General features: G+C 36.5%; 3 protein-coding genes across 3 annotated transcripts; 2 read left to right on the top strand and 1 right to left on the bottom strand.

Annotated features, from left to right (window-relative positions):
- Positions 1–25,657: 25,657 nt before the first annotated feature.
- LOC149832492 (uncharacterized) lies at positions 25,658–53,308 on the top strand. Its single transcript, XM_090012483.1, has 8 exons — positions 25,658–26,368; positions 27,000–27,099; positions 29,745–29,819; positions 30,839–30,956; positions 32,516–32,610; positions 52,161–52,222; positions 52,322–52,418; positions 53,010–53,308. The coding sequence occupies exons 1-8, from the start codon at positions 26,136–26,138 to the stop codon at positions 53,061–53,063; spliced, it is 834 nt and encodes a 277-aa protein (XP_089868609.1). The 5' UTR covers positions 25,658–26,135; the 3' UTR covers positions 53,064–53,308.
- A 3,063-nt stretch (positions 53,309–56,371) lies between these two features.
- Positions 56,372–58,493, bottom strand: LOC149832493 (photosynthetic NDH subunit of lumenal location 3, chloroplastic-like). The gene is made up of 3 exons (XM_090012484.1): positions 58,447–58,493; positions 57,012–57,276; positions 56,372–56,502 (listed from the first exon to the last, which is right to left on the bottom strand). The coding sequence occupies exons 2-3, from the start codon at positions 57,234–57,236 to the stop codon at positions 56,401–56,403; spliced, it is 327 nt and encodes a 108-aa protein (XP_089868610.1). The 5' UTR covers positions 57,237–57,276; positions 58,447–58,493; the 3' UTR covers positions 56,372–56,400.
- Positions 58,494–61,796: 3,303 nt separating this feature from the next.
- Positions 61,797–96,993, top strand: LOC149832494 (ubiquitin-conjugating enzyme E2 enzyme activator PEX22-like). The gene is made up of 8 exons (XM_090014532.1): positions 61,797–62,024; positions 78,520–78,747; positions 78,840–78,887; positions 86,627–86,683; positions 86,761–86,862; positions 95,371–95,436; positions 95,865–95,966; positions 96,701–96,993. The coding sequence occupies exons 1-8, from the start codon at positions 61,917–61,919 to the stop codon at positions 96,812–96,814; spliced, it is 825 nt and encodes a 274-aa protein (XP_089870658.1). The 5' UTR covers positions 61,797–61,916; the 3' UTR covers positions 96,815–96,993.
- The last annotated feature ends 47,186 nt before the right edge of the window (positions 96,994–144,179 follow it).

A 144,179-nucleotide genomic window follows, 5' to 3' on the forward strand; every position in this document is an offset into this window, starting at 1 on the left:
TTCTCGACGACCCTCTGTTTTATTATAAAAAGGGTCTACCTTGGCCAGGATGTCGTCGGGGTTGTCACCTAGAGCATCACCGCAGACGTCATCGGAAGGTGCCGGATTGCCGGCGTCCGTCTGCGATGCATGAAATCCGAGGATTAACCCCCCCCCCCCCCCCCCCCCCCCCCTTATTTTTTTTTCAGTCGTGGGGCTGCAATGAAGTCTGCCCTCGCTGGTGAATCGGATTGATCGTCATGGGGCGATATGCCGATAGGGGCAGCCATCAATCATCGGCGGCTTTGTCTGTGCCGCTGGGAGCATTAGGGCGCATCTGAGCACTGGTTGCCATCGCCATCAGGAACTGCAGAAAGATCAGCCGGTGCCAGGGTTATCGTTGGGTGTGCATCGCCGGAAGGGGTGATCGTCGCCAGTCATGCATCGGTGTCGATTGTCGCACGACGATGTGGGTCCTCATGGAGCGACGAAGAAGAAACCCTTTTGGTTTCTAAAAAAAAATGCCAACAGAAATCCTCGGGTTTCTGTTTCTTTTTATGGAGGAATTAGATCAGGTCCGATGTTTCAACCCGGTGACAAGCCCGATCCAAACCCATTTTGGCTGGATCAAGTTTGTTGTTTCCATTGGATCAGACCCAAACCCATAATGGTTCTGGGTCTGGTCCAGAAACAACCCGGGTCCATTTCGCCTGTGTCCATTTCGGACAGGATCAGACCTGGGTCCAGTTAGGACCGGGTCCAACTTGGGTCCATTTCAGATCGGGGCAGACCCGGGTCTAGTTCGGATCGGGTCCATTTCAAACCGGGTCAGACCCGGGTCCATTTTAAACCGGGTCAAACTCAGGTCCAGTTCGAACTGGGTCAGTCCCGGGTCCAGTTCAGACCGAGTTAAACCCGGATCCTATTTGGACCGGATTGGATCCATGCTACTGCAGGATCCAAACACTATTTGGCCCGAACTAGATCAGAAATTGATTTGGCCCTTTTTGGGACCAGTTCAGAGTCATTTTTTATCGGTTCCTTTTCGTTTTTCACCGGTTCTGAGATGCTAAGACCTTGTTTTCATAAATATAAGAAGATATAGGGATTTTGGCATATAGTTATAGGGTTTTATGAACTTTTGTTCATATTTGGTATCGGTTCATAAGGTTCTCAACTGGTTTGGACCCTTGGATGACTAGTTCGGGGTCATTTCAGACCGGTTTGGGGTGTTTTCTGGCTGATTCCTACTTGAGGACCCTAGGTTTTACCTATATAAGCATGCTTTTGTTATTTTTCATGCCTTATAAAGTATTTATTCTAAATAATGCATGACTTATACATGTTAATTAATGTGTTTTGTGTTGGTTAAGTTATGTATGATGGTTTTAAGCATGAATTATGACTAAATTCATTACAGTTAGTTTATGTATATTAGTTGAAGCATGAACTTGTATTATGTCATGAATATGCATGCATTAAAATATGTGCATGGGCGTGCTCCATAATACGAATAGGTTTTCAGTAAAAGATCTTGATTGACTGATTCATGTAATCACTAAAGTGATCTGAGTCGTATTGATTAAGGATTATTTAAACAGTATTAGGATTCATTATTATGATTGTGTGTGAATTTATGAAACATCAATTTTACTCAAAGGTAGGTCGTTGTGTTCTAAATTTACACAGGGTGTGATAGAAGATGTGTATTTCAGCCTATGAAGCATGTTCGCACTCAAAGGTACAATGTTGAATTGCCTCTGGATACTTGATCTGCTAGTTTCACCAACTGAAGTCAATTCTTTGAGAATTAAAGAGACAGGTTAACTATGAGTATTGTCATTTTCATCAAAGTAGAACGATAATGGCTCAACTGTTCTTGTCTCAGAAAAGGTAAAAATAAAGGGTCTCACTTTTACCTTTTTAACATGAGTCTTGTCTGAGCAATAATAGTAATGTCTCTCCGTTTTCGTTCCTTATTGTATCAGGTTCCCTTCCTTATCGATGGTTCTAGTAATATCCCTCTTTTAGATGGATCTAACTTTTCATATTGAAAAGAAATTATGTTATTCACTTTGGGTTATATGAATTTAGATCTTACCCTTAGAATTAACAAACCTCTCGCTCTTACCGAGTAGAGTACAGTCGATCAGAAGGTTGTCTCTTAGAAGTGAAAGCGCTCAAACAGATTTAGCATGTTGCTTTTGCAATCTCGGGTGGCTAAGAATATTTGAGATGTCATTTCTCACTGCAGGACAGTAAATAAATTTATGGAAGCCATTGAGGCTCAATTCGTCACTTCTAATAAGGCAAGGGTCAATACACTCATATCCAAATTAGTGTCTATGAAATATTCTTGCGACAGTCACATCCGACAACATATTTTAGAAATGAGGAATATTATGACTCAATTGAATGACATGAAGTTCGTTATCTCTAACTCCTTCTTGGTTCATCTGATATTAACCTTATTACCTACTGAGTATGGACCTTTCAAAATCTTCTACAACACACATAATGATGAGTGATCTTTTAATGACCTCTTGGCCAAGTGTATTGAAGAAGAGGAGAGATTGAATGGTGAGAGGGTGCCAAGTGTACATATGGTCTCTCATAAGAATAAACAGAGGTCAAGACCAAAGAAAAGCTCTTTCAAAAAGAAGAATCAGAAGAAAGTCACTGAGGAGAGTTCAAACTCTCAAGAAAAAGCTAACTCTCAGTCAGGAGGCTCTTCTATAAAGTGTTTCTTTTGCAAGAAGAATGAGCATAAGAAGGTGAATTGTTTGAAGTATAAGAAGCGACTAAAAAATAAAGGTAATAAGTCATTCGTTTCTCATAAGTGTAATTTAATCCATATTCCATTGCATAGTTGGCGGATTGATTTTGGTGCCACGGTACACATTGCCAACTCTTTACAGGCATTTCTAAATAAGAGGGAACCAACAGAGCATGAGAGGAGCATCTTTTCTGAAAATAGGATGCGTTCGCATGTTAAAAATGTTGAGACCTACAGAATTGTGTTAGAGTCATGTTTCATATTGGATTTGGTTGATATATTTTATGTTTCATCGTATAGTCGAAGCCTGATTTTAATTTTAAAACTTGATAAGTTTGGCTTTGTATTTAAATTTGAAAATTTCAAACTTATTATTATGAAAAATTCAATGAATATAGGTTCTGCATATATGTGTGATAGTTTGTATTGATTAAGAACTAAATTCCAAATTCGAGAATCTCACTCCATTGAGAACACAATGATTGACAATAAACGTGGCGTAAAGGATGATCAATCCTATCTGCTTTGGCATCGAAGGTTAGGACATATCTCGAAAGAAAGAGTCCAAAGACTCATGAAAGAGAGAATCCTTGGATTCCTTGATTTTACGAATATAGAGCCATGTGTTGACTGCATAAAGGCTAAGCAGTCTAACGCGTATAAGAAAGATGCCAAATGCAGTAATAGAAAGTTAGAAATAGTGCATACGGATGTGTATGGCCCTTTTTTACCATGTTATATGAGTGAAAAGTATTTTGTCACATTTATAGACGATTATTCACGGTATATGTATCTCTACTTATTATTTAAAAAATCAGAAATCGTTGAGTTTTTTAAGGACTTCAAGAAAGAAGTAGAGAAATAAACCGATGAAGTCATTAAGGTTGACAGGTCTGATAGATGTGACGAATATTATGGTCGTTTCACTGAGATGGAACAAAAGGAAGGGCCATTAATGCGGTTTCTAAAAGAAGAAGGTATTGTACCTCAGTATACCATGTCTGGTAGTGCTTACTAGAATGATGTAGCTGAAAGAAGAAACCGTACGCTTAAAAAAATAGTTTGAGCGATGTTGAATCACTTAAACCTTACTTTGACCTTGTAGTGTGAAGCTCTTAAGACAATAATGCATATTTTAAATTAGGTTCCTACGAATGTTGTTCAAAAGACTCCTTAAGAGTTATGGATAGATAGAAAACCTTTTTTGTCATATATGTGCATATGGGAATGTCCGACAGAAGCTAAATTGTATAACCCACATATAAAAACTTTTGATCCTAGAACAACTAGTGGTTTCTTTATTGATTATCCAGAAAGGTCAAAGGGCTTTAGGTTTTATTGTCCATCTCATATACCACAGATAGTGGAAATAGATAAAGCAAGATTTCTTGAAAATGGTTATGTTGGGATAGATGCGTCTCAAAATATTGATTTTAAGGAAATGCAGGATTCAGGTTTCACACCTGCTAAAGATAAATGTCCAATTTTTCCTATCATTATCCCTTCAGATAATGTAAGAGAAAGTCTGGTCAATGAACATCAATCCTAACTAGATCTGGTTGTTAATGGGGATATACAAGAACAATAAGATACAGAGGCTCATTTTGAATCACATGTAGCACCTATATGAAGGTCCACCAAAATCAGAAAATTTGCTATCCATCCGGACTATGTGGTGTATTTACAAGAGTCAAATGATTTCATAGACATTGATGAAAATCCCTTCACATTTGCAGAATCCATTGAAAGTGAAAGATCAACACATTGGATCAATGCAATGAAAAAAGAGCTTGACTCTATGACAAAGAACCAAGTGTAGGATCTTGTACCTTAACCTAATGGAGTTAGACCTGTTGGTTGTAAATGGGTTTATAAGACCAAAACTGACTCTAAAGGTCATGTGGAGAGGTATAAAGATAAGCTTGTTGCAAAAGGTTTTATACAGATAGAGGGCATTGGCTATAATGAGACTTTTTTTCTTGTCTCAACTAAGAAATCATTGAGAATAATCATGACCCTCGTAACTCATTTTGATTTAGAGCTGCATCAGATGGATGTGAAAACTGCCTTCCTGAATGGAGATTTGGATGAGGAGGTATACATGCAACAACCTTCTGGTTTCGGTATAGATGACTCGAATAACTTAGTTTGCAAATTGAATAAGTCAATTTATGGACTTAAACAGGCCTCCCGTCAGTGGTATAAGAAGTTCAATTAGGTAATTATGAACTTTGAATTCACTAAAAACATTGTTGATCAGTGTAATTACATTACGACTAGTGGGAGTAAGTTCATAATTTTGGTTTTATATGTTGACGATATTATTCTTGCAACTAATGATTTAAGTCTATTACATGAAACAAAAGATTTTCTTTCCTCTTATTTCGATATAAAAGACATGGGTGAAGCCACTTATGTCCTTAAAATCGAGATCTGTCGTAACAGAACTAAGGGTGTCATTGGCATCTCTCAGAAATCTTATATATTAAGGTTCTTAAAAGATATGGGATGGAGAATTGTTCTTCTGGTTCGGCACCTATAGTGAAAGAGGATAAATTGAGCTTAAAGGACTGTCCTCAAGATGATATTGCGAAGGCTCAGATAGATGTTGTTTCATATGATTCAGCAGTTGGGAGTTTGCAGTACGCGCAAAGCTACACTCGACCTGATATAGCATTTGCCGTGGGAATGCTTGGTAGATATCAGTCAAATACAGGCATTGCACACTGGAAGGCAGCAAAGAAGGTCATGCGCTATTTACAAAGAACAAAAGACTATATGTTGACTTACAGGAAAGTTGACCACCTAAAGTCGTTGGATACTGTGATGCGGACTTAGGAGGGTGTATGACAGTAGAAAATCTACTACTAGGTACATTTTTCTACTAACGGGTGATGTTGTCTCATAGAGAAGTGAAAAATAATTTACCACTGCTGCTCATACCATGGAGGCACAATTTATTGCTCTATACGAGACTTTGTCACAGGCCATTTGGATAAGAAACTTCATTATAGGTCTTGGTATTGTGGACTCTATTGAGAGACCACTAAAGATCTTTTGTGATAATGAAACAGCTGTGTCCTTTTCAAATAGCAACAAGCGTTCAACATTATGTTGACACATGGAGTTAAAATATTTTGTTGTTAAAGAAATGACTAAGAATCATCTGGTATGTATTGATATAATTGGGACGAAGGAAATGATTGTGGATCCCCTTACTAAAGAGATAGCACTGGGATTGTATTCCCAACATGTAAAGGGATGAGTCTTTTTTATTTTTTTTGATGTATGACGATACATTTTGTGATCACATTTTGTGTATATGTAATTGATTCTCTATGGCTTTATAAATTATTGATTTTGCATAAAGGATCTCTCATATGGGTTAGAGAGAATAACAGAATAACAATATTAAAGGACCAATAGAATAGGTAAAAGACAAATGTATTCATAAAGGTAATTTCAATATGCTTAAGCACTGAAGTTGAATTATAGTGTAGTACATAGAAATATGATATTTTATAAAGGAATGTTCATCTCCATGACTCATTTGATTCATCCTTGTGATAAAGGGTAGCATGTGAACCCACATGAAGAATTAAATCGAGATAACGGTATAAACCTTGATTTAGTGCACTTTTAGTGTAAATGGGTCAAGTGGGAGAATGTTGGACATATGAATCGGGTCCAACGCATTGGGTGACCCGCTTTGACATTAAAAGAAGATAGTGAGCTAATAGGCATGATAGTGGAGGGCAGTTAATGCCATTAGAGAAGAGGTTACGTGAATGTGGATGTCTATATTCATTGTATTCCCTCTTCCTTCTCCAGTATATACTGGGTTGGTTGGCTGCAATGGCTGCAATGGATGATGAGTGACATTACATAGCCTTAGCCTAGCTCACGCTAAGCTTCAATTGAGTTCAGGGTCCTGCTCACCGTCGATCTTAGGCCTGAGCTCATCATGGGCGTCGATCAGCTGAAGAGAACGTCAAATACCCTACACATGCTCTATGACAAATACAAGTATGCTTTTTGTATTTGTTTTACAGAAATCGCCAACATCTCTCTTTCTCTCTCACAGATTATCCAAAGTGCTATAGAAGTGTTGTAGTCATGGATTCACATAAAGAGCCCAAACATGCACTAAATTAACCAGCTTGGTATCATGTAACCCTCTAAAGATATTAATATACTTTTCTGAAGTATCTATCCTTTTAACAATAAACTAGCATTCTAAGAATATTGTTCTTTATGGTTGCCAAACTCACGACAGCATTAGGTTCCATTAAATGAAATTGGTATGAGAGGAGAATGGCACTGGATGGTGACTTCTATTTTGGATGTTTCCCAATCAAATTACTCACAAGCACCAAACCAGAAGGGTTGGCAACCTAACATTAAGAATTTCCCAATAGCACCACCCTTTCATTTTCAACCCACTTGGTCTTAGAGGATCCAAGGATGCAATTTGATTCCAGTTTTAAGATCTTTGCCTTTCGTCTCACTTAGAGGTGGCCAAGAGGCCAATCAGCTAATGGATCGAGCTGACTGGGTCAACCAGCTCGATCAAGTGTCAGGCCCGTAAATGATCGGTCTGCTTGTTGGGAAGACCCCAACCCTCTTATGGGCATATATATATATATATATATATATATATATATATATATATATATATATATATATATATATATATATATATATATATATATTGGCTACTAATAAAGGTACAAAACTAATGAGCTAAAAATTATAGGTGTAAGTTGTATGGACTCAATCTAACTACACAAAAATGTGCTCAGCATGGTTTGTTTGCTAAGGATCAAGCCTTGGATGATGCTTTTCTGATGTAAAATGTGATCTTTGAGTTATAAAATTTTTACACATCGTGGGCCGTTGATTTTTGGATCTCTTTAAATACTTAGTTACTTATCATAATTACATAATTCAAAACAAGTTTTTATTAAAACAAACCATGTAGATCACATAAAAAATTTATTTAAAAAAAAATGACTTTTACTCAGTTTTGGGTCGAGCCTGGCCACGTGTCAGACCGCAGCCCATTCTCACCCGATGAAAGGTGATATATCACCCACGTAAGACAAGTTCAACCATCCCATCTATTGATGTGACGAGTAATGCAACCTAAGCAATTGCAGGGTCAATTGAATTGACTGTGGAATTCGATTTATTCGCTGACAAACCGACTTTTTTTTTTTTTTTCAGAAGCACTTTTTTTTAAGCCGGGGTTAGGCGGACCCCTAAACAACTGCCACCCCATGTGGCAGAGGGATTTGATCCTGGGCCTTCAGCCTGATACAGGACCCAGCTTACCACATGGAATACCTTATACTGTAGTTCTTGAATATTTTTTTTTCTTGATTAGTAAGTTTGTCTATAGGTTGGAGTTCTTAAAGTTGTCACGTTTATTTTGAAACAAACAATACTCTTGATCGCACACGACAAATCCATTAGAGTTCATCAACTTGGTCATGTTTCCATTTTGAAATAAACAAACAAATCAAAGGCTTTTTTACTGTACTAGAACAGTAGCTCATTTTTTTGGCGGGTTAAACCAAGGTAAAACCCCACAGCACTGATTACACGTGGGTAGGTCTTTAGTTATTAAACTAGGCTTGCAAACGGTTTGGATTTTAGATCAGAAAATACATTGGGAGTCGGTTCAATTCGGATCCAAAATAGTCAAAATTTACAAAACCATCATCTCATTACTGAAACCCTTGCAACCCTGAGTAAAACCCTTTAAAAGCGAGAAAGATGTTGGAAAAGTGATGCCAAATGAAAAAAAAATCGTACGAATTTTCTGACCCTTCCGAAAGAGAAAAACTTTTCGCTGAAAGTTTTTCTAAAGAATACACTTTTTTATAGGAAACATTCCTCTTATCAAAAGAAAATTAATTTTTACACTCCCCACCACCCTCCTCTCTCTCTCAATTTTTTCACAGTTTCTCACTGTGTTTTCTCATGTTACACAAACAAGCAAAAAAAAAAACTTTTCTTTTGGAAAACTTCTCATCAAAAACTCTCACAGGCAAAACCTTTTTCTTCTTATAAAAGTTTTTCTCCCTTCCAAACGTGCCCTTGACTTGTGTCTTGCGGCAATAGATGCTCCTTGTATGTGTAAAATTCGTGACGTCCCATCAACTCAGTGATATTTATAAGTTGCCTTTACCAGATGAGGAAAGACCTTGTGGGTATAAAGATGGTTTCTTTTGTTTTTGCTACCAACCTTTCCAAAGTTAACTAAAACTATGGTTCCCGCTTATTGTGATCAAAATGACAATGAAATTCTTAAATTTTTTTTTTTATCTTAGAACACTAGCTTTTGGCTGTGAAGAGAGTGACAAAAGTTTCTTATTCTTTCATGGCATTAATACGATCAAAATTGGTATCATCTTAAACCCCCACCCAAAGAAAATGATCTTGGAATAAAAAAATAGACAACTTTTGTACATGGGAAAAACCAGGTTAATAAATCCAAAATTAAAGGCATGTCTTTATGCAGATGCTCTGCCTTTATACGCCACTAACAACAGGCAAAAGTGAAACCACAAAACGAAAGATTACTTCAAACAAAACTAGGTGGGTTTCAAATAGTAGGGAGGCCTCCACATGCAGTGGGGTCCATGACATATTGGCCAGGCGCCTGTAGTTTAGTTGTCAAGGCCTCCCTACCAAGCAGCCACAAAGGGCGAACAGCTGCTTGGTAGGGCAGTATAATTAGGGGTGTCAACTAGGGGTGGCAATTTCTGACACGACCCGCCAACCCGCCTCTTAGGCGGGTTCGGGTTGGGCTTAAGCCAACCCGTTTAATAAACGGGTCGACCCGCGTAACCCATTTATTAAACAGGTCGGGTTCGGGTTGGGGGTATGCCAACCCGCCAACCCGACTGACCCGTTTAATAAACGGGTTAGGCGGGTGGGTCAACCCGCCAACCCGTCTGCCAACCCGACCCACCAACCCGTCGACCCGTCAACCCATCAACCCGACCCGTCAACCTGACCCGCGAACCTGAGAACCCGTTTACCCGACCCAACCCATTTATTAAATGGGTTGGCGGGTCGTGTCGGGTTACCCGTTTATTAAACGGGTCGGGTTCGTGTTTGCCACAGCCGACCCGTTTAATAAATGGGTCGGGTTCGGGTTGAGGTATGCTGACCCGCCAACCCGACACGATTGCCACCCCTAGTGTCAACGGGCCTGGTTTACCCGGAACCAAACCCTATAGGGTCCGGGTATGGTGATAAGTAAGAAGACGCGAGTTTGGACCCGAAGGTCCGATTAACACATAGACTTGGGTATAGTTTGTGAAATTTTATACTAGAACCCAGACCCGACCCAAGTTTCCATCAAGACCCTTAATTTTTTAATGTAAAAATGATAAAAAATATGGTTTTATTGGGTTTGATACATCGGGTCTGGGTATGTTTTTTTATAGTGGACCCGATTAAACCCAAGTTTGGACCCGATATCATACCGAAAAATTGGGTCCAAGTCTGATTCCACCTGAGTCTTAATCAAACCCGACCGGTTGACACCCCTAGTGATAATGCCCAAAGGTTGAAGGAAAAATACCATGTTGCCACTTGATTTTTGGATGTGGCATTTTCAAACCTTAATTACCAATTACCAACCAACATGAAGTTCACTTGAGGATATCAATCTTTATATTGTGCCTTGGTGAGGAAAGTTTTTGTTTATTGCTAATAAAAAGAAATTGTGTTTATAAGTAGCTTTTTAAAAAATAAAAAGCAATATGTTTTGTTATTTGATCATATAAACTCATTTGATAAAACAAGTCGTCGGAATTGCCATGGCAAACTTTGCACGCCTGGCTAGCTGGGTTGGCTTAAAAGTGTTCAAGTTGAAGACTGTCGCGAGTTTGATGTTCAGCCCAGTATCGGTGTGTATCGTGTCACCAGAAAATCAATATGATACTGACTTGAATCAGTTGTTTTTTATTAAATATAAAAAATAGCTTAAATTAAATTTTAAATATTATTTTAATGGTTTAACATGTATTAGTATTTCTAAATTATTTTTTTGCCGATTCAGAATGATACACTTATCGGCATTGGCCAACACATCTGAATCGTTGGCCAAACAATACAGGTCCTATTCTGATACTGACAACATTGGTCCAACAAATGTGTCTCTTACCACAAAGTTGAAGCCAACGGAAAACTGTCATGTGGCCGGCCGGTGGCGATCTTGTATAGGTGATCAGAGGCAGAGATAGGTCCAGTGAACACTAAAAAAATACAGATTAAAGAAAAAAAAATCTAATGCTTTTAGAAGAGGTTGATTTTTATTATAATTTATAAATAATTAATCAAACACAATTAAACATTAAAAACTCATTTATTTTAAACATAAATAAAAGCGCCCTATTTAATAAACAAAGAGAAACACTACCTTTGAGAGTAAAAAACGTTCAATAAATTATCAAGTCATTAAGATGCTTTTTTTTTTAGCTCATATCCCAAGAAACAGCCATCTCAAGCAAGGTTAATGCATTAGGGCACAATAATACATTTCATAATAAATTTTTGCTTTTTCACATATGGAAATTAGTGCTTGCTATGAGAATCACGGCTTTTTAATAATATGATTGGCTCTAAACAGCCCCACATTTAGGGAGATGAACTCCATGGAAATTGGTGATTAGCACAAGGGCCTGTTTGGAATCTAGTAGCTGGGATGGGCGTTTATGCATTTGGTGTTCCCTAGGTAAAATCTTGGTCAAACTACCTTGGTGGTCCCGTTTGGAATCTGGTAACCGGGATGCGAGTTTATGCATTTGAGATGGGAAGTGAGGCCCTTTCTTTTTTGTATTTAGACTAAGAGGGGCGTTTGCTTGTAACCCCCTTCCATGGATTCCACTGCTGTGAAAACATAATCAGACCCTTCCACAAGAACCATTTTTTGCGGAAAAGCGGAGGGTCCATAAGTGTAAAATGGCAAATCCGCGATGCCATGCTTGTTTTGGCATTTTGAGCTCCACAAAAATACATGTCCTTCAATGCATTTTTGCAAAAAAAAAACTTGGATTTTCTGTAACACTCAAACACCCCCTAAATAATGGATTTGACAGCTGCCACTTCTTCAAATGCATAAACGCACATGATTCCATCTCAGTTACCAGATTCCAAACAAGCCCCAAATGCTTATTGGCCCAAATCCTCACTTGGACCACCTTTCCCACATGGTAGGGATTCCATAGAAAAAGTGGGCCCCACGTGGTCTTGATGACCTATTGTTGATTTGTTGTCCTAACGGACAGTCTGTGCATCATTTTAATTATTTATTTGTTTTTTAATCATCTATCTAATCATGGGGGGACGTTTATTTTGCAATCAAATGACAGTTGTATCAAATGCAACAACCTTCATACGATTTAACATAAGTTATTTTTTGGGGGTAAGCCAAGGGAATTCCTCTTTATTGACCGCACTTAACGTAAAAAGAAAATGTCATTTATGACAATGCATGTTGTTAAAAAATCAATTCACTAGGTGAATCGTTTTCCTAAAAAAAATAACTCTAAAATTCGATCTGAATCGGCTACATTCAAGCTGATTAAGACCAATTCTGACCACATTGATTCATGGGTTTCCGACGGTAATTGTTTTATATGTCACATGACAAACCACGATTGTGATTGTGTTGGGGTTTGTCTCAAAACTATTTAATTAAATCTTAGTTTAATTCTTTTTTTTCCTACATTTACCTACGTGAGTGAGTTATTAAACCCTTCAAAAGTTTAGTTTTTCACATGTTTGAAGTCAAGTGTGATGCATCTCATGTGGGCATTGGCGTCGTCCTTATAGTCAAAACCGTCATCAGATTGCCTATTGGAATTCTATGTCGTAATACAAGCCCTTCGTTATTGGCAGCATTACCTTATTTTATAAGAAGTTTGTAATATACATGGATCACGAAGCCCTCTAACACCTTATTAGTCAAAAAAAGTTGAATGCCGAACACGTTGAGTGGATTAGCTACTTGCAAGAGTATAGCGAAAATTTGATACTCTTAACAAAGTAGTTGATGCACTTAGTCAGACAAAATAGTATCTTTAGTACTATGTCTTCAAGTTATTGGGTTTGAAGCATGTAAGGATCTTTATCCATCTTATTTTGATTTTAATACACCTTAGAAAAACTATACCTCTAATGAGATCCACATGACCCATAGTTTCAAATTCATGTGAGGGAACAAGTTATGCATTCTCAATTTTTCTCTTAGGTTGTACTTAATTTCATAATTATATGAGGGGTGGATTGGCAGGGCCTTTAGGTTAAGATAAAACTTATGCATTGTTGAGTGAGCATTATTATTGGCTTAGGATGAGGCGCGATTTCGAAGGATTTGTTCATGAATGTCGTGTGTGTCAAGTGTCTAGGAGGCTACATTAATTTCTCTTCTCATTCTTGATCGCCTTTGGAAATACATATCTATCAATTTTGTGTTAGGGTTGTCCAAGACTTGAGGCTTTGATTCTATCGTAGTGGTTGTTGATATATTTTCCAAGATGACTATTTTTATACCATGTAAATGCACCACAGATGCCTCCCAGGTTCCATCTTACTATTTTTGTGATGTGTCATGTTATCATGGTCTTCCCCGTTATTGTGATATATGCTTTTAGGTCATTTTTTGAGATCTTTACTGACTTTGTTGAAGACTAAACTCCAGTTTAGTAGTGTATATCATCATATCTGACTGATGCTCAAATTGAGGCAGTTAATATATCACACTCTGGGCAATCTGTTAACCAGTTAAGTTGGAGATAATCACAAGACCCATGATTTGGTTTTGCCTCACGCTGAATGTGCATATTGTTACACTGAATTGATTTACTGGGCGGTCACCATTTCAAACTGTGTATAGACGGCCTCCCATTCACATCGTGAATTTGGCTATGATTCTTCGAGTTGGTGAGGTCGTGGCTATTGCCCAAGTTATATATGCAAGAAGTCCATTCTCAAGTTAATAGGAAGCTTGAATAAAGTTTAGTGATTTATAAGTCTCATGTGGATCAAGGCTGATGTGAAGTTAGTTTCAAAGAGTGTGATTTAGTCATAGTTTATTTGTGTCTAGGATAATTTTCTATAGACATATGGGAAAACACAAATATAACCCTTTTGGGGTTCTCAAGCTATTGGGTATAGCAATGCATACTTGATTGAGTTGCCTGAAAGTTGACAAATGTCGACGTCGGAATTTTCAATGTATCATGAACAATTCAATTGGTTGGAGAGGAATTCTCTCCAGCCAGGTGAGAATAATGCAGAGGCAATCCAAAACAGCCACATATCCAAGATCCAAGTGACATGCCAAATCCAAATGAACAAGGCAATATGAAATTTCATATAGAGTCATTACCGAATCTAGAACCAAGTCAAGTTGTAGGTTTAACAGGGCAATTAGAGAACCAAGAAAGTGTATGTACAATCCATCACACTAATTCATGTTTCCACTACAAAAAAACAGTTGATTAGCGACGGAGTTATATCGTCGCTACTTAGCGACGGATTAACGAGAGAAATGAATTCGTCGCTATATTTGTAGAATTTTACGAAACTAGCGACAAATTATATTCCCTCGCAAAATCCGTCGCTACTTAGCGACGGATTGTGCGAGAGAATATTTTGTCGCAATAAATACGGTAGTTAGCGACGGAATTGCGACGGCTAAAATTCCGTCGCAACATAGCGACGGCCTAGGCGACGAAATATTTTCTGTCGCCTTTTTCGTTTTTTGAATTACGATGGCTTAGCGACGGAATTAATCCGTCGCTAAGCCGTCGCTAAATGTCGCATTACCCCTAATCCCAACCCTCTTTTTCCTTTCTCCTTTCGCTGCTCCCGCCCGCCGCCCTCTCCCTCCTGCCGCCCTCTTCCTTCGGCCGCCCTATACATCCCGTCGACCTCTCTGCCGGCCCCCACCGTTCGCCGGAAGTCGATCTCCGTCAACCTTCCGCTGCCGCTGCCGCTGCCGCCGCCGCTGCCCGGAGCAACCGCAGGTACGTATTTCACCTTAAATGGATTGGGGGTCGACCCCCTGCGTTTTCCGGCAGGGGGTCGACTCCGCCAGGCGGTCGACCCCGGTAGGTGGTCGACCCCCTGCCGTGTCCGGGCGGGGGTCGACCCCCTGCCGTGTCCGGCCGGGGGTCAACCCTGGTAGGGGGTCGACCCCCTGTCGTGTCCGGCCGGGGGGGGGGGGGGTCGACCCCCCGCCGTGTCCGGCCGGGGGTCGACCCCCCGCCGTGTCCGGCAGGGGGTCAACCCCCTGCCGTGTCCGGCCGGGGTCGACCCCCTGCCGTGTCCAGCCAGGGGTCAACCCCCTGCCTTGTCCGGCAGGGGGTCAACCCCCTACCGTGTCCGCCAGGGGGTCAACCCCTTTTGATGTCCGGCCGGGGGTCGACCCCCTGTCGTGTCCAGCCGGGGGTCGACCCCCTGGTTTCTTGCTCTTTTTTTTCTTTTTTCCGAAATTAGGGTTTTTATTGTTTAGTTTTCTTTGATTTTCATTGATTAGGATTTTTTATTTTGATTTTCATTTATTAGGCAATTGAATCAAATTTCTTAAATTAAGGCTATTTGTAGTTAATTTAATTAGGGTTTTTTATTTAATTTTGTGTTATTAGGGCTTTGAATCAAAATTTAAAAATTAGGGCATTTTATAGTTAATTTGATTAGGGTTTTCTTGGATTTGATTAGAGCTTTTATTTTTATTTTCTATGATTAGGGATTTGAATCATAATTTTTTTAATTAAGGATTTTTAGTTAATTTGGTTAGGACTTTAAATCAAAATTTTTTAATTAAGGCTTTTATAGTTAATTTGATTAGGGTTTTTTTATTTATTTAGAGTTTTTATTTTTATTTTCTATAATTAGGGATTTAAATCACATTTTTTTAATTAATACTTTTTAGTTAATTTGATTAAGGATTTTTTTGTATTTGATTAGGGCAGGTTTTTTCCTTATTTGATTAAGGTTTAAATTGCGGCTTTTTTATTTAATTTTATGGTTTATTTTTCTTATAGTTTAGGATGTTTTGGTTTATTTATAATTTATTTTCTTGTATTTTAAGGTTTTATGATTTAATATGGTCGAATAATTTCATGGTGACTTCATTTTAAAACATCATTTTTTTTTGCAGATTTCTCAACAGAACTCGCTTGTGCCCCGCCACCCGTGGTAAGTAAGTGACAAAAACAATGCAAATCAGGTAAATACCCGTGGTGAGTAAGTGATGCAAGCGCATCACATGTTATTTAATTTATTGAATGTAACACTTTATTGTTCACACACTCACTTAGTTGTTGATATCTAGGACTGCTTTGTTGGAGTTCGGAGATCATGCTGAGCATGATTTTAATGTATGAATATAGAAGTGTTCTTATTTTTGGAGTACGGAGTCCATGCTATGCATGGTAGTAGTTAGTGAGATATTGAAGTGTGTTTGTTGCAGGTACATGTTTGACATTTGTTTGATATGAATTATTTCGATGTATTGCAATGTTTGATGTGATTGTATCCATGCTTACATGTAGTTACTTTCAATTTGATTATGTCTTCCATGTGAAATTGTATACTGAAAGCATGCTTCAAATGAATGTATCGTGTCATGAATAGTTTGCACATGAAAATATTAAGTTATCAATGCATGCATCATAATTCTTGTGATTGTATGACATCATATATTGTATGATAAATTTGATATTTTCTTCATCATAGCATTCTGATGGTTCTCTTTTAACTGGTTAGGATACTATTTGTAACATCATACGACAGAATGACTGCAAACCGTGAATGGATGTACCGTAGGATAGTGGACAATGAGTTATCGCATGAATATATGGATGGTGTCGACAGTTTTATTGAATTTGCAACGGCAAGTGTCAGTACGGTAGATCCCACAGGTCAGATTAGGTGTCCCTGCAAGATTTGTAAGAATAATCGATTTGTAGAACCTCATGGCGTTAGACATCACCTATACAGGAAGGGTTTTGTGAGTGATTATCAGAACTGAACGTTTCATGGAGAAGAATTTAGAAACGATTTTGATGCACGGGTGAATGTGGTGCACGATAATCCATATACGAATTTGATATTTGATGCTGCAGGAACAGAACTGGGTTCTGCTATGAGTTCTAGTGATGTAAGAACTGCCGTAGATGAAGAATCACCAAACGATGCAGCTAGTAGATTTTATGATTTACTTAGAGATGCTGATGAGCCACTTTGGAATGGTTGTAAGAGTCACACTATCTTGTCTGCAGTTCTTCAACTAATGAATTTGAAGTCCGAGTATAATTTGAGTCAATCATGTTTTGACCGTTTGTGCATGATTGTGAAGAGTATGTTGCCTAAAGATGAGAAATTGCCACAAAATTTCTATCGTGCGAAAGTTATGGTCAACGCTCTAGGTATGGGTTACAAAAAGATTGATGCTTGTCCAAATCACTGCATGTTGTATTTCAAGGAGCAGGAAAACGACATATCATGCCCATCATGTGGGCATCCTCGGTTCAAGCCAAAGACAAGAGGCAATGGTAGCACGAGATCAAAGGAAGTTTCATACAAGTCGCTCTGCTACTTTCCTATCACTCCTAGATTGCAGCGATTGTATATGTCTTCAAGGACAGCTAAACACATGAGATGGCATGCAAATAAAGTTCGACACGATGAAAACAAGATCACGCATCATGTTGACGCTGAAGCTTGGAAGCACTTTGATCGTACTCATCAGAACTTCGCAATGGAAGTGCGAAATGTTAGACTCGGTCTATGTACAGATGAATTTAATCCATTTGGGGGTAGATCAACTCCATACTCATGTTGGCCAGTATTTGTAACTTCATACAACCTTCCACCAAGCTTGTGTATGAAATGTCCAAATCTTTTCTTGTCTCTGTTGATCCCTGGTCTAACCTCACCTGGCCAAAATCTTGATGTATATCTAAGGCCATTGATTGATGAATTAAAAGTACTGTGGGATGACGGTGTTACCACGTATGATGCCCACAAAAAACAAAATTTCAACATGAAGGCCGTTGTTCTATGGACAATCAGTGACTTCCCTGCATATGGTATGTTATCTGGTTGGAGCACACATGGGAGGTTGGCTTGTCCGTACTGCATGGAGGATTCCAAAGCTTTTAGATTGAGGCATAGAAGGAAGCCTTGCTGGTTTGATTGCCATCGTCGATTTCTACCCAGCGATCATCCGTTCCGACGTCAAAAGAATGCATTTACAGCAGGCACAACTGAAACGGAAGGTCCATCCTCAAGATTGTCTGGCATAGAGATTCTAAGAAGATTGCGATACTTTCCAGATGTATTAACAGATGCCCGCAGTCCTACACCCTTCCATGAATTTGGGAAGGATCACAATTGGACGAAAAAATCTATTTTTTGGGAACTACCGTATTGGCCGACCCTATTGATACGACATAATTTGGATGTGATGCATGTAGAGAAAAATGTGTTTGATAATGTGTTCAATACAGTAATGAATATTAAAGGAAAAACGAAGGATAATCCGAAGGCCCGTATGGATTTAAAATTAATATGTAAAAGACCAGAATTGGAACTCAAAGAGTATAATGGCAAAGTACTGAAACCAAAGGCGAAGTACGTGCTCGGACCTGATCAAATAAAACATGCATGTCAATGGTTGAGACAACTGAGATTTCCAGATGGATATGTCTCTAACATTGCTCGGGCTGTGAAGATTGACGATGGACAGTTATATGGGTTGAAGAGCCATGATTGTCATATCTTTATGCAACGATTGATACCCCTAGCATTCCATGATATGTTAGACAAACCTATATGGGGGGTATTGTCTCAGTTGAGCGGATTTTTCAGAACATTGTGCGCATCGGAGGTCGTTGTATCAGATGTAAAGAATCTCGAGGACTCTGTCATCACCACTGTTTGTCTGTTAGAAAAGATATTTCCGCCAGCATTTTTCGATGTTATGGAACATTTGATCATACATTTGCCATATGAACTAAGGGTTGGTGGCCCTGTGCAATATCGATGGATGTACCCATTTGAAAGGTATATGTTTTTTTATATTTGTCTCTTTAATGACAGATATTTAAAATTTGAAATGTATATTCTTGTCAGATGCATGTTCGACCTAAAAAAAAAGGTTCGTAATAAAGCAAGAGTAGAAGGCTCTATTTGTGAGGCGTACACTTTAGAAGAGATTTCAAATTTCTCATCTATGTACTTCGAACCTCATATTCCAACACGTTACACATGCCTGCCCCGTAACGATGATGGAGAACAAGTAACTGTAGTTGACAAGCTGTCGATATTTCAACCACTTGGGCATGCATTTGGTAGTTGCCGATCAAGGCTATTGACAGATCGAGAGCAAGATGCAGCACACATCTATATTCTTTTTAATTACTCAGCGATCGACCCATACATCGAGTAAGTATATGTATATGCAACTCAATTATAAATCCTTTTATGTTCTATATGTGGATACATGACTCGGTAATATAAGTATTTGTGGTTTGCAGACGATTTGATCTGGAGTTGCAAAACAAAGTTTCACATCTCACTGATGCAGAAGTACAAAAAGAACGTGAAACTAAGTTTGTGGAGTGGTTGAAACAGTTGGTAAAGAAGCTAACATAAATTTTGTACTTATAAACAACACTAAGTTACTTAATTGATCGTGATCACAATCATTGTTTATGTTTGTGCGTAGGTTCGCAATGGTAATGTTAACGATCAAGGAATATGTGATTTAGAAAATGGTCCGACCAAAGTTGTGCAATGCTACAACGGGTATATCGTAAATGGTTATCGATTCCATACAAAAGACTACGGTATAAACAAATCAACGATAAATAGTGGCGTGTGTGTCAAGGGTAGCAGCTACGGTGAAAATGAACATGATTACTACGGTGTTATAGAGGAAATAATGAAGTTGACTTACTTAGGCATGAATAACAGGGTTACGATATTCAAGTGTCATTGGTTTGATCCAACTGCAACAAGACTCGACAAAGCTTCAGGCATTGTGGAGGTGAATCATAAATCCAGGTTTGGAACATATGAACCATTCATATTAGCCTCGCAAGCTCAACAAGTTTATTATACTTCATATCCGAGTATAAAAAAGTCAGATAGAAATGAATGGTGGGCAGTTTGCAAGGTGAAATCTAAACTATACCCCGAGTATGATCAGTTACAGGAAGATGAGTTAGCTGAAGACAGTGATTACTATCAATCAGATGATGTCTGTGACTTCGCTTATGGTCACGATGTTGCGCATGATATGCATGTCATATCTCCATTGGCCGATGAAACATTCATAGAGGAATGTGATCCAAATGATGTACCAAGTGGATGGGCAAACAATGAAGAAGAAGAAGAAGAAGAAGAAAGTCAAACTAGTGACGAGGAAGAATTCTCAAGCTAGTGAGCAAAATCTTATACTACAAACCTCTATTTAAATGCATTGTAATACTTAATGTGAGTTGTATTGCAATACTTGGTGTGAATGATTAAAAATTTTATTTGAATGTATTGTAATACTTGATACGAATGATTCGAATGCATTGTAATACTTGATGTGAATGATTTCAATTATCTGAATGTATTATAATTTATGCAATTAACGAATGATTTGAATTAGTGCAATACTTGATGTCAATGATTTGAATTATTTGAATGCATTGCAATGCTTGATGTGAATGACTTGAATGCATTGTAATACTTGATGTGAATTATTTGAATGTATTGTATGACATATGTTATTTGTTAGAATATGGTTCGTGGAGGTTATAGTGGTCGCTCATCCAGTAGTAGTCAGGCTCAACATTCATCTTCACGGGCTCCTGTGATAGGTATATCATATAACTAATTAGATGCTTGATTAGTTCAAATGCACATTCTGAGAATTTCTAATATATTTTTTTACAGATGATGTTGCGCCTGTACACGACCCACCTACACCAGTTGATCACACAAGTCAACAGCCAACACAAGAAACAGGGTCTTCTCAGGCTGGCACAAGAAGACTCATTCGAATAGTGTATATCGATAATCGACCATAAGTATTTTATTTTCAATTATTGCATATCTTTTAAATATTTTATATTGATATTTATTGTGTAACAATTCATGTACAGCACGAGGTTTGAGCCACAAGAAGTAGTACGGGAGATTAGGAATTCACTTCTTCAACATCTACCAGGACCAGTTGCTCAATGAAAAGAGTACCCAAAGAAGGTGTTAGACAGATTGTGGTCCTCATTCATGGTATACAGTTGTTCCTCATAGTTAATGTGTTTCATATTTAATTTATTTAAGCAATGTCTACTAACTTTCTGAAAATATTTGTAGGCTTCGAATTGCTTCGCAACTACGGTGGAAGAAAATGATGCAAGGAAGGTGTGGCAGAAGGTGGCTGTCAATCGATTTGCAGACATGCTGCACACTATGAAGACTGCAGCAAAAAAAGCATCTGGCGTAGTAGATGATCCATTACTGTGGAAGGGCCATGGTCCTATTACTATCAGGAGAGATTACTGAGATGAAATATGCGATAAGTGGGCGGGAGATGCATTTAAAAATCATTCTGCGAAGGCTTCACAAAATCGATCGAAGATGCTCGAAGCCCATCTACACACAGGTGGATCTAAGACATTTGGGAGCCACCTAAAGAAAATGGTAACTCATCAATATATAATATTAATTTTATAAGTATTGTTGCAAACTTGTGTATTAAATCTTTTGTCATTTAACTTCGCAGGAAGCAGAAAAAGAATGCAGTGTACCATATAAGGATGTGTTTGTAGAAACACATAAACGGAAGACCACGGGAGTCTTCGTATCAGAGAAGGCGAGAACGACAACGGTATGTATTAATTCTATTAATAATCATTGCAATATATATGCAAGTTATCATAATGTTATCATTAATTATTAATGAATACTTTAAACATTATTTTGTAGGAGGCATATGAGCAACAGATGGTAGAGCGATATGGCGAAGACGCTACTCAGCATCCATCATTTGATCCTACAGCATGGGTGACTGCAGCAGGTGAACCCAAAAAAGGTCGCGTGTTCGGGTTTGGGAGTAATATGAACACTTCACCAGTTATTGATTCTTCCAGTTACGGCTCACCGACTTCTTGCGCCGACATAAGCTCCAAACAGCCGACTATTCTTTCCGGTGATGATGTACGCGAGATCATTAATGAATCACTGAATAACTACTTCCAATACACCGTCGCCCCCTTTCTCCGAAATGAGATCAAGGCCGCTGTTCAGGATAGGGGATCTTCGATTCCAGGTCCCTCTCGGGTATAATCACATATATAGTTTTTTTTACTGTCTTAAAGCATATCTGAGCATGGTAGAATCACATATAGAGTTTTTCTAGATGCCTTAGAACACATATGAACATGCTATAATCACATATTCATTTTTTTTACTGCCTTAGCACACATATGAGCATGATAGAATCACATATAAAATTTTTGGTTTTGCCTGCCTTAGAGCACATATGAGCATGCTATATTCACATATTCCATTTTTTTACTGCCTTAGCACACATACGAGCATGATCGAATCACATATATAGTTTTTTGCTTGCCTTAAAGCACATCTGAGCATGGTAGAATCACATATAGAGTTTTTTTAGATGCCTTAGAACACATATGAACATGCTATAATCACATATTCAATTTTTTGACTGCCTTAGCACACATATGAGCATGATAGAATCACATATATATGTATATATAACTTTTTGTCTGCCTTAGAGCACATATGAGCATGATAGAATCACATATAAAGTTTTTTTGACTGCATTAGAACACATATGAGCATGCTATAATCACATATTCAGTTTTTTGACTGCCTAAGAACACATATGAGCATATTATAATCACATATTCAGTTTTTTGACTGCCTTAACACACATATGAGCATGATAGAATCACATATATATATATATATATAACTTTTTGTCTGCCTTAGAGCACATATGAGCATGATAGAATCACATATAAAGTTTTTTTGACTGCATTAGAACACATATGAGCATGTTATAATCACATATTCAGTTTTTTGACTGCCTAAGAATACATATGAGCATATTATAATCACATATTCAGTTTTTTGACTGCCTTAGCACACATATGAGCATGCTATAATAACATATAGAGTTTTTTTACTACCTTAGAACACATATGAACATGTTATATATCATTTATGATAGAATCACATATAAAATTTTTGGCTTTGCCTGCCTTAAAGCACATATGAGCATGCTATATTCACATATTCAATTTTTTTACTGCCTTAGCACACATACGAGCATGATCGAATCACATATATAGTTTTTTGCCTGCCTTAAAGCACATCTGAGCATGGTAGAATCACATATAGAGTTTTTTTAGATGCCTTAGAACACATATGAACATGCTATAATCACATATTCAATTTTTTGACTGCCTTAGCACACATATGAGCATGATAGAATCACATATAGAGTTTTTTTATTGCCTTAGATCACACATGAGCACATGATAGAATCACATATAGTGTGTAATTTATTTCATTATATTTTATTTATCAATACTGACTGTTCTTTTCTTGTGTAGGCTGCTAGCGATAATCAGGGTAGTGGAGCTGAAGGGACAGATAAAGACAATGAACAAGCAGACGCACAAAATCTTGGCGATGATTAGAGGACTGTGTTGAAGAAGTTCTATTTTTTTTATTTTTCCTAATTGTAATTGTTGAATTGTAAATAATTAAACTTCTTAATTTTAAGGTGGAACGATTAATTGTTGTAGATACTTGTTATATGATTTTTTTTTTGTGGTTTGTTTTTTATTTACAGGAAATATAAATTGTACAGGAAATAGAAATTGTATAGTTCTCGGTAATTAATTTTCAAATAATTTTTTTTTAATTCTTTTTCGTGTTTGCGACAGATTAGCGACGGAACCATCCGTCGCTATTCATATTAATCTAGCGACGGAATTAAATCCGTCGCCAAGCCGTGGTCGCCGTTTAGTACCGGCGGATTGGCGATGGAATATAGCACTCGTTATTCCGTCGCAATTAGCGACGGACCTGGCGACGGAATAATTCCGTCGCCAGTTAGCGTCGAAATATTCGCGACGTAAGCATACTGTCGCCTCGTTGTCGCTAATCCGTCGCTAACCATGTTAGCGATGGATTAGCGACAGAATGTGGTCGTCGCTAATCTACTACTTTGTTGTAGTGTTCATGGAACTTTGAATCCAAGATCCAATGGATTTGTGTGAGCTGAGATTTTTTATATGATACATATGATAGAATAAAGGTTTTCGTTTTTTCATATAAATTGTAGAGAAAAAAGGGAAAGAGAAACTTGTGATGATTCAGATTTCTTAGATGATAGTAATAGTCGTGGATCTACTTGTTGACCTGGCGACATGGGTTGCATCACTCACCTTGGTCAAGGCTATCCTTAAGTTGAACTTAGAACCTAAACCTATATTGAGTCTAGGGTCTACCTAACATAGTTAAGAGGTTATTCAAAGTGGCTCCTTTCCAGTTGCTCGGTTTCACTCAGTGCAGATAATAGATTGATAGTGGCAAATAGGTGAAAGCTTAGTTGTGTCTTGAAGGTGTGATTACACAAATACCCATTAATGCAAGTGAGACAATTATTGTTTTTAAGATAATACATCTAACGTGTGTGAGACAATTATTGCTTTAAAGATAATACATTTAACGTGTGCCTCGGAGCGTGCATGTTTCAATCTCAGTTTTCATACCCACTTAGAGATAATTTCTTAACCGATTGCTCCTAACCAAGAAGAAAGAGTTGCGTGAGGAATATAATATAGCTAATTACAATCAAAATGGTGAATTTCTTCATTTTTGTATCCACCATACATTCATCTCTAGATCAATCCCATGTAGATTGATCCTGTCAATATATAGCAGAACATGGTCTTATTAATGCCTTCCCTGTCATGTAAAATGAACATAGTGCGATCTTAGTTTTCAATCCTTGAATGTATTACAATCAACTGTGCCATATTTTTTAGTATGGACCTCTTTTTTAGATCTATAATAAAGAATCATGTTTAAGACAATTATATTGCGTTATAAACAAACGTTTTAAGATTATCTAAAAAACACAAAAAAAATCAGGATTAAAAGATTCATCTTTTCATGTCAAAACCAATAGATCCAAAGAGTGATTCCTAATACACAAACTATGCCTGACATACCTTTGGAGTCACATGATTATATAAAACTTACACTTATAATTTTTTTTTGCCAGAGAATATGATATGATTGAATGTAACCAACATATATATATATATATGTGTGTGAAGCGCATCGGCTGGCTTGACCCAATTCAGGCTAGGCCACGTATATAATGGATCTTGTCATTTTAATAAGTTGAATGCCATCAATTTCAAGCAAAATTAGTTTAATGTTTGATAAATAAATATCAATAAAATTTGTTTAATATTATATATATATATATATATAAACAGAGAGAGAAGGGAGAAATATTCTTGGATCAAACAAAGAAAAGGCATTTGTGTAATTTAACTTGGAAAGAAGGGTGCCCACTAAGGATTTGAAAGGAAACGACGGCTAAACAGGGGGAAGCAACACCCAGCTCTTTTGTTTTTGTCACTGTCCCGTTCTTATCTTTGTAAACGTAGAAAAATATAAAACAAAGTTAATGGAGAGAGAGAGAGAGAGGAGGAGGCTGTTTTGCACGCCAATCAAGAGGGGTTGTTGGTGGTGGACCAGAGAGGCAGAGAGCCGGACGGGCCGTTTTCCACAATTATTGGCATCAATGCCTTCTTGGGATTTGCACTGTTGCTGAATTCCAAGACCTCTCTTACTTAAGTTCCCCTTTCTCTCCCCCAATAAAACCAGCGGCCCCATCCCGCGTTCTCTCTCTCTCTCTCTCTCTCTCAGGTTTCCTCACTATCTTCTGTATCTACCGGCTGGACACTTGTCAATCTCTCTCTCTCTCTCTAAGGTTTTAAGAGATTCTTAGTGCTAGAAAACGAAAGATCTCTCCTTCTTTGTCTCGAGTTCCCTGGTGAGAGGGCGTGCACCTCCCTCTGACGCTCCTTTCTACGTTTCCCCGTTACTTCTCTCTCTCTCCTTTTTTAGTTGCGAAGTTTCTTTCAATGTAAGGAGAGGTACCGAGGGCGCGGAATCCGCTCTCCCCAACTCCCCTCTTGCGATTTTTTTGGAGCTCAAAGCATCCCCTCCGTCCCCTTTCTTTCAAAGTTTGTTTAGAAGATTGCAGAGCACGAGGAGATAAAAGAAAAAGGGATAAATGGCGACGAATTCGAACATGGGTTTTCACCAGGGGACGTTGATGCCCCCTCCTACGGCGTTCAATCGCCACGCCACCTCCTTCCACTCCGGAGCAACCAATAGCTCTGCTGGAATCCTCTCGCCCGACTCCGGCGGGTTCGGTGACGCTTTCTCCACGCTCAGGCGCGACGCTGGGTTGGCCGTTGAGTGGTCGCCTGAGGAACAGTCCGTACTGGAAGAAGGCCTAATCAAGTCCTCTCTCTCTCTCTCATTTTTTTTCTGTTTGATCATGTCGGTGTTCTATTTCTTTTGTTGTATTTGCAGAATTTAAGGCTTTCTTTTTTTTAATTCTTATGGTAATTCATTCTTTTGAATGACACCCATCTTGCCTAATTAATAGTGCTTCGTTTTTTCTGGCATTTTTGCCGTTGTGGATTTTGCCTTTATTCTATTTTTAGGAAATTGAAACCGGAATCATGTGAAATTTGATTTATTTGGTGTTTTTCAACATTTACTTAAACATGTTTAACGGGTCTGTTGCTTGAATTTCCTTATCCAAATGCCTGTATTGGTTGTTTAGCATTCTACTGTGTTATATGCTAGGGTCATGGTTTCTTTCCATGTTTTGGACTTTATTAACATTAAACTTTCTATAACATAAATTCAATGACTCTAGAATCTACGCTGCTATATATCGACACCAAATGCGAGCAAGTCTCTGTTGGTTTTCTACTATGTTTTTAACGTCTGTTTCAGCTCTTTGTAACTCAACATGACGTTTTCTGTTTTCATGTTTATACCAACATACATAAAACTGCTTGGTCTTGGGAATTCAAGTTTATATCACTGGGTACTCATTTTCTTCTCTCTTTTTTCCTCTCAGATATGCTGATGAGACTAATATTATGAAGTACATTAAGATTGCTGCTGACTTGCAAAATAAGACCGTGCGTGATGTTGCTCTTAGGTGTCATTGGATGACAGTAAGTTCTCTTTTTCTTTCCTTCTTCATGGATAACAAAGCCCCGGTAGTTTCTCACCATATTGCTGTGAATGGACTGTAAATTGACTATCTTAAGAGGTGAACTGAACTCGTAATTCTGAAGTTGCTTATCCTTTGATGCCTATTTTTGGCTAGTTTTTTAATGGAATTTTCTGCTGTACTTTGGCTTAGCTTTCTTCACTCTTTTTGGTGTCTGTTTGGTTGGTCTGGTGCTGTTTAAATGTGATTTGTATCGTGATCATTGTCAGCGTTCTTTTTTTTTCCTTGGATTGCGTGAGATTGGAACTTCTGTTTATCTTGGGGAGCATGAGAAATACAATTGAGGCAAAAAGTAAAAAGTATTATATTGTGATTTGTGAACTTACTTGAATAATATGGAAAATTATAGCAAAAGGTATACCATATGAAATTTCAAAGCGTTAGTTCTAGCATGAGATATCCATAAATTGCCTGCCACTATATTACCACATTTTTGAAAGGTCTAACAGAAACAGTATGTTGGTCATGGCTTGTGAGGGGGTGTGAGTGGTTGGAGATGTATGCCATGTGTTTTTTCTTGTCTGAACAGAAATGTGGTTGTGTTGCTGCCTTGCTTGTTCCTGGACGTTGTGATCTATTGGTCACAGTATGGCAATGCAGCTTGCTGGGTTGACTGTGTGAATCAACACGCAAACAGCAATCAATTCCGTGACAGATCACCCCTCTTATTATCTGACCTGGATCTGATTCTGTTTGTTTCCTACTAGCTTGGTGCTCCTTTTCTCTGGGCTATGAAAGGGAATCTTCCACTAGCGGCTATGAAAGGGAATCTTCTACTAGCTTGTTACAGGACATTATATTATGGCGTAATAATTATGTGAACTGTAGGGGCCTGCTTAGTTCTAGGGTTCTGAAGCATCGCATTTCTAGAGTTTTGGAATTTGTTTCCAGAATTTTCTGCTTGCAGGGGCATTTTGTTGCTATCCTAGAATCCTAGCATTTTCATAGTTCATTATAAGAATTAATCTGGAAAGTACCTCTCTCTCTCTCTCTCTCTCTCTCTCTCTCTCTTCAAACCCATTCCAAAGCATGACCTTTGATTTCCTATTAAGACAACATTACTCATCTATTAATTTTTTTGCTGCTTTTGTGTCCACAATTTGTTTAACTAAAAGCATGATCTTTTGCTTTTTTTTTATTGACTTAGAAAATTTAAATCATGGAGCTGAGCTAGGAAAGGCCTAGCAGTGTGCTTAGTAATGGCATTTTCTAAACTATGTATTAGATTTCCTAGTTTCCTACCATCCAGGAAACTATAGCTTAACATGATATTCTTAAGCTGGCATGAATAATGTTTCATCTCTATATGCTTAAGATGCCAATTACATGAAAAATATCTGTCCTACAGCGTGGCATTTCATCTTGTGATGGAATTATGGGTAGAATTATATACATGCATGCTCCAATCACTAGAATGAAGAATCCATTGAGATGAAAGCCTTTGCATGTGTGTTATGGTTACATGCACCCATAAATTCGTACAACATACATTTTTTTGTACATGCAACTCTCTTGTATTGGTTGAGGAAAACCAAAGATATTCATTTAAGGACTGGTTATGGATATTCTAACTTCAAATACTTACCAATCCATCCTAATCCATATGGTCTAACATTGCCAAGCCCTAGTATCCAACTTCAAATATTCATCACCAAACCTTGTTGGTTTTGGGTAATATCTGTCATTCCACTGCAAGTACATGTTTTAAGTATGTATCAGGAATTTCAGGTTGTGTGATTAGAGGTCGTCAGTGGACATTTCATGTGGCCTATTCATATGGTTGGGTTCTTATTCGTCTCTCTGACACCAAGTAAGAAGCAAAAACAGTTCAATTAAAGTTGTCCACATTGACATTTTCTCTGTGCAAGACATGCATTCTTGTCTGGAAATATCTCAGTGCTTGAGATGCAGCTTGTTGGTTTTTGAATCAACAATTTCCTTCAAATTCATTTGGGTGGGTGTAACTAGCTTGGCATTCTTATGCAGCCTATGACCTTGTGACTAGTTTCTCAAGTCCCTTTTTTTCCTTCTGTTTTTCTTCCAGATGCTACAAGAATGTGTCTGCAGAATTATACTATAATACAGCCTATCATCATATTTGTGACAATCACCTTTCTGTAACCCTGTATATGTAGGTTAGATTTGCCTTTCAGTATGAAGGGTGGTGTGCATTTTGGCTTTGTGGACTCAGGTGTTTCCTTCTCTTGTTGTTTTTGTGTCTAAATTCTACACATCATGTGTTTTATCAGTTTATGGTTACATTAGCATGTCTTTTTTGCTTTCCACCTTTCTGCTTTAGTGCTGTCTTTTTTATGCCTAGTTTGTCATTTGAAAATCCTCACATCCTAGTAAGTTGATCATGTTTTCATTGCTTGTGAATCAAATTGAGATCATCAATATTTGATGTTGTAGTTATTGCTAGATATGAAATGTATGCCCTTCCAATTTTACTTGGCAATGCTTTTTCCTTTTTCTATTTAAGTGCTAGAAGCTTTGCTTCTGCCTTTTTTTAGTGTGATCATATGGACCTTCATTCGGTCTTGAGTTCTGTCCTCATCATTAGCCTGTTATAAAACTTCATCTTAGTTACAAAGGAAGGAAAGTGGAAAGCGGAGGAAGCCAGAAGACTATTATGCTGGGAAGAAGTTAAAAGATAGAAAGGTAGATGGCTTTTTCTTCTCCCCATTTCAATCATCATCTTTTTTGATGGAGTCATTAATATCCATTTTGTAAATAGTTCATCTTTTAAGGAGATGATCCAGTTATCAATCATGTAATAATCTTAGTGGAAGTTTGACACTTTTTTTTCATATTACATAACCAATTATTGTGGATTCCTTTATTATATAAAGATTTCAACGTCTAATGATTGCAGCGACCCAACTTATGATGTCATATAAAGGCATTAACTTTAGCAATCAAACCAATAACTTGGAGTGACAAAAAACTGGAGCTTCTTCAAAGCACCATCAATCACATAAACTTTTCCACATCACTATCCTATAGTGCATGTGTCCCCATGAAAATATCCTTCAAGAAGACACTATATATGCATGCATGTATGTATATATACACATACATACATATATGTGTGTGTAACTAATAATTATGTATATATGTATGTACGTGTGTATGCAGATCCCTGCAGAGTGTGGATGTGTTTTTATTGTCTATTTTTGGATTTATAACCTGAAGAAACCGCACCTGGCACGAAGACCTGGTCGCACTGGCTCAGCCTGCCATACCTATGGTCGTCGTGCCGGCAGCGTAAAACTCCGAGTCTAGGACCCTATTTACTATTTTGTTAGATTCAATCATATCTAGCAAGGTGTAAGATCGACCTTTCAAGAGGCCAAGAGGGTAAAAAGTCAATGGTTTATATTAAACTAAGAATTTCATGGCCAAGTAGTTGCCCAAGTTATCAAATTAGGCTTGATCTTAGCATATGGGAATAGTGAATATGCTACAATAAACATATTCCAGGAGTTAGTTGTAGCTTTTGAAGATCAGGTCTATGCAAACGATCACAACAATAAGGTATCATGGTGCAGTATCATAATACACATTGATAGACTTGTTCCTTTTGTATTACTTTCATAAACCTTAAAAAATTTCTCCCCAAACATAGATCATGTCTAGGAATGTTTTTTCAAATTTCTAATCAAGCTGCAATTCTTCAGGAGAAGATTGTGGATTCTACCAGTAGGACAAACATATGCCCTGTTCCTCAGTCAAACTTGGCTACATATCCCTTCGTGATGCATCAGATGGACAACAGCAATGCCTTAATGTGCCAAGGTAGGTTATATTCTTCGTATTGCTTTTTTGGAGTCTATGCTATTGTCCTCAACTTAGCATACTTTTGGAATGTCTATTATCTTAGTGCATTTTGTATCAAATTAGGATTACTGCTTGAAAACAGGGTTCTCTTTCAACATGATGTATAAGTTTATGTTAAAGTGAAAATTGCTCTTCAATTTGGATCTCTCTCTACATAAAAAAAGCACAGGTTTGGTAGAACTAGATGTTGATGGAGAAAAAACTGGAAAGTGTAATGAAATGGATAAAATCCAATACACATGCAAGAACACACCTTCAATCAAGTTGAATGCTTGATTGAATCACCGAACCACCCACACAAGGGTCTAAAGAATGTTGTTATTGCATACTCAAAAAGTGTGTTATAATACATGGCCACTAGTGGCCTATTTATACTACAATCACCACAAGGGGGGCAGCCCAAAGTGGCTCTTGGGCTGCTCCCAACGGTTAGAATTATAACCGTTGGGAGCAGCTCCAACAGCTACTTTGGAGCTGCTCCCAAAAAGCTGCAACAATAAACAGCAAAAAGAAACAGTAAAAAAGACAAAAAAAACATGTTGTCAGTCCCTAGTGGGCTGACGCCTATTACATTGAAAAGACCGAAATACCTTCTATGAGTATTTTGGTTTACAGAAATTTATACATATACATATACGTATATGTATATATTTAGGGACCCTATTTGCTACAGATGTGATCCACATGTATCTCTTAGTGGGAATCAGCTCTGAGATCATCAAACACATAGGTAGGTTTTTATAAGGCTTCAAAAATCAATGGCCTGTAATGTGCAATATGTCACAGGGATTCGGCTAGCAGGGTGCTGCACCCGACGCGACGCGGGTGCTGGTGCGGTCAACCCGACCCTGGGTGCGGTCAACGCACCCAGGGTCATTTTGGTCCAATTTTTCAGACTTAAAAAAAAAATTGCCAAGAAAAATTTTTTTGCCCTATATGTCACAGGGATTCTCCAACTAGGTGCCGCACCAGCACCCGATGCGGTCAACCTGACCCTGGGTGCAGTCAATGCACCCAGGGTCATTTATGTCCAACTTTTGGACTTTATATATATATATATTTCCGCACCCCCGCACCCGCACCCACACCCGCACCCGCACCCATGTGACATAGTGTGCAATAGTTTCCCATGTTACAAAATCATGTTTTTGGGTAAAAAAAAACATGCTTCAAAAGCCAATACTTTATTGTACATGCTGAATCCATCTATGAGCTTTGATTGGATCGAAACAACCTGCACTATGGTGATCCAGAGGCGTCTATACATACAAATGTTTGTAGCAAATATTTTCCCATATATACATACACAGACACGTAACTTTTATTGTGCAAATTGAACACTCTTCCTACTCTTGGAAATACTGAAATGATTTTTCAGGATAACATGCCATTCTTTATCGCTTTGGTAATATTGAAATGATTTTTCAGGATAATATGCCATTCTTTATCGCTTTTCTATTATAGTTTTTTAGTCTCTGCTATCTCATTCAATTTATGAGGCAATGTTTTTTCTGCAGCAATGTCTTCAACAATGAATAGCACAACCAGACATCTTTTGGAAGAAAATGTCCGGGTATTTAACCAGATTTCTGCCAATCTTGCAGCATACAAGGTGAATTATCTAGACCTTTTATTTTATTTCTGCCATTCTTTTCTGCTACATCTTCAACCTTTAGGTTGTGTTTAGATAGGTAACAGAAGGTAGGGTCCGTAAGCTGTGGTTGGATAGGTGTGCAAAGAGGGGTTTGTAGGCTTTCTTTAGATGATGGCATTGGGAAGGATCTGCGTTAAGACTGCTTTTCCATCAATCACACCTTTCAGCATGGGGAAATTTCAATCACAGCCTATAAAATTTTGATGAAACTTTGATATTTTCATTGGACATATTCTACTCCCTTTGAAATTTCAATGTCAGCTCCAGAACATGCAAGTTCTATGAAACTCAAGCAGCAGCAGATCTAGGGACTGGATTTGAGAGAACCTGTCTGGAACCTCATAGCTCATGGCCTTCAGACTTTTGCATGGCCTGGACAGGAATGGATTTGTACTAACAGGCTGTCAGGTTGTTTATGGTCCTGCCCTTTATTAGCATCTGCACAAGGCTAGTCCTTTAACCTTCTCAAATGACCTGCTGGCCTTTTTTGGTCACTGCCCTTCCACAGAGAGAGTTTTTTCTCACTGAAAAAGCAGGAGGTCATTGGCGTTAAAGCATATCTATATATATATATATATATATATATATATATATATATATATATATATATATATATATATCTTGATGTAATAGGTAAAACCCATTAAGGGTATTTTAGCCATTTCATCCTATGTAATAGATTGTGCCCATTATGGGCACAACAGTAAAGTGTTTAGGTATTTTAGGTATTTCTAAGCTTTTGTATACAAATGTCCTTTAGCTAATAGCTAAAGGGCATTTAAGCCTTAGTATAGAGTCATTGCTAGCTGTAGGGGAGGGTCCCAAGGCCCCTGCAGCTCTATTTCTAGTTGTTGGGGAGGGTCCCAAGGCTCTCTCTCATGTCTTTGTGTATATAAGGGGGTAGAACCCTTCTTGTATTTTAAGCTTGTTCTCAAACATTCTTTCAATAAGATCCTTATATTTTTTATGTTGTTTTTCATGACCATAGGTGGCATTGTGTTTATGATTGTATCTTGACCCATAAGTGGTCTCCATTTGTGTTTGTTGTTCTTGCCCATAAGCGGCACTTGTTTGTGTTGATCCCATTTCATTACATGGTATTAGAGCCTTGATGCTCTTGGGTTGTAACTTATACATGAAGATCAAGAGTTGGATTGTGAAATTGGTAGAGCATTGGCTTGTTGCCTTGGAAAGCACACCATCAAACTTCTTCAACACATTTTTTGCAATCATCTTCTCTTCTTTTCTCTTTTTTTTTCTCGTCTCTTACTGTTTCTTTTCTTGGTATGATGGCCGAACAAGAAGTAGTTACGATTGTTCCCATCAAATTTGATGGGACAAATTATAATATGTAGGTCACCGCCATGAAAAGAATTTAGTTGGCAAAGATTTGCGGGACTATGTTGATGGATCCATATCTGAACTTCATCCTATTCTCACAAAATCTATTTGTAGGGAAGATGAAATTACCAAAGATGAGTCTCTTAAAGATAAAGAGAGAGAAAATGCTCTTTTAAACTACAAAAAAGCTATTAAATCATGGGATGTTGGACATGCCAAAGTTTTATCTTTATTTGTGGGAAGTATGTGTAAAGAACCTTGCGAAAATATATTGAAATTTGGGAGGGCCGATGAAGCATGGGTTTATTGTTAGAAATCATGTTAGAAATCATGGATTCCTCTTGTCATACACAAGACTCAGCACAGGTGGAAGGGAAAACACGTGAGGGCTGCATAATCCTCAATGAGAGGCTGTGGTATTGGGCTTCCCATCAAATACACATTGTTACAATTACTAGGGTACGAAAATACCCATCATACAACAAAGGTAATTTACAATATGCCATTAATGCTATTAATGAACATGTGTTGAAATATGTAATTAGATAAACACGAATTGGGTTTGGATAAGATCCAAACCCAGTTCGTGAATGATGACTGATTTTCATCCTCCCTCAAGTTGAACATGATTTTGACCCATGAACAACTTGCCTTTCAACATCCAGAATCTGTCCTTGATAAGCCCTTTGGTAAACAAGTCAGCAACTTGATAAGTAGTCCGAACAAATTCTGGTTCAATTTCCTTCTCTTCGACTTTTTGTCTTACAAAATGTTGATCAATTTCAATATGCTTGGCATGACTGTGGTAGATAGGATTGAATGACATGTTGATGACATTTTGATTGTCACATAAGATAATACATTTAGATATTGATTCTCCTACTTCTGTTAATAGATGTTTGATCCATATTACTTTAGTTGTAGCAGCTGCCATTGATCTATATTCAGCTTCTGTGCTTGACCTGACAATAGCCCTTTGTTTCCTACTGCTCCACGAGACAAGATTTAGGCCAACAAAAATACAATATCCTGAGACTGACTTACGCTGATCTTGGATCTCCTGCCCAGTCTGCATCTGTGTAAACAAGAAGTTCATGCATGTGATGTTCACTCATACTCTTTCTGTACAAAAGACCATCTCCAATAGTTCCTTTCAAATATCGGAGAATACGTTTAACAACTTCCATATGTCCAATACGTGGTTCATGCATGAACTGTGATACCTGATTGACTGAATAGACAATATCAGGACAAGTAAAGGTGAGATATTGAAGCATCCCTACTATCCTGCGATATCATGTAGGATCCTCATACAAATCTCCATCTTGAGAACTGAGTTTCTGATGAAGTACACTGGGCGTGCTTAGAAGCTTGCAATCTTTCATACCTGCCTTGCTTAGAACATCAATAGTATATTTATGTTGGGCAAGTGTCATGCCTTCAATAGTTCTGTCAACTTCTACTCCAAGAAAATATCCTAGCTTACCAAGGTCCTTCATCTTGAACCTGTGATTCGGGAGTTCTTTGACTTGTTCAATATGTTCATTAGAGTTACCTGTAATGATAATGTCGGCTACATATATCAGTAACAAGGTAATTGTGTCTTTATATTTGAATATGAAAAGAGAATGATCAAGAAGAGATCGACTAAAACCATATTTCTCTATTTCAACAGAAAAACTGTCAAACCAATATCGAGAGGCTTGCTTCAGACCATATATAGCTCTTTTTAATTTACACACATATTCTTTGGAGTTTCCTTCTGCATATCCAGTGGGTTGCTCCATGTACACTTCATCCTTTAGAGTTTCATGTAGGAATGCATTTTTTACATCCAGTTGACTGATAATCCACTGATGCTCAATAGCCAATGATAGTATGATTCGAATAGTGCCCATTTTCACAACCGGACTGAAGGTTTCATCATAATCTTGTCCTTGCTCCTGAGTGAATCCCTTGGCGACTAGTCTAGCCTTATAGCACTCAATAATACCGTCCGGCTTATACTTTACTTTATACACCCATTTGGACCCAACCACATTTCGATTATGTGGTCTGGGAATAATCTCTCAAGTGCCACATTCATGAAGAGCCTCCATTTCTTCATTCATAGCTTCAATCCATCGCTTAGAATTTGCTACTTGATAAAATATAGTGGGTTGATCTTCCTTACCTAAAGAAGATGAGAAGAGTTGGAAATCCATAGTGAAATTCTCATAACTTACCCATCGATCAATAGGATGTCGGGGTCGAGTGGATCATCTGGGGACAGATGATAGAGTAAAATCCGAAGAAGAATGCATCTCCTGATCAGAGTTGGGGAGAGTCCCCTTCTCACGTCGAGAGTAAACAATGCCTTTATACCTTTCGGGCGGCAAGAGTGGATCCGAAATGACACTTTCCTGAGTCCTTTCTACAACATCGGACATGTGGCCCTTAACTCTTTGATTACTGAAGGACAAACATCACCAACACTAGAAAAAAGGTCAGAGTTCAACCAGGGGTGATAAACTTCAATTTCAGGGGGAGTGTTAACATTGTGGTCAAAATTCAATTTATCAAATACAACATTCCTGGATATTTTGATACGCTTGCTCACGGGATCATAGCATTTGTACCATTTATGATCATCAGCATACCCAATAAATCTACACTTCAAGGCCTTATCCTGAAACTTGTGTCGCATTGAACTGTCAACATGAACATAACATACACACCCGAATACTCGCAAATCATGATAATTTGGATGAACACCATGTAAAGAAAAGTAGGGTAATTTGTTTTCCAAGATATTTATGGGCAACTGGTTGATGATATGAATGGCTGAATGAAAAGCCTTTGCCCAGAAGGTAACTGGAAGGTTACTATTATGCATCATGCTCATTGCACTCTCGACAATATGGCAATGCTTTCGTTCAGCAATCTCATTCTGTTGAGGTGTATGAGGACAAGACACCTGTCTACGTATTTCATTTGTCTGGAGAAAATTAATAAAGTCATTTGAGGAGAATTCACCCCCTGCATCACATTGGAAACAAAGGATATTATCAGAGAATTGATTTTGAACAAAAGAATGAAATTTCTGAAATGACTTGAATGTTTCAGATTTGCATTTCATAAAGAAAATTCATGTATACCGAGAATAACTATCAACAAAAATGAGATAATATCTAATGCTAGACATCGAAGAAACTGGGGCTGGACCCCAAACATCAGAACAAATAATTTCAAATGGTCTTGAAGCTCTTTTATTAATAGAATGAAATGAAAGAACATGACTCTTACATTGAAGACAACTAGAACACTTTTTATCATTGACATTGAAACTTAAACTTGACTTGGGAATAAGGCTGCTTGAAACAAGCTTTTCAATGAAACCACTACTACAATGACCTAAACGACCATGCCAAAGATCCGGCTTATTACACTCAAAAAGACTAAAAACATTCTTAGGAGGAACTGAAGAAGAAGATGATGTGAGCTTCAAGGTGGAAGGATTCTCTTGGAACACGTACATATTTCCTTGTCATTTTCCTTCAGCGAACGTTGCCCTCGTATGAAGGTCCTTGACATGAACAGAAAAATGAGTAAACTCAACTGAAGCATCGATGTCATCTACAAGTTTAGAGACAAAAACAATATTTTTCTTGATATTTGGAGCATAAATGACATTTGAAAGAGCAAGAGAAGAGGTAGACATAGGAATGACAGAGTTTCCAATGTGAGAAATACGATGGTGAGACTAGGGTTACCGGAAGCGCCTAGCTAAAAGGGGAAGCGCGGAACGTCGCGCTTTCGAAGCGTGGGGGGAAGCGTCCCCCTTTTTTGGGAAGCGCGCTTCCCTTTAATGGGGGACGCGTTTCCCTTTAATGGGGGACACGCTTCCCTTTAATGGGAAGTGCGCTTCCCATCACGCTTTCCCCTCGCTTCCTCCACGCTTCCCCCTCGCTTCCCCACGCTTCCCCTGTTTTTTTCAATTTTTTGTATTTTTTATTTTTTATTTTTATTTTTTTCGCTTCCCCCTCGCTTCCGAGACACTTCCTAGGTCGCTTCCGAGACACTTCCCGAATCGCTCCTAAGTGGTCCCACGCTTCCCCGCTTCCTAAAATTTTGAAAGTGCCTCGCTTCCCGCTTCCGCTTCCCGTATCGCTTCCCGCTCCCGCTTCCTCAACTGGCAACCATGGGTGAGACCCATCTTCAATGACTATACTATTTCTACCAGCATAAGGAATAAGAGTTAGGAGCTTACCAGCATCACCAGTGACATGAGTGGTTGCACCAGAATCAACATACCAAGTGCCTTGATAATTTTGTTTCAAATTCAATTCAGCTAGAGCAGATAGTAATAACTCCTTGACTTCGCCACTAATTTTCAATTTGTCTGGCATTTTGTTGGTTCCTGGTTGTTTGCCTTTATTTTGAGGGTTAAACCAGCAATTAGCTTTGATATGCCCCCTTTTATTACATAGAAAACGAGTTGGTATTGATCTTTGCCTCTATCCATTGGGTGGAATATTGGGTGTAGGTAGGATGCCACGACTTCCTGTCTATTTCTTTATTGACCCCCTCTTTTCCGAAAATCAAACCTACCACGTCCTCGTCCATAGACAACTCCTGTGGCAAGGACATCGTGTGCTCCAACTTAGGCATAAGTATCTTCAGAAAATCCCTTCAAGGTCATCTCATACTGTAAAAGCTTGGCACGCAGATCTTCAAATGTAGGTAAATTTGACAGACACAATAAAGAAGTAACCATCATATGATAATCCGATCCCAGTCTACTCAAAGTTTGTTGAACCATATCTTTGTCGCTAACTGCGCATCCCACGATGGCCATCTGATCTGTAATGGTCTTCATTTTGTTCAAGTACTCCATGATAGTCATGGAGTCCTTCCTCAGCATTTGAAACTCTTTCTTTAAAAATAATACTCTGGCCCGAGAAACTTGAGAATATGTCTGAACCAATCGGTGCCATAATTGCAGTGCGGAGCAGTCATCTGGAATTGCCACAAGCACTTCCTGTGACAATATAGAAGTAATATAGACGACCAACGCCTGATCTCGCTTCATCCAGGACACATACTCTGGATTTCTAACATAGGTAATAGAAAGATCTCCCTCACAATTCTTTTCTTGCGGTATGAACTCTGGAGGAACAAGAACAAAACCATCCAAATGTCCAGAAAGATCCTGACTTCTTATGAATGCTATGATTTGTCGCTTCCAAGTTAGAAAATTGGAATTGGTCAATTTCTCAGACACGAGTTGACTAAGAAAGTTTGAGGAAAGACCAGACTGAGAGTGAGGAGAGGAATCCATATTCTATCAAAACCAAAAGAAATAAGAAAGAATAGGGAATAAGAAAATGGCTTTATATTGAATTGTAATAAAATTCAGAACAAAAACTTGATATCAGAAAATTTTGCTCCCACCGTCTTTTTTTTTTACCGGAGGCAGGAAGCCAGAACTATGCAGTGAGAATCTGTTCTGAATTAAAACTCAATCAGAGGGGCATGTTACCTTGAAAATAACATATTTTCTTTGAGAAAGTATAGACAGACAGTGCAAAAACAGATTGCACAGATAGAAAAGAAGACAGATCTAGTGCAAAAACAGATTGCACAAATAAAAAACAAGTCAGATCTGGGATCACTTCCAGATCTGTATCAGATGTGCCCTCAAGGTGCAAAAGAATATGACGTGATCTTATTGAAGCTTTGAAATCACGCAAAGATCAAATGATTCAAATCCGATCTTGCGTGATTTTCTGAAACTGTTGATATATAAGAACACGTGCAACAGTGAGACAATATGGAGACGTGAGCAGGAAATGCACGCGAGCAAAAAATCAGCAAACAGAAAATCTGGGTTTTGTATAGGAGAAGGAGATCAGCAAACAGAAAATCTGGGTTTTGTATAGGAGAAGGAGATCAGCAAAACAGCAAACAGAAAATCTGGGTTTTGTATATGAGAAGGAGATCAGCAAAACAGCAAACAGAGAATCTGGGTTTTGTATAGGAGAAATATGTTGGGGAAGGAGATCTGTAAAAGAAAGAAGAAGATCTAGGAGATAAGGAAGCTTTATCGTTCATAAGAAGATCATGATCCTTAAGGTTGGATCTGAGGCTCTGATACCATGTTAGAAATCATGGATTCCTCCTGTCATACACAAGACTCAGCACAGGTGGAAGGGAAAACACGTGAGGGCTGCAAAATCCTCAATGAGAGGTTGCGGTATTGGGCTTCCCATTAAATACACACGGTTACAATTACTAGGGTACGAAAATACCCATCATACAACAAAGGTAATTTACAATATGCCATTAATGCTATTAATGAACATGTGCTGAAATATGTAATTAGATAAACACGAATTGGGTTTGGATAAGATCCAAACCCAGTTCGTGAATGATGACTTCTTTTCGTTTATATCAAACAAACTTATACCCAACATGATGATGCTCATAAATAAGACTTGCAAGATAAGATTTACAATTGCAAGCAAGGAGAAAGAAGTGTTAAAGAGCACTATGGTACTATCAAAAGACTATGGGACCAAATGGCTAAAATAGAGCCTATTTGGGATACCATTGATGATGCTCGTCGTAGGAAAAATCAAATCCTTAGTGAGCAATTTTTTCAATTTATGAGAGGGCTTAGGCCCGAATTTGAATATGTTCGAGTTTCTATCATCCACAGGAACAAAAATCAAGAGGGTCTTCTTTCTTTACATGAGATTCTAGCCCAAGTTTGCATGGAAAAGCAATTCTAAAATCCATGACCGAATCTAGAGAGTCTAGGTACAATGTATTGGCGGTTGATAGACCCGGTGCCAATACTTATTCTTATAAGCCTCCTCACTTATATAATAATAATTCTTGGAAATCAAGGAGCAATGATAGGAGGTATGATGAGAGAAATGATACAAAAAGAAAAATTACTTGTCATAACCCTAGAGAACCAGGGGACACCAAACATTTTTTGCCCTGAATTAAAAAAAGATGAGAAAATAGTAGTTACCCTAGAAGCTCATTAAGAAAACAAGGAATCCTCCAACTTTGATTATCAAGGCATGTCCTTGTCTCAACTTGCAAAACCTTTACAATCGCTCAAAGGTCCATCCTCCTTAACTGGTGTCGCAACCTCCTCCTCCTCCTCACCTCCCGGTAAGACTTCTTGGCTCGTAGATTTCAGTGCTTCATTTCATATGACTCCTAATAGTATTAGCCAGGCTCTCTGATTGTGTTGCTAACTCAAGTAGATATAATGTTTTTATTATGGGTGGATCCTCTCTTGGAATTAAAGGAATTTAAAATTTTCAAATTCTTCAAAACTTTCTATTAAAAAAATCAAAATTGTTTTGAAACTTAACTTAAATCTTCTTTCAATTTCCCAAATAATTAACCATGGTTGTAAGGTCTCCTTCACATCAAACCTTGTTTTATACAGGATCTCCAGTCCGGCAAGCAAATTGGGGAAAGACATAGAGAATGAGATATTTACTGCATGGACCAGTTGATCATTGTCAAAGATTTATTTTGCTTCAATATAAAAAAATTAGACATTTTTTTATAGCATCAAAGATCGGGTCATCATAGCATTTCTAAATTATCCAATGTATTTCATTTGAGAAAATTTTGTAATGAAAAATTCCAATATACTAACTGTATTCTTGGGAAAATAAAAGTCATTCCTCATCAAGAGAGAACTTTTGTTGCTTCCAAACCACTTGAATTACTACACTCGAATTTTTTGGGTCCTGCTCCTATTGCCTCTAAAGGAGGATTTACTTATTATGTGATATTTGTGGATGATTACTTTCGTTTCACTTAGATTTTCTTTCTTCTGCATAAATATAAAGTTTTAAAAACTTTCAAAACGTTTCACAACCTTGTTAAGAATTTTCTTAAAACCAATATTTCTATTTTTTGGTCTAATTCAATGAGAGAGTATATGTCAAAAGACTTTAAAAATTATTAGGAGAATCATGACATTTTACATCAAAGATCTTGTGTACACATGCCTCAGCAAAATGGTTTGGTTGAAAGGAAACACAGGCATATAGTGGAAACCACTAGAACTTTGTTTATATCTAAACATGTCTCAAAACACTTTTGGGTTGAAGTTGCGCTTACCTCGGTTTATCTCATAAACAGACTTCTTTCAACCAAACTTTAAAATATTTTTCTCTATGAGAAACTTTATAAAACTACCCCTGACTATTTCAAACTAAGGACTTTTGGTTGTAAATGTTTTGTCCTTACAAATAAAAATGACAAACTTCCACCAAGAGTCATTCCTTGTGTTTTTCTTGGTTATAGAGAAACCCAAAAAAGATTTAAATGGTATGATTTTAAATATGATAAGCTCTATATATCAAGGAATGTTACTTTTATAGAGCAAACAAGTTTCTTTGATGTGCCTATTAAAGAAAAAAATGATTACTATTTTCTTGAATTACTTTCTAAATATAATGATGATATATTAAACAATGTTGTTAATGATGAACCTCGATCCAACATATAGTATGGTGAGTCTAATGGTGAACCTCCAGTTATCCAATATGAAAGAAGAACTCGTGATAGACATCCAAATGCCTTAGAACAATATTCTAACATAGAACCAAGCACTCTTAGGAAATCAACCTGAATTCATAGGCCTCCAGATAAATTTGTATCATGTGAAAACTTTGTTTCTCAATATAGAGCTTGTCTAGCAAAGTTTTTTTCTTATTTTGAACCCTCTTCATACAATCAGGCCAAAATTTGTCCCGAATGGATGAGTGCTATGAATGATAAAATACAGGCCTTAGAAAAATAAAAAACCTAGAATATAAGAAGTCTTCCTTATGGAAAGAAGACAATAGGTTGTAGATGGGTCTTTAAAATTAAAACCAAGAGTGATGAAACTTTATAAAAGGTTAGATTAGTGACCAAGGGTTACTCTAAGGAATATGGTATAGATTATGATGAAACTTTTGCCTCAGTTGCTAAGATGACTTTCGTTAGAACTCTTATAGTTGTCATTGTCATTAGATGTTGGCCTATTTATTAAATGGATGTCAAGAATGTCTTCCTTAATGGTGAATTGAAGGAAGAAGTTTATATGGACCCATCACCTAGATACGAGATTCCTGTTGGAAGGGTACTTCACGTAAGGAAAGTCATTTATAGTTTGTAACAAGCGCCTAAAGCCTAGTATGATCGTTTTAGTTCTGTTATGATGAAATTAAGCTTTATTTCATGTTATACTGACATTGATATGTTTATTAAGAAATTTGATGCAGGTATTGTTATCCTTCTCTATGTGAACGACATGATCGTCATTGGAGGAGATAAACAAGAAGTTAATTTTATTAAAAATATTTTAAACAAAGTTTTGAAATGACTGATTCAAACTTTCTTAGATATTTTTTAGGGATTGAGGTTGCATATTCTGCTCGTGGCTATTTTCTAACTCAATCTAAGTTTGCTTCTAACATCATAGATAGTCTGGAATTATAGATGAGAAAAGGGTGGATACTCATAAAGTGATAAATGCAAAATTGAAGATAGATGATGGTACATCTCTGGATGATCCTACTCTTTACCACCAAATGATTAAGACCCTGACATACTTGACTATTACCAGACCTGATATCTCACATGCAGTTCATACTACCAGTCAATTCCAACATTCTCTTACCACTGTGCACATGAGCGCCATCATGCATATCATTAGATATTTACAAAATTCTGTTTAAAAGGGATTGTTTTGTCTTCCTCTTTCTCACTCGAATTAATTGTTTGTACTGACTCCGACTGAGGAGGAGATCCTAATGATAGACGGTCAACTACAAGTTTTTGTGTGTTTATAAGTGACTAATTGGTGTCTTGGAAATGCAAAAAGCAACAGGAAGTGTCATTATCATCTATCGAAGCTGAGTATCGTGCGATGACCACTACATCATCTGAAATTATGTGGTTGAGAAGATTGTTGAAACTTGAAAGACATGGAGGCGTATATGTAATCACCCTAAAGGTTATGTTGTAACAATAAAAGCGCTATATACCTAGACGACAATGACACGTTTTATAAGCACACCAAACATATTAAAATGGATTGCTATGTTCATGAAAAGTACCTGAAATTTTAGTTGGCCGACTTCTTTACGAAAACTCTTCATTCTCTCCGGTTTCATTTCTTGCTTGACAAACAAGTTTGAGAAGTGTTAAAGTATATATATATATACTTTTTGTTAGTGTGTATGAACATATCTACATACACATGTTAATGTGTGTATATATATTTCTTGATGTAATATATAAAACCCATTAGGGGTATTTTAGTCTTATTCTATGTAATAGATTGTGCTCATTATCTGTCACATGGGTGGGGGTGCGGCAAATATATATATATATATATATATATATATATATATATATAAAGTCCAAAAGTTGGACATAAATGACCCTAGGTGCGGTCAACGCACCCAGGGTCAGGTTGACTGCATCGGGTGCCGCACCTGCATGCACACCCGCATCGCGTCACATCGATGCGGGTGCGGCACCCAGTTGGCCGAGTCCCTATGACATAGGTAGGTATTTTAGGTATTTCTAAGCTTTTGTAAACGAATGTCCTTTAGCTAATCGCTAAAGGGCATTTAAGCCTTTGTGATAAAGTTATTGGGACCTCCCCAACAACTCTATTTCTAGCTGTTGGGGAGGGTCCCAGGGCTCTCTCTCATGTCTTTGTGTATATAAAGAGGTATAACCTCTCTTGTATTTTAAGCTTGTTCTCAATCTTTCTTCCAATAAGATCCTTATATTCTTTATGTTGTTTGTCATGCCCGTAAGCGCCATTGTGTTTATGATTGTATCTTGACCCATAAGTGGTCTCCATTTGTGTATGTTGTTTTTGCCCATAAGCGACATTTTTTTGTGTTGATCCCATTACATTACAGTTAGAAGAAGAGGGTAAGGGAAGTCAAAAGACTAAAAACTTATTGGGGAGTAGAGAGAACGATGAAGAAAGAGAATTTAATGAACCCTGTAGATTGAAAAAGACAGCGGTATCTTTTCGGATACCTCCCTTTGACTGTAGCTAATCTTTATCCATTGTCACCAATGGCTATCACCATCCCAACTCCTAACTAAAGAGGAAGTGGATAAACTAGAGATTTAGGGTGTGAAAGTTATGATTCCTCTTTCTCTCTTTTTTTTCTCCTTTCTTTTTTGAACTGCATACAGATGGACCTATTAGGGTTTATGAGGCCACCAAGGTCTATGTCTTCAGACTGGCCCCAAAATGTCAGCCTAGACCAGGCCAGGTCACCACGATCCAGTGGGCAGCCCAACCTTGTACCTGCCCTTAGATCCAAAGTCATCCACAAGGACTATATGCTGTTTTTCTTTTCTGTTTAACACTACTTGATGTAATTTCGTAAAATTTCTATGGGATTTAAAGGTGCTATTTAGATTTCAAGTTTTTGGATTGCAGTATTCTCTTCTCATCATAGTTAATCTTCTTATAAATTAATAAAGCATGCAGAAACCAATGGAAAATAAAATAAACTTATGGATAGAAAAGAAATGTGTACGGAAGACTATTGGTTAAATAAAAAGGTATTGACCCTATCCTTGGACTGTCAAGGTTGACTTGTTAGGTCAAATTAGGGTATGACCTGGTTCCAACCCTAATCATGCATAATCAATATCTCGTAAAGTATTCAGGTTGGTCTCACAGGATTCAAGTGTGCAGACTTCAGGTATTGTTTATGAAATTTTGTATCAGACTGAGGTCCAACCGAGTTTCAATTAAGATCCATTGTTTTCAATTTAAAAAAAATGAGAAGTTGAAATTTCATTGTATCTGGTTTACGTTATCTATATTCAGATTTTTTTGGTTCTTAATGCAAGATCCGGTTGGACCCAAACTTGTGCACGGTACCAGCATCTCAAAGTCAGATCTGGGCCTGGACCCCACATGAGTCCAATGCAGGTGTCACAAAAATGACACGGATCCCAATACACTCCATAATGGACTTCAAAATACAATACATTTGGATAAAAACATAAGTAAAGGATATATGAAAAAGTAAATGAATAACTTTATTCAGAAAAATTACATTGGTGAATGACTTTAGTCATAATGGATACTAAAAATAAAAAGAAAAAAATACATATAAACCTTACTACAAATACGCTCAACACACAAACCTAATCTACCCATTACTACTCTATCTCTCTTACACATGCACACACATCCTTTTTTATAGAGGAGGAGGAGAGAAAGAAGTAGAGGAAGAGAGAGAAGAAGCCCTCTCAAATAACTAAAGGGAGAGACCTCCCGATGGCTAGAACTCTAGCTGTTGTGACTAGTCCCCTATATATATTTATAATAAATATATATATAATTTAAATATATACATGTAATATTATATAAAGATATATACATAAACATCTCTATGTACAAACAATATACGTGTATATATATATATATATATATATATATATATATATATATATATATATTATATACACACACAAAAGAGTGCATTGATCTTAAACACCCCCCCCCCCCTCAAATTTACACTAACTCATTGTAAGTTTGTAAATACAAACAAATAACCCTTTACATAAAATATCATCATTTTTCTTCATCAAGATCTTCTATTTGTTGCTTTCTTAAGGGGTGCTCTTAATCTTCAATCATAGTCTTTAAATTTTTCAATATCATGTGAGAACCGGTAAATAGAGCTCACAAATTTTTTTTTACTATACACATATATATCATAAGAAGATTTGAAAAGATTAGTAATTATATATTATGGAGAGAGGATGGTCAAGCACACATAGTAATACCATTTAACACAAACAAATCATATGATAAATTTTTTATCACTTTAATCATTCATGAGAACATGCATTATTTAAAGTGAATACACATTTATCACATAAAAGACATGATCATAAATAAATAATTCACAAAGGAGTTAAAATCACATAACAATTTTACACAGGGGAAGACATAAAAAACAAGTGCTAAGAAACATTAATTTTTTTAAATATTATACCATGTGCCAAATACACACAATAGCCACTATGGACATACACGTAAGAGATTTCACTAATGAAATGCTTAGAAAAACATGTAGTGAAATATCCAGAATTACAAAAACAAAGTACAAAAGTACATAAGTCCAAGCATGGACAATACAAAGGCACAATACAAGCACAAAAGTTTATAAGCACAAGTCTATTATGGGACAATACAAAGAGCCAACAAAGGGCAACACAAGCAAAAAAATATATATTTGTTTATTGAATATATGCTTGAGAAAAATATAACCTTATGAAAATTATGCTAGATAATTAATCATGGAATAACTCATGCAACTAAAGCATATACAATACAAAATGTATGAAAATATTTTAACAACTATTCCTCATAAAAGAGCAAATGAGTTTAGAAAAATTACCAAGAGATTTTAAAAATCTTATACATTATAATTAATGAATTTTGCAAATTAAAACACTAGTTTGACCATCACAACAATCTTCTCACTAGATCTCTAATCCTCAAAAATCAAGTGTATCAACTACTAAAACAAGAGCATATACATAATGTTACAAAAAAGTCAAAGACACACATAAAGGTGTGTATAAACATCTCTCGTCTACATACAATGACACTTAAAACAAGTGTATCAAGGACTAGAACAAGTGCATAATCACAAAGTCAATGATGGTCTAAAATCATACACGAAGGTGTGAATAAATACCTCTTGTCTACATATAATGACACTCAAAACAAGTGAATCAACGACTAAAATAAGTGCATAATCACAAAGCTAAAGATGGGCTAAAATCATACACGAAGGTGTGAATAAACATCTCTTGTCTACATATAATGACACTAAAAAATAAGTGTATCAACGACTAGATCAAGAGTATAATCATAATACCAACAATGGGCTAAAACACACATAAAGGTGTGAACAAACATCTCTTGTCTATATATAATGACACTCGGGTAAGAGGCATAAAAAAGAGGACACTCGAGGTAAGAAAGCTTGTAATGAAAACACGCTAATGTTATTAATACAAATATCAATTTTAACAATCTTTTGAAATACCATGGTTTCAAAAATATATAGCCATCACAGATAAAGAGTTATAAGCATCCATAATAACAATGGTCATACAACAAATGAATGATACAACACACTCAGATACAGATATCAAACAACTGTCAGTTAGAGTCAAACCATAAGTTGACAATCTAAACTGACATAAAACGAGGTGTACACAACTTACCCCAAGAAACATCTTTGAATCAACAAAAGCATATATAGATTCAAAGACCAATCAACTATCAATCAGATCCAAGTCTGGTGTCAACACGAGACTCATAAACTTTTATGATTGCAGACTAATAAGATGATTTGATGTGCACACATAACTCACCTCAACGACTAACTCAAAATACCAATAATAATAAGTTCAGAGGCCAATCAAACCTATGACAAGTGACAACATGTCACTCATAACCCTTGAAAATCTAGATTGATAAGATGACATGAGGTGCACACATAACTCATCTCAACAACTAACCCTGACCCAACAACAAGGCCAAAAGAGATGATGCATCATATAAAATTCTGTGATGGATAAAATCAATGTCATAAGAAGGCAATAAATACTTACGAAAATCAATTTCCAAATAGGTGAGTTCATATTTTTAAACGAGTTTCAAATCAAATTCAATAAAGGCAGATGAAAACTTTAGCATGAATATAGTGAAATAATATGCACAACAATATGTCAATTGATGCAATACATGATGACCATTTTCACAAATTTAAACAAGCAAGCAATCGACAAGGATCATGCTCAATTTAAGCAATCAACATAGAGGATGAAATTTTTAGAAATTTTTAGATTACCCTTCATAAATTCTCCAATCAGGGGACACGTGCACCAAGGCACACAAATTCAATAAAAGGAGACAAGAATAATAGTTTTAAGAAACTTAATCTAAATTATAAGTCTACTATAAGACAATGAAGGCACATATGTAGAGATTCATGAAGATGCTTCATATAGATATTTAATCTAGGTTGTCAAGCTGAGAAGTGGAAGCTGAAAACAATATGGGAAGCAAAAGCGAGAAACAATGCATTCTCAAATGTATAGGAAGTGGGAAGCGAGAAATAAGAAAAAGCAATATAAGAATTGATTGGGAATCAAAATGGAACACAAATAAAAACTAAAATAAAAGTGAGTATTCTAAAATTTCATGACTTTTACTATAAAAATTAAATTTTTAACAAAATCTAAAAATGATGATTGCGAATTTAGAGAAACCACATGGAAGTGAGTGAAAAGCGTGAGACGAAACACATAAAAAACATGAAAAGTAAAGTGAGAAAACATATAATAAGAATAGATGAAGTGTGTGAAAAGCATAGGAGGAGCGTGGGAGAATGGAGATTTTCATCAAGTTTTGGAAGCGAGGAGTATCGTGCTTCCAAAGCGAGTTTTCGGGAATCGGGCCTCCCACTTATCTAAGAAGCTTTTAGTAACTTTGTATTTAATACATAATCTTCTCTAATCACAAACTCACATGTCATATAACAAATATGAAATTTCTAAGAAGCATGATATAAAATATCAAAGTGTGAGAGAGAAACCACTAGGAGTTGCAAGAGTGCACAAGTACCCAAATCAATAAATCACCACTGGACAAAAACACATAAAGTCACAAGGACTAAATGATAAGTATAAAGGAAAAAATTAAGTTTTAACAATGTTCAAAGGAAGCATAAACACAATAATCTTCTAAGAGAAGGATACAACTCACAATAAGGAAACACATTTATTATTTTAAAATATGCATTCGAGTATATGATAACAAGCCATGCTTAAAACTCATAAAAATTACTTGAGGCATATACCAAAAGATTTTAAAAATTATTAATTTGTAAATAATCTTACTTAATAAGTTGTATAATGATAGTCATATCACTCACACGTATATGAAATAACACATTCATATCATGATAGAAAAGACCTCTATGAGAGAATAATATTTTGGTTTCATAATTAAAAGTAACCTAAAGAAACATCACAATATATTAACAATCTCAAGATAGTCCATATATACACATACATTAAAAAACACTCAAACATGAAATTTAATATTTTGCAAAACATGAACACATATAGGATTTTAAGAATTCACATATCTTTGCAAAAATGTAGTTTTTCAACATATATTTCATATATCAAAAGATAACAATCTCTATATATTCTAATTTTAAAAAAAACATGTAATATTAACATAACCCATTTAGAAAAACCACCTACCATACATATAAAGGTAGAGAGACAAAGATACATACACAATCATAAATATGAATCCTTTCTAAGACCATGATGTCAAGGTTAGAATATCATGTCATGAAATGACACGAGTCCCAATACACTCCATAATGGACTTCAAGAACACAATACATTTGGATAAAAAATATAAGAACTAAAGGATACATAAAAAAGTAAATGAATAACTCTATTCATAATGGGCATTAAGAAAATAAAAGGAAAGTTACATTGGTGAATGAATAACTTTAGTTATAATGAACATTAAAAATAAAAATAAAAATAAAAAATACATATAAACCTCACTAGAAATACCCTCAACACACAAACCTAATACTACTCATTACTCTCTCTCTCTCTCTCTCTCTCTCTCTCTCTCTCTCTCTCTCTTACACATGCACACACATCCCTTTTTATAAAGGAGGAGAGGAAGAAGTAGAGGAAGAGAGGGAAGAAGCCCTCTCAAATAACCTATGCCACATGGGTGCGGGTGCGGGGGTGGGGCAAATTTTATATATATATATATATATATATAAAATTTGTGCAGGAGAGGGGTTGAGCCCCCTCCCTGCGCCCTCTTTGTGCAGGGGAGGGGTCGAGCTGATGACTTGTGGAGCCTGATTTAGAGTTTTTGCCCTTGCAGAAAGGGGGGTCCAGGGGCTCCCCCCAACGCGGGTCCCGCTGTGTGGTTAGTGGGCGGGGGTCTCTGGGGGGCAGCGCCCCCTAGAACAATTTTTTTTTAATAAAAAAAAATTGGACACAAATTTTTTTTTAATAACGTCGAGTCGCATCGACGCGGGTGCGGCACCCTGCTAGCCGAATCCCTGTGACATAGCAAATAACCAAAGGGAGAGACCTTCCAACGGCTAGAATTCTAGCCGTTGGGACTAAGTCAACTCCCATATATATATATATATATATATATATATATATATATATATATATATATGCACACACACACAAAAGAGTGCATTGATCTTAACAGCAGGTCCTACCTGTTGGCAACCCCAGCTTTAGCCCTTCCAAGATGCTGCACACACATTTTTACTCCCTCTTAGAAAGGCTCTTTTTTATCGAATACTGATAATAAGATTCTCATATTGGTTTTAAGAAAGTTAAAATGTTAAATTTATGTGGCTTCACATAAAAGGAATCTGATCTGATATGCATTCAACACATAACGTGACAAAAAGCAAAGACCGATAAACCGTGTATATAGGTAATAGGACACCTTCTGGAAAATATGCAATTGATTTTCTGTATGTCTAAATATGTGAATATATTATCCCAGTAGCGAAGGCCGTTTAATATATCAATAGGTGATTAAAATATCATGCAATAAAAGAGTGGCAGATGCTTGCTTTGATATTTTGCTGAAGGAAAGGAAAACAGGAAGTATGTTATGTAGTTTTTTTTACAACTCATTCTTTTCACTGTTTGGTTAATTATGGTGCTTCTTAGAACAGTTTCAAATGAACACCTCTGGCAAACCATTTGGGCCGTATCTTCTGCGAGCAACTGTCCATGATATCATGTTTCTCATGGGAATATTAATGTCAACTGTACTTAGTATCTAGTCAGTTTAAAAGTTTTTAAGTTGAAATACATGTTCCCCTTCTATTTTGATGTTACTGCAGATTCATATAATTGCTCAACTATCTTAACAATCGGATTTTCATGTAAATTCTTCTAATTCTTCTAATTCTTCGGTAGATTTGGATGAATCAATTTGCAATATAGTTACACTCTGCAGGAAAGCTCATTTTGGTTCCAATTAATGTGGAGTTTCTTTTTAAATTTATCAGGTACAGGACAATATTGATCTTTTCTGTCGTAGCAGAAGCAATATTGAAGCTATCCTAAATGAGTATGTCAGCATGCATTGGTGTTTCCTCGTCCTGATTTATATTCTTATGTGCTGTTTCTGATTTCTATCTTGTGGATGGTCCTGCTTAAATGTGTACAGCATGAGTGAGATGCCCGGGATAATGAGTCAGATGTCCTCGTTACAGGTCACAATCAATGAAGAACTTGCAAGTACCATTCTGCCCAATAGCACTCAGGTGACTCTCTCTCTCTCTCTCTCTCTCTCTCTCTCTCTCTCTCTCTCTCTCTCTCTCTCTCTCTCCATGTGCTTATTCCAATGTTTTAAACCATGAAATTAAGTGCATTGCAGGGGTTTATCTGAATAGCCAGTGTTTGTGCTGGTTATTTAAAAACTATACAGCAAGTGACATGAATTCAAATTTATAATGTCCTGTGCCAAGACTGTTTCTAACATCTCAGCGACTTGAATTTTTCGGCTTAAACAAAATTATGCCCAGTTCTTGGCCATTTCCTCAGTGTTAACCAGCATTAAATTCCTGACCCTTGCATGAGTTGTGCTGAATCAGCCCCAAATTTTAGTCAAATAGTCTTACATGAACATCGGGTTCATCGAGCTGAGCTGGATGCTCTTTGGTGCTGTTGGTGCAAGTCTCATTTTGCTAGGTCATTCAGGTGGTGGCGATCCAGTCTGATTCTGACTAGACTCCTATATCTGTTCCATGATCTTAACCTTTTCCCATTTCAGTGTGGAGTTTACATTTCTTCAAAACTGTCTAGCTTCTAGATTGGTTGAATTTGCTTGGAGAACTTATTTATCTTGTGATTAGGGGGCCTTATATTGTGATCCTGCAATTCACTTGAAGCAAGAGCTGATGAGATGATGGGCTAAAAAAAGAAAGATGGTCGATCTGCGAGTAGGATGACCTGATAGTGTAAAATACAAGAGCCGGTTGGAGCTACTTCAAATGTATGTAACACAACGCTATACGCACACACACACAACGCCCACCTGAGAGTGCACCTATGTGCACATGCAAGCATGCAAGGCCTCATTTAGAGCACTGCAAATGTAAGTTACTTCATGAAGCTGCTGGAAATAAAATATATGTTTTGCCCTTTCCTCCTATTGCTAAATTCTCCATGTTCCGTTCATTCTGACAATCGCTTTTTCATGGGAACCTGAGAATCCCCTGAGAAAGCTCAAATCTCAAATCATTCTGATTCCAAATCAGAGGGCAGTTGAGGTGCCTAACTTTCCCTTTCTTTTCTTATTCTCGTCTCTTTCAACTGTCATTGGATTTGGTGAAAATGAATTCTGCAGAAGCTTTCACACCAAGATGATAATTCTGTGGTTTATATGCAGCAGCATGACATGTGCCGTGGAACTCGTTTTCAACCAAACTGGCAGAATTTTAAGCAGGCAACTTAGTTTGTTGCTATTGCTACACCAAAACAGTGGAGCTGAATTCTGCTGAGCATGGTTGATGGGATATTTCAATTTTTATCTAATCCCCACAGTGCCCATGGGCGTTAAGCATTAACCAACACAAGACAGCATCTACTTAAATTTTTTTTTGCGGGGGTTTCTTACATTGAGGAACTGCACTCAAGACCAATAGCCTCCCTGATCTTAGGCTGCCATACTACATCAAGGTTCTTCACCTGAAAGTGGCCATTTTCCCCTCCCTTCAGGGTGAAACAAACGGCCCCTTAGGAACCTATTTTCTCGCTTTCTAAGATTATTTCTGGAGGAAAAACTCAAATGAATTCAAACTTATCTAACCTAGAAGAATAGAAAAGAATACTTTTTTCGACATTAAAATTATTGCAAGGCTTCCCGTTTTTTCAAAAGGTTTGGAGTTAAAAAATGCGTTCCTCTTTCATGGCAAAGTGTTTACCACCTTGCTAAAGGAAAATTTAGAGGTATATGTTATGGAGAAAGGTAAGGAAAAAGTAGGAGCAAAGGACTATCCCTTTCATTGTGACATAATTATGTTGAACAGACACCCACAAGGGCTTCGCTTATCCGGTAGATGAGACTTGTGAATGTCACAAGTTCGAAACCTACGAGTTGCCACAAAGTCGTTGTTGGTGTACTCTCCGATGGGCAGGGGGCTCAAGGGTACCAACCGGAGGCCAGCTAATGTAAGGTTGCTGATGCGGCCGATTAAGCTATTAAACTAACCCCAGTAAAACCAGGTTTGGAGTTTAAATCAGCTCTCTTGTATATATTTTCAGGTTAGGCTGAATCTAGCATAAAAATTGGACCCCCATCTTCAATAGAGCATATCTAGCGTACCTTGCAAAGTGCTCTGCAACAATAAGTGAATGTCACACATCTTCACAACCCCCACTGGATGATATGTGGCATCTAGTGATTGGACCGAGTACCTAATTATCTCAGAGAGAGCTTTGTTCAATGCTTGCCCCGACTATCTTTTTCTTTGAAATTTACATGGAGGAACTGATCGGGTGCAATCGTCCATGGTCAGAGACTTAGTCGTGCTTGCCATACTTACGGTCGCTGTCCTGGCAGCATAAATATTTTTTAAAGTGCAACCATTTGTAAAGGCTTTTGAGATGCCATTACTTGTCCGAGAAGGGTGACCTACGAAAAGCCCCCCCCCCCCACCACACACACACACACACACATTCTATTTACAAAAAAAACAGCCAACGTTTGAGATATTACATTCAACAGCCTACTTTATTTTAATACATTTCAAATAATGACAGATAATTTTGTCCATCTTTTATAGAACTCATTGTACGCTGTCTTGTGATTTTGTGAAGCAAATCAACAGCTGAGTGTTTTAGTCCTTATTTATTTATTTATTTATTTTTGAAAGAAGTTTTAGTCACTTTATTTGGCCAAGGCAAACCGAATATTTTTTTTGACAGAGAGAGCTAGGGTTAGGCAAACCCCTACCAGTTATACAACCATACCATTGGGATTCGAACTTGCGATGTCCCAACACAAGTTGACGTGCACTGACGGCTTCTCGTATATTACTCATAATTTATGTATTGTTTCGATCAATGTTGTTAAAATCGGTTCACTAGGTGAATCGGTTTCTTGAAAAAAAACCCTAAGAAACCAATGTCATTGGACAACTTTTCACCATAAGATGACAAGTGCCATTAAATGATACAACATATTAAAATAAATATTAAACCATTTTTAACCCCTTAAAAATATTAAAAAGTTTGAATTCAAAAGACGTGTGAATTGGCTAAGGGCAATTCAGACCCATTTTGATAACATTGGTTTCGATCATGTGAAGGGATCCAATTTCACCACAAATATAATATATTCATGTGGCTTCTTGCATGGATATGCTAACCTAGTAACTCTTGTTATTTTCTATTCTAAGCACAGGTTCCAGAACTTTATTTTGGATGTGTTTGGCTGAGTGAAATGGAGTTTGAGAGAATGTTTTTTTTTTTTATAGGCAAGTTGGGATTAGGCAGACCCCTCCCAGTTATACAACAATACCATTGGGTTTTGAACCTGCAACGTTTGAACGCAAGTTGATGTGCAGTGGCTGCTCCTACCAGACAAGCAGAGCCCCTATTGGTGAGTTTGAGAGAATGTTATACCAATGGAGTTATGATAAGTTTTGCCTTTCTTTAAGGCCAGTTCTCCAAACGATGTCATTCTATTCGGTTAGCCGTCATGACTGGTTATATTCAATCGCCACCACACATCTCACTTGGAAACCATGCACATCGTTTGCGAACTGAAAGAGTGGGCCCATGCAGATCCACGTACAGTGCGGATTGAATCAGTTATATTCAATCTGACTTGATCTCCCCAATTCTAATGTTAAATGAAAAAAAGCACTAATTAAACAATGAATTCCCATCTTTCTTTACTTAATTAATTGTGCCCTAAGCTCCAAATCACCTTTTTGTCTAACAAGTTGAACTCATACACCGGACACACACATGAAACATGATTGAGTTGAAATCTGGTATGAAGAAAAGTGCCAAGGTGCACACTGTCCTCGCTTCAAACATCTCATCATCAAAATGGTGTACCGAGGGTAATGGGTGATGATGGTGATAGAATGACTCCTTTTTCTATTTGTATTACTTTTTTTTTTTATGGGGTTGTGCATTTACAAGATTTATGCGTTTTTTCTATCATGGCATTAGCATCTAGGACCCAAAAAATGCTACATTTACCTCTCTCTCTCTCTCTCTCTCTCTCTCTCTCTAAGAGATGAGAGCTATCAAGACTTCTTGTAACACAGCAGTGGCATCGTTGTAGCATGCTTGGGCCAGCTGCATGCTTTTGGTCTTGATGGCTTCATCTAGCTGCAAACATCATACACCAAAGATCACAATCATCATCCACATAAAAAAAAGTAAGAATAAAGAGCCAACCTTAATTTGTCTAAACAGGCCTAAAGTTGGGCAAGCCATAGCGACACATTGTAATTAAATAAATATATCACAATTTTATCATAATAACCGTGTATTTATCAGCAAAAATCTTAAAAAAAAAGATTATATTTAAATTTTTTTCTTTTTATTATATGTAATAAAATTTTCAATTTGTTGTTTTTTGTTGAGAATTTTTCTAATTCAAACCTTAGAAAGTGAGCTTACGAGAAAATCACTGCAAAATAACTGTCAATTTAAACTGTTCACACTATCTATGCCCAGCCTCTAGCTCATGGCGTTTGACTATATTTTCTCTTTCAAAACACTTCATTTTTGTGCTACTATCATTCAACATGGCAGGGTTGCATAAAGAATGAAGTCCTTGATAGAAGATCATAAATTTCAACCAAAGTTCTTGTTAGTGAACATAATTCACATACCTCCTCCATGCAACAAAACAATTTGTTTGCTAGCTCTGTCAATGGCTGCTTCTGTTCCTCGGGAGCGGCTGCAATGAACCGACTGAAGTCGCAGAACAAAAATGTCGACCTCAAGCGAAAATCCTGCGCTATGAATTCCCATGACTCTTCATCCATCTGATCACCGAAGGTGAGCATATGGCGGATGCATTTCCTTATCCGGGAAAGACTTCCCTTGGCCGCCATGTTTGGTGTGCACAGGTGCTCTTTTTAGCAAATTAGGGACCTGCAAGGGGGGTGCTAGATATTTATTTTCGAGCATGAATTAGGACAAATATCTGTAAATGAGCTGAACAAGCCGAGCCTAGGCTAGCTGTTGAAGCTCGTCTAGTCTAGGCGAACCCGAGCTAGTGGGGAGCTAAGCTAAGTCCAAGCTCATGACGATCAAGCACAAACCAGAAAAACAAAGAACCTTTAATTGATGGTGAGACTCAAGCCAAATATCTCCAAGTTACAAGCCACATGAAAAGAATGTCATACGTCATAAAAATTCACCGATGTACTTGTACGGAGAGTTGATCGATCGTGGCTAATTAGGGAGTACGATACAGTAGACATTATACTGGAGAATAGTGAGCACCATCGTGCAAATCCACATAAATACCACCATTTAAAAACTTTTGTTTTTTATGTTCTGGTATAAACTATAAACTCTATAGACCTTACTTGACTGTATAATTGATTTGATACAATGCCTATATATATATATATATATATATATATATATATATATATATATATATATATATATATATATATATATATATATATAGAGAGAGAGAGAGAGAGAGAGAGAGAGAGAGAGAGAGAGAGAGAGAGATCAGACTACTTTTTATTGATTAAAAATTAAAACAGTTTTTTATTGATTAAAATTAAAAATTCCACATCCTCGTGTCCTATATTCTAACAAATTTTCGAATTTTAGGATTTAAACCTGCATCACACGTCTTCGTGATCGTTTATCTTTGTAGAGAGAGAGAGAGAGATCAGGCGACTCATTTTGTAAAGAGCAGTGCCCTCTTCACATTCATCTGACAATGGAATTATCTTCTGCTGTGGCTGACTTCTTTTATGTTAAAAAAGAAAATTGATCATTTTAGAAACATGATTTACAAAACAAAATGGCACAGAAGTTATTGGTTAAACCCAGCCGAGCCCGAACAAACCAAGCTTTGGCTCTTTCAGCTCATTTATCAGCCCTCGGAAGAGGGCATTGTAAATCTTTTATTATTGCCGATTCATGAAAGCAACCAAACCAAAAGCATAGAAAATAAAAAAAGAAGAAAAGAACAGATTTTTAATAAAAATAAACTATAATCTTCATTCAAGGAAAAAAAGATGCATAAAGAATAAAAAACTAAAAAGAAGTTAAGAAGAAGAATCAAAGAAAATTTACCAGAGACGGATTTCTTTTTTTCTCTTTGCTTCTGATGATCACAATGGAATCCCTCTCTCTCTCTCTTCCCGTCTCTCTGTTTTCTTCTTTTTTTTCTTAATTTGTTTTTTGTTGATAGGTTTGTATGTTATTAAATAACTCTTGGTGAGCTCGGGCTCCACTTGACGGTCGGCGCGCCGAAGCCGACACTGAATGGTTTTGGATCAGCAGAAAACTCTGTGGTTGTGCGCCGGGCTCGGATTCGGCTCCACGCGTGGCAAGTCCGTACGGTCCCCACACTGGCGGGATGCGTGCGAGGGTGGGACTTTCCTGGGTTGTTAACCGAGAGCATCATCACCACCTGACGTAACCACCAGCTTATGCTGACTGGTTTTCATTTGGGTGTCAACGGGTCGGGTTTGGTTCGGATCCAGGTAGAACCAGACTTGACCCTGGTTTTCGGGTATGATATGGGGTCCGTACCTAAGTCTAATCAAATCCACCATAAGAGAAGCCATACCCGAACCCGATACCATACCTGGTAAAATAATATTTTTATCATTTTTACATTAAAAAATTCTGGGTCTTAGTCGGAACTCGGGTCGGATCCGTGTCTGGTATAAAATTTTACAAACTATACCCGGATTCATGTATTAATCGGACCTTCGGGTCTGGACCCGAGTCTTAATCAGGTCTTCTTATTTATCACCATACCCAGACTTTATAGGGTTTAGTATGGGTCGTTCAGGTAAACCCGACCCACTGACACCCCTAATTTTCAGTCTTTTGCTAATATCTGATAATTTTCAGTCTTTTCTTTTTCCTGGTTGAGATGGGCAAGGGGTCTTCAGTTTTTGGGTAAATAAACTTTGTTTTGTTCTTAGTATTGTTACCATAATGACAAAAGTTAAAAACGGCAAAAAATATTGGCAGCCAAAAACTCACGAGAATTATTATTATTTTTTTTAAGATTTCACATTTTTGACAAAAACTCAGCAATAAAAAATAAATTAAAGATATAAAGAAATATATATATATGTATATATATATATAATTACTTTAAAATAGAATCCACATGTTTTTTTTCACGATAATTAGTCAATAATAACATAAAGTTTGTATTTAAAATGTGATATTTATGTTTTTGACAAAAAACTCATGAGAATTTATCGTTTTAAATGTTCAGGCAATTTCTTGCGATATTTATCACTATGATTATTACCCCTTATTTTTTTTCTTTTTTCTTCTTTCCCAAACAGTTATACAACCATACCACCATTTGGTATTCAAACTTGCAAAGTCGTAACACAAGGTGACGTGCACTAACTGCTCCTGCCAGATAGATAAACACAGCTCCTTATTTTTCTCTTCTTGGGTATAGAGTTTCCATTTTAGATTGTGTTGTTGATTGTTTGAATCTTTGAAGAATTTTTATTTATATTTTTTAACCACTTATTGTCTAAAAACTCACGTGTTATATTTTTCCTAACTTTTAAAATTTTAATTTATTAAATCATTTTTAACATATGCTCCCAAAAAAATTAATTCCCAACTATGTGGTTCAGCATGCAACTGCATTACACCTATAAAGTTCTTCGTTGGGTAGGTGGTATCCCATGTGGTAAGTGGTGTTTTCTTTATCAAGCTGAAGGCCCAGGATCGAATCCCTCTGCCACATGGGGCGGCTGTTTAACAGTCCTCCTAACCCCAACTTGTTGACCTCTGCCATAGGCCTTAGCATGAAGGGAGAACGCCTTTAGGCTTGCTGCAAGAGAAGCTCAACATGATAATTGTAGTGTTTTTGGTTTGTTCTATCTTCCAAGATATACGCATTAGAGTATTGAAACTGACAAATTCACGATGCTATAAGGCTCTAAAAAACAAGAAGAAATACATTAATACTTAGCTAATGGGGATTACCTCAACCCGATATGTCAAATTCAAATTCTCATGTATTTAGCTGTTCCGGATCTAAACCATTTGCACAGGACATACAAGGCCCGTTAGGAGGTCATTTGAGACGATAATGAGTCGGTTTGCATTTACTTTAAATTGAGTCATGTTTGGGTCCACTTAGAGTCCAAATGTCCATGTGAGAAGGGTCTAAAAAGGTGATGCACAAATGTGAAGAAAAATAGAGAAAATTATTAGAATTAAGGAACCTCCTCCTTTGAGACTTGAGAGTAAGGCTGCAAATGGATAGGTTACGTATGTCATGGTCAGATATCCAATTCGAGTCTCAAATGTTATTTTTTTGGATTTGGATCCTTTAAGTAAAACAAAAAAAAAAAAAAAACATTTGGAAAGAATTGGGACTTGTTCAGTTGGATTACTTTTGGACTCAGATGGGTAAGATTAAGTTGGATCTGGAATTGTTTCCTATCAAAATCTTATGTGGTTGCATTTTTTACAAGTAAATATCTTGTTTTGTTCTACGTTTTTCATACCCACTATTGCTACATGTATCTCTGACTCAGATAGGGGTGGGCATCGGGCTGGCCCGACCTGGGTCAGGTCAATTTAGAGCTTGACCCATCGGGTTTTAAGTGTGACCCAGCCCAAAGATGGCCTGACCCATTTATTAATGAGCCAGGTTTTGGCCAAATTCTTAATGAGCTCGGGTTTGAAGAACAACCCATGTCCCAGCTCTAACGGGTCAATTCAGCCCATTTCAAACCCATTTGTAGATTATTTACAAATGAAGTTTATAAATTAATTTCTATAATATAAAAAATAATGAACTAAATAAAAGATTAATGCACTCATCTAATTGTCTTTATATTTCTTATATAATCAATGTAACTAATTAGGTAAATAATAATACTTACCAAGTTACTATGCAACCAGCTACTAAAAAATTAATTAAGTAGCCCAGGCCTATTGGGTTGATCCGGTAGGCCGTGAGCCGACCTGAGCCAGACTCATGTATATAACGGGCTGGGTTTCGGCCCGGTAGCCAACATGTCAAGGCTTGAAACCTTGACCCAAACCTGGCTCATGGTACAAAAGCCCCGCCCCATCGACCACCCCCAAGATTCAGATTCAGCCTTACATCATTGGATCTTATTCAAATATGAATCCTGATTCTGATCATTTGTTTGTATTTCAGATCCAAATTCAAATCTGCCAAAATTCAGCCCAATCTCGATTTTGCACCCCTACTTGAAAGAGAAGGAAGGAACCAGTTCATCACAACAAGCCCTGTTTTTACCACGCCAGGAAAAGTTTTGTCTATACAACTATTCAGAATTGTAGAAAAGATAGTACCTGATATGAAATATCATGTAAGTAGTTGGACTGTATGAGAAAATTGACCAGTGAGAGAGAGAGAGAGAGTCTTCTGCAACGCCCCTTTTCTTCTCCCCTACTGCATCCAACAAGTAGGAGTTTTTCTTCTCCTCTCAGAGTCGACCTTATGATGGTCTGAACCAGCACACCATCTCTCTCTTTCATCTGCACCTCCCGTGAAGATCTTCACTTCACCCTCTTCAATGGCGTCGGATTCTTTGATCCGTCAGGTTCGTCACCTATTCGACAGATTCAGCACGCTCTTGACGGCCAGAGTTTCCGATCTGCTGCTGTTATTGTCGAATCACAAGGTATTATTTTGCCTTTGTCGGTTTGGTATGCTCGATTCGAAATCGTAAGTTTTCGTTCTTCGTTTTTCTCCTTCTGACATTGGTGTCATCTTTTACCTCAAACGGGCATTTTTTTCCTTCTCCTATAATTATTGCGATTTTTTTTGGGTGATATATATGAATTTACGATGTGGGTGTTTGAGATCATGAGAGAGGGTGACGTGGGGATCTCTCTTTTCTCTTTTTTTCTTCTTTTTTCTTTTTTTTGTAATTATCTTGTTGAAATTACAATAATGGAATTCATAGGTGAAAGGGGAAAGCTTTTTTAGTGCTCAATGTGGTAATATTTCTGGTTTGGGGTTGTCTACTGTATGTATTGGTTGAGTTAATAATGGTTTGGTAGTTGTTAGGCGTGGTCCCTTTTGCTTAATGTAATGAATTTTGCTTAAATAAGCGATACCCAAGTGGTAAATCACGCAAATTCATCGTATTTCACCGAATACGCTGTAACTCTGCATGTTGATTGAAGACCATCTTCACTTCTATCAAAGTACAAGTGGAGAGTGTCTTAGAAGTGATCGCCTTCCTAGCTTTTTATTTTCTGCCTGGTAAGCAATGTTCCGACTTCCAGCGATCTAGACCTCATTGCTTTTAAGGATCCTGACCTTGGTCTCATTGTTACCTTTAACCTCTACCCTATTTTCCTTCCTTTCCAAGTCCCCTAGTCGTCGAATTTTTCTATATTATTATGATATGGATTATGCGACGCATCAGCCTCATTTGAAGCCTACAAGACAGCTGTAAAAACACTCATTGTCATGAGCAAGACATAGAAACAAAGCATTCCTTACCTAACCAGCTTACAGAAGGTCATATCTCAAAGAGAGCATTGACTGAGGTGGATTTTGGAATAGATCAAAGATCTTCCTGCTAGGGTGGGAGATTATGGCACATCATGCCATAAATAAATATGCTTTATGTGGGGCTTCACTGTTATTAGTGTTATGACCGAGCCTCATTGTGTGCAAGGTTGGACAAAATCTTATGCAGCTCTCTTTGAACTAAACAACCAGTAGCTGCCAATGTGGTAAAACCTCTTTTACTGTGCTATTGCTTGCATCACCACTGATATTTGGAGTTTTATGGTGGGTTGCTTGGGAAATGTCAGTGAGGGACCTGAGAATGGTCACTAGCATATTAGCTTTTGAGCACAGTCATAGATGTAGGTGTTATTTTGAAAATATAGTGATGTTAGTGAGGTACAATGAAAGTAAGCAAGACTAAAGATTAGCAGACCTATTATCCTCCTCTTCAATTTGGTGGGTTAAGCGTAAAATTATATGCAAAAAAAGTTTTAATATCATATGAAATTTGACATGCTGTAATATTTTCAATAGCATCTTAAGTATTGCAAGATGCAGGCATATATAAAAGTGTTCATTTTACTAAATAATCACAAACTAGCATTGTAGTAAGTATTTGGGAAGGTAAAATCTACGTATGAAAGAAAATATTCCAAATGTATTTGGTATGCATCTAAAAATACATATATTCATAAATAAGATTGTATGGAGTATTGAACTGAATCCTGTCAATCCAATATTCCAACAAAAAAAAGGAAAAGAAAGAGCTGAATGGAGGTAAATCTCGATCATCACATCATCATCATCATCATCATCATCATTGCCACCAACCTCATTAAACTTTCCCTTGTGGACTTCCACTTAAGCTAAAATAAAATGTCAACATAAAAATACCTAGGCATTCGCCTAGTACTAGTACCTAGGTTAGCCTTTGCTTAGGTGCCTAGGGCCTTTGAGTTGTAATTTCGATTTTTCTTAGTAAATCTTTCTACTCATCACACATAATACCTTTAGTGTCATTCCCTCCTAAGCAGACTATTTGGGATAGGAACAATTGCCTAGAGTCATCATCTTTATAGAGCTAGTTTTACACCACACAGTTCTTGCCATCAACATAGGGTTACTGTTTTCATCTTGTTGCTTTCTTTGCTTTTGAACTATTAAATCAGAATATTCTTTTTTTTGCTCATTACCTGCTACTGGGTTGTGTTTATGGAGTCCCTTGGTTGAATGAGGAAGGTGTACCTTCAAAGATATTGAATTATAGAGGATCATCATTTGGAAGGTTGACACAATTAGAAGTAAAGAGTTGATTCTATAATGGACATGGTGGCTCCTTGATGGTGGAAGATAAGGATAGAGTGTATTAGCCAGATGCTCAAAGGAAATCTGCAACATAAACATTTCCTCTTGAGGTTTGCCATAAGTTATGAGGAGCAATGTTCATTTTGTGTTGCTGTAATTGATTTAGATCATCCTTAGTCTTGATCTAGATAAGTTAACATGAATATAAGATATACTTGACATTTGGATTTTGTAAAAACTATTTTGAACCTTTCTTTCTGGATGTTGATTTTTCCTTCATGCCTTGAACTTTGCCTTGACCATGTACTTCCATCTATTTATCTTTTTTACAGTAACTCCTAAGTCTCCCCAACTTTTGGTTCATGAAGTTATCATCCATTGCCATCAAGTAATAATGTTGTGAGTCAATTTCTCAAAAGTCTTCCTATTGTTGTATGAAAACTAAGAAACCTGTAAATTCCAACAAGCAGGAAATGACTCTGAGTTTGCAAGAATCTACGTGGCTGTTGTGGATCCTCCTAACCTTATAGAGGGAACATAATACATACAGAACAGTGTTAGTTATCTTCATAATCTATAGTTTTGGCTACTTTGAATATGTTTTGTAGTGAGGACATGAACTCACTCTTTTCTTCTCTCTCTCCAATCATTTAATGTTAGTTTTGTTTTGGGGGGAATATAACCGAATAAAAGGGCTTAGGATGTTCATGTTTCTCACTGTTATTTGTATTTGCTTCATTTTTTCCTCCATCCCAACAATTTGGTTACTGTTCAACTCAATGTTTAAGATGTGACTTGGATGTTTCTAAATATTAAGCATTGCTGAAGAATATGGGTGCACTCTCTCTGCCACAAAAGATGCACATGCTAGAGAGCTATGCCACAGGGACACCCCAATTCATTCTTGTGTTCTATGTCACAAAGATACGAGTGTGTGAAAAGACGTGCGTGTTCTGTTTATAATGGGTCATGGGTCAAGGGATCCAGACCCGTAATCATGCCCTTTCATTAATGGCACATATGTAATTATTTCTTATTGTGAAAGGGTATTTTAGTACCCTAAAATTTGTATTAGTAATGGCATATAAATGAATAAGATTAGCAGCCGACTCCAGCAAGTGGAATCGGGTTTTCTCTGCAGCTCCTCTCTCTCTGTTCCTCACCCTTCACGCATGGTAGAACTCTAAATTTACAAAATCTAACATGGTATCAGAGCCACGCTAGAGCTGAATCTGGGATTGCTTCCAAAGGTATGTCTAAAAAGATCTGAATCTGATCGTTCAGTCTCCCAAGTCAGAAAAATTGATTCTCAATATTTTTTCTCCTCGATCTTGATCAGATCTGATCATGTTTTTCTGTCAAAACCGATTCTGTCTTGTCATCTTATTCCCAACATATTTCTTGGTATCTCGATCTTGATCAGATCTGATTAAAATCAGATCTGATGACGTTTTTCTGTCAAAACCGATTCTGTCTTGTCATCTTATTCCCAACATATTTCTTGGTATCTCGATCTTGATCAGATCTGATCACGTTTTTCTATCAAAACCGATTCTGTCTCGTCATCTTATTCCCAACATATTTCTTGGTATCACCATCTTGATCAGATCTGATCACGCTCCTCTGTTATTAATATTTTCTGTGTTGTCTTCTTAGCTTTTAATCTGGTTCTAACTTATCTTGTTGATTGGTTTTGATCAGAATCTGATCTGATCACGTAATCGGTTGTCTATTAATCTCGTTTTATCCTTTCTTGATCAGATTCAGATCTGGCTTCTTTTGCCATTTGACATCTTCATTCTTTTCATTCTTGATCGACTTTAAATCAATATCGGATTTGAGTTTTACTCATATGTTCTTTTAAATTTTCGTATTCAGTGCTTAATTGTTTATTCAAATATGGATAATTACAGATCTGATCGGAATTCAATATCTACTCTAAATTAGATACCAGATTTGGATTAGATATTGAATCAAGTTTTCCTTTTATTTATTGCCTATTGTTCTTTACATAGCCTGATATAGTCCATTCTGTAAAAAAAAAAGGAGGTTCCAGTTACTTTAGTCATCTGCATGACTGTTCTGTCAGCAAAAAAAAAAGTAAGAGGTTGCAGGAATTTCCTTGAAGTTGAAAGTTGTTTTTTGATATACTGATTTCTTTAGCTATTATCGGGTTGTGTGATGGACACATTATTATTATTGTGAAACATGGATTCATTTCCTACTCAGTTGGTATTTCTTCAAGCTTTCTCAGTCAACTCGTGTCTGAAAAATTAAACAATTTCAATTTCCTGACTTGGAAGAGGCAAATCATTCATTTCATTAGGAGTCAGGATCTTTCTGGACATATGGATGGATCTGTTCCAGTCCCTCAAGAGTTTATATCACGAGAAGAAAACGATAGTAAAGGAGCATCTACCACTGTATATGTTAGAAATCCAGAATTTGTAGCTTGGATGGAAAGAGACCAGGAGCTAGTTGCTTATATTACCTCTACGTTGTCACAAGAGGTGCTTGTGGCAATTCTAGACGACTGTACTGCCATGCAACTTTGGGACAGACTAGTTCAGACATATTCACAGGTTTCTCAGGCCAGAATTGTATTTCTTAAAAGGGAATTTCAGATGTTAAGAAAGGATTCCATGACTATCATGGAGTACTTGAACAAAATGAAGATCATCACAAATCAACTCGCAGTTGTTGGGTGTGCAGTGACTGATAAAGATATGGTACAACAAACTTTGAGTGGATTGGGGCCGGACTATCATATGATTGCTACTTCCTTATTATGTTTACCTGAGCTACCCAGATTTGAAGACCTGCATGCAAAATTACTTTAATATGAGATGAACTTAAAGGATTTTCTGAAGAATCATCTATGCATACAGGGACGCAAGATGTTCTTGCCACAGGGGTAACTTATGGACGAGGACGAGGACGAGGAAGTTATGATGTTAAGGGAAGGGAAGGAAAGGACAAGGAAGAAGTGGACAAGGAGGTCATGGACTATTACTTACACCCAACATATATCCTAACTCACAACGATAGAGGCCAATTTCTACTTGTTTTCTGTGTAATAAAAAGGGGAACATCAAATCTAATTGTTGGTTCAATCCCCTAAATAAAGGAAAATCAACACGAACTGAAGCGAAGAGAGGAACATATAACACAAAGGCCAATGGAGAAGTAAAGGAGTTATTGTTGTCAGCTTTAGCAGGATTAAATCTGAAACAGAATGAGCAAGGTACTTGGTACGTAGACTTTGGGGCAACGGCTCATGTTACTGGTGATGCCGGTAAGCTCCTAAACCTTGTTCCTTACATTGGTAGAAATAGTATAGTTACTGGGGATGGATCCCACCATTCTATCTCTCATATTGGAAATTCCGTTACACCTATGTCAAAGTCCTCTCTCAGTCTTTCAAAGGTTCTTTATACTCCTAACATCAAGAAAAACATTGTTTTTATTTCTAAACTTATTGATGATATCAATGCTTCACTTGAATTTACTCCCTCTTTTGTTCTTGTCAAAGATCTCTGCACGTGTGAGACGTTCGCTAAAAGAAAACGACAAGGCAATATGTATGTTTTCCAAGAAGATCCTTCTGCTCGTGTTCGCCCTGTTGACCCAAACTTGAAGCTCTCCTCATCGTCGTCATCCGTGATTCCTATATGTGTTTTTTGTGTTTCTGAATCCAATAAGCCAAATCTTTGGCATGGTCGTTTAGGTCATTGCAGTAGTAGTTTCATTGAGAAGCTTATCTCAAATAACCTCATTCCCAAGTCTAGTTTAGGAATAAATGTCAATGACAACAAATGTTTTAGTTGTCTCTTATGTAAGAGTCATGTTTTACCTTTTCATTCTATCAATAAAAGAGCTTCACGACCTTTTGAGATTATCTGTTCTAATGTTTGGGGGCCTGCCCCAGTTGCTTCTATATCTGGAACTAGATATTATCTTATATTTGTTGACAGTTATTCTCATTATACTTGGGCTTTCTTTATGAAACACAAGTCTGAGACCTTCAAGTTATTCCAAAATTTTCACTCTTTTGTCAAGAATCAATTTTCTGAAAACATTCTTTGTTTCCAATGTGACGGAGGGGGTGAATTCTCTTCAATTGACTTTACTAACTTTTTTCAAAGTAATGAAATAAGGAGAAGGGTGTCTTGCCCTCACACACCTCAGCAGAATGAGATTGCTAAAAGAAAGCATCACCATATTGTTAAGAGTGCAATGAGTATGATACATGATAGTAATCTTCAGATTACTTTATAGACAAAAGCCTTTCATTCCGCAGTCCATGTGATAAATCGATTGCCCATGACTATTTTGGAGGACAAGTCTCCTTACTTTTCTCTATTTGAAGTTCATCCCAACTATCATGATTTGCGCGTGTTTGGTTGTTTATGTTATGTTCATATTGACAGTTCAATGAAACATAAGTTTCAGGATAAGGCTTTGAAGTGTAGGTTTGTGCGCTATGCAGATGACTATAAAGGATACAGGTGCTATGATCCCATGAGCAAGCGCATCAAAATATCAAGAAATGTTATCTTCAATGAATTGAATTTTAATCATCGATGCATTAGTCCTTCTGAATCAAATTTCAGAGTTGAGGTCTATCATCCTTGGTTGAATTTTGAACTTTTCTCCGACACTAACGATATTTGTCTTTCAGATTGTGATCAAAAGGATAAAGAATCTATGTCTGCTAATAAGTTGATTGCACATGAGAGTATAGAGCCATCCTTGGACCCCAAAAGGTATAAAGGTCTTGTTTACACACGACGAGTAAGAGAGGCGCCCACTATTGTTAATCAGGAAATGGATACATCCTCTACATCCACTTCTACCTTTGATGTTAGAAGATCCACTCGCTCTCGTAATCTGATAGAAAGATGGGTCAGTTATAAAAAAAATTCACTGGATTTTCAACTTTTTCTAACATCTTTGAGCAAGGAAGATGAACCCACAACATTTTCTCAAGTATCAAATTCTAAAAGATGAATTGAGGCAATGAATGAAGAAATTGAGGCTCTACATGAATGTGGTACGTGGAATGTTGTACCGAGACCACCTGACAGAAATGTAGTTAGGTCAAAATGGGTGTATAAAATAAAGTACAAACTGGATGGAACTATAGAACGGTACAAGGCGAGGCTTGTAGCTAAAGGATTTACACAGGAGCAAGGACATGATTATGATGAAACCTTTAGTCCAGTGGTGAAAATGGGGACAATCAGAGTCATACTCTCTTTAGCTATTGAATATCAATGGACAATTAGTCAACTTGATGTGAAAAATGCTTTTCTCCATGAAAATTTGGAGGAAGTATACATGGAACAACCCACTGGCTATGCAGAAGGCAATCCTACAAAATACGTATGCAAATTGAAAAGGGCGATATACGGGTTGAAGCAGGCATCCCGTTCTTGGTTTGATAGTTTCTCTCTTGAAATACAAAAATATGGTTTTAGGCAATCTCTTCTTGACCATTCCTTGTTTATATTCAAGAACCAAGATATAGTTACTCTGTTGTTGATATATGTAGATGATATTATCATCACAGGTAACTCCAAAGTGCATGTTGAGGAGGTCAAACATCTCTTGAATCAGAGATTCAAAATGAAGGATCTTGGTAAACTATGATACTTCCTTGGAATTGAAGTTGACAGTACTTCTGAAGAAATGACTCTCACTCAACATAAGTACACTATTGATGTCCTCAATAAGGCAGGTATGAAAGATTGCAAACCCTTGGGAACTCCTAGTGTTCTTCACCAGAAACTCAGTTCTCAAGATTGAGATCTATATGAGAATCCTACAAAATATCGTAGCATAGTAGGCATGTTACAATACCTCACTTTCACTCTACCTGATATTGTTTACTCAGTAAATCAGGTGTCTCAGTTCATGCATAAGCCATGTGAAGGGCATATGGAAGCAGTTAAACGGATACTTTAGTACTTGAAGGGAACTGTTGGGGATGGTCTTTTACATAAGAGAAAGACAAATGAGCAAAATGCACATGAAATTACTGTCTATACTGATGCAGATTGGGCGAGAGACCCAGATGAACGTAGATCAGTATCCGGCTATTGTGTGTTTGTTGAGATGAATTTGGTTTTCTGGAGTAGTAAGAAACAAAAAGCTGTTGCTAGATCAAGTACAAAAGCCGAATATAGGTCAATGGCAGTCGCTACTGCTGAAGCTACCTGGATTAGGCACTTACTGACAGAAGTGGAAGAATCGATCGCTCGATCTCTTCTTTTATGTGACAATCAAAGTGCCATCAATATGTCATTTAATCCCATTTATCACAGTCGTGCCAAACATATTGAAATAGATCAACATTTTGTGAGACAAAAGGTAGAAGAGAAGGAGATTGAGCCTGAATTTGTATAAACTACAGATCAAGTGGCTGATATATTCATAAAAGGATTGACAAAAGACAAATTTTGGATGTTGAAAGGCAAGTTGTTCATGGTTTAGTACCATGTACAACTTGAGGGAGGTTGAAAAGACGTGCGTGTTTTGTTTATAATGGGTCACGGGTCAAGGGATCCAGACCCGTAATCATGCCCTTTCATTAATGGCACATATGTAATTATTTCTTGTTGTGAAAGGGTATTTTAGTACCCTAAAATTTGTATTAGTAATGACATATAAATGAATAAGATTAGCAGCCGACTCCAGCAAGTGGAATCGGGTTTTTGCTGCAGCTCCTTTTCTCTCTCTCTCTCTCTCTTTGTTCCTCACCCTTCACGCATGGTAGAACTCTAGATTTACAAAATCTAACAATGTGTACATGTATGTGACTCGTAAAGGTGACACCAATTTGGGAAAATCTTAAAAATTATGACACGGCGACAGGATGCGTGTGTGTATATGTTTGAAATAAAGTGTTTTATATTAACATAAAATATTTTGTACTATTCATTTTAAACAAGTTTTTCTTTTTTTGTTGTGTTTTGCAATAAATACTTATGAAAATGTTTTATATTAATATAAGATATTTTATATTGGCCACATACAAGAAAAAATTTATAATATTTATTAAGTGAGATGAGATGGCTCTCTCTCCAATGATGTGATTCATTGAAAAAATAAAACAAAGATGACAAGTTCATGTTTCTTTGACAACTTGTCATCTCTCTCTCTCTCACGGACAACAAAAGTCTCTTTATTTTTTTCTTGAGTATTTTTTGTCAAAATAAATGTGAGAGTAAACACAGCCAAAATGAGTCCGACATGTTTTAGAGCATGTCATAAATGTGTCACGTACTAAAACGTGTCAGACTTCGTGTCTGTGCGTGTCATCAGTGACACTGACCCATTTGGGCTTGTCATTGTGACATAGCTAGAAAGCTGCTGACTTATCTAATTATATTGTATATCATTTAGATGCCCAAGGAGATTGACCATTCAACAGATGTAGATCTTAGAATAATACAGCATGGATTCATCATAACAGTCTGTTGTTTGCTCTTTGCAAGGATGGATAACAAGCATTATCATTAACTTCACAATCACATTACTTCTTGACAACTGTTCACATTCACTATGTTTGATATGCTTTCATCTCATTTCACTATTATCCCCATTTATTCAATGAAATTTTGTGGTGCATATAAGACAACCACTGCCAGTGTCACGGGCCTATTTCATTCAATGGGCCAGTGCGGCGCGACGATCCTTCCTTACCGCCGCAAGCCTACTCGTCAGCTCGCTTGCCGGTCGCGGAAGCTTGTAATCAGAGTGCAAGAGAGCAAGAGAGAATAGAGGGAGAGAAATTGCAATCACAAGAAGCAATCACAACGAGGGTGAACAAAAGAAAGCTCAACGCATTTAATTCATTCACAATTTTGCCCGCAGGCAATTACAGTTCAAGTATACGGGCTGCCCCTTCGGGGTATTGATTCACCTGAACCGGGCAGCTTACATCAGACTCAACAAAAGCAAAATAGACTCTAGCGCAACTGTACACTGTAAGTCGCAAGGGAACATGCTCCCCCCTTCAAATCATGCGCCGTCCTCGGCGCCATCTGTTTCGTGGTAAGCCCTGACTTCAGCCGGGTAGCGGCTGTTCATTCGAAATGCAGGCTCCCACGTTGGTTCTGCTGTTTCCTCCTACTGCACCAAGTATTTCTTCGCTTGCCCCAAGTAGTTGACCTTGTGGCGAAGGATCTGACTGAGGTGCTTCTCGGCCCGTTGTGCTGCCGGGGCCCTTTGCATGATGGGAGCGCGTTGTGGCACACTGCGTTCTGGGTCTCCATCATCTGGATGGAACTGCTTGAGGTTGCACACGTGGAACACCGGGTGCACCTTGAAGTCTGGGGGCAACTCCAACTTGTATGCCAGCTTGCCCACCTTCTTTGTGATGGTGAAGGGTCCCTCATACTTTCTGAGTAGTCCGCGGTGCCGCCCGCGGAAGATGCCTGTGCGACCAGGATATAGCTTCACCAACACTTGGTCCCCAACTTGGAACCCTGCGGGCCGACGGTGTTTGTCCGCCCACTTCTTCATTCTCTTCGCCGCTTTGTGTAAGAATGCCTTCGCCAACTCATTCTGCTCGTGCCAGTCGCGAACAAACTGATAGGTGAAGGGTGGCCTTCCCTTTTCTTGTGCGGCAAGAGTGTGCGGGGTCAGTGGCTGCTGCCCCGTGGCTATCTCAAACGGGCTGTGGCCTGAAGATTCGCTCTTCTGCAGATTATAACAAAACTGTGCCACATCAAGGAGCTTCACCCAATTTTTCTGATTGGCACTAACAAAGTGCCTAAGGTACTGCTCCAGTATCCCGTTGATGCGCTCTGTCTGCGGATGGAAGCTTGTTGAAAACAGCAAATCAGAGCCAAGTAGCCGAAATACTTCACGCCAGAACTTGCCCGTGAAGCGAGCATCGCGATTGCTCACAATGCTCTTTGGTATGCCCCAGTGCTTCACCACATGCTTTACGAACAACTCTGCAGTCTTCTCTGTAGGGCACTCCTTGGAAGCTGAGATGAAGGTGACATACTTTGAGAAACGATCCACCACGACCAAAATAGAACTGAGGTCCTCTACCTTTGGCAGACTAACAATAAAGTCCATAAAGATGCTTTCCCAAGGACGTTCTGGAATTGGTAGAGGCTCAAGGAGACCGACAACCTTCTGGTTTGTCCCCTTATCTTGCTGGCAGATGAGGCATGTCCGCACATACCCCTCAACATCGTCTCTCATCTGCGACCAATAGTAGCCGCGCTCAAGGAGTGCTAAGGTCCGCTCCTGGCCAGGATGGCCGGCCCATAGTGTATCATGGTACTCCTTGAGTAGCTCTCGGCGAAGGCTTCCCCATCGTGGTACAAAGATGCGTCCCCCTTTTGTTACAAGGAGGCCGTCCTGTAGCCAAAATCGCCGAGTCTTCCCTGCCTGCGCCAGAGAAACAAGGTGTTGTGCGGTCGGATCCTGCTGCGTACCCTCGCGGATGCGGCTCAGCAATGCACCCTCCAAATGCACTTCAGAAGGCTCTGCGCGCGCAACAGCTAATTCAGCCCTACGGCTCAGGGCATCCGCCACAACATTGGTTTTTCCAACCTTGTACTCTAAGGCAAAGTCGAACTCAGCCAAAAACATCTGCCATCGAGCTTGCTTGGGCGTCAACTTCTTTTGCGTCTGAAAATAGCTCGTGGCCACATTGTCCGTCTTGACGACGAACTCGGCACCCAAAAGGTAGTGCCGCCAGGTCCTGAGGCAATACACAATGGCGGTCATCTCACGTTCGTGCACTGTGTAACGCCTCTTTGCATCCTTTAGCTTGCGACTCTCATATGCGATCGGATGACCATCTTGCATAATAACTCCGCTAATGGCAAAGTCTGAGGCATCCGTGTGGACTTCGAAGGGTCTCGAATGATCAGGCAGTCGTAGCACTGGCTCTCTCACTAAGGCTTTCTTCAAGCCCTCGAAGGCATCTTGGCACGCTCCTGTCCAAAGCCATACCCGATTCTTCTTCAACAAATCTGTGAGGGGCGCAGCAATGAGGGAATAACCTTCGATGAAACACCGATAATAATTTGCCAAGCCGAGGAATGACCGCAATTCTGGCACTTTGCTTGGCGGAACCCATTCCTGGATGACCCTTATCTTCTGCCCATCCATACGCAGCACACCACGCCCCACAACGTGGCCAAGAAAGCTGATCTCCTCCTGCCCGAAGAGACACTTCTCTCGTTTAACACAGAGGTCATTCTCCTTCAGCACCTGAAACACTGTTCGCAAGTGCCCGACATGTTCCTCCATGTTACTGCTGTAGATCACGATATCATCCCGATAGACTACCACAAACTTGTCTAAGTAAGGGTAGAAGATCTGGTTCATTAAAGTCGTGAACGTGGCTGGAGCATTTGTCAACCCGAATGGCATTATTAGAAATTCGTAAGCACCATAGCGGGTGACACAAGTTGTTTTCGGCTCATCACCTTCAGCAATCCTCACCTGCCAGTAACCCGATCGCAGATCTAACTTGGAAAAGATACCGGCACTGTCTAGCTGATCGAACAAGTCCGCTATCAATGGCAATGGGTACTTGTTCTTCACCGTGACCTTGTTCAAAGCACGGTAATCTACACATAACCGTTTAGAGCCATCATGTTTCATCTGGAAAAGGACCGGGGCACCAAATGGGGCTTTTGATGGATGAACAATGCCTGCGTCCAACATCTCATCTAGCTGCCTGCGCAGCTCCTTCAACTCTGCTGGCCCCATACGGTATGGAACCATTGCGGGAGGCTTTGCTCCCGGGGTCAACTCAATCTTATGGTCGACCTCGCGTCTTGGCGGAAGACGCTTTGGCAATTCCGGGGGCATCACCCCTCGAAACTCCTCCAACAGTGGGGCTAGGGTCGGTGGCACTGCTGCTTCCACCTTCCCTTCCTCTGCGCGCACTGCCACTAAGAATGTCTGCTCCCCATGCTTGACACCCTTCTTTAGTTGCATTGCCGACAACACTGAAGACTTGCCTTTTTGCGTAAGGCACTGCACTGTGTGGGACAGGTCTGACTCCATGATCGTCAACGTGTTGAATTTTGGCAACATCATAACATTCTGGCTTCGCAGAAACTCCATACCCAAAATCATCTTGAAATCGTCCAGGGGCACCACAGAGAAGTTGGCTTTACCGACCCAACTTCCCACTTGAATAGCCACATCCCTTGCTTCACCAAGGATGGGCTTGGCCTCAGAGTTTACCGTTTTAATGGTCCTCTGCTTTGGCCCATGCTTCAAGCCCAACCGCTCTGCCTCTTCCCGCGAGACAAAGTTGTGTGTGGCCCCGGAGTCTATCATTGCTGAAGTAGACTTTCCATTCATAATAACTTCAGCGTACATGAGTTCCTTACTGACCTGCATGTTTTTAGCTGCACAACTTCTGGCTGCATTAATCGATCGCATGACGCCCATCCTCGGTTGCATGGTCTCAGTGTCGCTGCATTCAGTATCGCTGCATTCTTCCTGTGCAGCATTGGCTTGCCCGTCGTCCTTTACAAGGCGCTTTGGGCATTGCCGGGCGATATGTCTATCACCACAGAATCAACATGTCACAACCGCACCCTTGTTGCTGTTGTTATGCTTTGTGTAGTTCTGTTTCTTTTCGGATTGATGGCGTGTCGACGCCTCACCTTTATCGTTGTGTTGCTTATCCTTCTTGCCTCCGTGGTCAGGCTTCTTCCCAACTTTGGTTGATGGGGTGAAAGGCTTGCGCTGAGTGTCAACTAAGCGCTCAGCCGCCACATATGCATCTTCCAAAATACGGGGGTTACTCATTTCCACTTCAGACTGTGCCCATGGTTGAAGTCCCACAATGAACCAGTTGAGCATGTCGTCTTCTGGCATGTTAGGTATCTCCAGCATAAGCTTCTGGAACGTTCTGACATAGTCTTGCAACGAACCAGTATGTTTGAGCTCATGAACCATCCGGTAAGCCTGTCTCTGCGCATTTCTTGGCATGAAGTAGTTGCGCAACTCTACTTTGAAGTCGTCAAAGGTGTCTATCACACATTGACCCCTCTCCATGTCATTGCGTTTCCGCCTCCACCAAGCGATAGCATCACCATCAAGTAAGGCCGCTGCAGCCTTGATCCTCAGATCTTCGAGGGTCACATTCTGGATATCCAAGTAGTCTTCTACTTGGAACAAGAAGTTCTCAATGGCCTTGCTGTCGCGAGAACAATTGAATTTTGCGGGTCTAGGTACATCAATCCTTGATGGTCTCTCACCATTTCCGCCATTCAGGGTCACCGTCCGCTGCAACGTACGGTTCCTCAACTCAAGATCGGTCACTGTAGTCGTCAACGAAGTGACCTGCCCCATTAGTAAGTTCACCTGTTCTTGCAGGCTCGCCACCACATCATTCAATCCATTGAATGATTCACATGCGCGTGAAATCGCTTCATCATGCGAAGTCACATCTTCCACCAGCTTGTTAACAGTTGCAGCCAACTCTTCTTGGCCCCGAGGTGAACCCATCTCCTCAGTTCCGGCAACTGCCTTGCCCTTGGTGTTGCGCAAGTGTTGATAAGGCGTCACGATGTCTTGCTCACAAATCGCAGCCTGTCGACGTGTCTGTCGACACCGACTCCGGAGTCCCTTCCCCAGCACGAGAACGGGCTCTGGTACCACTTGTCACGGGCCTATTTCCTTCAATGGGTCAGCGCGGCGCGACGGTCCTTCCTTACCGCCGCAAGCCTACTCGTCAGCTCGCTTGCCGGTCGCGGAAGCTTGTAATCAGAGTGCAAGAGAGCAAGAGAGAATAGAGGGAGAGAAATTGCAATCACAAGAAGCAATCACAACGAGGGTGAACAAAAGAAAGCTCAACGCATTTAATTCATTCACAATTTTGCCCGCAGGCGATTACAGTTCAAGTATACGGGCTGCCCCTTCGGGGTATTGATTCACCTGAACCGGGCAGCTTACATCAGACTCAACAAAAGCAAAACAGACTCTAGCGCAACTGTACACTGTAAGTCGCAAGGGAACAGCCAGAGTCTTAACACTAAGTAAGCTGAAATCAGGCTTGGCTCAACATGTTGTCTTAATGCCGAACTCAACCTTGGATTGAGGTTGAACCCAGCAGAAGAGTCTGCACCTTAAGATTGGCAACTTAGGCTCAAGAAATCACATAAGCTGCCAACCTAGCCATCGAACCAGCCCTACCCCTTCGCAACCCTAGTGAATTTTTGTTTTGCTAATTTTGGCACACTAGAAATTTGAATCTCATTTTATCTGCTTCTGCATAACACTACCACATTGAGATTCTTGCTAACGTTTGGCCGTCTACCCACTGATCCAACCTGGGCTTTTTGCATTGTTGGTTTCTGACTTCAGTAATAATGGCTTCGTCACAAAAAATATGTGTTTCTTTGAAAGAATCACAATATTATCACTTAAAGAAAAAACTGCCGAAGGTAAAATACCACAATATTTTCTGGAATTTTGCAAATTTCTCCATGAAAAGTAGTTCTGTAAGTATGCATGCAAAATTAGGTTGTGAAACCTAGAGAAGTTGAACCTCAGATGTTGATTAAGGACACCTGTTTTTCCTTGTTGTGATACTCAATTTATGCATTACACACAAATTTTCAGGTATGATGAGGAATACATCTGCTTGATCCATTATTTTTCTGAATCTGGATACCCTTCAAGTCGGTAACAATTAGGATACCATGCACAAGTAGAAAGTGGTACACATTGACTCCCTAGAGAAAGCAGGTACCAATAAGGACTTCTGCAACTCATGCGATAATGGATATCTTTTTAGAACTTTCACCTATGTCTTGGTATTATCTAATATTTCATGTACCCAAAAAATAAAAAAATGGGGACCCTTTATTAATAATCCATGTAGGCATTTTGATATCCAAATTTTAGGGTTATTTTGCTCACCTTTATACCTGAATGCTCTTTTGTGCTGTTAAAGCCATTAGTTAATGGTGCTGAAAGGACTCATGGATAATGTATTCTCACGAGCTATGGAGTGCGTGAAATCGACACCAACAGGGAGTAAAATATCAGCAAGTTGGGTGGTCAATGTGGTAATATTAGATGATTGCCTCTTTCCTTGAAAATCATGGGATTCTAGCATGCTGCATTTGATGCTAGAAAAATTTGACAACTTGAATATCACTGCTCACTCATAGATGTGTACATTTTACATAGAGATTGTAATTGTCTGGTTTCTTTTTTTTTTTGTTATTTTAATTTTTATCATATTTTCTTTCATAATAGTAGAAAAATGAAAAAAAATCTTTTTTTGCTTTAAACTCCCTTTTGTTTTTCTTTCCCCTTATACACAAACAAATTCTCATTTTCAGAGTGCTGGTTCAATTGGTGCTCTTGCTGGACTTGCTATTGCTATAGCATTCACCTGGAAGTTCTTGAAAACCCCTGATGGACGCCAGAGACGGCAACAGAAACGAAGGGGTTCATCAAATAGTGGTGCTGGGAATCAAGCAAATGAAGTTTCTCGCAGTTCTGAAGAGAGTGTACTCTTGAACCCACAGGGTCACACAGCAAGTGAAGAGTTCCAACCCCCTCTGCAAGTAAGCTTACACTTCCAAGGTGGTTATTGCACTATTGCCAATTTGCGGAACAAACTGTAGCTCATATTGAAGCTTGTCTTTTGGCTTTGTAGCTGACCCTGGGACAAATTGTAAAGAAGAAACTAAATGGTGGCAGGAAGGTAACAGCTCCCTTCTATCCTTGCTAGTTCAGTGGATGAATTCTGGTGCTCAGTAGAATTTCAGGAACCAGTGAACTTTCTCAAGTCAGTTATTCATTTTTTATATCATAAAATCTAACCGTTCTGGTAGTGCAGTTATTGTCTCATAAAACTGCTATGTTCTTATGGATGATGGAAATCATCACTTTCTTTCATCATTTTGACTACAGCAAGATCAATCACATTTTTGTACAGAGAGATTGGTCAAGTTTCGGATTAATGTGTGATCGGTTTACGTTGTGGGCTGTGGTTACTCTAAAGATATAGGCACCAAGATATCTCAGTAATGAAAAAATAGATAAATGAATTACAAATTAAAACTTACAAATTGTGAGATTTTCCCTCTGGACCTGTTTTGTGAGAAGAGAAAGAAAGAGAAGAATAGAGGCTGTAGCTGTCACGATTTCAATAATGAAATCGTGACCTAGAACCATGTATTAATATGTGTTGGTATACAATATGGGTCCGGGTCTGGTATAACATTCAGACCCAGAATGAAATAAAGACTATACATAGTATGGACCCGGGTCTGATATGATATCCAGACTGAAAAAATACAATAAACGCACTTTTTCACCTCCCCTCAAGTTGATCATGGTCTTGAACCATGAACAACTTGCCTTTAAGCATCCAAAAATGATCTTTTGTCAAGCCCTTTGTAAATATGTCTGCAACTTGTCTTTCAGTATTAACAAACTCAGGCTCGATCTCTTTTTTTTCAACTTTTTGTCTTACAAAATGTTGGTCGATCTCAATATGCTTAGCACGACTGTGATGGACTAGATTGAATGACATGTTGAGAACACTTTGATTGTCACATAGCAAGGTAGACCGAGAGATAGTTTCTCCCACTTCAGTTAGTAGATGCCTGACCCATGTGACTTCGACAGTAGCGGCAGCCATGGATTTATACTCAGCCTCAGTGCTTGATCTAGCAACAACCTTTTGTTTTCTACTACTTCAAAAGACTAAGTTTCTTTCAATAAAGACACAATATCCTGATGTAGATCTTCATCAGGATCCCCTGCCCAGTCTGCATCACAATATACAGTAAGTTCACGCACATCCTTGCCAGACGACTGTGGAGAATATATCAACCTGTCCCCAATGGTCCCTTTCAGATATCTGAGTATCCTCTTAACCGCCTCCATATGTCCAGTACGTGGTGCTTGCATAAACTGAGACACTTGATTGACTGAATAAACAATATCAGGACGAGTGAATGTGAGATATTGTAACATCCCTATTAGACTGCGATACCTGGTGGGGTCCTCACAGAGATCTCCATCATGAGTACTGAGTTTTTTGTGAAGCACACTTAGAGTTCCTAGATGATTGCAGTCTTTCATACCTGCCTTGCTGAGAACATATATGGTATACTTGTGCTGAGTGAGAGTCAAGCCATGAGCCTGGTTGTCAACTTCTACATCAAGAAAATAGCGCAAGGCACCAAGATCTTTCATTTTGAACCTCTGACCTAATAGGTTTTATACTTCTTTGATGTGAGCTTCAGAGTTTCTTGTGATGACAATATCGTCAACATAAATTAATAATAGGGTGATTACATTCTGACTTCTAAAAATGAATAATGAGTGATCCAGTAGAGAACATGAAAATTCATGCTTTTGAATCTCAAGTGAGAAGCTGTCAAACCAAGAACGGGATGCTTGTTTTAGGCCATAGATAGCTCTTTTTAGCCTACACACATGGGTTTTACAGTTTTGCTCATGATATCCAGGGGGTTGTTCCATGTAGACTTCCTCCTTCAAATCCCCATGCAAGAATGCATTTTTCACATCAAGTTGACTCAGCTTTCATCCATGTTCGACAACCTAGGAAAGAATAATTCGAATCGTTCCCATTCTCACCACTGGGCTGAAGGTCTCATCATAGTCTTGCCCTGCTTCTTGAGTGAACCCTTTTGCCACAAGTCTTGCCTTGTATCGTTCAATGGTTCCATCTGGTTTATACTTTATTTTGTAGACCCATTTGCATCCGACAACATTTTTGTCAGGTGGTTTGGGAACAATTTTCCAAGTTCCACGTTCATGTAAGGCTTGCATTTCATCATTTATGGATTCTACCCATTTAGTAGAAGTGGCTGCTTGATAATACATAATAGGTTCATCTTCCTTATTGAGGGCAGTTAAAAAGAGCTGAAAATCCAAGGAGAAGTTGTTATAGCTGACCCACCTATCAATGGGATGTCGCATGCGATTGGATCTTCTGACCTCAAGAGTATGAGAGGAAGTAGGATCAACTGCTGGGGCGCAATTTAGAAGGCTTGGCACTGTCGTTCTCTGTCTAGTATAGGAAATGCCCTTTGTATCTGCCCAGTACCGATGATGGTACTTCTTCCCAATTTTGTGATCCCGATGTACTAGTAGTCTCAAACATTTCTTCTTCCTGTTGCACACAGTCTGGAGAACAGACTTCATTGGAATTAGCAAAAAGTTCTGAATTCAGCCAAGAATAATAAACTTCGGTTGTGTTAGGAGACATATCTGTTGTGCCAGCCATGTGATAAAAAATTTTCTCATCAAAGACAACATTTCTTGAGATTTTGATGCTTCCGTTGGCAGGATCATAACACCTATATCCTTTGTAGTCGCCTGCATATCCCATAAATCTACACTTCTTAGCCTTGTCCTGAAACTTGTTTATCAGGGACCGATCAATGTGCACATAACAAACACATCCGAAGGTACGTAAATCATGATAACTAGGATGAACTCCAAAAAGACAGTAATAAGGAGACTTATCTTCCAAAACAACCATAGGCAATCTATTTATTACATGTACGGCAGAATGAAAAGCTTATGTCCACAAATTAATGGGAAGATTACTGTCATGGAGCATGCTCATGGCACTTTCAACGATATGTCTGTGTTTTCGCTCAGCAATCCCATTTTGTTGAGGTGTGTGTGGACAGGACACCCTTCTTCCTATCCCATTATTTTGGAGAAAAAAAATAGTCACTAGATGAGAACTCCCCACCTCCATCACATTGGAAGAATTGGATGAACTCAAATAATTGATTTTTTACTAAGAAAAGAAAGTTTTGAAACAAAAAGAAAAGTTCCGACTTATTTTTTATGAAGTATATTCAAGTGTATCGATAGTAGCTATCAACAAAAATTAAGTAGTATCTGCTTCCAGATCCAGAAGCAACTGGAGCAGGACTCCATACATCAGAACATATTATCTCAAAAGGCTTTGAAGCTCTCTTATTAAAAGAGTGAAACGACAATACATGACTTTTGCATAAAAGACAACTGTGACACTTTTGACTTTTCTCATCCACATGGAGACTTTCTTTTGGAATGAGATTATTAGAAACAAGTTTCTCAATAAAATGACTCCCACAATGTCCTAACCGACTGTGCCATAGGAAAGGCTTATTACATTCAGAAATACTAAAAACATTTGCAGAAGAAAAAGAACACGACTCTAACGAAGACTTCAAATCCAGGTGAGTAGGGTGGACAGGATGACGTGGAGCTTCTTGAAAGACATAAATATTGCCTCGTCTCTTTCCTTCAGCAAATGTTTCCCTCGTGCGAAGGTCCTTGACCTGCACAAAGAAGGGAGTAAATTCGATTGAAGCATGATTATCATCAACAAGTTTAGAAACAAAGAATATTTTTTTTTATATTGGGAGCATGAAAGACATCAAAAAGTTCAAGAGTAGAATGTGACATGGGAATGACAAATTTTCCAATATAAGAAACATGATGGTAGGATCCGTCTCCAATGACAATCTTACTTTTGCCAAAATAAGGAATAGGTTTAGAAAGTTTACCTGCATCACCAATCACGTGAGTTGTTGCTCCTGAGTCAACAAACCAGGTTCCTTGATCATTCTGCTTTAAATTCAATTCTGACAAGGCAGATATCAACAAATCTCTAATCTCTCCACTGTCTCTGATATTGCTGAACCTTCTTTTTGGTTCCGTCTGTGGAGTCTTTCCTTTTATTTTCAGGATTGTGCCAACAATTCACCTTGATATGCCTCCTTTTGTTACAAAGAAAGCAAGTGGGGATAGATCTTTGTCCCTGAGCATGGGTCAACATATGCCTCCTTTTGTTACAAAGAAAGCAAGTGGGGATAGATCTTTGTCCCTGAGCATGGGTCAACATATTTGGGGTGGGAAGCAAACCACGTCATCCGTGTCCATTTCGCCCTTGTCCACCTCGCCTCTGTCCTCGACCATAAGTCACCCCTCTGGCAAAAAGTTCTTGAGAATTTGCATGAGCGTGGGTTCCTTCAGAAAATCCCTTCAAAATCATTTCATATTGAATTAATTTAGCTCGCAACTTATCAAAAGTAGGAAGGGTAGGTAAGCACAACAATGAAGTGACGATCATGTTATAGTCGGATCCCAATCCACTCCGAGTTTGTTGCACCATATCATTGTCACTCACTACACATCCTATAACTGCAAGTTGGTCTGTGATAGTCTTCATCTTATTTAAATATTTCATGATGGTCATGGAGTCTTTTCTCAGCAGCTGAAATTCCCTCTTGAGAAAAACCATCCTCGCCTGTGAAACTTGTGAATACGTCTAAACCAATCTCTCTCAAAGTTGCAGGGCTCTACAATTGTCAGGAATTGCAACAAGAACCTCTTGAGGCAAGGTAGATGTAATGTATGTAACTAATGATTGGTTTTTCCTTTCCCAGTTGAGATATTCTGCATTTTTGACATACACAATTGAACTTGCCCTTTTATCATCTTTCTCTTCTCTCGCAACAAATTCTAGTGGGACTAGGGTGGTTCCATCCAAGTGACCTAAAAGGCCTTGGCTCCTTATAAAAGGAATGCTTTGTCTCTTCCAAATCAAGAAGTTTGAGGTGTTTAACTTTTTGGAAACAAGCTGATTGAGGAAACTTGAAGACAGACTCGATTGAGAAGAATGAGAATCCATAAAGGAAAAAGAATTGAACAAGGATATTCGGGTGTTCACGAAGTGCCCAGTCTACTGCCAAAGAGGTTTGTTGCCCCCCACCCCTCCTTTTTTTTTGGGAGCTGAGCAACCTTCGAGAAACTAGCGATTAGAGACTGTCAGATTCAAAGAGAGATCAGATCTGAATTTTCCCTTCCCTTTTTTTTTTATAAAATTTGAGATTGACGCAATAGAAATTTATCACCCGTTGAACAGAAGTTGAAACTAATTGCGTTTTCAAATCTGGACAAAAAACAGATGTGGATGACGTTGACAGACAACTGTTATGTGAGTACCAGTTGTGACAACGATAAGAAAATAGGCTAAAAGGTGGAGACACTTGGTAGAAATGAAAACAAATTAAAATTCTGCTGTCAAATATCAAATCTGGACAGCAAAAGCTTGATATTTCAGATCTGATGCAACTTCACACTCAGATCTGAATGTTCCAGTCCAAGTGGCAGAAGGATGCGCAGGGGTGAAGTGCTCCAGATCTGGTGCAAAAGCACAGTCAGATCTGAATATACTAGACGAATAAAAAAATGGGTTGACTTTAGGTTTTCACGTGAAACAATGGATTCACGTGAGGCATGATTTTTTTTTAATACAAGGATAAGAAGTAGGATATTTAAGAGATTCACGATTCACGTGATGATTTAGAGATTCACATTAGGGATTCACGTGAGATGTGAATCCTCCAGGAAAGAAACGAAAAGAGAGATGAAGAAAATCGAAAGTGAAGAAAAATGAGAGAGATGAAGAGATCTCAAACCTCTGGTCGCACCTTTTGGAAGCCCCCTTCAAACCCTAGGTGGATCTCTGCTCTGATACCATGTGAGATTTTCCTTCTGAACCTGTTTTGTGAGAAGAGAAAGAAAGAGAAGAATAGAGGTTGCGGCTGTCATGATTTCAATAATGAAATCGTGACCTAGAACCATGTATTAATGTGTTAGTATACACTATGGGTCCGGGTCTGGTATAACATCCAGACCCAGAATGAAATAAAGACTATACATAGTACGGGTCTGATATGATATCCAGACTGAAAAAACACAATAAACACACTTTTTTTCACAAATAACTTGAGGTAAGGGAATTTCTGAGGTAGAATGAAGATATGAGTAAATAAAGGAAACCAAGGATTCTATGGTTTGAAAGAAAAAGAAAAAGTCTATAATAAGATGAAAATACAAAATGGGGCTTAGGAAGGCAAATCGTTATACAATTCTCAAAGTGATCTATGGTAATGAAAAATGGGGCTGTTTTTTAAGGCTTTTCAAATGCGGGGGTTCAAGTTGTGTCATAGACCACTTTGAGGATTTAGCTCTTGCAAGGTGATGCGCTTGTTTGCAGCTATGAGAACTTACAAGACCCTACTTTGTTGCCCTCTATATCACTTGTTATATTGCCTTATTTAGTATCAATGTTGTGAAAAGTGTTGAGGCATAGCGATGTGCTCCACCAAAAACTAAAGCAAGGCATAAGCCTCATTTTTTTTAAAACTTAAAAAATACTTAAAAAAAATCTAAAAATATAAATAAATTATAGAAATGCTTTATTGATGAAGCAACAACCAATAAGAAAAAGAAAATCTCAAATAAATACCGAAAAATATGAGATTAACATGTAAAATTGACATTAATGCAACAATTTGATCTATGTAAGTATCTAAGAAATAAAATAAAGCATTCAATAAAAAATTAACAAAATCTCTAACAATCAAAATTCTCAACATTATGTCATCATGAGAAAAACTGTTGAAGATCGAGTAGTTACGGCTGAACTACTTGTGTTGGTAGAAACAAAAAAAAAACATGGCTAACATAAAAAAAAAGAATGGTTAATTGTTCATGTCGCCAGAGAGAGAAAGACAGTTTGGACCAAGGTTGCCAGACTAGGAAGCGGAAAATGATATGGGAAGCAAAAGTGAGAAGTGATGCATTTTAAAATGTGTAGGAAGCAGAAAGCAAGAAATAAAAAAAAATTAACATAAGAATTGAATGAGAATTAAAATGGAATGCAAATAAAAGCGACTATTCTTAAATTTCATGATTTTTAATGTAAGAATTAAAGTTTTAACAAAATCTAAAAAAAATGACTGCCAATTTAGAGAAAGCACATGGAAGTGAGTGTGAAGTGTGAGAGAAAACACATGAAAAGAAGAGTGAGAAAACATATGTGAAAAGCATAAGAGAAGCATGGGAGAATCAAGATTCTCATCAAGTTTCGGAAGCAAGGAGTATCGTGCTTCCGAAGCGAGTTTCTAGGAAGCGGTTTTCCCACCTATCTAAGAAGCTTTCGGTAACTCCATTCTAGATGTCTTCTGGCAGAGAGAGAGAGAGAGAAGGGGCCTCGCCTACGGGCGAGGTAAAACGACGTTGGCCAGTATATAGATTTTTCTCTAGATTTGCTTGCTTAAAAACTTTTATGCATTATATTCTGCAACCTAATGATATTTCAGTCTGTATAATTTGAATAATTATCCATAACTGCACACTGCATACAAATTCCTGACATCAACTGCTCTTTACCATTTTCGACATCGTTCTTTCTAAGTGGTTTGGTGCTTAAGGGCAGATATTCATGCTAAAATTGGGGGTGTTTTCTGCAATTGATTATGTTACAAAGATTGATGTACATGCATTTTTTGGTTCCAACCTCTTATATGTTCTTCTGTTTCCTTGTAGACTGACTATTCTTTGTTGTTTCAACAGTCCAATTTTGAATTACTTTTGCTTTCTCCTTTGATGCAGATGACGTGCCAGCTGCTTGGCATCATACTTGAGGAGAGTACACCAGAAGAGCTGCAGGTCAACAAGTGAATATGTCAACCATTCTGAAAAGTATGGAAATTAATGAGTAATTCTTTTTATTTTTTCAATGGCAGAAGCATGCAACAGTGAGGTCGTCTGTCGTTGAAGTTCTTCTGGAGATTACAAAATATTGTGATATTTATTTGATGGAAAGGATTCTTGATGATGAGAGTGAAGTGAGCATTCTTTCCCCTTTTGTCATGATCATGCTTATGTTTGTAGAGCCTTGTCTTAGACTTTGAATTCCTAATTCTGCTGTGTTTCTTTATGTTAGAATGTATATATAGGTGTATATATGTAGCTATATTTTCCTATATAATATGATTTTATATATATATACATAAATATGTATATATGTATATATGTGCGGGTGCAGGTGTGGCACTTTCAAAAAACCCGGGTGCGGGGGTGCGACAAAAATATAAATATATATATATATATATATATATATATATATATATATATATATATATATAAAGTCCTAAAGTTGGACATAAATGAGCCTGGGTGCGTTGACTGCACCCAGGATCAGGTTGATCGCATCAGGTGTGGGTGCTGGTGCGGCACCTAGTTGGAGAATCCCTATGACATATAGGGCAAAAACAATTTTCTTGGCAATTTTTTTTTTAATTCCGAGAATTGGACAAAAATGACCCTGGGTGCATTGACCGCACCCAGGGTCGGGTTGACCACACCCGGTGCCGCACCTGCGTCGAGTCGCGTCGACGCGGGTGCGGCACTCTGCTAGCCGAATCCCTATGACATAGATATGTATATATGTTATACTTGTAAATACCAATTAGAAGTATTTTTATCATTTCACATTATGTAATCGATAGTGCCCATTAGGGCACTTTTGACTTTTTATTATTTCTTTATTTTTATCTTTTTCTTTTTGGCTAAGGGCATTATTTATAATGCCCCAGCCATTTGAGCCGTTGGGGGTCAACAACTATATTTATAGCTGTTGGCAGTGCTCCCAATGGCCTCTTGGCTCTCTCTTGTCTATATAAAGGGGTTGAACCACTTCTTATAAGATATGCTTTCTCAATCCCTTTGTTTCCTAATAAATCTTATATTTTTTACTTGTGTTCTTGACCCCTTAACGGGCTTATGTGCATGTGTTCTTGTATTGACCCATAAGTGGTCTTTGTGTTCTTGCTCTTGTGTTCTTGTAAGCCCATAAGAGACACTCTTTTATATTGTTTTTTCTTCTTTATTACATGGTAATAGAGCATTGATGCCCTTTGATTGTAATTTGTATTTAAAGATAGTGTGGTGGATTGTGAAGATCGAAGGTGCATCGGTTCGTTGCTTCGGCAAGCGTGTCACCAACCATCTTCAACTCTTTCTTTTCTTTCCTTCTCTCTTCTTTTCTCTTTGCTTCCATGGTTGGCAAGGAAGTTGTAATTGTTATTCCCATCAAATTTGATGGGACCAACTCCAACCACCACAGCGAAGAGAAAGTTAGGAAAGAATTGTGGCACTTGGTCGATGGTTCTACTCCGAAACCTCAACCTATTCTTACCAAGGTTATTATGGGAGAATATGGTACAACTAAAGAAGAGACCTTCAAGGGAAATGAAAGAGATAAAGCTCACTTGGAATACAAAAATATGCTTATTATGTAATCTTTGTTGATGATTATTCTTGATACACATGAATTTATTTTCTTAGGCACAAAAATGAAGTATTTAAAAATTTTAAATCCTTTCATAATTTAGTCAAAAATTTATTTGAGTCCAATATGACCATTTTCACTCTGATTCAAGGGGAGAGTTTATGTCAAATGATTTAAAACATATTTAGAACTACATAAAATTGTACACCAAAGATCTTGTGCTTATATCCCTCAACAAAATGTCTTGGCCGAGAGAAAACATAGGCATATCATAGAAACTACTTGAACTCTTATCATTTTAAAAAATGTCCCAAAGGAATTTTGTGTTGAAGCCACCCTTATCGTTGCTTATCTTATAAATAAAATTCCTTTTGTCAAGCTTCAAAACATTACATCTCTTGAAAAACTTTATAAAACTTTCCCTGATTATTCTACATTGAGAGCTTTTCGATGCAAATGCTTTGTTATGATAAATTGTCCCTTCGAGCAGTTCCTTGTGTTTTTTCTCAGATACAAAGAAGCCCAAAAAGGATTTAGATGTTATGATATTCACAATGAAAGACTTTATATCTCTAAAAATATGACATTTTTGAAAAAATAAAGGTTTTTTTATCAAAATGTGCCTAACAAAGATAGCAATTACTCTTTCTTGTTTGAATTGCTTCCTAAAGATAAGAAATATTATTTAAGTATTGATATTTTGAATGAAGGACCTCAACTAAATATTCTTGGTGATGTGAACCAGGATCTAGATAGAAGTAACTATCTCATTCTTCAATATAGTACAAGGGGCAATAATAGTTAGCCTAATGCCTTAGACAAATATTCTAGCCGTGAGTCACAAAAATCTAGTACCCTTAAGAGATCCACTAGAGAATCTAGACTCCCAGATAGATTTGTATCGTATGAATTTTTTTCTCCTCAATATAAAGCATGCCCAAACAAATGTTTTTCTTATTTCGAACCTAATTCTTATAAACAAGACAAAACCCACCCATAATGAATAGAAGCCATGAACATAAAAGTTAATGCTTTAGAAAAATCTAACACATGAAAAATAACATATTTACCTAAAGAGAAAAGTGCATAGGTTATAGATGGGTTTACAAGGTTAAAACCAAGAGTGATGGCTCCCTTGAACGATATAAGGCTAGGTTAGTTGTCGAGAGTTGTTTCTAAAAATATGGTATAAACTATGATGAAACCTTTGCACCAGTAGTTAGGATGACCTCTGTCAAAACCCTCGTAGCTATAGCTGCTATTAGGAATTGACACATTTATTAGATGGATGTCAAAAATATTTTTTTAAATGGTGAATTAAAAGAAAAAGTATACATGGATCCTCCACCAAAATTTCAACAGGAAAGGTTCTTCATTTACATAAAGCTTTGTATGGTTTGAAACAGGCTCCTAAACCCTAGTATGATAAATTCAGTTCATTATTATTATTAAACTTGGTTTTAAATCCTGTTATTCTGACACTGGTATATTTGTTAAGAAATCTAATGCACATGTTATTCTTCTTTTCTATGTTGAGGACATGATCAACTCGAGGGGACAAACGGGGAGTCAATTATATTAAAAATATTTTAAAAAAGGTTTTGAAATGATCGATCTAAGTTTTCTTAGGTATTTTTTAAGGATTGAGGTTGCATCTGCCTGAAGTTATTTACTGACTCAATGCAAGTTTGCTAATGATATGATTGACAAGTCTGACATTACAAATAAAAAAAGGGTGAATACTCCTTTAGTGATTAGCGCAAAAATGAAGATAGATGATGACACACCCTTGGATGACCCTATTCCTTACTGCCAAATGATTGGGGCCCTTACTTATTTAACTATTACCAGACCTAACATTTTTCATGCAATGCATACAACCAGTTAATTCCAACATTCTCCTACAACTGTACACATAAGTGTTGTTATGTACATTATTAAATATTTACAAATTTCATTTTCTAAAGAAATTTTATTATCTTCTTCCTCTCCACTTGACTTAATTGTCTATACTAACTCTGTCTGGGGAGGGGATCCTAATGATAGACACTCAACTACGGGTTTTTGTGTGTCTATAGGTAACTCATTGGTGTCTTGAAAATGTAAGAAGTAGCAAAGGTATCTCTGTTATCAAATAAAACTAAGTATCGCACCATGACCACCACGATGTCTAAAATTGTGTGGTTGAGAAAATTGTTAGAAGACATTGGGGTGTATATGAGTCACCCTCAAGCTATGTAGCATGAACTCTTCTAACAGAGCACCGCACCCACGTCGCGCCCGCACCCATGTGGGTGCGACACTTGGACAGGGATTCCTTTGTGTCAGGTGAAGTCAACCACACGAAGGTCCATTTCTGTCCAAAAGTAGATTCAGTTAACCCTAACCAAGTCCAGTTTTATCTATATTATATATATAAATACATAAATGCACACACATACTCGTAGTGTTAACTTAAAACTGTTAAAAATATATATATATACCCTCCCTGCACCCCCACACCCAAGTTTTTTTAAGTGCCGCATCCACACCCGTATCCGCACCCGCACCCACACCTATTTGACATAACTCTCAAGGTTATATTGTGATAACAAAAACACCATCTACATTGTTGTCATTCATACATTCCATAGATGAACCAAACATATTGAGATTGATTGCCACTATGTTTGTGAAGGGTATCTTAAGAAGACTATTATCCTGCCATATGTAGCATTAAAATTTTAGCTCGCTGACTTCTTCACAAAGGCACTTTCTTCTCCCTGTTTTCATTTCTTACTTAACAAACTTTTCAGTGGTTACACCGTAAAGTTTGATGGGGAGTGTTAGAATGTATATCTATCTATCTATATATACATATATATTTTCTTGTACTTGTAATATGTAATACCCATTAGATGTATTTTTGTTATTTCACGTTATGTAATAGGTAGTACCCATTAAGGGCACTTTTGACTTTTTATTATTTTATCCTTTTCTTTTTTACTAAGAGCATTATAGTCTTTATAATGTCCTGGCCCTTAGAACTGTTGGGGGTGCTCACAATGGCCTCTTGGCTCTCTCGTCTATATAAAGGGGTTGAACCCCTTCTTGTAAGGTATGCTTTTTCAAGCACTTTGGTTCCTAATAAATTTTATATTTTTTACTTGTGTTCTTGGCCCCCAAGTGGCTTATGTGTATGTGTTCTTGTATTGACCCATAAGTGGTCTTTGTGTTCTTGTAAGCCCATAAGACACTCTTTTGTATTGGTTTTTCTTCTTTCATTACACTTTAGGCATACTCTTTAAATTTACTTTGTGATGATCGGGTTCAATTTAATCAAATTCTAGATGTTTTAATTCTTCAATTAGATTGGATGTATGTAGTAAAAAATCAACAAGTGTATCAATTAGGCAACTCCTACTCAACCGACCTCCCTGGCCACCTAAGGTGCCCTAAACATTTGGCTGCAGGCCCTTAAATGGTTCCTTGCTTAGACCACCTGCTTGACATGGTTGCCTGCATTGCCTGCCACCCCTATGGCAGATAAACCTGAGCCTAGTGCTGCGTTTGCATGGGACAAGCCATCCACCAACAGAGGTTGGTGAGGAAAGGGCACGGTTTCCTCAGAGAAACTACCTCCAGTGTCTACTTCTTGTGGTGTGGGTCCCACTGGGAGCAGGCTTTTCCATGGGAATGGTCAATGTTCTCTAGGCCCATCCTTTTAAAGGTGTTTTCTTCATTTATCTCTCATTTTTTGATGAAAGACCTTTTTGGTTCATCTTAGACATGAATGCATTCTCTCGACATATTGTTGAACATTCTTTGAGATCAAACCCAAGCGCTTCAAGAATTTGACAATTTTCAAAAGGCTTCTTGAAGAACATAAAAACAACCCATATCTTTGCATCCTTATTTTTTCTTTATTTTCATCCATTTTGGAAGCTTGATTAATGGTTAATCTAAGGAAGTTTATCCCAAGAATTCCTAGGGACAAATATTTACTACTTTTGCTTGTGATATTTCTGTTTGTATGGTTGTCCGTTCGTTCGTTTATGCACCTCAAGTAGGTTTAGATGATTCCATTAAGCATCAATTTTGGGAAGATTTAGATGGAGTAGTACAAGAGATATCTTATGGAGAAAAACTTTTCATCGCCGGTGACCTTAATGGACATGTAGGCATTAGTAGGGATGGATTTGAGAGTATCCATGGAGGCTATGGTATAGGAGAAAGAAATGAAAGTGGAGAAAGGATTTTAGATTTTTGTTTGTCCTATGATATGATCTTAGCAAACACTTGGTTTAGGAAGAGGGAGTCTCACCTAGTAACATTTAAAAGTGGGGTTAATACGAGTCAGATAGATTTTTTCCTACTTAGAAAGAGAGATAGGAGTTGTTGCATCGATTGTAAGGTTATACCGGGAGAAAGTGTAGCTACACAACATAGAGTCTTAATTTTAGATCTTAGAATTAGACAATGCCGCAAAAGGGATAGACATAGGATAGATCCTAGAATTAAGTGGTGGGCACTGAAAGGAGCTAAACAAGGAATGTTTGTAGAGCAGGTAGTTAAGGAAGCTGATTGGTGTCTCGAGGAGGATTCAGAATCAATGTGGAATAAGATAACGGGTGGCATGAGAAAAGTGGCTAAGGAGGTATTGGGTGAGTCTAAAGGCGGTGCACCACTAGGTAAGGATACATCATGGTGGAACGAGGATGTCAAATTAGCTATTAAGGTTAAAAGAGAGTGTTATAGAAATCTAAGTAAGAGTCGTGATAATGAGAATTTGGAGAAGTATATGATAGCAAAGAAGGAAGCTAAAAAAGTTGTTCGAAACGCGAGGGCTAAGGTATATAAGGCGGTTTATGACAAATTGGATACCAAAGAAGGCGAGAAGGATATTTATAGGCTTGCAAATATGAGAGATAGGAAATCGAAGGATTTGGGTATGGTTAGATGTATCAAAGATGATACATAAAGGGTTTTAGTCAAAGATGAGGAGATTAAGGAGAGATGGAAAGATTATTTTGATAAGCTATTTAATGATAGTCATGCTCAAGATCTTGGAGACTTCTCCATTCCTTTTCATGAGATAAATCGTGACTTCATGCGCAAGATTCAAAAGAAAGAAATTGCAGAGGCTTTGAAGAAAATGAAATCAAGAAGGGCAGTTGGCCTAGATGGTATACCTATCGAGGCTTGAAAATGCTTGGGAGAGAAAGGTTTAGAATGGTTGACAAATCTTTTTAACTTGATTTGGCGAACAAATAAGATGCCTAATGAGTGGAGGAAGAGTACTTTGGTGCCTTTATATAAGAATAAGGGTGATATACAAGATTGCACAAACTATCGTGGTATAAAACTCATGAGTCATACTATGAAACTTTGGGAGAGGGTGATCGAGTCTAGGTTGAGGAAGGTTGTCATGATATCGGAGAATCAATTTGGTTTTATGCTTGGAAGATCAACTATGGAAGCTATACATCTTCTTAGACAACTTATTGAAAGATATAGGGAGAGGAACAAAGATTTGCATATGGTTTTTATTGATTTAGAGAAGGCATACGATAGAGTACCTAGGGACGTTCTCTGGTGGACAATGATGAAGAAAGGTGTTTCTCTCAAGTACATTAGTATAATTAAAGATATGTATGAAGGAGTAGTAACCAATGTCCGCACTTGTGGAGGGGTGACAACCAATTTTCCGATAACGGTTGGGTTACATCAAGGATCTGCTTTAAGCCCTTTCCTATTTGCGATAGTGATGGATGAGCTTACGAGATCAATTCAAGAAAATGTACTATAGTGTATGTTGTTTGCTGATGATATTGTTTTGATTGATGAGTCTAGAGCTGGGGTTAATGCTAAGTTAGAATTATGGAGACAAACATTGGAAGCTAGAGGTTTTAAGTTGAGTAAGAGTAAGACTGAATATATGGAATGTCGGTTTAGTAAGCAACGAAGTAGTGATGGGAGTGTAGTGAAGCTTGGTGAGCAAGAAATACCGGTGAATGATTATTTCAAATATTTGGGATCCATCATTCAAAAGTATGGAGAAATTGATGGAGATGTAAATCATAGGATAAAGGTTGGGTGGATGAAATGGAAAAGTGCAACTGGAGTGTTGTGCGATCGTAGAATGCCATTGCGGTTGAAGGGAAAGTTTTATAGGACGACTATTAGACCCGCTTTACTATATGGTACGGAATGTTGGGCTGCCAAAAGACATCATATTAAAAAAATGAGTGTAGCTGAGATGCGGATGCTTAGATGGATGTGTGGAAATACAATAAAAGATAAGATTCAGAACGAGGAGATACGTAAGAAGGTAGGTGTTGCACCCATTGAAAATAAGATGCGAGAGAATCGTTTACGGTGGTTTGGACATATTCGGCGAAGGCCTAATGATGCTCCAGTTAGAAGGTTGGAGAAATGGGAAAATATATTAGTTAAAAGAGGTCGGGGTAGGCCTAGGAAGACTTGGATGGAGATGATAGGAAAGGATATGAATGCTTTGAACCTCACCGAGGACATGGCATTGGATAGAAATGATTGGAGGAAAAGGATTCATGTGGAAGACCCGAAATGAATTTCTGTTTTGGTTCATATCGCTGACCCCAATTGTTTTGGGATGAAGGCGTAGTTGTTGTTGTCGTTGTTGTTGTTGTTGTATGGTTGTCCGTTCGTTATTCTTTGCTTATTTGTTATTGGCATTTTATATGTTCATAGTCTAGTTTCTTATTTGTTACTTGGTTCTGTAATTTTGGACTTTATAGTTAGAGCTTCAGCTATTAAATGTGCTTTTACAATTGCTTTTAGCTTTTCTATCATGATTTTTTTTTCATAATTATGTTTTACTGCTTACATTTTGTCCATCAAATACTCAGAAGCATGTGCTTTGAAAGGTCGTTGCCTAGCCCTGGCCTTGCTGCATTTTACTGCATATGATTTGGACTAAGTAAAAAGCTCATTCTTCTATGATTAGTCTTGGTGGTTTATGCCCTTTATAGTAAATCACAGCATAATTCCTTTACAGCATGCTGGTTTATTATCATATTGACATAGAGCTTCTTGTTCACAGGAAAGAGTAGTCTCAGCTTTGGATGATGCTGGGATTTTCACTACTGGCGGACTGATGAAGGACAAGGTACATGGAATAACAAATTTATTTTGTACTAGGTGATAAAAAATTGGGACTACTCAATCTGAGCAATTTAAGCGTTTGTAACTAGCATGATGGTTGATGTGACCTGGCTAAATTAGGTCTTGTGACTGGCGGTTGCAGTCTCTGTTTTTAACTTGCTCAAGGCTGATGTAGCCTTTATTCTTTAGGTTTTGGCATGGAAAGCTGCTTACTTTTAAAAGTTCTAATGCAGATGTCCTTGGTTGCAGATGAACAGTAAATACTTCTTTGCATGCAGATATGCTTGCCATGTTTAAATAATATCCAACTGTTTGACAGATGCAAAGCCTAATATATGGCTACTCTAGTTATTAATCTGATCCCTGGAATGTCCAATCACTTATTCCTGCCTATTTTGTGGCATTGATGATCGATCCTGAATCTATTTACAGGTTCTATTTTGTAGCACGGAAAATGGCAGGATATCTTTTGTTCGTCAACTTGAACCAGATTGGCATGTTGATTCAAGTACGGAGATAGTCTCTCAGCTCTCTGTAAGTTTCCACTACTGCTCTTTTTCATATTGGTTTTCTATCCTTTTGTTCATGAGATGAGATGTTTATCCTCAGTCTTAATTAACCACCTGTTGGTTCTATTTATCACAAAAAATGTTTGGTGCTTAATATATGGAGGTGGACAAGCTTGCCGTAGTCAGGAATATCATTGATATTTTGAAAATAACATGATATTTACAAGGAAAACACCCTAGCTGATACTAAACACAAGATATCCCAATATTTTCAAAATATTGCCAATAACATAGATATCATGATATGCTTGTGATAATATCACAATATTTTAAAATATCTTACTTTATATGCTTAAATATATATTTTTCCTATTTACATTTATTTTATTTTTAAAAACTTTTTCTAATTTAGTTTCTTTAGGTTTTCATAACAAATACTGCTAAAACCTATTATTTCTTATACTTTCCATTTTTTTAGGTTTATTTTTTTTTAAAGCATCATAGGTTTCCCCAAGATTTCCAGAGCAAAACCACTTTTTGAAAAATACTCCCGAGAAATTTTCAGGAACAAAATTTCTGGCTATGAAGCTTGCCTACTCACAGACGTAAGTGCTTCTTGTTTGTGCATCATCCATTTTTTATCTTGACCAGCAGAGTTGGCCCCTTGATGGAAGGGCCTTTCCCTTCCTGTTCTATGTTTGTTTTTCTTATATTAAGATCTTTCCAACTGTGTTCCCTTTGCTACTGTGGCGGCACCAGCGATTCATAAGGTACCAACTTCATGTCACACCAACTGGATCATGCTACATGGCACCAAACGTTTTGAGCTCGATTAGCTTAGAACAGTACTTCTCAAGCACGGACCAAAGCTAAGTAATTGTAAGTGAATGATTTTGTATTAACTGTGTGATTTGTATGTTAAGGTCCATCATTCACGTGTGCATGTGGTTGTGGACATTAAGAACTTCTGCCCAAGATAGAGAAGGCTCACTTAGTCACTTTGTAAAAACTTTGTAAAAATCTAGTGTGCAAATTCATTGGTTCATTTGCCATAGACTTTGTTTATACAAGTTGCTTAAGGACCCCATTTTGTTTTCCTGAAACCAAGTTGCCTTAGTACTTATTTTCTCATTTATTATACGGGAAACCAACACTGGGTCGGGTGACCTGCTGTTCTGGAAAGTCTTGCCAAGCTGTGGCGGCCATGTTTGCAGCATAAAACCCTGAGGTTGCTCCCTTTGCCTACCAGGGAGCCTGTGGCTTTGACCTTTGGCGAAAGATGCACACTGCAGGTATTGAACTCTTGACATCCTTGAGCTTGAAATCCTTAAGCCAACCCACTTAGCAGGGTGTGGAGCCCTTGTGGGCAAGTTGCCTAAGTAGTTTTTCGATGTGCACCAAAACTTTTCCGAAATTAATATATGTTGGCCATGGTTTCACACTTTTCAAATAGCTCCCAAGCTTTTGTCACCTTCAAGCAAATACCTCTAATTCTCTACCACCTTTAGTTTAATCTTGGAGTTAATGTTCTCTATATGATGAAAGTTAGCATGTTACCCCCATTAAAATATGTGCACAAATTTCCCTTTATTCTTGATATGATTTTTACCTTTCTACCTTTAAAATATCACTGTGGTGGTTGCCTGCCTTTGAACTGGAATGCTTCGTCTATGGAGGATTCTGATCTATGGTCGTGCTGATCATGATGATTATTAAATGTTCTTTATGGGTTTTTTTTGGTTCTCAGTGCACTCAACTGTCCTGATTCTTTTCAGCGATTTTTTTCCTTGTGCCTAACTTGAGTAATGATCAGCGATTTTTTCTCTTGTGCATATATATATATATATATATATATATATATATATATATATATATATATATATATATATATATATATATATATATATATATATATATATATATATATATAGTAATGATAGGGTGCTCCAGGAGCACCTACTTCCACCTAATAGAAGCTTTAGATTTTCAAGTTTCTCGAACTTTTTTTGTTGATCATACCATATAGATATGATCTACAAGCATTATTTGGTAGAAAACAAGTTTTGGATCATTTGACGTGTAGTTTTTTAAGACCTTTAAAAATCAACGTTTTATGATGTATCAAAGTTTCATGACTTAAAAAATATTATTTTTATGTAAAAAAAAACATGATCCGAAGCTTGATTCTTATCATATAAACTATTTTGAATACATCTATAAGGTTTGATTGAGAAGATGCAACCTGCAACTATGATTTTTAGAATGTGGGAGTACTGGGTATTACATGATATTTTATAATATAATTTTTGTACAATTTTACTAATATATGTATAAGCATCTTTTTATATATAATATATAATACGTGTATTTAACGTAATACGTCTCTCTCTCTCTCTCTCTATATATATATATATATATGCATGGCTCAGCTAGATCAGCCTATGAGTCACTCGCTGGGTTGACTTGCCGAGTTTTATACACTAGTGCTGTTTATGCCATGTCCATGTTACACCTTTAATCCTTTATGATGGGCTCACGGCTTGTATAATGGACGGAAGAATAGGAGATGGACACGTGGAAGGTGATGATGCCAGATCACCTATGATTGATGATTTTTTGACAGATCACCTGATCTGGTACTCAAATGAGATTTGCAGTGGAGATTGAATATGAGTCTTGATCAATTACATTTAACATGATAATTAGGGGTGGACATTGGGTGGACTGAGCCCACAAATGCCTAACTGACCTGACAAAGTTGAGAGCTGCTGACAGACAGATCTGGTTGATATCGGGTCAGGCCTGGCCTGACTTCGGTCAGACTAGGGTTTACTAATCAAGTTCGTGGCCCGCTGAGATACCCAGTCTTGTATCAAATCTGACGGGCCCGAAAAGAGAGAGAGAGAGAGAGAGACGAGTCTGTTTCAAACAAGTCGGTAACAAATGATCATTTTAAAAAATCAACAAAAAAGCTTGTTCTCCTGCGAGAATAGTTTAGCATTAAGGAAAATTAAAATTATACAAACATTTTAGAAAATTGAATTATGGATTTAAGTTTAACAGATCTTGGTTTGGGGCCACGCTGATTCATGTTTTTGAATCATGTCGTTCTTATACCCTACCCTAACTCGATTTTCAGAATAAAATCTTATATATACGTTTGGATTTTTTAATTCCATTTATGAAATTAAAACTGACTTAAACTCGTCTATATTATTTGCTGATTTTCTTTGTGACTCATTTTGTTATGCCGATCCTTTGTTATGAATACCAAACAATCTTTTGCCGTTTTTTTTTTCAAGGGCAAGCTGGGGTTACGAAGACCCCCAAGAGTTATAAAACAGTACCATTGGGTTTCGAACTTGCAAGGTTTCAACAACTTGCACTAACTGCTCCCACCAGACAAGTGGAGCACAATTGGTATCTTTTGTCATTTCACGTATCACTAATTATGGTCAAACATGTGACCCAAAGTTCCTGTTAAGATCCTCGGATCTCAACCTCGGAGGCATTCAGAGGGCACATTTGGAAGAGAGAAAGATATAAGAAAAGTGATGCAAAATGGAAAATCTATATAAAATTTTCAACCCTTTCAAATGTGTGAGACTTTTTGGTGAGAGCTTTTTTTAAAAAGTACACTTTTTGATAGGAAACATTCCTTCATGAGGTGGTGGAGGAATGTTTCCTATCAAGAGAAAATTTATTTTTACACTCCACACCACTCATCTCACCACCTCCACCACCACCCACTATCACCACCACCACCACCACCATTTGTCTAACCACCATCCTCTTCCTCTTCTCTCTCATTTTTTTTACATTTTCTCACTCTGTTTTTCTCATGCTATACAAACAAACGAAAAACTTTCTTTTGGAGAACTTCTCATATAAAAAACTCTCATAGGTAAAACTTTCTTTTCTTATGAGAGTTTTTCTCTCTTCCAAACGTGCCCTAAAATAAAAAAGAAAGAACAAATGGATCCAAATTCAAGTTTAAGATGGTTAATTCTCTATACCCATCTATGAGAGTTTTTCTCTCTTCCAAATGTGCCCTAAAATAAAAAAGAAAGAGCAAACGATCCAAATTCAAGTTTAAGATGGTTAATTCTCTAATTCATCATGCACATGTTTGGACCTGATCTTAAACCCAATTCGGATCCAAATCATCTCAGCATGTGCACGCCTAACTCCACACAAGTTCCTATTTGAAAGCCAACAAACCAAAGCTGGCAAATCCCACACCAAAAAAACCAAAAAGGCAAATGAAAAAGGAATGGGGAGAGAACGAATGATATTGGTTCGGATCTTAGTTGACCTAATCCAAATTCTAGGCAATCTAGATCCACACCCGAGCAGGTAGGTGAAATTAGGGTCCAATCCAGATCCAAATTCTATATGTTACCAATGAATTCGATGACAAATGTTGGAAACCTGACACTTACTTTTTTGGTTTTTCAATGCAAAGGATGAAAAAAAATTGGGATTCGATCCTCATTAAAACATGGACCTACCAGAAGCTCCAACCCAAATTGGATTCCAAAAAGAGCTTAATTGGATGAACCAAGGGTCTCATTTTTACAATCCATATCCTATTCATATTCAGGTTCGAGGTCCAAAAGAATCTGATCCATTTGGACCCCTGTTATCATGCAAAATTTTACTTTCACAAGTCAACTGACCTTTTGAAAAGGTTTTTAGAAAACTCATCTCCGATTTAAAAAATATGAGAAAAGTTGAGAAATTTAGATCTGCCTGTCGGTACGAGGTTCAACCGTTTCTGGCGCCTTAACCAGGAGTAATCGAACCAAGGATTGAACGATATGCCTTGCTTTATTCAAATGCCTAAGAAAGTATTCTAAATCTTAGAATGCAAAATGAAATCATATATGTGACATGATTTGGAAAAATTTATTGAAAAACATGATACATGCCTGGAATTACTTTGAAAATGCTTTTAAAATGAGATATTTTAAGAAATCAAATTTCTGAAAGGAAGAACCAGATGATTGGGTGTGTGGCCCTATGATGAAACCTATGTCTAAATAATGCATGAATGCAGTTTACCAAAATTCTTTTTGAAAGATTTGAGAAAAATCATTGATAAGTTTCCTTTGTTTTTAACATTTATTTTGAAATAAAAGGAAGATTTTGTGCCTTATAGAATTTGAATAAGATAAATTCGCCACATATCCATGACTATGGCCACAAATATGTTTTAAATATATCATATTAAATCCTAATAGGAGAACTTTAGGAAATACATGAAAAGCTTTTGAAAATATGCAATGATTTTGAAAAATAGCCTAAGAGTGTAGGCTTTTTGTAACTTAAAAAAAAATAATAAATTTGAATTCCATTTGTATTCTGACTATGGTCACAAATACGAATTCCATTAAGTTTATTAACTTCTTAGAAGAAGGTGCATGCGTCATTCGTGTTTCACCATTGTGAAATTTGAAAAGTGCAAATGCATGACAAACCATAGCAATTAATATTAAGAAATAAACTATATGCTTATGCAATTCTAATCTATGGAGAAAAGTAAAATTTTACTATTTTTTATTTTTTATTACAAATTATATTAGAAAATTAAATAATAAAATAAATAAAGAAAAAAAATCTTGAGCTTTCCTGCAAAATCAGCAAACATGTTATTAGAAAAATATAGGCTTTTCGAGATTTATCCAACAATATCTGAAAATTGAGGGATATTATCCTGAAACAAGCATTTTCCCATGCATTCATAAAATAAAATTCTAAAATGAAATAAAGGATAATGCATGATTTAATAAACTCTAAAAATAAACTGATTATAAAATTAGAAATTAGAAATTGAAAAAAAAATGACTAAAATACCCTTAAAACTTGGCATTAATTATAAAACTGTGTTACAAATCAGGGTTTTCAGAAAACAGTTTTGAAATGTGCCTAATCCGAAGACCAAACGAGTTTGAATCGATGCCAAATCAGGTAGAGAGCACCCTGACATGATAAAAAAAATAATCAGAATATAAAACTATAAAAACTATTTATGAAAATGATAAAATAAATAAGAAAATACCGAATATACCTGTATTTCTGCAGAACAAGGTTATGCAAGAAACCGATTCTTGGAAAAGAATAAGATAAATATCAAATGACCTTCAAAAAATCTAAAAATTGACATGAATAGTCCTAACAACCCTAAAAATAATGTACAATCAAAAAATAAATTTAATGAATATGCTAAAAATAAGTATTAAATTAAAAAGTGAAAGTAGGTTGTTGAATAGGCTATTATGTACCTATCACGGTATCTAATGAAGAGATTCATTTTTACGGATCAGAAAATTATTTCCGGTTAGGGAGATATGACTTTGACAAGATGCACCTGATTCTGAACATTGCTTCACAATTCAAGAAAAAGAGATTCTGGTTCTTAGTTGAAATAAAATAGCAAACAATCAGTAAAAGTCACCACAATGGATAAGTCACTTTTTATGGATCAAAGAGATCATCTTCGGTTAGGGAGATATAACTCTGGCAGGATGATCCTGGATCTGAACAATGTCTGATGATTAAAGAAAAATAAAATAATAAACGATCATAAAAAATCACCAAAATCACGCGAAAGAAACTAGACATGCAGGTAAAGAAGTCACTTTTTATGGATCTGAAAAATAATGTCCGGTTAGGGAGATATGATTTCGGCAAGTTGCTCCAGATTCTGCACAGCGTTTTGACGGTGCAGAAAACAAGTTTCGGTTCTTGATTTTAAAAATGGGATATCAGATCTCCAAAAATCATGAAATTTTACCAGATTTCTGGTGACATATATATATATATATATATATATAACCCTCATAAAAAAATTAGATCGAAACAACAAAAATACGCATATAAAATAATGATGCAAATGCGAGACCAGATTCAAGATTTATGCATGACTGTTAAAGAACATGAAAACCTAATTCTAAACATGCATAAAGAAAGGAAAAGAACACAAGATTGGATGATTTTGATTATGTATGGATGAAAATAATGCAAATCTAAGTCTAATATGCATAAAATATAGAAAAGAAATAAAATAAATGAATGCATGAGAATGATTTAATGTAGCCGACTAAAGAGGGACTCGGTTTTATAAAAAACTGAGTTCCAGCTCCATGATGGCTGTGACAGGAAAAAGAAAACACAACATCAAACTAATAAATGGAATAATAAAATAAAATACAGAGAAAGAGGAGAGATTAAGTTCCTTTACCCTTGTTGCAATGAGAATGAAAAGAAAAAGAACTAGAGGGGGGTGGCACTTAGGGAAGAAGAAAAGAAAAGGAAGAAATCAAGAAGAAGGAGAGAGAGAGAGCAAGAGGAGAGGGTTGTTGGGCATAGGGTGGCCCTCCCTCTAAGGTCCCTATTTATAATAAAAACTTGGGCTAAAGATAGGGATTCTAGGGTTTAATTAATTAACCTAATTGACAAACAATTAGCAAAACGTGGGAGGAGAGATTTTCTCAAATAGAGTCCTAATTGAAATTTTATTTTGACTTTTTCTTTTTTTCAAACCTAATTAAACTCTAAAAAAAATCTTCAAATGTGGCGCCACCTAGGTGGGGTCCATATTTGTTTTTAAAATAATTAAAATAAAATTTTTGAAAAAGTAAAAAACAAAGTTAAAAATGAAAGGGTAAAATCAAAAGATAAAAAGCAAAAATCAAAGTCCTAAATCAACTAATTTTTTAAAATAACAAGAAAGACAAAATGAAAAGAAGAATCCATAGGTGATGCCACCTAGGTGGGTCCCATCTAATGTGAATGGATTGGATCTAAGATGCATTTTGAAATTTGAGCTTGATAAAAATCCAAATAAAAAATCCAATCTGAATCCAGATCTGACACATTGAAAAAAATGTTTTTTTTGAAAAAAGCAATTCAAAATGTCAAATGTAAAGCACTGGGTTTAGATTAAAATCTAAAAATCAGCTTTGAACCCAGGTTTGAAAAATTGAAGTAAAAGAAAGATTTGAATTTGGATCTGGATCTGAAGTTTCGAAATGACAAATGGGTTTGGATCTCAGACAATGGGTCTGAATCCATAAAATGATGAAGGATCCTGGATCAAGGATAAAACATTAAGAATGGATCCTGGATCTTGATAAAATAGATGAAATGGCTCCTGGCTCAGAGATAGACTTAAAAAGTGGATCATGGATAAGAAATAAGGTGGAAATAGATCTTAGATATTAAATGAGAGTTGAAAAATGGATTCAAAATGACAAATGATTGGATCTTGAATATCTTATGAGATAATCCAGGTTCAGAAAACAAATTGAACTCTAAATATAGATAACAAAGTGAATTGAATAAAAGGATCTAGGTCCGGAATAGAGAATGAATATTGGATATTAGATCCGATACTAGATCAAATCAATTGTCCAAATTGAAATATGAATTGGATCTCGGATATAGATATAATTTAAAAAAAGAAATTGATCTGAGTCCAGACTAGAAATTGATTGAATTGCCATTCTGAGTAGAAATAACCAAGATCAGAAATGATTTTGCCTCGTAAGGCGAAGAGTGACACTTGGAAGACTGGTTTGAACAAGGTTGAACTGAATTGAACTGGGTTCTAAGGTTTCTGAACTCAAGTAAACTAAAAAGACACTGACTCAACTAGACTCCTAGACCAGGTGATTGGAAACATACATGATTCTTAGTGGAATGTGAAGAATTCACTATAGAATGAAGTGAGTGATGAGAATGCATTGAGTTTGAGCTAAAATGGACACTAACTGAGTTAAGGTGAACTAAATCCGAAGCTAAATCCCAGCTGGCTCTGGTAGGCTCCTGATATCAGTGAATTCGTCGAGAAGCAAAGTCATCACTCTCTATGGAAACCAAAAGGTGCAGGTGGCGGATTCCATCGTTCTACGAGGGCTTGAATAATATTACCATTGATAGTATGCATGCCCCTTGCTAACGCTAGTTCCAATCTGCAGTCGTTTAGATGGTCCATAAACATATGGGAAAAGTTGGTGAGCCAAGAATAGTACCACCGGGGAAGAAAAGGACTGATGTCGAGGATCCTATGCTCTGAAAGACCGTACCTTATCTCATATGAGATATGTCCCTCAAGAAAAATGATGTCATTATAGCTAAACGCCATTGGAACATACTCGAAAACAAGAAGATGACAAGATTTAAAAAAAACTAAAGATAATGGATGACAAGATCAAGTTCTGATTGAAGAATCGAGATCCAGGATAACAAGAAGGAGAAAAAGACATACACTTGTGTTTTTGAAAATAAAGGGAGAATTTAGAAAAGACACCCAGGGTTTTGAGAAAATTATGCTGAAAAATACAAGAAAATGTAGGAATCAAATAATAAAGGATCGTAGAATCAAATTTGCATCACAACAAAGTTGTACAAACAAAGATACACATACAACACTCCTTAAAGACCGACTCTATCATGCAAGTTATTTGAAAAGGCTTATAAGACCCTACTTTAACTCTAAGGGTTCAGATCATCTGTGTTCAATCATGATATGCATATATACTCGAGTTGAGGCTCAATGTATGCAGCATAAAATATCTCTAGGGTTCTAAGGGTATGACTCTTCGACATTCTTGATCGTCTGCCAATATACTTTGGACTATGACCCTTGGTACGTGACAGGGGGATATTAGCCTAGATAAGTGAACCAGTGGTGAGGATTTATCTTGAACTATGGTTCAGGGAGAAAGCTCAGCAATGTGGTGGCTGGGACACCATAGGTAGGAGTTGTTTTAGAAATATGAGTCAAGCATGCAAGAAATCAGAGGGCTCTAAGGCCTAAGAAGATAGAGTTTTGAAAAGCATAAGAGCATACACTTGTATACAAGGTTTGCATTCAAGCCTAGATTTAGGAGGGTCGTATTTGACCTACGTCTAAGTGAGCATGAATAGACCTCCTCAATCAGTCCTACCAAACTACGTCTAAGCCTATATACATCAATGTCAGCTGTGTCAGATTCTAGGCTCCTAAGTTCACAAATAAAGGCTGACATTTGTAGAATAATAATCGAGACATTTAAACAAGACAAGGCATAAGTTCAATCAATTTGAAGATAGGTCCCATCTCGGTCGCCAAACTTGTTATCATGCAAAATTTTACTTTCGCAAGTCAACTAACATTTTGAAAAGATTTTTAGAAAACTCACCTCCATTTTGAAAAATATTGGAGAAGTTGAGAAATTGATATCCACCTGTCGGTACGAGGTTCAATCGTTCCTGGCGCCTTAACCAGGGATAATCGAACCAAGGATTAAACAACATGCATGCCTTGCTTTATTCAAATGCCTAAGAAATTATTCTAAATCCTAGAATGCAGAATGAAATCATACATGTGTCATGATTTGGAAAAAAATATTGAAAAATGTGATGCATGCCTGGAATTACTTTGAAAATGCTTTGAAAAGGAGATATTTTAAGAAATCGAATTTCTGAAAGGAAGAACCAGATGAATGGGCGTGTGGCCCTATGATGAAATCTATATCTAAATGATGCATGAATGCAGCTTACCAAAATTCTTTTTGAAAGATTTGAGAAAACTCATTGATAAGTGATGATGCATGAAATTCACATCATTCTTATTCAAAATTCATGATTTTCACATGTTTTTAATGGTTTAAAACCCATGAATGGATGAATTTAGATGCACAGAGGTCTTAGTTCAAATTTTACTCGAATTGGAGTTAAAACGAAAAAAATATTGCATTTTCATAGTTTTGGATCGATTTTCGATGCAGAGCGGATCCAGATCGAACCTAGGAGCTCAAATTCGGATCTTGGACAGGATCCAAAGCATAAATTTCCCAAACCCATGTGATCCAAAGTAGTTTTAATAAATATTTTCCAAAAAAACCCCTCTTTCTAACTCATTTTGGTAGTTAGATGCAATTAACATAGATTTTTAGAGTTTAGTTAGAAATAACTTTATAATTAAGAGGCTTTTTGAATTAGTTAGAACTTAGGGTGTATAAAAACCTCAGAAAAAGAGGAGAAGACATTTTTTGGAGTTCTGGAAAAACTGCTCTCTCTCTCTCTCTCATCTCTTTCTTCTCGTTCTCCCTCTCTTACACACCCCTCTCTTACACACCCCTCTCTACGAGTGTGTTCTTCTCTTCATTCATTAATATATATATATATATATATATATATATATATATATATATATATATATATATATATGTGTGTGTGTGTGTGTGTGTGTGTGTGTGTGGAGCATATTTATAAGATAACTACTTTGAATATTGCAATTCATTGATTAATTTGAGGTATATATTTACATGTTTATAGGATAACTAGTTTTAAAATATATTTTAATTAATTTATTTTATATATATATATGTGTGTGTGTGTGTGTGTGTGAAGCATGTTTTTAGGATAACTATTTTGAATATATACATTCATTAATCTGTCATACATATATACATATGTGAAGCATATTTTTAAGATAACTAGTTTGAATCATTGTAATTATGTAATTATATTTGTGTGTAATTCAATGATTAATTTGACTGATTTTAGCAAAATAAATTGTAATTGCATGATCCGCAACAAGAAAATTCAAAGTATTCAACAAGCCACATGCATTGATTCTACTATTTCTAAGCACATGAGTGGTTCTTAAAACTAACAAAGGAAGTGAAGGATAGGCTGGATCAGATGCGTTTCCAAAATTTTTTAGAGATCACACCATGAAACATCAATCCTAGTCTCCTAGAGTCTATTGTGCAATTCTAGAATCTGGAAATCAACACATTCTAGTGCAAAGATATTAAGATGATCATCACGTTGGAGGACATGACAGAAATCATAGAATTTAAGTGCCACGAGGAGACAATGAGTAAACATCGGTGGGAAGATTTTAAGTACATGTTAGGTGTTTATCTACAAATGGATGAAGAAACATTTAAAGGAGAAAGGCTGGAGTTAATGTGGTTAAGGAACCACTATGACCCCAGTAGACAGCGAAGCGTAAAGGAGAAGTTATCATGTATTGGAGGGAAGGGCGGTGTTAGGGTGGATAAGGAGGTGAGTGCATTCTTGTTATACTTCTTTGGTACATGTTTATTGATCGACATTGGTGGAAAATCAATCCATATATCGTAGATCGAACTATTGCAAGACTTGGATTGTGTTAATGAATACACATGGGGAGTAGCCTCACTTACACACCTATATGCAAGTTTGACTATGATGAGACATAGAGGAAAAAACATTGTTAGCAAGTTTGTTGTATTGGAGGTATTTATTCCTTTATTATACATAAACTTTTGAGTTATTTAACACTATTAATGTATTATATTGTATATTAATTTATGTGAATCCTTGTATTGATAATTGCATATTTCGATATGGGAGCACATACCCATTGGAAGGCCCTTGAGACGCGACTGTCGCCCTAATTTTTCATATGTTGTAATGTGGACTCTATCACGCAACGAAGAGAAGGGGAATGATAAAAGAGCATTGGGTCCTCACATGAGAAGGTCCCATTACGCTACATTGTTGTGCGTCCTGACTAGAGTACATGTAAGTATTCTCAAAACAAATTCCTATGTTTTTATATATATTGTGATATAGGACTAACTATGAATGAAACTTTATTTTATTGATAAGGTGGTGCCCGTACGAAGATGTATAAGAGGAGGAAGAGAAATAGGATGTGGTTCTGCAAGCAAAGAACATCACAATGAGGAACATTTGGTTGCACAACATGAATGAAGTTGAGTGTCAAATAGCCAACTGAGTGGTTTGACAGTTTGAGTTTTTCCAGCAACCACCCTATCACCCTCATGTAGTTAGCAGAATCATATCAATGACAAATATAAGATCAGACGAAGGATTACCTCATGGTGTTTTTCCCTGAACTTAAAGACTGGCATGACGGTAGTGAAGACATCTACTTGTCATCCATGGTATATGCCTACGATGGCAAAAATGTAGTTGTTGATAACTTGCACTTTGCAAGGAGTCCCTTTGAAAAGAGGGGCATTAAGGAGGAAAAAGTTGCAGTGAGATGTCTAAAGCATAGAAGGATTGCAAGTGGAGTGAAAAGTGAATTGGCTCTTGCACTGGCTGAAATATGCATGCTGAAGGAGTTGTTTGAAGCAAAGAAGTCCATTATACAAACTCAAACTAACCTTATTGCCAACAATAATAAGGTCATTGAGGAGCTACAAGCGCACCAGACACATCAACATCAATGACTTCTGCTTTTTATTGTTTTATAAATCATTATAATTAATTAAAAAGTATTTTGTAAATAATTATACACCAGGTTGTAATTGATTTATGTTTAATAGTTTAATTAGTTTGAATGTATACCAAGTTTAACAGTTTAACTAGTATATATCTATAAATTTGATTGTTACTGGTGAATTTGAATAATATAAGTGAATTGTGTATTTATTATAAATTTTTAGTTATTACATGTGAATTTGAATGTTGAATTGCGTATCTATTATAACCAGTTTGAATTTTAATGTTTCTGAATTTGAATTGTGTATCTATTGTAAATATGTGAACTTCCTATAACTGAAACCTATCAAAAAATTTCAAATATTCTATTAAATTTGCATATATATATATATATATGTAGTTCGCATAAACAAATCTACAAACATTCAATTTACTAAAATATGTCAAAACATATAGTACAAAGTTTTCATAACCAAACTCGTGAACTTTCTATAACTGAAACATGTCATAACTTGGAAAATATTCTACTAAATTTGCATATATAATACAAAGTTTATATAAACAAATTTGTGAACTGAAACTTGTAACTTCTCAAATATTTCACTAAATTTGCATATATAATATGAAGCTCGTATAACTAAATTTGTAAACTTTCTATAACTGAAATATGTTGTAACTTCGCTAATATTTCACTAAAGTCACATATATGATATGAAATTTGCATAACCATATTTGCGAACTTCCTATAACTGAAACCTGTTGAAACTTCACATATCCAGTACGAAGTTTGCATAACCAAAATTATGAACTTTCTATAATTAAAATATGTCAAAACTTTGCAAATATTTTACTAAATTCACATATATAGTATGAAGTTCACATAGAACTGTGCATATTTCCTTTAAGTAATTGATCCTCAAGGAAATTTGTAAATATGGGGTGATCTGCGCATATAACACATTTCGAAGTTCTATGAAATTCATACTCCCAAAAGACTATCGCAAATAAGATCATTGTGAATATGATCTTTATATGCAGATTTTCTGACATTTGTGGATTTGTGAAAATGTCCCAAATAATTAGGATGAATAAAATACAAATTTCTTTCTTTTAGTGGAGTTTTGTTCAATCTTAATATGCATGAAGTTACTCAAAAATATGTTGATTTCCTACATTTTGTGCATTTCCTTGTTACAAAACTGCAAACACCTCAATTTTAACCAGGTCATTATAAAGTTCTGTTAGCTTAAACTTTTGGACTTCAAAACAGCATTTTCTAGACTTATGTTCAAAATATCAATTAAACTAGAGGATCTTAACTTTTCAAGAAGCTAAAAATCAAGCCAATATGATATCAGAGTAGAAAGTTATGACAAAAACAATATAATTTGTTCAATGAAAATCCTATGTTTTAGATAAGGCCTACTTTGAGTGCATGTTTTACCACCAAAACAATTAAATTTGATTTTATACTTTAAATATGAATTAAAGTTGGGGATGTTATATTTCTAATGCATCAAATGGTGCCTCAATTTGACATCTAAACAAAAAGTTATGGCCAAAACAAGTTACCTTATCATAATAGATCCAAAGTACAATCTGATTTAAGCGTGAAGATTCAAAATTCTATTATCCAATCCATATAAAACCTCTAGAAACCTTATCTACATGTGTCATTTAGATAAAAACCACCCAAAAGCCGATCTTTATCTCCCTAGAACTCAAAAAAATAGGATCATATTTAACCCAAAGTCCTATCCCAAGCAGAACTCTTCTTGGATGAGTCTTATCCTCCATAAGGATAAGTGCATATCCATTTGGGTTGGATTCAAACTCAGTAATTTCTAAATCCATATCACATGCAGAATTCATATAAATAAGGGTAGTCCCTTATACTCTAAAGCATCAAAAAATTTGGAAATCCCATACTTAAGTGTTGATCCTGCAGAATAAGCATACGCGAAGGTGTTGACACACGAAAATGAGCTTAAAGGCTAAACGGACCTTTAAGTATGAAAAATGTAATTTTTTAGATCATTTAATTAAGCTTGTTCTTTCATTTTAGTTTTCAATATTCTAGAATAGAAACACACAATCAGTTTTTATTGCATATCTGGGTTTCTCGACGGTGCAATTTGAGCTATAGAAATCGAAAAACCTATTTTAGCTTTACCTTTCCCTCAGTAAAGGACGGTCAAGACTTGCATACAACATCCTCATACCTTTTAGAAGGATTTTGCGAATCTGGGTAAGTCAAACCTTTCCCAACTTATAAATTTTTATCAACAGTTTTTTGGCGATCACAATGGGATGCCATATTTTTTTATTTTTTTATGGTTAGAAGTACATTGTCAATAGGATTTGGGTTCTAACAAACCCAAAACCTTTAAATTTCAGATTTTTTTGGGTTCAAACACTCAAGGACTAAAACAACAAAATAGTTCGGTCATCCAGGGACTAAAACGACAAAACTCTTTTGTTGCCTGGTCCCTGTAATTTTTTTCTAAATTGCTAGTCTTTTGAAGAATGTATCTTTGTTCTCCCATATTGAAATCAAGCCATTTTTTATGCATTGGAAAGCTGAGATTCCCAACTTTATTTGATTTTTTAGGTGTTTTCTTGAAACTATATATTTATACCCCAAAAGTTTTTGAATTTTTTTTGTTTCTATTTTGAGATAGAATTTTTGGACAGTTTCTATTTCGGGAAGGAGATCTTCACGCTTCAGCATCAAAATTATGTGTTTTTTATTTATTATGAAAGATAACTCATTTTTATAAATTTTATCTTCTATGAGTAATTTTTTAATATGAGAATTTCGGGGTCTAAATTACCCAAGAAGTTTTTGTTTCCTATTTGGTAGCGGGTAAGACGACAAAATAATTTCTATTTCGGGATGTGTTTCTCTCTGCTCGGGTGTCAGATCTGAACAAAATAAGTTTCTTTTGAAAGCTGACATCCCAAGCGTTTTTTGATCTTTTGAGAAAAAAATCTATAAAAATGATTTTCTTGGTTAAAATTTATCAAGAAAATTCTGTTATGTAATTTTGGAGCAGAAAAGTTCATTGGCGTTTTGGCATTTTGAATAGCATATATTCGCGCTCTGCAATCTAATTCTCGTGATGTTTTTTTTTTTGGGATAATATCATCCTTTTTAAGGTTGCTTCTTAGTGTCTTGCCTATTGTTTTTTTTTTATATCGAATATAGGATTTGCATTAGGTGCATGGATACATATCAAGCTTAGGTTTTATCACATTTTAGAAACACTTGCTGCAGAAAATTCATGTCACATAGAAAATAGAAAAAATATCACCTCCAACAAGCCAGGGTTGATTGAGACCTTGTTTGATTCATTATATGTTCTTTATATTTTTTTATCCCTTTTCTTAGGTTAGAGCCCCTTTTTTATTTGGGTTTTTCTTTATGTTTTTTGTCCTATCATTCGGATCTCCGGATTCCCCCACTACTACTCTTAAGCAGTGAGCTTGAGTATATCGGTGGTGGTACCTTAAAGCTGAATAATTCATTCATCAGTACCTTTAAGCGGTCACCTTGGGTATATCGATAGTGGATCCAAAAGAAAGCCTGGTTAAACTTTTGCAGTGGTATTTTTTTAAAACATTATTTTCAATAAAATCATTTGAAAAATCATCAACCAAAAATAATAAAAAACAACTTTCTACTTTCGAGGCGAGTACGGGTCGAATCCTCAGGGAACGAGATACATTCATAATTATCTCTAAAAATTGCAATTTATTAATATCATCAATGGTTGATTTTTTATGAATGCTCTTTTTAAAAGATAATTTTTCAATAAAATCTTTGGAAAATCGTCAACCAAAAGTAAATAACCGACTTTCCACAAAAGTGGTAAGCACTGGTTGAATCCATAGGGAACGAGAATTACTCAATTATTTCTAAGAAATTCAATTTATTAATCAACAAATATCAGTCAACAAATACACTGCTAATAACAATTACAAATTAACACTAAATATAACTAGAAAAGCACTTCAATCTTTTGTTGCACGCCAAGGTTATCTCTGTCTTTTCGCCACTTATCAATTTTTTCGCACTTGGACAAGAATCTCCTGGAATTTTTTTATATGCTTTTCAACCTAATAACACAGGAAAATGCAAAGTTAGTAAATAATTCAATGAAAGTAACTAAGATTTAAACTAAACCTAATTCTGAAAAACTTAACACAAGTGGTGTGAGTTTTATGAAAACCCTTTTTAAAACAATATTTTTAATAAAAATCCAGTGAAAGCCAGACACCAAATAATAAAAACCGGCTCACACAAGTGGTGGAGTCCGGGTCGATCTCAGGGAACGGAAAATACTTGTATTCAAACACACAAGCTAAACTACTCTTTATTGCCAAAATAAAATTAATTAAATAACTAACTAACTAAGAGAGTACGGCCCTATGCAGAGGGCTTAAACAAAATAAATAAATGGTTTTATTACAAACCCAATTAATAAAATAAAATAAAACCCTAATCTAAAAAGAAAAGAAAAGGCTTCAGTGCTTCGAGTCTTCTTGTCCCTTCTTGAGGTAATGTATGTTTTCTTGAACTTTTGCTTTTCTGAGGGCTCCCTGAGGGTCTAAGGGCTCGACCGCACGTTCCAATGCTCCCCTGCAAAACACAAAAACACAAAAAACAAAGCAGTACGACAAAAACTAACACAAATTTACTAACTATGATAACAGAAATCAGCAAAACAAGAGTTGAATTAAGTAACTAAACTAAACATGAACGACTAATCTATCCTAACACTAAAAGACAAAATAGTAGAACAACCCAATTAACTAATCAATGGTTAACTAATTTAAGAAATCAAGAAACTAACTACGACATGGCTATGTAATTAAATAAAGCTTTAAATGACTAAAAACGTGAGATAAAACACGACAATATGATAGATCAATTAATTACAGCAAACTGAATTAAATGGCTAAATTACCTAGCTAACAACTAAGCAACACATGAATTGACATAACTAAGATATATGTAATTAAGCTATTCAAAGCAAACAACTAAACTAAAATGTTAAACAATATAAATAATAACCTTAATGACCTATTGAACCAAGTAATCAACTACCCTATCCTATTGACATTAAGTAATTTATTTAACCTACTAAAATACACTAACGTCACACACAAAAACAAATTCTGGACTGACCTATTCACTTAACAAGTAAACTATTCTACCTATGTAAACAAAGCCACATAAACAACTAATGAATAAAGAACATATGCAATGAACTACTTAATAACCAACTAATGGACTTATCTAACGTAGGTAATAACAAATGCTGAATAAAAAAAACTATGACAGAATCATGACTGAATAAAACAAACTACCACCAACGTTGAACCAACTATTACACAACGCTACAACTAATTAACACAAAATGACTAATCCTAACCACATAAAAAAAAACAATTGCTGACTAAGGAACCGACTGATCTTATTTCTGTAAGCTATTCAATCACACGTCTGCAATATAAAACCTTCAAAGTGAACGGCTGCAACTAGAATATGCCCAACAACGTTCTTTTGTTTTTTTTTCTTCACAGCATGAAACACTGTGTAATTTTTTTTTTAAAACTAAACTAAACTAATGACAAACAACGATACCAACAATCAAAATAACTAACTGAACCAAACAAAGATCAAAACAAGAAACACGGTTAAGGAAATCTACTCTTTGCAAAAACAAATAAAGAGAAGGGGAAGAAGAGACTTACCGAGATCGGCTGGATGGGTTGAGGACAGATTGGTTAATCCTGGCTGTTGCTGCACCTTCCCAATGAAGAAGATGGACTTACCGATGCTGGAGAATACAATAAGAAGAACAAGAAAAGAAAAAGGGAGAGGACGCAGGAGAGAGAGAGAGAGAGGCTTCAAAGTGGGCTGCATCAATTCCAACGTGAGAGCCCTTTTTTCTGCTGTAGAAGGCTACTTATAATATTAAATTAGGGTAAAAGAAAAAATTTCAAAACAAGTCCACAATTTTCAATATTTTTCAAAAGACCCATTTTAGTAAAACATGTTTTATTGTCTAAAAACAAACAAACAAACTTCCTAAACTGATTAAAAATTAGCTAATAAAAACCTAAGCAAACTAAACTATGATTAAGACATTCTAACTATAATAGAAACACTAAAAAAAATATATGCAGGGAAAGCTTTGAAAAATACGATTTTCTGATAAAATTCAATTCAATGCAATTTCTCAGAACTAACAATAAAAATGGGTTTTTAGAGCGATTTTAACACGGATCATGCATAAATAATGATTAATAAAATGCAAATATTATGCATGATCAACAAGCAAAACCTAATTAACACTACAATAACAAATAAAATATCAAAATAATTAGAAAATTAAGCAATCTAGGTCTAACTATGATGATGATGCAGATGCAGCAACTAAAATGCAGAAAATAATGAAAATTGACCGAAAATGACTAAACTAGTGAAATGACTATCTTACCCCTAAATAGTGTAAAAATGACTTCTGACAGCTTTTCGTAAATTGACTGTTTGACAGGGAAAACAAAGTCCAATTTTTCTGACATTTATTCTATTATGTAAATAACAGATTCAAGAATCTGACAGTTTTTACAAGATTGAAAAATGATATCTGGAACTCCAGATATAAGCGTTTCAAAACCAGGGAAAATCTGGATATCGCAGGTCCCAAAATTTGAAAACCCGAAAAAGCTGTTTTCACAAAACGCTTAAAAACCAGACCAAACCAACTCAGAATGAGCTGAAATTTGGTCTGCAGACAATGAACACACCAATAAAGAGAATAGAAAAATAATTCTTAGAAAACTCGAAAACTTTGCACATAAAATGACGAGTGTGCGACAGGGCAAAAATCGAGTTTCAAGTTCAATTCACTATTCACTTTGGAAGTCTATCTTTAGCACTAAGAATGCAATCTAACACTAATACTGACCTAAATGATGCTGAATTATAGTCTATATGCAAACAATGAATGCAATTATGCTAAATGCAAGGAAAATTAAATAAAATATGCAAATCACGACTAGAGCTAATTTAACTAATACATCAAATGCAACTAATTTAACTAAAGATGCAAGCCTAACTATATGAACTAAAGGCTGAAGTTAATTAATACTAAACCCAACAAATTAAATGAGTTGCAACAATCAACCACACAATAAACAGTTATAAGATGACTAAACACCTACTTCTAAAGAATAATCAACTCAATCAAATGACTAACTAAACTAACTTACACTATATCTAATATTACTTAAATTTAAAGTTAGATAAACAACTAAGGATCAATAGGATGCGGTTTTAGGATTTGCATAAGCTTAGTTTCACGCCACCCTAGATGGGTCAATTAGGTTGACCCACTTAGACACTTACTAATTAAGGAATCTAAATAGTGAAAATCTAATTAATAAAAACCTAAAATAAAAATGACAACTTACTATAGTGACCTTATCTACTTTATTTACCCCTAGAGAATATAATTAATATGATTATAACCTACCTAACTAAGATGCACTATTGCTAAAATCGATAGCTAATTAAATGATATCTAACTAATGCACCTAATCTAAATTAATAAAGAAGGTTAGAAGGAGGTAATAAATAGTGGATAATAAATTTTGGAAAAGTTGATTTAGCAAAAATGTCCAGCCTAAAGGGATAAAAATTACCTTAATTGCTTGCTAAATCAAATAGGGAATAAAGAGTTGAAACCGTCCAACTCACAGGGGGGCCACATGTTTTCAACTTAACATTAAAAACACTTGACCATTTTTTAAAACATTCCCAAAGACCTTAAACATGTTTTTTGGTTGTCTTTAGAAAGAAAAGATAACTTTTAAAATCAATCCCAACAATCGTGTATAGCCCTTTTAGAAAATATTTGAAATCCAAATTTTGTTTCCAAAAATTTTAAGAGAGAGAAGCTTTCTCTCTTGGCTGGATCATAAAAGTCAATACTTGCCTTCTACGAATTTGGATAAATCAATGCTTACCAAAATTCGTTTTCTACCACAATTACTCCCTTCTCCTCTTTCTAAAAAAATATACTAATTATTCTAGACAACGAAATTAAACTAGTTAAGACAAAATTTAACTAATTGCAAGAAAGGTTAGAATTGGAAAACACGAATTTCTAAAATTAAGGAAATAACATTTAATGCACCAATTACCAAATGAGTAAAAACGTCTAAAACCATCCAACTCCTAATACAATGAATCTAGACAGCCTAATGAACTTTCTCTATTCACTTGAATCCTACCAAAAGCAGCATTAGAGCTCTAGTGGAGCTCCAATGGCCGACACCCCTACTTGGGGAAGATGACTCTACACGCCTAAATCAAATTTCAAAATTAAGCTAAACACACCATGACAATTACAAATCTAGGCTAACACATGACTATAACTAACTAATTGAACTAACGAAAACCCAACCTAACTAGATACTATGCTGGAAATTAAACAATACATAAAACGTTAACAATAATCTAACTAAACGCCTAACCTAAAACACAAAATATGTAAAATTAATAATAACTAACTTTACTGCAAAATTAACTTCGACTTTACCTAAACATTAATCAGCAACTTATACTAATTTTAACAAAATAAACTCTATGGAAAACCCTACAGCCGGCTGGACGACACCTACAACTTGGAGAACAAAACTCGATTTTTTATTTTCACAAATCTCAAAACACCAATACAATGAAGGGATATTTATACAATTCCTACGAGCATGAATTTGATCAACACGAAATCTATGGGAAGGAGAAACCAACAAAACAAATGCAGACACATGACTTGCAAACTGAAATCACACGCACTTACCTAAAATCAAACTCTCACCCAACGGTTTTTCAAAAACAGATCACACGACACAGTTGGGACCAAACCAACTTGCACCTTCCCTGAAATCACACTGAATACAATGTGAACGAGGTCTGAATGACCACGTTCTACCTGCAGAAAAAAATCCAGAACAACTAACCACTACAATACCAAGATCGACTAGGATGAATCTAGTCGATTCTTAGGTTTTGACTCAAACAAGACCCCAAAATACATTCAACGACAACCTGGACATAAATTAGATTTTCAAATACGTTTTATTTGCTAAACTAACACAGAAAACCAGAAATAATAAAAAACAAAAATTGGCTAGAAAGGGTCTAGCCGATTTTCATGTTTTTGTTGAAAACAAGATAAAGTACCCAAAAACAAATGAGCAACCTAGATCTAACGTGCTGTTCTATGCACGAAATCTACCCTAAGGCTGGAAAGATAAAACACAACACACAAAAAAACAAAAACAAGAAAAAATTATCACACACGATTTGGGTTTTAACTAGAAGACAGAAAAGAAGAAGACCTACCTCCAGGGCGATTCGACGATTGTGGGGAAGAAGACAGCGGAAGATGACTTTGGATTGACGTTTCGGGTTGTTCAATGATGTTGGAACATCACCATGATCATGGGTTTTACAGCTGCAACACGTTGGAAATCCACCGAGGATGGGAAAGGAGCCGATTCACGATCGGAGGGCTTAGAAAACTGGATGGAGGTAGAGCCGGTTCTTCTTGTTGGAGTGTCTCGCACTTCCATGCAAGATCAGTGCTTTCCACCTTTGCTACACCTGCAAAAACACAGTAAATCAAGATTAGATCCAGCAAGGAAGACAAAGCAATGGAAGGAATGGTGAAGGGAGATAAAGAAATGCTTGATTTTCAAGAAAAACTTGATCCTCAATGCAAATGGCGTGAAATGGGGGGTTGGAAGAGGGGCTGGAGCAAGATTCACAAGGGGGGCATCAATTCCAAAGCCAAAAACATCTAGGGCTGGAGCAAAAAGTATATTTATACTTTTGGCAATTTTCAGAAATAGTGTTATAAAAAAGTATTTCACTCTGTGCCACTTTCTGAGGGGTTTTCTGAAAATGTTTTCTAAATGGGTATGGATATGCGTGTGGGTTGGATTTTGGCTTTATAAAGGTTGATCCAAGGTCCAAAACAGCCTAATTGGGTCGGATATGGATCTGATCCACCTTGAAATGTGTGCTCGAACACTAAAATAGCCATAACTTTCTCGTTTTAACTCTGATTTTTCTGAAATTCGAACCACAACCCCTTGATATCAAAATACATCTAAACATGGGTTTTAAACCTTAAACTCACTACAAAATGCATGAATAAATAGCTAACATGATGTGCATTTCATGCATCATCAATCAATGTTTACAACTAAATTAATTACTGCAAATCTAATGAAGTTACAAACTAAAATTAAAAATGAACTAAAACAGATTGCTAAGTCTTCTCCGGATCGCCAGGGGTATTTTCATCTTTTCACCACATGTGTATTCGCACTTTCATTCTGTCTACACCTATTAACTTGAAGTTAACTTACCAACCTAACCAAAAGAAATAAAAAGTTAGTAACAATTCAATAAGTAATTCTAAAATTTAAACTAACACTAATTCTAAACTAATTACTAAACTAAATTATAATTAAAAACAAAAATAACTAAAAATGCAATTTCCAATTAAACTAAGTAAATAAAATCTAACTAAACTATCTACTATAAGTACACTAACATTATGCAGTAAAATGAGAAAAACTACCGAAAATCAATTAATTAGGTAAATGACTGTTCTGCCCTTGATGTAGTCCAACATGGAATTCTAATAGGTTTTTGAAAATAGTGAGTTTGAAGGGGCAAACAAAGTCCAAATTCACTGATTTTTCTTTTGTTATCTTCTTGACAAATTCAAGAATCAGTCAGATGTTACAAATTTGAAAAACTCATTTGGAAGCTCCGGATATAAGAGTTTCAAGTTCATAAAAATTCTGGAAATCGCTTGTCCCGAAATTTAAAAATGTGATAAACCTAATTTTGCAAAACACTTAAAAACCAAATCAAATCAACTTGAAATGAGCTGATTTTTGGTTTGTAGCCAGTTAACACATCAATGAATGGAATAGAACAAAAATTTCAGAAAAACTCATAAAATTTACACATAAAATGACGAGTCTAAGTTGGTGCAAAAATATGGTTTTGAATTCAATGCACTATTCATATCAAAGCATCCAATTTTTGCACTATCTAACTTGAATTTAGGCAAAACAGATTTACAGACCTATGTACTGTTAGAATACAGTAAATACCATCATTTAAACTAACTACATGAATATAACAATACTTTAACAATTTAATTCTAATTCAAATCTAAGCTATGTGCTATTCCTAAACTCACTTAAACTAAATGAAATTACAAATCAAAGTATCTAAATTAGTGAGGTGAACTAACCTAATACAACTAATCTTTAATGTAAACTAACTAATTAACTAAGAAAAGGAAAAAGTAAATTTAAAACTATCTTTAAATTAAAGTTAAATATTAACTTAATCTAACTAAGGTTAGTCACCTAACTAGGGTTAGTCAAGGGGACGGATTAGGGTCTGGAAGTTGACTTTGTCATAAGCTCACGCCACCCTAGATTGACCCCACTTGGAATTAACTAAATGTTACAATACAATAAAATGCACTTACTAATATACACTAAAATACACGCCTAAATCAAACTTCCTGGCTTAATAAATATACTATACTATATTAATCTAAATGCTTGAATGAGGAAAGGCATTAATATGAGTTAGCTAATTTAGCATTGAGTGGGTCCCTAACTATACTTGCCTTAAAGAAGGAATAGGCTATTTCAAAGTCAAAACTTGTCATTTTTATTGGGCTCACATGATTGTTGAATTGCCATAAAACATGATTGCCCATTCAAGATTCTTCCCAAAGCAACGCAACACGAATTTAGAAATAAATTTAAAACTTCAAATCTATTTCCTAAATAAAAAAAAGGGAAGGAATCTCTCTTGGCTGGACTCATTAAAGGTCAAAACTTTCCTCAAATGTAGTTCACGAATTTGGGGAGCCTCAACACTTGCCAAAATCGCTCCTACAAAAATACTAATATGCCTTTCCTTCTAGATTTTGAACTTGACAAATTAATTAAACTAAGCCCTAACTAACCTAATCAAACTAATGTCTAAATGAATTAATATATGGACATAGATGGAATGTACACTAAAAATCGATAATGCTGGAATTAAAGCTAGATCTTAAATTAATTAACTATTGATTACTTTACAAATGAATCATACAATGCATCTAGACACTAAAATGGATTTTCCTAAACTTGCTAAACTTACCAAATGACACCTAGAACCTTGTTGCTGGACCAGTCATGGCTGCCATCCCCTTGGAGAAGACGACAACCTTGAACTTAATCTACACGCATGACCACACCAAATACAAATTATCAAAAGAAAAATAGATTTAAATGGAACACAACTAATTATTGGTTTATTTTAACCACAAACCACATCCGACCTTGGACTGTAAGAACATCAAATATGCTGGCTGGCATCACAGCACAATCAAAAGATGATGAGTGATTAAGAAATTGTAAGAATCGGCTAGATAGGGTCTAGCCAACTTTTTTTTTTTGCAACTTAATGCCCACAAAGATATGAACACAACCAACTGTGAAACCCTGCCAAACTCGACCCTATACTGTAAGATAAAAATGATTTTCAGAAGTTGACACAGACCAAGACACCCTAACTCGATTTTACCAAAAACACCAAAGAATTTGATTTTTGTATTAACACAATAAAACCAATAAAAATCTAATTAAAATTAAGCTAATCACACGACTAGACTAAGACTCTAGGCTGCATAAAACCACACTTTTTAACATGTTGTTACATATAGCAAACGAGAGAAAGAAATTAGACATGACACTAAATCGGCTAAGCTATACTTAGTCGATTTTTGCTATTTAGACTAAACACCGTTCACGAAAATGATTGAACACCTAAACTAACACCTACACTCAATCTTAACATCTAAACACATATTATAGATAGTGGTTTTACTGTCAAAAACCAGAAAATAAGAAAGGGTTTGGGGTTGAGAAGAATGGACAATGGTGGACTCGAATTACCTAAAAGAAAGGGGGAGAAGAGAACCTACCTCAATGGAGATTCGACAAAGGTGGGGGTGAGATAGAGCAGTCAGTTGGAGTTGAAGAATATGCCCACACGTTCCTTGATGGTCTGGTAGGTCTCCTTTTGTTGTTGCACCCATTGGAGAACCAAATTGAAGAAAGAGAGGATAAGAAGAGGAAGAGGACCGTACGAGGGAAGTGACGGCCAACCCCGTGGTGTAGACGGCACACCATCGAAGCCAAGCTCCACCATTGATCTGCAGCACCTACAAGAGAAATACATCAGCCATCTAAAGAATAAACAAAACAAAAAGTAAAAGGGAGGGAAAGAAACACGCCATGGGCGTGTGAAGTAGAGAGGGAAGAGGGAAGAGAAGAGAGGGGGAAGGACGATTTTCCAAGCTCCAAAAAATGTCCAACCTAAAAAAATGATACTATTTATATTATTAGTTTAACCTAATTCTAAAAACTACCTAATTCTAAAGTTATTTTCAGAAAAAATGCTAAACTATTTAGTATTTACAACTTGGTGACTAAACGAGTTAGAGAGAGGCGGTTTTTGGAAAAATATTTATTTAAACACTTCAAATCACATGGATTTGGGAAAAAATAAGGTTTGGATCCAGTCCAAGATCCAAAATTGAGCCCTTGGATTGGATTTGGACCCGCTCTGCATCAAAAACCAATCTGATACCCTAAAAATATGATATTTTCCTTGATTTAACTTTGATTTGAGCGAAATTCGAACCGTAGCCTATTCATGTGATGCTTCAAACCCTGACCTTGTAAAATCTTAGTTTTTAAGCAAATTTTTTATATATATAGTTTGAAAACAACCAGCGAAAGTACAAAAAAGAAATAGGGATAAAACAATGGCTACAAGTCTGAGCGAGCCAAAGTAAGGAAAACAAACCACAAGTCGAATCAAATTACATTTCATTACCACAATGTTTACAAAATTACAAAATAAGACTGGGTACATCAAAACAAAACAGTCTCTCAAAATGAGAGGAAAAAAACCTCTCAAACCCCAAAATCAGAAGGAGCCAAGATCTGCTGCTAAGTGTGGGTCTCAAGTCTCCTGTTGTGTGTCGTCGCATCGCTGTTGCATCTACTCGTCACCTATATCCCCATAAAATGGGGTCAGGACTCTTGCGAGTTGATGAGATAAACCATCCATACATTATCATTTTTAAGGAAAAGCATACAGTAACGAGCAAGATACAGATATGCTACAACTACAAGTAACATGCTATAACTATCATGATGGGACAGTTAGAAACAAAAGTATAAGTGCATGTCAGGTAGGTACATGTGCTACAAAACAATACAATAACGAAGTAAGTAACAAGTGCAACAACTAAAACAACAGAACAAGAACTAAGCAACAAAGTAAACAAACGTAACAAAAGTATGAATGGTACTAAAGCAAGCAAACAACTACAGTATGTCTGTCTGTTTGGTTAGTAATTATATTCTTCTGATTACTCCTTTGGGTATACGAAGGAAACCTCGCATTTTGTGAGACATGCACTCAGCGTCTGTTATTCACTTTCTAGTGTGATAACCGAGGATGCTACAGACCGAGTCAACCACCTGCGGGTAGCACACAACTAGGAAAAACCTTTCGCAGGGGCAAAGGATTGCAATCCATACTACTGCAATAGTAGAGGTCCCTGAAAGGGTAACCTCGACCTCCCTAACTCTGAGTGACTGGAGGTCAAAGGATGTTATAGCTCCTCAAAAGAAAGTATCATAGTAACGACATGTCACTCAGGGTTGTACCATTCACCCTCTCCCTGGGTGACCATCTTTATGAATAGGGCACTGCAGGTTTATCTTATTTTGGCCCATTCATCAAGTCATACCTCCTCTCGAGGTAGTATGCCTCATGGTTCCCGCGGGGTACACAAACGAGGACTTGGCCTGCCCATTCACATGCTCAACCTCACACGGCCAATAAAAGAGCACATCGCATGTGAAGACGATCATAACACCATTTTCATTTTATACCTAGGGTATCACAATACGTGAGCTCTCTCTCTCACGAACAAGGGGCCATTGCCCGATGACTCCAACTGAGTCGCAAACCTCAATAGGTAAATTGTGTTATACCCTCATGGTGTTTCAGTTTTCAAGTGTATGTCACGTCGAGTGTGAAGCACGTCTCTGGTGCGTAGAATGTTCATCAATATACGAACGTGATCTAAAACCAATAATACTCGACAAATCAAACCAGTGACATACGTGTCAAGATGTGCCAACGTGCATATGCGAAACAAGCAAAACCACACAATCTCAAACATTCGCACAAGTATCGAGCCAGAGCAACGATACAAACATATATTCATAATATGGAACAATTCACTATTTTTGAGCAATACAAGGCTCAAAATGCATATACAATCACTATTGTTTGTGTAAAGAGTATTCTGAGCTTGGAATACGTATTTCCCAAATACGTGTATTCCAAACATCATACCGCGGCAACACTCACATAGCGAAGCCTTCTGCGGAGGATCTTTGTGAAATCGACACTCACGAGTGTCGAGAATGAGTCTTAACTTAATCCCATACTTATGGAGATTACATTAGCATTCCCAAAAGCGTGGCCGCACACTGCCCGCACACACAGGGCACGAACGAAGCCATCTGCCGGAGTGGCCGACGAAGGCAAGAAATACTCGTACGTGTGTAGCATGACACACGTTACAAGCTCAACACAATGCTTCCACGATAGGATAGTGAGGCACGGACATCTGATGCCCAAGATCGCAACAATCTCGTTGCTTACAAGCTAATTTCCTCACTTTATAGCTAATGGTTTCGTCTTGCAGGATGGCGGCAACGAGGGGGATGTTGCAGCCACCTATTGAGCTCTTGCGAGATGCTCAACAAGGTAAAGGCAACCAGATCTGAGCCCTGGTATGGCTCAGACTATGGGCTGCGGAGTGAGCGTAGTCCAGCCCAAGGCTGCACTAGTGGCAGCAAGATTGTTGGGTGCCTTAGCACCTGGTGCCAATGTGGCACCAAGAGGAAGGTCAAATCCCGAAGGGGGCCAGCTGCGAGACTGAGCCATAGAGCCCAAGTCTACCTTGGTCTTCACCCTACATGCAGACCAAGTGTTGTTGCGCTGCAGCACTGGCCATGGGGCCAAAACCCAGCTCACCCGGGTGCACTATCACCTGACTAAGCATAGAGCTCCAAAAGCTCGGCTGGGGCAAATGCCCAAGTGGGTAGAGCTAGAACCACCTAGCCGAGTCTGGTCCAGGGGTGACCCAACCCAGTTGGGTCATGGGAAGGGCCTCTGGTCTGAACCCAGGGGGTTCAGACCTGGGTAGCAGACTTAGCCTGCACCCAAATGGGGTGCAGCTAGCCCAAAGACCCGATTTGGTGGATCAAGCCATGACAGCATGGTCTGGACCCTGTGGGTCCAGACTTTGTTGTGCCAAATGGGAAGGGTGCACACATGATTGTGCCCAGCCTATACCTCTGGTCTGACCCAAGGAAGGGCCTGAACCAGGGCCACAAGTTGGGATTGCACCCGCACCTAGGTGCGCACAAAAGGGGGGGGGTGCACCAACCAAGGAGCATGGTCTGGACCCTGTGGGTCTAGACCCTACTGGGTCAAGGGGAAAGCTGCTAGCTGGGGGTCTGTACCCCCTGGTCTGACCCAAGCATGGGTCCGGATCATGGCCAATCCATGGCATGTGCCCCACAAGGTGGGTGCACCAAGGGAGTGACAACCCGGGTGCCATGTGCACTCGGTTCTTGTTGCCATAGGGAAACCGACTGGGAGGTGGCCCCCAATGGTTACCCCACTCAGAGAGTGGGTCACCAGGGTAGGTCTGAGTCCCATAATGCCCCAGACCTCCCTGCCATACTAAGGAGGCTGCAGCAGCTCAGTTGGGGGCTGCTGCAGTCATGTGCTAAAACCGCACAAGGGGAGCAATGAAGGGGGAGGCCCGGACTCACCAACCCTTGGTCAGTCAGGGGGCTTGCTGCCATGGTTGCAGCAGCCCCCAATGAGCCATGGGGCCCACAACAAGGCAATATGTAGGTCTGGGCTGGCTGCGAAGGAGTCCAACCTGGCTGCCAACAAGCACAACCCCACAAGGGGCGTTCCACCGAAAATGATACAAGGCATTTCAAGGGTGCATAAAAGGAAAAAGAAATTCATGCTATGCATACATGAAGGAAAATGGAAGAAAGAAAAAGAAAACAAAAGGTCTCCATTCAGTATGCTCATGGCATCAAAACACCCCAAGTCATTTGCACACGGTGTGTGCAAGTTCGGTTTGTGTGCTCATGCCCAAACCGAAATACATTTCCCTAAAATGAAAAAGCAAAGAAGGAAACTCACCTTAGTGGAGGATGAAGTGGATTCCTTCAGTTGGGGGCTGTGCCACACTCCCACACATATCCACACAACACCAAAAAGAATGAAAATGTAAGAAAGGGGAGAAGAGAGAAGAAGGAGAGAGGGGACGAGAGGGAGTCGATCTTCTCTCTCATCTCCTTCTTCTAACCTTATAGAAGGGGACACAATGGAGATGAGATGGAGGGTGGAGAGCAAAAAAGAGAGAGATGGAGAGTCCTCCCTCTCCACGCCCCCCCCCCCCTAAGGGTCTATGGTCAAGGGTGGCCCCAACCACCCCCACCAACTCTCAACTAAATCACTCCTTGGTTTAGGGGGAGTTGTCTTGTCAAAGGCAAGCCCCCTCTAAGAATCCGATTTTTTTTTAAATTTAGACCTTTATTTTTTTTTTTTGAAGGGCATTAATGGCAGCATAGGCTACCCCCTAAGGGGCTCTCAAACCTCCTTGAAAATCATTGGCTTTTGGCTAACTACTTCCTAAAACTCCAAACACCAATTTCAAGTTGGGTTTTTTCCAAACTTTTCAAAAACTCTTTATAAAGTGTATTTTTTTTATTTGGTTTTTAATATTTCTCAAAATAGCATGGGCTGAGGTGGGTCACATGCTAACCACTTTCTACAAATTTCAAAACAAGCTTTCTTTTCAAAACTTTTTGAAAAACCTTGCTTCGGTTTTGTAAAAATTGTAATTTACTTATTTAAAAACCCTAATTGCTTTTTATTTAAAAAGCTAGGTTTTAAATAGTTTAAATGCTTTAATTTAAACTTATTTTTCACAAATTACAACCTAAGTTGTAAAAATCATTTACTTAGATTTTCAATTCCGACGAAATTTGACCTCGTTACGACTCGTACTTTATCGATATACCCTTTGTCGCTAATTTACATAAAATGATAAGGTATTTTCCTCGTTTAGATCCTGAATTCAAAGTGTGTCTAATTAGATATATTATAAATCTAATCTAGGAATATCATAGTTTAATTTCTCGTAGTTCATCCTTAATCGTTTTATAAAGCAAAATTACGCGATTCAGGACCTTGTATAGCTATATATGCATAATTACAAGAAATTCTCACAATAAAACAAGAAATTAACAACATTGAAACATATTTTAATTTAAATTATCTCAAAAATATCATGGGTCTTACAATTCATCTCTAAATACATCAATACATAGGTTCTAAACCTTAAAAATACATGAAAATGCATGAATATTATATTAAAATAATGTGCATTTCATGCATCATCAAATACCCCCATGCTTAAATATTTGTTAGTCCCTTAACAAACTCAGCTAAACTAAGTTAATATGCTATAAACTAAGAATAAACAATGCATGTAAAATAAAATAAAATTCCTAACTTACTTTCGTAGGAATCACGGTTGCATTTAGCTTATGCAACAAGCCTTTTAAACCCTTGGGTTACCCTAGTGGATGAGTAAGGTCTCGTGAGGGTTTGCAGTGATGCTACCCACAAACATCAATGTCATGCAGGAAATAAAAATTCTTTTTAAAAAATATTAGGCAATTAAGAAATGAGTTTAAGCAAATATTTCATGTAATTTTCATTCTCATAACAAATTTAGAATTTTATGCCTCTATAGTAAAAAAATTTCCTTTCACCTTTCTAAAATTATAATTATTTATGATTTTTCTCAGAAAATCAAGTATTATCATGTTATTTCTCATTTATCATCACTTGTATATTTTCTGTACAGTATTTCTTAATTATTCCTAAGCAATGAATTTTTCTCATTCTTTTTCTTTTGATTTTCAATTTTCCCATTTTTTAATTTTTCTTAGTTGAGCACTATTTCAAATTTCCAATGTGTGTGACCTGTGTAGCGAGCTTTGGAGCGATAACTCCCAAGCCAAACGACCATAGGGTACCAAATACAAAGATTCCTTGGCCTTAATAGCTAGAGTCACTAGACCTTCCATTTTAATAGTTTACGTATAGTCTTCCTCTCGTCATATGTAATGTCTCTATCTATTAGGCTTTCTATGAAGTTCATGTAACGAGCCTTCGAGTCCGTGACTCCCAAGCCAGACGGCTTTAGGGCACTAGGTGTAAAACACCCTTCAAACTCTACTTACTCAAACCATATAGGCCACAGATATTGACTAGACAAGAAGATGATCTCCTTCGTTATCCTTTTTGTCATGAGACTCAAACACTTCAACTTGTGTCTGAGCTCAGCTACTGGGAATCACGAAGACATCAATAACTAAACATAAGCTCTTTTTCTTTGAAGCTCATATTTCTTTATATTTTTTCAATTGCTTAGTTTTTTAAAATATACTGTGCATACTTATATTTTAGTGATTCAAAATAACTCAAACATTCAAATATTATCTTTTCTTTAAAATTTACATAAATAACTACTCTTTTCATATTAGTTCAGAGAAAATTTTTCACATGGGTCTTAAAAATTTATAAATTGTCAAATTATGACAAAAACATTCATATATGCTACAAACTTGTTCTTAAAGACCTAATTTTATGAGTTTTTAGCTACCCGACATAATTTTTTTTTTGTGCATCTAAACCATCCCCCCATGCTTGAATGACATTGTCCCTAGTGGCATACAAAATATGCAAACATGCAATGCAGATGCACACTAAAGAACAATAAAATAAATATAAGAGAAATGATAGATACAACCTGATATGTGTCGGGCCTCTGAAGTTGATGATTGACTTGACTTCGCACCACCACTATGCATATACGAATGCATAGTTTTCTGCTGATCTGGTCAATGGTCTGCTCCTAAAGTCGTACTTTGTGTCTGGTAACTTGGACTCATACATTGATACAATATTCATGCATGACAACAATGAAATCCAGATAAGAATAAAATCAAAACAAATAAATAAAACTCTATTTCTAATATATACATATGATACACGATGAATAATAATTAACAAAATAAAAGCACTGAAACCCAAAGTAACTAAACGATGTCAGACTTACTCTATAAAGACAAATCTAAATCTAAATCAACAAATTTAGCAAATAATCTATTATAAGCAATGTCAGAACAATCTAACTAATCTATGAAATAAAAGAACAAAATCTAATCTAGATAACAAAATCAATAAATACAGGAAATCACCACTATGTTCTCTAAGACTCACTTGTCTAATCGCTCATTGAATCATGAATTTCAATGAATCCTAGGAAAAACATGTAGATCCTATTTTTGCTAACCATGTTAAATCCTACTGACTAAAACAAATAAAAACAACTAACTAAACACATATTAATAAACTGAAATCTCAGAAATAACAGAATATAATCGTCGTTCGCCGACAATGACGCCAAAATTTGGTTAAACTTTTATAGTGGTATTTTTAAAACATTATTTTCTATAAAATCATTTGGAAAATCGTCAACCAAAAATAATAAAAACCGACTTTCCATGAATGTGGCAAGTACGGGTCGAATCCTTAGGAAACGGGATACATTCACAATTATTTTTAAAAATTGCAATTTATTAATATCATCAATGTATACAACTAAGTTAACATTACAATTCTAATTAAATTACAAACTAAAAATGAAAATTAACTAAAAACAGGTGCTAAGTCTTCTACGGATTGCCAGGGGCATTTTCAACCTTTCACCACACATGCATTCACACTCGCATTTTGAATACACCTGTTGATCTGTATCTAACTTATCAACCTAAACGGAAGAAAATAAAAAGTTAGTAAAGGAAATAACTATAAATAATGTCAAACTATAATTAAGTCTAATTCTATAATTAATTACTAAAATTAAATTATAATTAAAATAAAAATAACTAAAATGCAGAATCTAATCAGACTAATTATTGATATTAATTCTAACTAAGCTAACTATTGTTAATACACTAACATTATGCATAAAAATAAGAAAAACTACTGAAAATCAACTAATTAGTCAAATGATTGTTTTGCCCTCAATGTACTATAAAATGGAATTCTGATAGATTTTCAAAAACAATGAGTTTGAAGGGGAAAACAAAGTTCAAATTTGTTGATTTTTTTTGTTCTCTTTGTGACAAATCCAAGAATTTGTCAGACCTTACAGATTTGAAAAACTCATCCGGAAGCTCCAGATATAAGCATTTCAAGTTCATAAAAATTTTGGAAATCGCTTGTTCCGAAATTTAAAAATGTGCAAAACCAGATTTTGCAAAACGCTTAAAAATCAATCCAAATCAACTCAAAATTAGATGATTTTTGGTTTGTAGTCAGTTAACACCCAGATAAATAGAATAGAATAAAAGTTTTGGAAAAACTCAGAAAAATTGCACATAAAATGATGAGTGCAAGTTGGTATAAAAATCTTGTTTTGAATTCAGTGCACTATTCATATCAAAGCATCCAATTTTTTCACTATCTAATTTGAATTTAGAAAAAACAGATTTACAAACCTAGGTACTGTTAGAATACAGTAAATACCATCATTTAATCTAACTACATAAATATAACAATACTTTAACAATTTAATTCTAATTCAAATCTAAGCTATGTGTTATTCCTAAACTTAAACTAAATGCAATTACAAATCAGAGTATCTAAATTACTGAGATTAACTAACCTAATACAACCAATCTTTAATGTAAACTAATTAATTAACTTGAACAAGAAAGAAAAAAAATTAAATTTGAAGCTAACTTTAAGTCCTCTTCATTACTTTCTTGTTTTGTCATTCTTCGTGTGTTGTTTCTTTTCTTTTTCCAGAAGTTGCAGACTACGTGGAGCTTCGCTTTGTGGTGTGTTGTCTACACCAACTTGGTTGGCCATCCCTTCCTCCACACGACTTCATCTTCTTCTTCGAATCCTCTCCAAATCGGCTTCAACGTGGGTGCAGCCGTGCAAAGGAAAAGTGCAGCATCTTAAAGGATGTGTTGGGCGTATTCTACAGGCTCCATTTATCGCTCTACCTCACCCCTCCCTCGTCGGATCGCCCTTGAGGTAGGTCTTTTCTTCCTCCTTTCTTTTAGTGTAGATCGAGTCCACCATTGGTCCATTCTTCTTATACCCAAGTCATTTCTTATTTTCTGATTTTTGACAGCAAAACCACTGTCTGTACTTCTATATTTTTTGTAGTTTGAAGGTATTGTCTGGTCTTAGGTTAGGCGTCAATCCAGTCCAATGGTGTGTGTTAGCCAAATCTCAAAATCGGCTCGATCTAATCTAGCCGGTTTTGACATTTGCACATTTTCTTGTTCTAAATTTTTTTTGCAGAAACAGTAGTTTAGAAAGAGTTGTTTCATGTAATTTCGGATTGAGTCTGGTTTAGTTTTTTGTTCGATTTAGGTCTGAGTCATTGGATGTGTCAACTTACAAAAATCGACTAGATTTTGTCTAGCCGATTTTTGCTAGTTTAGCATAATGAAAGTTCTAATCTTGTTGGTCCTGCTTCCAACAAATTTAAGAGGTATTGTGTCAGTCCTAGGTATGAGTCAATCAGTAGTAGTGTGGAGTCAATGTTAGATTCAATAGAGTTAGATTTTTATTTCAATAAAAATCATTTTTCATAGTATAGGCAAAATTGTTTTAGGGTGTCTTAGGAGGCTGTCATCATCTCCAATGAGACAACAACCATTGTCAATCCTAGCAAGCTTTAGTCATTTTTGGTAAGTCCTATTGAGTTTAGGAATGTTCATTTTAGGGTCTAGGTTCAATGCATCTCGAGTTAGGTAGGTTGCATGTCATATTTAGTTAATTTGATTTTTTGAATTGTGTTATTTAGCAAGGGTCACGATTTTTATTTCATTTCAATTGAGTCCATGTAATTAGTTAGTTAGTGACTAAGTTAGCATATAGGTAATTAGTTTAAGTTAGCACAATTAGTGATTTTCGAATTTGGAAGGGCAATTTAGGAAGTTTCCATAGGTGGCGAGTTTGGTATTCAGTGAGATTTCTAAAAATGCATTGAATCTTAATTTAGTAAGGTTTGGGTCTTTGAATTGCCTTCCTAAATATTTAGGAAAGTGCATTTGAATTTTCAAACCTTACCTAAATCCATCTTGCAATGAATTAAGGAAAGGACAATATTCTCTTGATTTTTTTTTTTTGGGGGGGGGGGAATCAAAGAATTGTGTGGGCCCCTATGGGATGGTGATTTTGGAAAGTTGTAATGTCGCCACTGGATTCCAAATTCGTTACATAGCATTTTTACCTTCTTTCAATTAATTGTTTAAGCTAGTACAGTACTTACATATTTTCATTAGTTATCTTAAGAAATGTTTGACTTTGATTGGGGTCTCCAAAATTCGTGTAGGTGTCCAATTAGGTAAGTCTAACCAAGGTTGATTAGTGACTAACCCTAGTGGGGTCCACCTAGGAGGGAGTGAATGCCTATGTCAAACCCTAACCGCCCCCTTTAGTGCCCTAGTTAGGTTTAGGTTAGTCTTTAACTTTAACTTAAAGTTAGTTTCAAATTCAATTTTCTTTTTCAAGTTGATTAATTAGTTTACATTAATTTAGTTGAATTAGGATAGATAACTTCATTAGTTTAGTTACTTGAATCCATAGTTGTATTGTATGTTAAATTAGTTTCGCAATTACATGTGATTTAGAAATTTAGTTTAGAATTAACTTGTATTGTTTTTAAGTAATTTAGATTTTCATGATTAGATTGAAGTCTTTATTGTATTTACTGTTAGTTAATGTTATTAGATTTGTAAATGACTGTTTTGCAAGTATTTTAATTTATTAGTGCATAAATTGAACTCTTTCAAGTGAATAGTGCACTGAATTTCAAAACCGTATTTTGCACTCGTTATTTTATGTGCATTTTTTTTTAGCTTTTCTAAAAATTTTGTTCTATTCTTTTCGTTGGTGTGTTCACTATTAGTAGACCAAAAATCAGCTCAATTGGAGTTGATTTGGTCTGATTTTTAAGTGTTTTGCAAAAACCGGATTTTTAGAAATTCCAATTTTGGGACAGGCCTGTTTTTAGAAATTTTCTAAACTTGAAATGCTTATATCCGAAGCTCTCAAATAAATTTTTGAGATCCGTAAAGTCTGACAGATTCTTGAATCTATCAGAAAGAGAACAGAAGAAAAATCATCAAATTCAGACTCTGTTTGGGCATCCAAACGGTCTGTTTCCAAAAACTTATCAGATTTCAATTTTGCACTTTATTGAGGGCAAAATAGTCATTTGGCTAATTAGTTGATTTTTGATAGTTTTTATTGTTTTCGGTATTTTAGTTAGTATGTTTACAGTAGTTAACTTAGTTAGAATTAATATAATTAGTTAGTTTAATTAAATATTATATTTTATTTTATTTTTAGTTTAATTGCTATTTAGATTTGGTAATTAGTTTTAGAATTAGTTTTAGTTGTAATTTAGGATTTATTATAATTGTTTGAATAATAATATTTTATTTTACTTTTGTTTAGGTTGATAAGTCCAATACAGGTCAATAGGTGCACCCATATTGAGAGCACAAATACAGTTATAGTGAAAAGACTAAAATGCCCTGGCGATCTGGAGACGACTTTAGAAACTTGTTTTTAGTTCATTTTTGTTTCTAGTTTGTAACTTAATTAGATTTATAGTATCCGACTAAGTACAACCAATAAGTTTCCTTTATTTTAAACATTTATTTTGAAATAAAAAGGATTTTTTGTGCCTTATAGAATTTGAATAAGATAAATTCGTCACATATCCATGATTATGGCCACAAATATGTTTTAAATATATCTTATTAAATTATAATAGGAGAGTTTTAGGAAATACTTGAAAAGCTTTTGAAAATATGCAATGATTTTGGAAAATAGCCTAAGAGTGTAGGCTTTTTGTAACTTAAAAGAAATTAATAAATCTGAATTCCATTAATATTCTTACTATGGTCACAAATATGAAGTCCACTAAGTTTATTAACTTCTTAGAAGAATTTGCACATGACATTCATGTTTCACCATTGTGGAATCTGAAAAGTGCATATGCACAACAAACCATAGCAATTAATATTAAGAAATAAACTATATGCTTATGCAATTCTAATTTGTACAGAAAACTAAATTTCCATATTTTTTTATTTTTTATTACAACTTACTTTGGAAAATTGAATAATAAAATAAATAAATAAAGAAGAATAAAATCTTAAGCTTTTCTGCAAAATCAGCAAACATGTTAGTAGAAAGATATAGGCTTTTCGAGATTTATCCAACAATATATGGAAATTGAGAGATATAATCCTTAAATAAGACTTTTTTCATGCATTCATAAAATAAAATTCTAAAATGAAATAAAGGATGATGCATGATTTAATAAACTGTAAAAATAAACTGATTATAAAATTAGAAATTTGAAATTGATGGCAAAAAGACTAAATTACCCTTAAAACTTGACATTAATTGCAAAACAATATTAAAAATCAGGGTTTTAAAAAAATGATTTTGAAATACGCCTAATCCAGAGACCAAATGAGTTTGAATCAATGCCAAATCGGCTAGAGAGCACCTTGACATGATCAAGAAAATAATCAGAATATAAAACCATAAAACTATTTATGAAAATAATAAAATAAATGAGAAAAGGTAGAATATGCCCATATTTCTCTAGAACAAGGTTCTACACGAAATCGGTTCTTGGAAAATAGTAAGAAAAAAATACCAAACAACCTTCAAAAATTCTAAAAATCGACATAAGCAGTCCTAACAGCCCTAAAAAAAGCATACAAATGAAAAATAAATTTAATGAATATGCTGGAAATAAATATTAAATTAAAAAGTAAAAACAGACTACTCAATAGGCTATTCTGTACTTCTCATGGTGTCAGACCATAATAAAATATCAAACGGATATAAAAATTTATGAATTTTTTTAGAGATATAATGGACATGACAATAAAGAGATTCTTTTTTACTGATCAAAAAAATCATCTTTGGTTAAGAAGATACAACTTTGGCAAGATGCACCAGATTCTTGACAATGCATGATGATTCAAGAAAAATAGATTCTGGTTCTTAATTAAAATAATATAGCAAATAATCAGCAAAAATCACTAAAATCACACAAAAGAAACTAGATACGTAAACAAATAAGTCATTTTTTACGGATCAGAGAGATCATTGTCGGTTAGAGAGATATAACTTTGGCAATATGATCCTAGATCTGAACAATGTCTGACGATTCAAGAAAAGTAGGTTCTAATTTTAGGACAAACTAAAATAGCAAACGATCATAAAAAATTATCAAAATCACACAAAAAACACTAGACACATAGGAAAAGAAGTCACTTTTTTACGGATCTGAAAAATGATCTTCGGTTAGGGAGATATGATTTTGGCAAGTTGCTCTAGATTCTGCACAACATTTTGACAGTGCAGAAAACAGGTTTCGGTTCTTGATTTTAAAAAGCGGTCATCAGATGCCCAAAAATCATTAAATATTACCAGATTCATGGTGACATATGGATATAACCCTCATAAAAAAATCAGATCGAAATGCAAAAATATGCACATAAAATAACGATGCGAATGTGAGGCCAGAATCAAGATTTATGAATGACTGTTAAAGAACATGAAACCCTAATTCTAAACATGCATATAAAAAGGAAAAGTACACAAAATTGAATGATTTTGATGATGTATAGATGAAAATAATGCAGATTCAAATCTAATATGCATAAAATATAGAATAAAATAAAATAAACAAATGCATGAGATAGATTTAATGTAGCTGATTGAAGAGGGGCTCAGTTTTATTAAAAATGAAGTTCCAGCTCCATGATGGTTGTGACAGGAAAAAAAATGCAGCATCAAACTAGTAAATGGAATAATAAAAGAAAATACAGAGAAAGGGGAGAGATTATCTTCGTTTCTTCACCCTTGTTGAAATGAGAATAAAAAGAAAAAGAACTAGAGGGGGTGGCACTTAGGGAAGAAGAAAAGAAAAGGAAGAGATAAAGAAGGACAGAGAGAGAGAGAGAGAGAGAGAGAGAGATAGAGAGAGAGCAAGAGGAGAGGGTTGCTAGGCATAGGGTGGACCTCCCCTCAAGGTCCCTATTTATAATAAAAACTTGGGTTGAAGATAGGGATTCTAGGGTTTAATTAATTAACCTAATTGGCAAACAATTAGCAAAACGTGGGAGGGGAGATTTTCTCAAATGGAGTCCTAATTGAAATTTTATTTTGACTTTTTCTTTTTTTCAAACCTAATTAAACTCTAAAGAAAATCCCTAAATGTGGCGCCACCTAGGTGGGGTCCACATTTGTTTTTAAAATAATTAAAATAATTTTTTTGAAAAAGTTAAAAACAAATATACAAGATGTTCTGGGCGAAGGCAAAGTTTCATAATAAAGATGCCTCAGTATAACAAAGGAAAAGAATGTTGGACAAAAGAAATAAGGATAAACGATCATCACCAAGAAAAACTTTTGGAGAATAGGTGTTTGGACAATGTTCACATAGACAAAGTAGAGGGACAAACAACACGAGTCAGGTTGACAATTAGAAAGGATATCCCATTATCAGGGACTAGGTCGTCACTGAAATTATGACAATTGTGTTATTATTTCGTGAAAAGAGATAAACAACTAAAGGATGCTTTGTTACCTAGATGAGATCATCAACCATAATGGAAATGTTGTTTTGAAAAAGTGATAGTTCGACAAATGGAAGTTTTAAAAAGCTTTCCAAGGAAAGACAATAAGTAAGAAAACGAAAAGACAAAGGACAAGAGTTGGGTTGACAATTAGAAAGGATATCTCATTATCAGGGATTGGGTCATCACAGAAATCACGACAATTGCGTCATCACCCTATAAAGAAAGTAAACAACTAAAATGTGCCTTGTTGCTCAGGAGGGGTCGTCAACCATGATGAAAATGCCATAAAGGTCCACTTGAGAAAATAATTTTATTGAAAGAATGATGTAAAATCATAGACAAAAAGAGGTCAGACAGACAATCTTCCACCACTCAAGATAATCAGAAGATGCGTTGGGTCCAGCAAAGATGGAGAGACTGATAAAAGAACCCCAACTATATTTGGTGGCATGGTAAGCTCCGGACCACTGAGCAGACATCAAATCAAATTCTGAAATGATGTCTAATAGTATACGAGTGCCGACTCACCTCTACCTCCACGAGAACTACCTAACACATCTATCTGGCTGATAATTGACACAAAAGAATGGTTTGAGCAATCAATAGCGCTTGCCACGTGCATAGGTGTAACGAGGGAATAACTCTCGCTGGTTGAAGTAGTCCCAAATGATCTCGCCTTGATATATATTCTCAATCTGGGCTCGGTATTGGGGAGTAGGTTGTGGCTCTTTGGCATTGTATCTGAAGGAGCTGACTCTCGTTGGCACATGTTAGAGAAACCAAGATTGTAAGGCATATGTGCACCCTTCCACCAAGATTGCCTCACCGAGAGTGAAGTGGGTCAAACCATGATAAAGGAAGGCTAGGGCGGCCATGGCATTAGAAAGGTGGTTGGTCTGTTGACTTTCCCACCTTCGCAAAAGCTGGATGGTTCCGACATCCACGTAGTTTTGTCCATCCCAGAATAAAACTAGCCCTACAATGCATAGGATCATAGCATGTTGGATTCGCTCTCGGGCTACTGTAGATAGAGTGTCGACTTCTTCATATGTCTCGTACTGGCAATAGAGCTCAAATAGATTGATGTACTGATTTCCAGATTCTTCGATAAGCGGCCAAGATCTGTCTTTTCATTCAAGCTAGAGCATCTCGGGGGTCAAGTCCTTTGGTATTGATCAAAAATTGTTGCTCTAAGGGATCATAGCTGGCTCTGGTAGGCCCATGATATCGATAAATTCATCGAGAAGCAAAATCATCTCTCTCCATGGAAACCAAAAGGTGCAGGTGCGCGAATTCTATCGTTCGGCCAAGGCTTGAATAAGATTACCATTGATAATTTGCCTACTTATGCTGATGCCAGTTCGAATCCGCAATCATTCAGATGGTTCGAAAATATTTGGAAGAAGTTGGTGAGCCAAGAATAGTACCACCGGGGAAGAAAAGGACTGGTGTTGAGGATCCTATGCTCTGGAAGACCGTACCTTATCTCATATGAGATATGTCCCTTAGAAAAAGTGGTGTCATTCTAGTTGAACGCCATTGGAACACACTGGCAAACAGGAAGACAAGATTTGCAAAAGATTGAAGATAATAGACAACAAGATCGAGATATGATTGAAGAATCATGATCGAGGATAACAAGGAGGATAAAAAGACATACGTCTAGGTTTTGAAAATAAATGGAGAATTTAGAAAAGACACCCAGAGTTTTGAGAAAATTATGTTGAAAAATACAAGAAAATGTAGGAAGCAAATAGTAAGGATCGTATAATCAAATTCACATCACAACAAAGTTGTACAAACAAGGATGCACATACAACACTCCCTAAAGGCTGACTCTATCATGCAAATTATTTAAAAAAGCTTATAGGACCCTACCCTAACTCTAAGGGTTCAGATCATATATGTCCAATCATGATATGCATATATACTAGTGCCGAGGCTCAATGTACGTGGCATAAAATATCTTCGGAGTTCTAAGGGTATGGCACTTCAACATCCTTGATCGCCTACCGATATACTTTGTACTATGACCCTCAGTACTTGACAGGGGGTATTAGCCCAAATAAGTGGACCAGTTGTAAGGCTTTGTCCCAAACTATGGTTTAGGGAGAAAGCCCAGCAACGTGGTAGCTGGGACAACATAGGTAGGAGATGTTTTAGAAATATAAGTCAAGCATGCAAGAAATCAGAGGACTCTAAGGCCTAAGAAGATAGAGTTTTTAAAAGCATGAGAGCATACACTTTTATACAAGGTTTGCATTCAAGCTTAGATTGAGGAGGGTTGTATTTGACCTAGGTCTATGTGAGCATGAATATACCTCCTTAATCAGTCTTACCAAACCACGCCTAAGCCTACATGCACCAATGTCAGCTAGGTCAGATTCTAGGCTCTTAAGCTTACAAATAAAGACTGACATTAGTAGAATAATAACTAAGATATTTAAATACGACAAGGCATAAGTTCAATCGATTTGAAGATAGGTCTCATCTCGGTCGCCAAACTTGTTATCATGCAAAATTTTTCTTTTGCAAGTCAACTGACTTTTAAAAAAGGTTTTTAGAAAACTCGCATCCATTTTGAAAAATATAAGAAAAGTTGAGAAATTGGGATACGGCTGTCGGTACGAGGTTCAACCGTTCCTGACACCTTAACCAATGATAATTGAACTAAGGATTAAACAATATGCCTTGCTTTATTTAAATGCCTAAAAATTATTCTAAATCCTAAAATGCAGAATGGAATCATACATGTGACATGATTTGGAAAATTTTATTGAAAAACGTGATGCATGCCTGGAATTACTTTGAAAATGCTTTCAAAAGGAGATATTTTAAGAAATCGAATTTCTGAAACGAAGAAGCAGATGAATAGGCGTGTGGCCCTATGATGCAACCTATGTCTAAATGATGCATGAATGCAGTTTACCAAAATTCTTTTTGAAAGATTTAAGAAAAATCATTGATAAGTTTCCTTTATTTTTAACATTTATTTTGAAATAAAAGGGTTTTTTTGTGCCTTATAAAATTTGAATAAGATAAATTAGCCACATATCCATGACTATGACCATAAATATGTTTTAAATATATCTCATTAAATCATAATAGGAGAGTTTTAAGAAATACTTGAAAAGCTTTTGAAAATATGCAATGATTTTGAAAAATAGCCTAAGAGTGTAGGCTTTTTGTAACTTAAAAGAAATTAATAAATCTGAATTTCATTCCTATTCTGACTATGGTTACAAATATGAATTCCACTAAGTTTATTAACTTCTTAGAAGGTGCATGTGTCATTCGCGTTTCACCATTGTAGAATCTGAAAAGTGCATATGCATGACAAACCATAGTAATTAATATTAAGAAATAAATTCTATGCTTATGCAATTCTAATCTATGCAGAAAAGTAAATTTCTACTATTTTTTTATTATAATTTACATTGAGAAATTGATTTAAAAAAAAAAAGGAAATAAAGAAAAATAAAATCTAGAGCTTTTTTGCAAAATCAACAAACATGTTAGTAAAAAAATATAGGTTTTTTCGTGATTTATCCAACAATATTTGGAAATTGAGGGATATTATCCTTAAATAAGCCTTTTTCCATGCATTCGTAAAATAAATTTCTAAAATGAAGTAAAAGATGATGCATGATTTAATAAACTGTAAAAATAAACTGATTATAAAATTAGAAATTAGAAATTAAAGGCAAAAAGACTAAAATACTCCTAGAACTTGACATTAATTGCAAAACATTGTTAAAAATCAGGGTTTTTAGAAAACGGTTTTGAAATATGCCTAATCTGACAACCAAATGAGTTTAAATCGGTGCCAAATCGGGTAGAGAGCACTCTGACATGATCAAGAAAATAATCAGAATATAAATCCATAAAAACTAATTATGAAAATGATAAAATAAATGAGAAAAGGCCGAATTTGCCCATATATTGCAGAAGAGGGTTTTACAAGAAATCGGTTCTTGGAAAACAATAAGATAAAATATCAAACAACTGTCAAAAATTCTAAAAATCCACACAAACAGTTCTAACAGCCCTAAAAACAGCATACAATCAAAAAATAAATATAATGAATATGCTGAAAATAAACATTAAATTAAAAAGTAAAAACAAACTGCTGAATAGCTATTCTGTACTTGTCACGGTGTCAGACCAGAGTAAAATATCAAATAGAGATAAAAATTTATGAATTTTTTCAGAGATATAATACACATGACAATGAAGAGATTCATTTTTACGGATCAAAAAAATCATCTTTGGTTAGGGAGATACGACTCTAGCAAGATGCACTTGATCCTGGACAATGCCTGACGATTCAAGAAAAATATTTCCTGATTCTTGGTTAAAATAAATTAGCAAACGATCAGCAAAAATCATACAAAAAAAACTAGATACGCAGATGAATAAGTTACTTTTTACGGTTCAGAGAGATCATCTCCGGTTAGGAAGATATAACTCTGGCAAGATGATCCTAGATTTGAACAATGCTTGATGATTCAAGAAAAATAGGTTCTAATTTTGAGATTAAATAAAATAGTAAATGATCTTTAAAAATTATCAAAATCACACAAAAAAACTAGACACACTGGCAAAAAAACCACTGTTTACGGATCTGAAAAACGATCTCCGGTTAGGGAGATATGATTCTAGCAAGTTGCTCCAGATTATGCACAATGTTTTGACAGTGCAAAAAACAGGTTTCGGTTCTTGATTTTAAAAAGAGGTCATCAGATGCCCAAAAATCATTAAATTTTACCAGATTCATGGCGACATATGGATATAACTCTCATAAAAAATTCAGATCAAAATGACAAAAATACGCACATAAAATAATGATGTGAATGCAAGGCCAGAATCGAGATTTATGCATGACTGTTAAAGAACATGAAAACCTAATTCTAAACATGCATAAAGAAAGGAAAAGAACACAAGATTTGATTATTTTGATGATGTATGGATTTAAATAATGTAGATCAAAATCTAATATGCATAAAATATAGAAAAGAAATAAAATAAATGAATGCATGAGACTGATTTAATGTAGTTGATTGAAGAGCGACTCGGTTTTATAAAAAACCAAGTTCCAACTCCATGATGGTTGTGACAGGAAAAAGAAAATGAAACATCAAACTAATAAATGAAATACTAAAAGAAAATGCAGAGAAAGAGGAGAGATTACCTTCCTTTCTTCACCTATGTTGAAATGAGAATAAAAAGAAAAAGAACTAGAGGGGGTGGCACTTAGGGAAGAAGAAAAGAAAAGGAAGAAATCAAGAAGAAGGGGAGAGAGAGAGAGAGCAAGAGGAGAGGGTTGCTGGCATAGACTGGACCTCCCCAAATGTCCCTATTTATAATAAAAACTTGGGCTGAAGATAGGGATTCTAGGGTTTAATTAATTAATCTAATTGGCAAACAATTAGCAAAACGTGGCAGGGGCGATTTTCTCTAATGAAGACCTAATTGAAATTTTATTTTGACTTTTTTTTTTCAAACCTAATTAAACTCTAAAGAAAATCTTCAAATGTGGCGCCACCTAGGTGGGGTCCACATTTGTTTTTAAAATAATTACAATAAATTTTTTGAAAAAAATAAAAATGAAAGGGTAAAATCAAAAGATAAAAAGCGAAAATCAAAGTCCTAAATCAACTAATTTTTTGAAATAAAAAGAAGGACAAAATGAAAAGAAGAATCTATTGGTGACACCACCTAGGTGGGTCCCATCTAATGTGAATGGATTGGATCTAAGATCCATTTTGAAATTCAAGTTTAATAAAAATTCAAATCAAAAATCTCGTCCAGATCCAGATCTGACACATTGAAAAAAATATTTTTCTGAAAAAAGCATTTCAAAATGTCAAATATAAAACACTGGGTTTAGATTAAAATGTAAATATCAGTTTTGAACCCAGGTTTGAAATTGAAGTAAAAGAAAGATTTGAATTTGGATTTGGATCCGAAGTTTCAAAATGACAAATAGGTTTGGATCTCAGACAATGGGTTTGGATCCATAAAATGATGAAGGATCCTGGATCAAGGATAAAACACTAAGAATGGATCCTGGATCTTGATAAAATAGATGAAATGGCTTTTGGCTCAGAGATAGACTTAAAAAGTGGATCCTGGATTAGAAATAAGGTGGAAATAGATCTTGGATATTAAATGAGAATTGAAAAATGGATTCGAAATGACAAATAATTGGATCCTGAATATCTGATGAGATAATTCAGGTTCAGAAAAAAAATTGAGCTTTGAATATAGATAACAAAGTGAATTGAATAAAAGGATCTAGGTCTGAAATAGAGAATGAATATTGGATATTGGATATTGGATATTAGATCTGATACTAGATCGAATCAAATGTCCAAATTGAAATATGAATTGGATCTTGGATATAGATATAATTTGAAAAAATGAATTGATCTGAGTCCGGACTAGAAATTGATTGAATTGCCATTCTGAGTAGAAATAACCAAGATCAGAAATGATTTTGCCCTGTAGGGCGAAGAGTGACACTTGAAAGACTGGTTTGAATAAGGTTGAACTGAATTGAACTGGGTTCTAAGGTTTCTGAACGCAGGTAATTTAAAAAGACACTAACTCAACTAGACTCTTAGACCAGGTGATTTGAAACAGACATGATTCTCAGTGGAATGTGAGGAATTCATTATAGAATGAAGTGAGTGATGAGAATGTAGTGAGTTTGAGCTAAAATGGACACTAACTGAGTCAAGATGAACTAAATCCAAAGCTAAATCCTAGCTGGGTTGACTAGGGTTAGCTCAATTTTAGCTGAAATAAGCTGAACTGAGCTAAAAATGGATTTCAAGAATATAGAAAACAAATTTAAACTAAAACTAGACTACTTGAACTCTTGGTGAGCTCAAGTTAGACACAGAGAAATAAGATCTACTGGAATTGACTGACTCTAAGACAATTGACTTGAATTTGAGCTAGAAATGAGCTCATTTCTCAGAAAATGTACTAATTT

Source organism: Nuphar pumila, chromosome 7 (assembly GCF_984573655.1).
Source record: "Nuphar pumila chromosome 7, dmNupPumi1.hap1.1, whole genome shotgun sequence".
NCBI lineage: Eukaryota > Viridiplantae > Streptophyta > Magnoliopsida > Nymphaeales > Nymphaeaceae > Nuphar > Nuphar pumila.

Bases quoted from the DNA above. Each gene is read 5' to 3' on its own strand.
- LOC149832492 (XM_090012483.1), top strand. From the start codon at position 26,136: ATGGCGACGAATTCGAACATGGGTTTTCACCAGGGGACGTTGATGCCC. The intron at 26,369-26,999 runs GTCCTCTCTCTC...TTTTCCTCTCAG, and splicing joins CTGGAAGAAGGCCTAATCAA to ATATGCTGATGAGACTAATA. The intron at 52,419-53,009 runs GTGACTCTCTCT...TCTTGTGATTAG, and splicing joins TTCTGCCCAATAGCACTCAG to GGGGCCTTATATTGTGATCC.
- LOC149832493 (XM_090012484.1), bottom strand. From the start codon at position 57,236: ATGGCGGCCAAGGGAAGTCTTTCCCGGATAAGGAAATGCATCCGCCAT. The intron at 56,503-57,011 runs GTATGTGAATTA...TGATGTTTGCAG, and splicing joins TGTTTTGTTGCATGGAGGAG to CTAGATGAAGCCATCAAGAC.
- LOC149832494 (XM_090014532.1), top strand. From the start codon at position 61,917: ATGGCGTCGGATTCTTTGATCCGTCAGGTTCGTCACCTATTCGACAGA. The intron at 86,684-86,760 runs GTCAACAAGTGA...TTTCAATGGCAG, and splicing joins GTACACCAGAAGAGCTGCAG to AAGCATGCAACAGTGAGGTC. The intron at 95,437-95,864 runs GTACATGGAATA...ATCTATTTACAG, and splicing joins GCGGACTGATGAAGGACAAG to GTTCTATTTTGTAGCACGGA.